Source organism: Aythya fuligula, chromosome 1, assembly GCF_009819795.1.
Source record: "Aythya fuligula isolate bAytFul2 chromosome 1, bAytFul2.pri, whole genome shotgun sequence".
Taxonomy (NCBI): domain Eukaryota; kingdom Metazoa; phylum Chordata; class Aves; order Anseriformes; family Anatidae; genus Aythya; species Aythya fuligula.
Genome location: NC_045559.1, coordinates 22,925,754 through 23,069,932, shown reverse-complemented (window position 1 = coordinate 23,069,932; position 144,179 = coordinate 22,925,754). Strand labels below are relative to the sequence as shown.

The 144,179-nt window shown below is 36.2% G+C and overlaps 1 protein-coding gene across 1 annotated transcript; it reads right to left on the bottom strand.

The window, feature by feature from the left end:
- Window positions 1-39,566: 39,566 nt before the first annotated feature.
- POT1 (protection of telomeres 1) lies at window positions 39,567-113,168 on the bottom strand. Its single transcript, XM_032205435.1, has 20 exons — window positions 113,108-113,168; window positions 104,138-104,271; window positions 100,661-100,733; window positions 99,154-99,239; window positions 93,715-93,825; window positions 92,866-92,913; window positions 91,565-91,679; window positions 80,678-80,808; window positions 70,121-70,411; window positions 66,095-66,250; window positions 58,757-58,917; window positions 57,903-57,991; window positions 56,827-56,865; window positions 56,282-56,438; window positions 51,874-52,079; window positions 48,878-49,013; window positions 47,111-47,205; window positions 45,510-45,601; window positions 42,057-42,162; window positions 39,567-41,051 (listed from the first exon to the last, which is right to left on the bottom strand). The coding sequence occupies exons 2-20, from the start codon at window positions 104,258-104,260 to the stop codon at window positions 40,939-40,941; spliced, it is 2,328 nt and encodes a 775-aa protein (XP_032061326.1). The 5' UTR covers window positions 104,261-104,271; window positions 113,108-113,168; the 3' UTR covers window positions 39,567-40,938.
- Between the last annotated feature and the right edge of the window lie 31,011 nt (window positions 113,169-144,179).

Below are 144,179 nucleotides of genomic sequence, written 5' to 3'. Positions count from 1 at the left end.
TGTTTTTGCAGCCAAAAGCTATAATAAGAAATTTGATAAACATGTTACTACATAAAAAAAAAAAAAAAGGAATTTGACAGGTTTCCAAGCATTCATTCTTCTTTGTTGGTGTTCTACAACATTTCAACTATGATAAAGAAATAAATATGCCTTCAATGCTTGCAGTGTGGGGTTTTTTTGTTTGTTTGTTTGTTTTGACACTTCCAGTATTCCAGTACTCATTAACAAAATGAGTTATACTCCTTGCCTGAATATGTTACTGAGCTGCAGTAAGAAGGGATTAGTGTTGATCTTTCTAGCCCTCCTCAGGGTTCATATTCAATAGTTCATCAATGAAGAAGGCAAAGAGCAAATTACCAAAAATAGTTTGTGTTCTTTCATTTTAAACTACAATATGCTCAGATGCCTTACACTACACTCTTCTTCCTGATTTAGGCAAATGTAGTGTAGATAACTTTTTTCCTTGCTTTTGATAAACTGATCTGATGACACTGTCCTCTTATATCTCACTGAGTTTTGATGTGTATCACTTTGTCAGAAGTATTCAGAGATAAGTTATTTCTCTGATCCAGTATCATTGGGACTTTTTTTTCAGACAGACCAAAATCCCCTAATCAATGGAAGGTTTTTGTTGTTGAACTCAGTTGCTTATATGGCCAAACCAGACTCAGTGACAGTGAATAAATGTTGAAAACTTTGAAGTTGAAATACAAAAAGGAACTCAAATTTAATGATAATATTGGGTATTTCTTGTAATTACTCGTGTGATTCTGTATTTATTGAGGTCCTTTAGGAAAATTTATGATGACTCTTGGGTATAGATTGCTATTCATTTCTAGTTCCACATTTTAAATTATAATACTCTTCCTTTTAACCTCTCTCTTCCTCTGAAGTTTGAATTTTGTTTTAAAAGTTAAGCATCAGATGCTCATATCACATAGTCCAAATAGATTTACTTTTAAGGTTGAAACCCCATTAAGGGTTTTCTTCCTTCCTGTTGCACATAAGGCTACTAAATATGTAGCCCAAGCATACATTAGGATTTATGTCTAACAAAGTGCACTCCAAACCCTCATATGTATGTTGCCTTTCTTTCCTAAAGGTCGTTGTTTTGCCTATACAAGATATTTGGTTTTCTGTTGTGGGCTGTCCTTTCACTAATGCAGCAGCTTAGTAGCTTGATGCTGTCTTTTTTATTTATTTATTTTATTTATTTATTTTTATTTTTATTTAACAAACTGAAGGCCTCAATTTGTTACTTTCTGCCTGTGATTTTTTGATTTTTTTTTTTTTTTTTTGGCCAGTTTAGAGTTGCTCCAACTGTAGTTTCATCTGCACAAATCATTTACACATTATTTTTCTTTTCTTCCAGCTTTTTAATGAAGTTATTAGAACAAGAAACAACTTTATACCTTGCAGGAGACCCACTGCCTACCTCCCCACAATTTAGTGCAATCTACCACCCTTTCTCATCAGCCTGTGTTTGTGATCCTTCAACCTGTTTTCAATTTACATGACAGTGCTTATGTCCAAAGCAATTTGAATTCATTTTGGGAGATTTAGTGAGACACTGTATTAAATCTTTTATTAAAATCATGCTGTGTATCTTTCATCCAGGATTTCTGCAGTTCTATCAAAAAAGCAATCACGTTTCCTTGGCACGACATGTTCCTTATGAACCCATGCTGCTTATTGCTTATTGTTCCATTATCCTTTGAATGTTTAGTGAAGTGTTTTTTTTGTTTTGTTTTGTTTTCTTTATTTTCTTTTTCCCCTCAGCACTTGTTCTGTTCTTTCGCATAACAGAATATACTTGAAATTAGACTCCTTGTTTAATAAACCACTCTTTCCTTTATTGATGTTTGAGGCTATACTTGCTATGCTATGTAACTTTTTAGAAATAATTTTCAAGGGCTTAGTATTTTCAGTGTGTACTCAGGGGCACCTTTAACCTAAGCTATTTGGCAAGATGTTACTGTTTTCCTTACTTCTGTGCTACTTATAGCATTTTTTTTTTTTATTACTGATTTTCTATCAAAACTTATGCTTTCAGTAAGGACAAATAATAAGTACAGGTATCTGAGAATTGTGAGTTTTGTTTGCCTCTCTCCTACCAAATCAGCCCTACTTTCAGACTATGTTTGCATTTATTTTATAAGTCTAAAAAAATGTGTAAGAATGTATTTACTTTCCATCACCAAAAACATTTGACTTTGAATGACGAAAAGTATTCCCAATGAATGATTCTTTGGGAATGACTCTTTGGGGATATTTATAGATCCGCGTTCAACATGAGATTTTATGCTTTGCTCATATGAATTCTCTTCTCCAGTTCTTCTTTTCCTGAATACCATTCTACTCTGTATATTTTGTTTACTTTCTTCTTTATAAGTAAATACTTTGCCTTGGGGAGAAGAGTTATTTAAAACTCTGTGATAGATTTCATACACATTCTCCCTTTTGTGTCACCTTTGTTCAAATTACACACAGATCCAAAGTGTGTTAAAGTCAGAGAGATTATTCTTAAACACTGCAGTGAATTTGGATCAAAATAGTTGTCAAATCTTTTTTTTTTTAGTTTGGTGTCCTCCTTTCTATTCATTTCTCTCTCTCTCTCTCTTTTTCTTTTTTATTTTTTTTTCTTCCTTACTCTCCTGCTTTTATATCCCATTGTAAATTGCTATCTTCTGAAGGTTTACAATTACTACTACAGATCTACTAAGTGCATCTCAGCAGCTGGAATGTTATTTTTAGTGAATTTTCATGTTTTTCCCTTATGAGGGACTATTACCTCTTTCAGATGTAGCTTGATTTTCTGTATTTGCATAATTTTCTGTATTTGTTTTACAGGCTGAAATTCTTGCCTTTTATAGCATTGTTCCAATTTCCCAGCATCTGTTAATGAGGACATAGTACAAAGCTACTTGTAATGTCAGAAGGTCATTGAGGAGAAGAGGCTGTCAGGGACACCAGCTCTTCTGTCACTGGTCTTATGAATCACAGATGTTCTGGACCACACAAGGCTTCTGAGAGCATTGGTAAATGCTGCTTGTGCTCATGTTATATGAAGCTGTGCTTTTTTTCTACCTAAATAACATCAGCACTATTTCTGCTTAGGTGGAAACCTCATCCTGCTGCATGGGCTAATATATTCTTCCCTTAAAATTGTCAGTGAATACCCTACTTTAAGCACACACCATCTCTGTCAAATGAAGTATAATCAGAAGGCACCTGTTACCCATGCCCATTAGTAGATTGCAGGATGCTTTTTTACAAGACAGGATATCTTCACATAGAGAGTGCTGTCATTCTCCATACCAGAAATATCTTCACTTAAGTGAATGACCAGTAAAATGGGCCAAATTTTTAACTGTAACTGTTCTATGCTAATTAAGCCAAAGACACAGGGATGGAGTAAAAGCAATGTGCCTTTTAACTACTTTGATTCTAGAGCTTTTAAATTCAGCTTTTTGATTCAGGGATACTCACACAAGCGTGCTGCGTACTGGTATCTGCAGCCCTCTTTCCTCCTAGGGGGTGTCACACAGCCATCCTAAATAGTGTTTGGCAATCAGCAATTTTCTTAAATCAAGAAAGTCTCACTTGTCTTGTTTTATCTGCTTTTTAATATGTATTTCATGGCATAAAGGGACCAGGAAAACAAGGACAAAGATCTGGTTTGGTGGCTATAAAGAGCATTAGAAATGCATTATTGACCTCCCAAATAACTTAATTCCATTGGAGCATGAAGAACAGAGGAAGCTATAGGTCTTCCAGAAGGAACATATATTACTGGCTGGAAGAAATGTTTAAAATTACCTTAAAAATTATAAGTCAAAATCCATCAAATAATCTAGAATCCCTTTTATATGTGTACATATATATATATAACTATGATTCAAAAGAAAGCTAGTAGCATTTATATTTATTTCTAGTTTTACTTGCAGGGTGTAAGTTAGGAATTACTTTAGTTTAATTTATGAAACTAATGTTATCTGTTGATATGCTCATTTTTTGCTCTTAGCAGCCACTGTCAAACTGTATTTCATTTGGGTGCTGGCAAAAAACAAACAAAACAAACGAACAAACAAACAAACAAACAAAAAGGCAAAGGAGAACTAGCTTGCTGCAGAGTCAAACACATACGCATATGCATACATGCATCATATGTCTTCAGACTGGTTGACTTGTACTTTACTGTGAGTGAAGATTTCTGTCTTGTCCCCTCTGACATTAGAAAAGTAATGGACATCAGGTCAGGGGTGGTTTATGTGAAGAACTTTAAAGATATTTTTAATGAATATTTTAGACTGGCAAGGGCTGTGCATTTGTGTTTGAGGATTCTGATGCTTTTTTTTTTTTTTTTTTGATACAGCTTCATAGGTTAGTTCAAGCATTGCTTAACCCATTTGAGCATTGCTTAACCCACTTGAACATTGCTTAAAACAAGGGGTTGCTCTTTCTTAACCACTGGCAGGGAAGGCTTTAGCTGGAGCCAGGAAGCAGAGCACAACCCAAAATGCCAGCTTGTTAGCAGGAGGATCCTGCCTTCATTGAAGGCTTTGTATTAATGGCTTCAGACAGACAGATGTGAGACTCTTAGGCATTTCTGGGGGAGAGGGGTTCTCTTTGGAGGGCCCTGGAGTGTTCTTGGTGGCAAGAAGAGTTTTATTCCCTGAAAAATGCAAAGCAGCAACAGAGCAGCTGTGAAGGGAGGCTGGCAAAATGGAAGGAAGAATATAAATATTGCAGATGTCTGTGTGGGGACGTAATGCACCGCAGCTACTCTGAGTCCATCCAAAAACGCAGTGCTTTCTTTATGTTCACTGTATAAATTTTGAGCTAAAATGGGTTTCCAACATCTGCATACAGTAACGTTACAATGTATGGTTGTTAATGACAGTGATCTGAGTTTCCCACAAGCCATCGCTCCAGGAGAATGGATATCCTTGGGGTAGGAAATTTTATAAAACACCAGATCTGTCACAGCAAATCTATCAAGATTACTTCCTGCACACTAGCTTTCCTGCTATGCTATCAAAAATAAATAATATAAAGTAAAATCTAAACATCTTCATCAAGTACTTATAAATTAGGGGATACCCTCCGGGGCACAAGTCACAGTATGTGCATTTCATAATAAAATATTTACATATTCTGGGACAGCTGTATAGTAGAAGACAGTATGATATTAAACAGCATTTGGAATGTAATTGTGCACATAGAAGAGCAAATATAAATGTTACAGAGTATTTCATAGTGTGGTTATAAAAATATTATGGGAATATAAAAATGCATAACACTAACATCCTGAAATCTAGTTATAGATTTTCTCTTTTACAGATTGCATAGTCCAATTTAATATTCATTTTATTTGTATAATAATATATGTTGTAAATACATGTATGTACACATACTGTTCTGCACAAACACATGCTAAACCATACATTTGCTAAAGTATATTTATCACACTTTTTATTTTGTGTTGTATATTACTATTAAAACCAATTAAGTAGTCATATTTTCCCTCTAAATTCATAACTCCAGAAATGGATAAATGGGAACAGATGTGATGTAGAAGGAATTTTATTCTGGAAAACTGTCATAACAGTATTAAGTTCTCCAGCTGACTTCATATTCAATGGTAGAAACTTTGAACAGTGGGTGGTGTATGAGCACAGAGGCACACCAGTTTAGAGCTCAGCAAGTAGTTCTTAAATATAGCCAAAGTAAAGCCTGGTGGAAGATTTAGAAATAATAAGCAGCAGCTGATGAAAAAAAAATAAATAAAATGCTGGCTGGACATAATGTGTCACAATAGCCCATCACATTGAGATAATGTACAGCTGCAATGACGTCAACTGCCTTATGAAGAGTCCTGTGATAGGGTCTTAGAATAATGAAACTGAATAAAAATAATAAAATAGCCTCTGTTAGCATATGCAGCATGGTGATAGGCTAGGATTTTTTAGTATCCTTTCAAGGTAGATGTCCTCTGCCAAGAGCATGGGTCTGCTCACGTTTTGGGGATGAATAACTGCTGATTCATTCAGTTAGCAGTATCTTTCAAAATTTCCCATAGAGCAAGCCCTGTATCTACAAGGCCAGAAAAGACACATCCTGCTTCATCAGCGTAATGATGATTTTCCATCCTGTGTATAGTAATGATCTCACTCTCACTAAGAGATTTCGTATTTTAAGCATGAGAAATAGCAAAGAAAGAGAGACTTGAAAGGTGCCACATTTTAAATTCTCTTACCCTGACACATAATTACCCAGAAAAGCCAGTTATCCACCCACTTTTTTTTAGACAGCTAGAAAAAGGTGGTCTTGTGGGTAAGGCCTTGGGAGATACAAGCTCAGTAACTAGTTCCGACAAAACATTTTAGTGTGCCCTTGAGCAAATGCTTCAACTGGCCACTCTTCAGTACCCCTTACTGACAGATCACTGTTTCTGGTCTTCTAATTGGCGTGATATTTCTAGGTTCTTTGGGTTATTAGTTGGCTTCAGCAAAACACCTATAAAGTGTCAAACACTTGATGTTCCAATGTTTTTTGGGCCTTTGTGCATTACTAAACTGCACATAACAAACAGTGAGTTAGGCCACTGGAGAACAGCTTTGGAAACACCAGCAATTTCCTCTGGCTACTAAAATGAAATATTATTAGTTAGAACTATTATTTATATTTAAAGTTCCAGCCAAATCAAAGCAATATTAAATTTTTCTAGGGACAACACAGGTGATGTCATCTGAAATTAACTTTGCCTTTAACTTTCATTAGAGTTTTTCATGTTTCTAGAAATTGGCCAATTGGGATTCAGCTTCAGGATGATTTTTTAGGCTGTTTTCTTAGAAAATTTATAGGTAGAGTAAGCAAACAATCTATTGTTTTGATCATTATGAACTGCTGACACCTATTTCTTTTGGAAGCTTTCAAGCAGAAGCTTGAAACACGTTGAAGAAAGGCAGGGAAAGAGGAGGTCCCTTTCTATTTTTCCCCCAAGATGCTATTCCACTCAAGCTGTGTTTTATCTCTGTAAGATGCCTGGTGCACATCTTGTTTTCACTGCAGATGCTCCAACACTCTGAACAAGCTATGAATGTGCCGGCACCGGTATTTGTGCATTGAACCTGAGTGAACACCATCAGAAAAGTTGGGAATGCAGGACTTTTGAAGATAACTAAACTAGAAGTGGGGGAACTGAGTAGAAGGGGACAGGAATGAGGATAAAGTTGAGAACATGACGACTCATGAGTCTGGAGAATGAGGACATGGGGTGGAAGACTGGGATCTGACAGAGAAAAGAGGGGATATATTAAAATGGAGGAAGACTGGGAAGAGACTGAGCAGAGGCTCATAGGGTCTGGAGCAGAGCTCAGAAATCCTGAATCTCAGCAGCCCTTTGCCGTCCAAAATGTTGCCCTCAAACCCCCTTTTAACTGGAAAGCATTATGGGCGATAATGGCTTTCTGCTACTACTTCAAAGCCAGAGAACTGTGCCACAAGCACTATTATCTCCAGTCAAGGGTCTGTCAGGGGAATTCACCTTCCCCTCTCTGAGCATTTTAGTCTCAGAAATATTGTGGATAGTATTCAGAGAATGTATAAGTCACATGCTTAGAAAATATCTGAATGAAGGCTACTTGCTCACTCTTAACCACCTACAGCCTGTGAATTATTGAGCTGCTTAGTGTATTTACAGAGCAGAGAGTAAAACTAACCTGGTTTATTTTGCCAGCAGCCTTCTGCATTTCTTAAACTCTCGAAGCTATAGACTTGATAAGATTATTTCCAAATTGGGTGCACACCTACATGTAAGACCTAACTACCTAAATGATGACTATCCATCCATGGGTTTACCCAGCCATACATTCCAACAGTCCATTTTCTTATGGTATGTCATTTCTGGAGCTCTGAAGAGGCATCCTGACCTTTCTAAAAGATGTCCCACTTTGGATATGGGGCCAATTTATAGCACTCACATAGTATTGCTATTTGTGAGATTTCTGATCAGGAATTGCTGGGATCATAAGTTTTCAGACTTGCTTAAATCAAACCTGTTCAACTTCAGCTTTCCAGACTCTCTGTGAGACAGAGCATGCACAACAGAAGCCCCAAGGGAGCTTAGAGAGAGTTCTGAGCAATGCAGGTGACAAGCTTGAACAAAAGCCACCTGTCGCAGTTAACAAGAAAAATCATTACAACATACAGGGTATGGTGCAGCTCAAATGCAAAGTGAAGTGGAGAGGTGCACACACCTATGCTGAATGGCAATATGTTCAGGAGGAAGGAATGTTGCTGTAATTCATCACTTGCCACTCACAGACAGGGAAATCATCAGATGATGGCAAAGACGTGGGGCCTAGTTGTCACTTCTCAGTCCCCAGCCACACATTAGAAGGGAGATGGGACACCAGGCATAGAGAAGAAGAAAAAATAGAAAGAAAATTAAATAATAATAATAATAATAATAATAATAATAAAAGATCTGCTGCAGTCCTATGCAAAACTTATACCAAGCTACAAGGGACAAAGAGGAGCTTCTAAGCCTTAACTCATCCTTGTACCTATGTGGCGACTCTGTATCCTCTATCTCTAGTCAGCTCTATGAATTACACAAGAAAGGCACAATAATTTATGTTAGAAAGGTTCACACAAAACATGCTGCATTTAGAAATACTTCAGTCAGAAATATCATTTGTAGCCCTGCACAAACACAGTATTCCAGATGTGAGTGTCCTCTTATTTTGCATTATTTATCATAGCATCATAGGATGGTTTAGGCTGGGAAGGACCTTAAAGATCACTTCATTCCAACCCCCCACGCTGGAACCATCAATGTGTCCATGGTGAAAGCCTGGTCCAGGTTTCTACTGCACGTCAGGGATGAGAGGATCAGGAAGAGTTCTTGTCCTGAGACCTTTTGAGCTGCTACCATCTGCTGAAAGCAGCAACTCCCTTGCCCCCAGGAAGAGCTGGCTGCTGTCTCAGAACACCAACTAACCCTGAAGGGCCACAGCAGTGCTGAGGGTCCACTCTCATTAGAGCCATGCGTGCACTGCAAAGGCAGCCTGGGCTCTTCTCTCTTGCTGGCGTAAGGGCCTTGAGGCACTGCAGGCTCCTCCTGGCAGGGCTGCGTTTGGAGTCCTCCCCTTGTGCACACAGACATGCACCCAGACACAGACACACACTGTCTTGGGCAACCTGTCTCTGATGTACCCTGTTGGGAAATTACATTGTATGTCTGCTGGTAGCAACAGCAAAAAACATCCATCATCAAATTTAGGGCAGGACTGTGAAGGCTTGATTAGTGGCTTCCCCCAAAGGACTGGCAGCTCTCTAACCCCGTGCCTGCTGCATACAGCAAATACACACCAAAGTGGCTTGTGAGCCATTGAAATGTGAGATCTTCCTCCTTCTAAGCAAAATGCCCTTCCATCTTGTCAATATACATTGCTAAAGATCTTTTTCTTCTGTGTCTCTGATTGGTATTCACTGGGAGAAAGAGGGGGGAGTGTCAGCATGAAGGAGAAACAGCAGGACCTTGGCAGCAGTGAGAGCTGGTTAAAAATCTGAGTGCTAACATCTCCTGCAGCCCCTCCATGGGGTGATTTGTCGGATAAAATACTGGGGGGCCTGCTGTTATTTTAGATACTAGCCTGTAAAATGAGTGGCCACCTTATCAATCTAATTCATTATTGTGTCTGAGCACCTCTTTTTGATATATTTCCATCCACATGTTCTAGAACGCCTTTTATATGAGACTGACATAGACTAATAGCTTGGTAGATTATCCGAGCAAGCAGACAACAACTGAGAAAATTATTGGTGCCTATTAATGTGAGAATGTTCACTATTATGCTAATTGTATATTCACAAAGGAGCCAGGGGGCAAATGCACTGTACCTTCACTTCACAAAGAGTTTCAGCTGACGATATTACTGATTCAATTTGAATTCATACTTTTCAAAATACTTGTGCTTGACAGCAAATTTCTAAAAATATATTTGGTGATGCATCTTGGTACCAACTGTTTGTGGTCTGCAGTAATTTGTTATCCTGCAGAGTCACTGTCAAGTTGGATGACCCAGCTCAGTGTGGCAGGACTTTGAGGAATGGTAATGTCATTTCATTAACACGTGCTCTAGTGTTTTATTTTTAAGGACAATGTGTGTGACTACACACAAATACACACACACACACAAATACACACACACACACACACACACACACAGATATGAATGCTGCATTGCCCCTGTAGAAATATGTCAATCATATTTCTGCAACTGGAACATTTTGTGTCACTCATGGGTGCTGGTACATAGCTCTGTATAATTGAGACACCAAGTTCCTAGTTTTTCTTGCTGCTTTTCCCTGCGGTATATAATCACAAGAAGGAGTGCCCTTTTTTATCTTGTTACTGGGGTATTTCTGTTTCTGATATCTTATCATATAGATAGTAAGAGTAGAAAAAAAGTCTCATCCTAAGTTGCCATGTTGGGATACCAGTGTAGCATCTTCTTCTCTAGAGCAGAGGGCTGGAGAAAGACCTTCAGAAAACTGCTAATTCATTCTCCAGCAATGAGGTGAGATAAATATTTGTTGTGTCCACTAGACACTTGTGTAGCTCATTTCTAAAATTCTTCAGCAAAGATCCCCAGCCTGTGTGGGAGCAACCTCAGACAACACAGGATTTTTGTTTTATATTAATAAGTCAAAGGAACCTGTGCTGGATGGCTTGAAGATAAAGACCAAGTAAGGAGAGCAGTCCTGAGGCAAAATAATGTGCCTGCTGAAAATTCTTTCTACTTTAAGTGCATTTTTTTCTGAGGCTACAATAAGTTGGAAGGAGATGTGGTCACTCTCTTAACAAGCAACCAAGGATGTTCAAAGGCTGTTGGAAGATGCTCCCACTTGCTGATCATTCTGCTAAATTTTCTACCTCATATGATTAGGTATGGCTGAAAAAAATAAGTAAAATAAAAGTCTGTCGTAAAATGACTATTAAAAAGGGAAAGGCGGGCAACACATTCTTCTCTTTTCCTGGGATCACTACAATTAATTCACAAGAGTTTTATAAATCCCTCAACAGCTTAGTCAGAATAAGAGTGAAATTTTTTAGCCATTTCTGCTGAGGTGTACTTTAAAAAGAGAAATGATGTTTCATGAGATACTTTGGCAGTTCTAAAAAAAATACACTCACCTCATTGTGAGATTGATGAAGTTGGAGTACCATTAGGAATAACCATCTCTGAATAGCATCTAAGGATGTTACTGTTATTATATTGAACACTCAGCAATCCTGCTGTAGCAGCATAAAAATTAAACTGATGAGCTGCAACTTAAGTATTTAACAATAAGATATCTAGTGAACTATTCAAATATGTTGCAGTTTAGCAGTTCACAGCTGTAACTAACAGAGAATGCAACAATAAATATGAGAGAGATTAGTGAGAAGCATGCAGTGTGAATGCTGGGGAGGGCATAATAGACGGCAGAAGAACTGAAGCAGCAAAGATAGATAATTACAGAAGAGACAAGAGATTGTAGTAGCTCTGAAGTTGACAGGTAGTAAAGCATTAAATGTCTGGTCCAAAACCATTGAACTTGATGATACTGTATCCATAGCAGCCAATTTTCCTGTTATATTCTAACAGCTAAAGTGCTTGCCCAGAAAGATGACTGTCCTCAGTCCAGTGCATCTTTTTTCTTCCTCCTTGTAGGCAGGAATGTAGGAGTTACAGGCACAAAACAAAGGAAGAAAAGAGCAGCTCCAGAATTGAGAGCTTAGATGCTCAGCTTTTCCTTAACTGGTTAGGGCCAAGTACTTTCCACCAGAAAATAACAACCCTCATACTGTTCCCTCCAGAGTCTCTCAGACATCTATGCCTTATCCTAGGGCAAGGACTCACCTGGGAAGCAAACAGGCACAGACACCTCCTTCTGTGCTCCCCAGGGAATTTTTTCACATTGCGTTGCCCAATCACTAAGAAATAATCCTGAGCAGCCTGTGCTGTAGAAACCTGCTGGGAACTGAGCAGCACTTGAGCAGCTTGCTGCCCATCCATCCTTTAGCAGGATGAAGTGCCTTTTGAGCATAATTTGCAATAGGAATCTTTATGTGGGTGGAAAAGGAAAATTATTTGTGACAGAGCATATGAGATGTTTTAGAAGCTGCACCCCAGAATGTGGAGCTGCAATTCTGGCTTGAGGGCTCTGTTCAAAGATTAAGGTATTTGGTTTTGACTTGAGCTCAGTCCAGTACCTTTTCATTCTAAATGAAAGGAGCCAGAAAACAAACAAACAAGCAAACAACAAAAACAACAACAAAACACCAGAAATAAGAAAAGCATCTGACTGATCAGATACTTGATCTGACACTTGTTGTCGATCCTATTTTTCATTGCCTCCAGGCTATTTTCCGTGTTTTCACTCAGGGAAATAACTGTGAACGAAATCAAAATCAAGCTGTTCAAATTTAGCCAACAGGATGTTTTTTTGCCATCATATTTAATTACTTGTCCATCTTCTGGAACTCCCAGACTGATGTATGCATATGCTTATGTATCATATTGCTTTGACTGACAGGAGGAATAAACAGAACTTCATACCAAGATCAAACAAAAAGGGCCCAGACATATGTATTGGATAGCTTTGAAGCTCCTCAAGCTCCTTTTCTCTTGGTCAGTAAAAATCACAACACAAAAGTAAAATGCAAAAAAAGTTTGTTATAGTGTATTTGTCATAAAAATGAATAAGTTATTGCAATATCGAAGAAAGCATACTATGTCATGAATGGCACATAAATATCACTTTTAAAATGCAAATATTGAACATGAATCTCTTTTATAAGACTAAATCACTTTTTTTTTTTTTTTTTTTAACTTGGGAAAGCCCTTAAATGCAATGCTATATCAAAAATGTTTGTATATAAGTAATCAATAGTTTTAGATGATTAATAACATTAGTTTCCTAGACAAGAGCAAAGGACAGCTATTTTTCTAGCCTGAAGATCCTCTCTGTGTAATAATGAACACAATTCTCATGTTTTTTCTCCAACATCAATGTGTTTGCTATAGACACAAATTGAGCCTAAAAGAGGATTTTGCAGATGATTTATACTGTAGCTGGTTTTCGCAGAAGAATTTGAACAGAAACAAAGTTAGGGAAATGGTTTAGTGGGGACTGTTAGCGTTAGGTCAGAGGTTGGACTCGATGATCTTGAGGTCTCTTCCAACCTAGAAAATTCTGTGATTCTGTGATTCTGTGAAAGTCTATTAACATTCACAAATACAATTGCCCAGGAGAGAAATAAACGTTAAGAAGAGGAAGATGCCATTCAAAATGACGACAATCACTGTAAAAATTGTTCCTTCTCTGTTTTCTCTAACAACCATCAGTTGGTATGGAAGTGAATTGTCTTCTTTATTACAATTATTTTGATCTATTTTGTGTCCATGTTGGTTTGTTGAGGTAAATTGGTGGGCTTCTGCCACTTATATTTCCCCTTCAAAAAGGAAAAAAAAAAAAAAAATTAAATTACATGAATGTTACAGAGAAAAAAAAAAAAAAGAGAGAGAGAACAGGGGAAGCTACCTTTCAGCCCTGCCAATTTCAGCAATGTTTTCCTGATTTGAAATTGCAGAGGTTCTATAAACTTCAGTCATGCTGAACTTTTTGCTTGACCTTTTGTATGAAGAGGCAGGTGAGAGGGAATAATCAGTCCCTATGAAAGTCTTAGACTAATGAACACAATCTTGGGAAGGGAAAGCAAGGGTGTGAAGGATGCTCTAAGAATTTGTTTCCATTCCCTTAACTCCCATCCAGAGGGTGTTCTGTGCTTTTTACGATGTTCAGCCAATGCAATCTATCCTATTGTGGTTTTCAATTTACAGTGCAAATGATTGACTCATGTTGCTAGTTAATGTAGTGAATATGTTTCCACATGTTTCATCTGTGTGGTTTAGGCTGTATTGAAATCCCATCAGCTTGCATTGCTGCTATACAGCATAAATAGAAGCTGCAAATAAATTTGAATTGGAAACTAAATGAAAGGGGGGAGAGATGATTTCAGCTGTCTATATCAATATTAACATGTTTATTTATTTATTTATTTATTTATTTTTAAGCATACGTCTCACATTTTAAGTGCTAGTTTGGGGCTACGTATGGATAAAAGAGGAAGCCATTTTTTGACTCAGATGTTGCTTCTTTGTACAAGCAGACAGACTGATGGAGACAGTCAATGCTCAACCAGCATTGCCCACTTTCTGACCTGCAAAGAAGGCATGTGCTCTCTGCCCTGACCAAAGAGTCATGTGCTACAGGTCCTACAGATGAAGACACTACCAATAACACAGACAACTTCTTCACCACTTTGTGACTCTCCAACTCATAGTTTAAGGGTCCCTAGTACATTCTCCTGTGGGGATTCACTGCTAACAGGACAAAAATCTGGGATGGAAACTTTTAACCAGATGCCAACAAATAGTGATGATTTGGTAGAAGAATTACATTTATTTCATTAATTACATTGCATTTCATCTGTATTGGCAGAAGTTTGTGGCATTACCACCATGCAGACAAATTTATCTATAAACAGTCTGGAAGGCTCAGCTGAATATTCATTCGTGTCTCAGTAGATGAAGTAGGGATGTAGAGGCAAAGAGTGGTTGGAATATGCTGTTAGGCTGAAAATTTGCAGGAAAGACCATTTCCTCTGTTCTTATCATCTCAATTTTTCCATTTTAATCTTGAAGGCAAAAAAAGACACATGTTTCATAAGTATCCCTAGCCTGCCCTGCATAACTGCACTTGCTGTGTGGTTCTCTTTAGCACACTAAATGCTTTCACACATCCACATCTGAAAACATGTAGGGAATAGCTCCCTCCTCTGCAAAATAGAAGGCATTACTGCAAGCCAGAGAGAACTAAACTACTACCTATTCCTTAAGTGTTAAATGGAAAAACAAAACAAAACAAAAACAAACAAACAAAAAACAGGATCTGTTTAATTGGTCTACAGTGACAAACTGCACTTGCTGATCCATTTGTACTGTATTTCCTATGTTAATGGCATGTAATTATAGTCAGACTTCTAGGCTGTAACTTCACTTACAAGTATAGTAGAGTATTTAAGATGTACAATAAAAAGAGCTCATTAAGGAAATTCTCTAAGAAAAAAACAAACATTTTGTCTCTTAGACTTCTCTGTTTGGAGGGCTGATATGTTTTTTCAATAAAAAGGAGATAAAATGAATATCTATTTCATAGTCTGCATGTAGAGAGAACAATGGTGTAAGAATACAAAATGTATAAGAACTGCATATGTTGGGTCAGTCCACCTATCATATAATATCTTGTCTCGAGAAGTATTTGATGTTCAGTGCTTCGAGAGCAGTGTAAGACCAGTGTATTCGGAGAGAGATCTTTTCCTAAAAGGCCCACTTCCCTGTAAGATCAGGGCTTGATATTTTAGAATTAATTTTGATGAATTCTAACACTTCAAGTTTTTGGAAGAATACATATGAAGTAATTTAACAGTTTATGCACCCTCTGTAAGAGGTATGTCCTGTGGTGTTTCCTAAGAAGTAAAATAATTAATTCATTCACCAAAGATGAGAAAAAGTATTTTAGAGATTATTTTCTGTTTACATTTGCTCAACCGGTGTTTGGAAATAGCCAAAGATATTGAGACCCCTGCAATACAAATAATAAATACAATGTGAGCATTGACCAAAGTCTCCCTTCCCCCCTAGTGTTAAGATTATAAGTATGAAACTATGAGAAACACTGCAATGTATTTCAAATAAATTAAAATAATAACTACAATAATAAACTCTATTGTTATCTGGCAGACTTATAAAGGTATTTTAATGTTCAGCAAATGGTGCCAAGGCAGGCTAAGACCAACAGCTGAGAGGAGGTTCTTATCAAAGTTATGATCTACATGACCTGGCAGTTCTTTTTTCTGTCCCATAGGTCACAACATATTTCAACATCTGTTCTTTTAAGGTGTATCTGATCTTGGACTGCTGCAGATGTTCACAGGCATAGCATTCAGAGCCCATTTCTCCTCCCACAAGTGCTAAGTAGCCCACAGTTAAGTTCAGGTCCTCAGCACTCTGTCTGGGGTGGCCAAGAACAAGCTTGTGAGGTACTAGCAAACCACTTACCTGAAACCATTCTGTTCCAGTTGTTTTCTGCATCCAAGCTTAGTCCCTCATATCAGAGACCTTCCCAGAATTAGGAATTAAACCAGAAGTCTGTAATTTTGAACATACTCCACTGGTATCTAGGGAAGTTTTGCCATTAACTTCAAATAATACCAGGATTAGATCCCAAACAACCAGAGCTTTGCTGTAAAAGGGCAGGTCCATCTGTGTGGCAGGCAAATCTGTTCACCTGAGAATCAAAATGCTTCCCTTCTGCTGCAGGGTGGGTAGAATGAGTGAGACACTCAGATTTTAAAACTGAACAAAAAAGTTTATATGTTAGCCTTGGTTAAAATTAAATTATATTAGTTTGCTTGATTCTATGCATTTCACCAGCCCACATTTGTAGAATAGACTATACCTTGTTGTATAGTACATACTAAAGGGTCCATTATTTTTATTCCCATTATGTTTCTTTTGAAATTGACAGTGTGATTGCTAAGGAGCATTTTCTTACCCTTAGAAATTTAAACACTGGTTCTCAATACATCCTCTCTGGAGTTATACAAATGGGAATTGAGTCTGCTTTATTGGAAACAGTTAATAAATGCCAATTTCAGACCCTTTTGCTTGATTTTCCAAAGTGAATCTTCATAATGTTTATACACATCATTCTCAACATATGCTTAATATAAATGAGCAATCCACTAGTACCAAAAAAGTAAATCCAGACATATGCTGTTTTAATAAGAAGCTATTAAATGTCTGACAAAAGTGAATGTCAATCATTTTTCAGCATCCGATTTGCAAGATACCAAGGCATGTTTATAGAAAAAGCACACTGCTAAGCTTCTTGGTTTCAACCATGATTTATGGCCCAAGACTAGTAAATCTTCACCCTTGCAATTAGTAAAGTTTATGAATTTCTGAAGAAGTTGGCAGGAAAAAAATGAAAAGAAAAAAAAAACAAACAAACAACCAAAACTATAAAATGTTGATGATGAACGGGTTTCATCTCTATTATCATTTTCCTGAGAACTGGACACTAGGCAGGGCGCAAGATATAAAGCAGTTTAGGTCTCCATCCGTCACTGCTGGTACATAATATTTGCTGATACTTCTCTTTGCTTCCCAAAGAACTTTTCCAGGTGAAAAAAAAAGCACCAGAAGTTAAGATCTGGCTAAGATCTTAACCATTAACCATCATTACCAAATTGTCACTGCCATAAGAGACGTACCCTTTCCTCTCCAATTCTAATGGCAGAATTAGTAACATGGAATTGTTGATGCACTTTTCTTTCTTCCCTTTTCTTTTTTCATCCAGCGAATATTTTAATTACTTTTTGGTGTCCTTGTACAACTGGTGGGTTGCACATCATATTTATGGAGTCTAACTTGTCAGCCGCAATAAGGGGTGTAGCCTTACTGAGACTGATTATGCTGTCTCAGTTTCTTTCAGATGATGAACTGGCTGAGGGCACAATGTATATGTATAGCTTCCAGTGCTGCATATCTGATTTTTCAGATATACCTCTTTAGCAAAACAAAACAATGAGAACAGTTATTGATACAAGAAGCCAAACCCATTTAATACAAAGGCAGGATTTATTAGGAAGATAGAAAAGATGGATGACCATTTGGGTAATTAATAGATGAATAAATATATTATGGTCTTGTAAAACAATTAGATAATGTCTTAAGAGTATTATCTTCTCTTGCATTATAAGACCCCATAGTAAACTAATGGTATATGTGGAGACATTGTAAGCAATGTGAGCTAAAATAACAGTCTGTTCAGTCATCACAAATTTCAAAGGGAATTTTAAATAGTATTTTCTTTATTTTTTTTTTTAAGTCTTCCTCCAGATATAGCCTTGTCTCTTCCATCTGACGAAAGTTGAGGAGTATAAGAAACAGCAGTGATGAAAAATCTCATTTGATGTTCCTTAGTGGTCCTGTGCCAGAGAGTTCATATTTACAATTTGTCAAGAATAGCCTGAAAGTAGAAACTGCTAAGCAAGTTACTGTAGGCATAAATCCCACCAGGAGTGAAGCACAGGCAAACTTTTAGTGAAATCCAACACTGCTTGAAATTAATAGCAAAACATACCTCTTGATTTCAGCAGGTCCAGGATTGTGTTCACTGTATCATTCACCAGTTCATCAACCGTTTTTTCCCTGATCTGTTGCTTTTTTTCATCCTGAATGTATCCACTATGAAGCTTGCTTCCCATTTCATGCTAGAAAGAGATGTGAACAGAGGCTGTTTCAATTCAAAAGAGCAAAATGTTAAGAGTTTCGTCTGATGGCTTACAACCATGGTTTGATCTGTCTAGTGTTTCCTGTAGTGAAGTGGGGTGATTGCAGTGAGATAACACCAGTCTTGGCTGCAAAGCAACCTTCATTCCTTGTGGCCTTTGGAAATGAAAAATGTCAAAACCAAAAGCAACAGGGTGAACAATACACCTCTGGTGCACTGCTTGATAAATCCTTCTCAGTGACACTGAAAACTGAGGACCCTGTGCTGGGAATAGAAGGACTTGTATCATGACAACATTCAACTAAAACTCATATTTTAGTTTTCATTGATGACAACATCCAGAATATCTCTAAATGTTTAAAGGGAAATATGTTATAGATTTGCAGTCTTTACACTAGAAAGAGTTATGTGCAACATTAAGCTTAAATTGATTTTTGGTGTTCGAGCACTAGCCTGGATAGTGGGCCTAAGTAGTATCTGCAATTACTTAAATAACAATATTGAATGTTATTCATGGGTTGTAACAGTTCCCATCTTCTTTTAGAATTATGTTTTGTGATGGAAACTCTTCTTGCACTTCTGAGAGATGAAATTACTGGGGAACTGCAAACATCCAAGAAAATTCACTTTTGTTGTTTAAGCTGTGGTAGTTTTGCCTGCATACCCAGCTTAGAAACAAGAGAGGAAAACAGAGGCTGAACCACAGAGAAATCCATTGCTGATAACCACTTCTAATAGGAACCTAAATCCTTGTTCATAAAGAGCTTAAACTTGTCATCATCTTCTGTTAATAAACCTGATCTTTGGTTGCCTTTTCCACTAGCTGTACACAAAACAGCCTGGAAACTAACCTAAACTGAAGCCCATCAGGAAATGCAAATCCACTACAGTCTAAATCACAACACCATTCTCCATCCTTTGTACAGAAAATATTTTGGGACAAAAAATTTGCTCAGAAGAAGCCTGGGAAGGCTATGGAAGAAATTTTCATGCAAGAAAACAGACCCACGTATTAAAACATCAGTCAAACCAGAGAAGAAAGGTGTCTGTGTCACCCTGGATAGCACTCCCTTGCTATCCTGAGAGTTGTTTGGTTAATACTTATGTTTAGGAAAAAATGTGCTTGGTTATTATATGCTTACTTCCTTTCAGAGTGAGGAAAAATAGACATAACTATGTGTGGCAGACTTCTCACCTAATCCTTCAGCTTCTGAGTACCTCAAATTCCCACTGAAGGCACACAAAACAGGATTAAAATCTCCTCAGACACGCATCTAAGGAAATATTCAGGGGTTGTGTGTTCAACAGAAGCAGTGACAGAATTTGGATAAGGGTGCATCACATTTTCCTTACACTGTTGTGGTAACATTTACTTTCTGAATGAGTCTCATTTAATTTTTTTTTTTCTTTCCAAAAATCATTATGGATTTATAACAGTAGAAAAGGGTATAATTTCAGCCTCTGTGCTCTGACTGATGTTCCTCTAATTTGCAATCACTTGATTAAGGCCTGACATCGCTCAGCTATTCTTTATGCTTATGGTGGTTGGCCATCTGGGCTTCACTAATAAATAAGCACTTTAATGGCTGAACCACTTAATAAACTTTCAGTGAGAGAAGAGGGAAATTAAGTCAATTCTTTCATTATGAAAATATGCTATGCCATCTAATTGTTCAAAAGCAGATGTCACTCATATTCAATTAAGCTGTTTAATGACCTGGATGCTTATTACTAACTTGACTAAAGGTTTGACACAATTAAAGTAAATACAAATTCTTGGTAAGTGTTTAGTTGTTCATGTTTCTGATTTTTACTATTTCTCCAAACTAGCCGCTTCAATCTGTGGGTTTTTACATGACAAATTTGTAGTTTCTCGTCTGAAATCAGGATTTGTGAAAATAGTTAGCAAATATATTTTTCTTATTTTAACTTCCAAATGCATAGTTTTAGTCTCACAAAGAATGTGTCAAATAATTAAAATGTGAGGCAATCAGCAATGCTGCTGGTTAGACAGAGAGAAAATTTCCTCAAGCAAAATATTTGTTTGTTTAGTAATTTAGCTTTTTTCATTAGTGACAGTTTGGAAGAGATATTAAGGCTGCTTTTTTTTTTTTTTTTTTTCTTTTCTAAACAACTTCTTTTAATAGGCCAAGTTTTATAACATGTGAATGAAATCTACTTATATATATAAATTCCTCTTGATTAACTAGGAAAGAAAAAAAAAAAAAAAGGAAGAAAAAAAAGACATGCAAGTCATGGAATATGCACTGATCATTAAAATACTATTCATCATACTATTTTTTTTTTTATAATGTGCTTCCCTCTGTCTTGTTCCCCTCATCCTTCTGACTTCTTTAATTAGCTAATTAGTACTTATTGTTTACACAAAATTCAGCATGGATTATCTCAATTATGAACTTAAATCAGAGTTACAGATTTCATGGACATAAATGCATTGTGAAGTGGCTCTCACAGTGTTTCCTGACAGAAATAATGAAATTGTATTGATTAGCTGTAGGTGATCCTGGCTATGAAGTCGTACAGACTTTATGAATGAAAGAAACTATGAATGCTGTGCCTTCCACAACAACGTGCACATGATAATTACCATTATTCTGCATAACTTAACCTCACAGTATTCAGTGTCTAAATCCTTTTCTTAACCTTGCCATGGGCACTAAGGTCATTTATAGGTAGTCTAAACAAACATTTGTAGGAACGGTCTAGACATAGTGTTGGCTGGTCCTGCCTGGGGTAGGAGAAGGACTAGGAGGCCTTTTAAAATCTGATTTGCCATTGGATTCAAAGTAGCCATTTATTTATTGTAAGCAAATTAAACTTTTCAGAGGTGCTGAAAATTTCAAAATTGTTACTTACAAAAAAGAAACATTGTATCCCTAATGCAGATGTCATGGGTGGAGGACTTCTTGATAAGGAGTGGGAAGCCAAGTCCTGAGACATTCATCGTCGGTGATCTCTTTATTTCCAGACTCCATGATGGGAAGCAGATAACCTGGGAGCCCTGGAGGCCCAGAGCCACCCACATGGTGATGCAGCCCTAGAGCTTTAAACCCTGAAAGCTCAGGCACTTCAGCATCTGGTACTACAGCCAGCTGGCAAGTCTCCAGCTGAATACTGTCTGCGCTCCAGCAGGCAGCCTTCAATGGCATGGGTTTCTGCAAAATATTTGTGTTTAGATATAATTGGCATTTTCATTTCACTAAGGAATTTTTAGCCTGTCCTTGCCACATCAGAGCCCATTTTTTGTACTGGGTCAACAGTCCACAGCAGCATTTCTTCTGCCCATTTCTCTGTCTCTGTGGGAGTGTGGGGCTGCCTGTAATGTGCTGCTCTAGCCTCTAGTTGTTAGATGTGTCTGTGTGTTTCAGAAATAGCCAAAGGTGCCCTTTGAGTAATGGCTTTGCCATATGGGTTTTTGAAACCACTACACTCATTTTTGGAACCATCTGAACAGTTTAGACTGGAACTCGCCTCACCTGTGCTCTTCCATGTTCAGAAGTCATCCAACTCTGTTAGGAAGTAGGCACATTTATTTTCCTATCCATCAATTAAAAATAAACTTGTAATTGTGAGGACTTAACAGTTCAGACAGGGCTAAAATTTGTGATGTAGAAAATGTTTTAAGTTGCTCTGGAGGAAAATACAGATATATTAATTCAGATACATATATGAAAGGACATAGCCAATCTTAACTCATTGGCTATTTTGGAAGCTGAAGCACAAACAAGTTGTATCCACTTGTAATGTTGTTCTCTTTTCTTCCATCTCCTCTCATTTCTCTATTGTGTACAACTTTCAGTGAGCTTCACTGAGGATTAGTCAATACAATCCTATTGGATTATTCTAGTGCACTTCTTAATGCTTCTTAAGAAAGTTGCTTTTCTTTCCTCCCTCATCAGGGACTCATCTGGGTGAAATCCCACTCTGCCTTCTTCAGCGTACAGTAAGTATAACAAGGGTCTTTTCACAGGGCAAAGGGCTACCCACATCTTTAAAAGGATGAAGTTCTCTGCACTAGGTGCTGAAACTACTCAGCAGAGGAATCAGTCTTTCACTGGGGTTGTTTCATAGGAAAAGGTAAGCTTGTCCTGCTAGCGCTCAATGCTGAACATCCATGTTAGTGTGATCAGTACAGTTTAGGGCTTGGTTGGTATGGTGATTCACTGTGCTAACATAGTCCTGAAGCTTTTGTTCCACTCAGAGAATAGGTGGTATACAGCCTGTGAAGCATTGTAAAAAGCTGTTTTTTTAACCTGAAGGGAAGGACTGATATTATCTAAGAATATTATTTTTGAAAACCACTCTGAAATTAACAAAGACGATTTTGAAACTTAAGCAGATCTCCAAACTTCCTCTAATACAACAGATCTGAAGAACTAATCATGAGTTGAAACAGAAAGTACAAATATTTGTGGTACCTTATCCAAGACTTGCTCTGCCCATTTGGTCTTTCTAGCCATGGCTACCTGTCACTATATGTTCATCAGTGAATCCAGTTTAAGAGGTGACCTCCACCATTTCCACCAGTTATTTATTCCTGTTACTCCTTCTTAGTCCTGGTAAAGCAATGTTTTGTGTGACTGTTCCCACAACTACACTTGTGGGAACACAGACTAAAGTGATCACATTTTATTTCTTTTTAAGGAAATTTTGTTTTAAGCCAAGCCTTTTTTATTTTATTTATTTATTTATTTATTTATTTATTTATTTATTTTTGAGAATAATCATGATCAAATCCAGAAGAGACAATTTTTTTGAGAGGGAATGTAGAGGAACACAGCGGGGTACAAACATAACTATGGAAGTGAATTTTCTGCCACAGAAATATCTTTTTGTGTGGAGAGAGGGTCGTTTCCCCCCCACACACATAGCAATCCACTGAAATTTAAAAATTGAAATATCGTACTTAAACTCTCTTTTTATCATTTTTTTCTTTTAATGGGCAAATTCTTAAAAATCAAAAAGAATTTGCAGAACAGGACAGAAAGTTAGAACTGTAGGGCACTTGGCTTCTGGAAGCAAGAAATAATCTACAAAGCTTATTTCTGAGTACATCAGGGAACTGGTCAGCCAGATCATGCAACACTACAGATACCAACATGACGGAGGGCTTGGGAACTTATGACCAAGGACTGATTGTGGTGGCAGCATGGACTTCCTTGGGCTTAAATGATTTATGAAATTGCACCTTTAAAAAGAATTGTATCTGTGCAAAGCCTAATGCCTAGGCCTTCCAGGGAGGGTTTAGAGAGAGCATCAACTGCTTTTAGGGTCTAGTGATGACAATTCAGGATATCAGCAGTGATGTGAGCAGTGAGCACAGAAGCAAACTGGGTTCACAGAACCCAGAGGAAATTTGGAGCAGCTACCATCTAACACTAAGCATCAACTAAGCACTGTATGTGTGGGATCCTTGAACCTACTTCACAGACCAGGAAGTCTGCTACATTTCCACAAAATCAGTTCTCAGGGTAGGGCAGCATTTCAGAATGCAGTGAGATAAACAGAGGCAGCTCCACAGAGCTTAGCATCAAACTAGAGTTGTCATCTCCCCTTGCATTCAGGTGCACCAATTCCATCTACGTTCTTTGTTATAGATGAAGCAATTTCAAACAAATTTCGGGAGGAGCATTAAACCTATTAAAAATATATACACAAACACCTTTTTCCCAAAAAGGTAGAATGTAATGGATAGCTTATTTGCTAAGGGTAAAGTCTGGAAGAGGATTTAGAGGAATTCATTCCTGTGTACCAAACCAATGCACAATAAATTTGAGTTCGATATATAAAAATTGCTTTTCCATACTGGAAAGAACTGAGCTCTAGCCTCTTGCCAATTAAACAAGTTTGAAAGGTATTTTGTCTGTACTCACATAATATCCTTACTTGCTTTCCCATGATGGTTTTGGTGACTGTGACACTCTAAAAATATTAATATCATAATCATTCGAGTTTTTCTCTGTGTTCACAAGAAATTTTGTTGCTAAGGCCAAATGTCTAATCAACAATCATCTAGAACATACCGAAGCCAACACTAAATCTTCACTATTAAGTGCAATAGTTTTAAGTCTTCATTCTATTATATAGAAAGAGCCATACATGGTGAACTTATTCATGAGTTATATGACCTATCTGTTTTGCTTTGACCTAATTGCTTTGTAATCATCATAATTCTACAGGGGATGAATAAGGTCCATTGAGTTTTAAGAAGCAACAAGAAGTCTGATTTCTGTATTTCCAGAGATAAAATGCTCAAGACAGTGATCATTCATCAGGATTCAAAGAAGGGCTATGTCAATCTCAACTTGAATGCTATGAGTGCTGGCATAAAAACATCTTTATCTTGTTTGAAAATGAAGAACAGCACTGGAAACCTTGGGGAAACTTTCAAAAATTGATTCCTGCTTGACTTAGATGTACACAAAGCACAATCAAAAAGTTGTAAAAATTCAGTTCTTAGTTACTTTTCAAACCTAGAGAGCATTATGCACAATATCAAGGCTCTGGTATATAACCCCAGAACATAAGAGCTCAAGGATCACCTTCAGCTTCTAAGAAAGTCAGAAGACTTTGCAGGTAGTGAGTTTATGTTACAGAATCACAGAATCACAGAATTTTCTAGGTTGGAAGAGACCTCAAGGTCATCGAGTCCAACCTCTGACCTAACGCTAACAGTCCCCACTAAACCATTTCCCTAAGCTCTACATCTAAACGTCTTTTGAAGACTTCCAGGGATGGTGACTCCACCACTTCCCTGGGCAGCCTGTTCCAGTGCCTCACAACCCTTTCAGTGAAGAAGTTCTTCCTAACATCTAACCTAAAACTCCCCTGGCTTAACTTAAGCCCATTCCCCCTTGTCCTGTCACCAGGCACGTGGGAGAACAGGCCAACCCCCACCTCGCTACAGCCTCCCTTGAGGTACCCATAGAGAGCGATAAGGTCGCCCCTGAGCCTCCTCTTCTCCAGGCTGAACAAGCCCAGCTCCCTCAGCCGCTCCTCGTAGGACTTGTTCTCCAGGCCCCTCACCAGCTTCGTTGCCCTTCTCTGTACCCGCTCAAGCACCTCCATGTCCTTCTTGTAGCGAGGGGCCCAAAACTGAACACAGTACTTGAGCTGCGGCCTCACCAGAGCTGAGTACAGGGGGTCGATCACCTCCCTAGCCCTGCTGGTCACACTGTTTCTGATACAAGCCAGGATGCCGTTGGCCTTCTTGGCCACCTGAGCACACTGCTGGCTCATATTCAGCCGACTATCCACCATCACTCCCAGGTCCTTCTCTGCCTGGCAGCTCTCCAACCACTCATCTCCCAGCCTGTAGCTCTGCTTGGGGTTATTGCGCCCCAGGTGCAGGACCCGGCACTTGGCCTTGTTGAACTTCATGCAGTTGACCTCAGCCCATCGGTGCAGCCTATCCAGATCCTCCTGCAGAGCTTTCCTACCCTCAAGCAGATCGACACACGCACCTAACTTGGTGTCATCTGCGAACTTACTGAGGGTGCACTCAATGCCCTCATCCAGATCATCGATGAAGATATTAAAGAGGACCGGCCCCAGCACCGAGCCCTTACATTTTCTTATTAGATAATAGGCTAAGGTCTCAGACTAATGTATTCATATGATCATGTCAATGTAAAAGGTGATCACAGATAGCAGCTACACCAATACACTATTCATGATAGTTTGAGTCAGTGTGCTGAATTTGTATGTACCCAAAGCAGGGACTAACTTGTTGGGAAAGGGTTTGATAATGAAATTGGGCATTCAAATAGTAAATTGTTAGGCTGGAATAACAGTATTATTAATGGGGTACCCTCAGACCCTAAGAGCAAAGATATATTTGCCTTTGAGTGGAAAGACCCTGAAATGGGGCAGAAGCAGCAATACAGATGGACAATTTTACCTCAGTGGTTTATAGGGCCACCAATTTATTTGAGCAAGTTCTAGAACAAATTTTGGAGTAATTCCAACCTCCAAAGGGGGTGTTACTATTACAATATGTGGATGATCTTTTATTGTTAGGACAGGATAAAACAACTGTGAAGGAAGCCACTAACAAGCTATTTGAATTTCTGGGAAAACAGGGCTTGAAATTATTGGAAAATAAATTAAAATTCGTAGACAGAGAAGTCAAATATTTAGGGCATCTAATGTCTGAGGGGGGAATTAAGAATAAATCCAGAGAGGATTCAGGGAACTCTTGAGCTACCCCTACCCAAAGCTAAAAAGAACTTAAAAGTTTTAAGAGAAATTGGTTTTTAAGGAATTAGGAGTCATGTAGTCCACAGGAAAATAGATACTCCCTGATGGGAGAGAAATGCTGAATAAAGTACTAATGAGGCAAATATTAACTGTTTTACATCAAGAGGGTCACTGGGGAATTCAAGCAACGTGTGATGCTGTGCTATGGAAATATGTATGTGTAGGAATATATATACTCATATATATACTCTAGCTGAACAAGTACGCAGGAGTTGTGTAGTATGTCAAAAGGTAAATAGTAAAATTATCATCAGTCAGCCCAAAGGGGCAAAAAAACAGAAATTCAACACTTCCAAAATGTACAGGTAGATTTTTCAGAACTCCTTAGAGTAGGTAGATTTAAATACTTATTAGTCTTAGTCAATCTTTTGTCAGGGTGAGTGGAGTCTTTCCCTTCAGTATCTGCTACTGCAAACATAGTAACTAAAGTAATTCTAGAACAAATAACTCTCAGGAATGGAATTGTTGAAAATATTGACTCTGATCAAAGAAATCACTTTATGCCAGAAATATTGCAAGGGCTAATGTGGACTCTAGAAAGTAAGTGGAAATTTCACACTCCTTGGCATCCTTCCTCTTCTAGAAGGGTGGAGAGGATCAGACAATAAGCAACAATTGACTAAAGTTCTGGAAACTCATCTTCCCCAAACAAAGTGCTTACATTTGGCACTTCTCCAAATTCAAACTGCACCAAGAAAAGATGTGGGAGTTTCACCATATGAAATATTATTTGGATTGCTGTACATGGACAAAGGGAATGAATTACCTCAGTTTGAGACAAAAGATGCTTTTCTTAAGAACTATATACTGAGGCTGTCATCCTCTTTGTCATCTCTCAGGACCCATAGACTGTTAGCTCAAACCCCACCCTTGGAAGTGTTGATCCATCCATTCCGAGAAGGAGATTGGGATCTGATGCAAACGTGGAGAGAACTGAAACTACAACCTTAGTGGGACAGACTGTTCCATGTGCTCCTGACTACTGAGACAACAGTAAAAGCATCTGAAAAAAGGTGGACTCATACGTGGGTAAAACCTTCAGTTAACCCTGATACCAGAGAGACTGCATTAACATAGACTTTTAAGGTTAAAACTGTTAAAATTATCTATTGTAAACCTTTAACTTCTCCTTAGAAGAATTCTTAACAAATTAATGAGTAAAAGGGGATTGAATTACACAAAATTGGAGTGTTTCCAGGGAATGCTCTCTGGAAGTGGAAAAAAAAGAAAGGAGGGTATTCAATCCCCACTAGAAGAATCCTTATTTGTTTGTGATTTTTATTGTTTATCTTAATCATTATTTCTTAATTATTAGAGGTGTGTGTATATATACATAGAAATTATGTATTTTAAGTTTATTTTAGTAATACCTATTCTCAATGGATTAGTGATAGGATGGAGGGAAAATCAGCATTTCCAATTAATCCAGAACATCTCTTGAGTTCTATCTCGAAATAATTGTTGGATTTGCACCCAGATGCCTAGAAAGACTGAAGAGGCCTGGTCCCCGATTGCTATTTCCAGCAGCATCTGTGTCTGGATTCTCTAGATTTCTAAAAATGATGGATCATACACAGTCCCAGGAAGGAATAGATTTTGAAGTTGAGTTCCCTACACATAATCCTGGCTACAACTTACTGTGTTATCAAAGGTGTCTTTTAAACAACATTGATAGAAAACTCAGGGGGCAATAGTACTGACCCTGGGTGTGGAAATATCCATGAAATAGGGAATAATCTATACTGTACTGAATATGGTAGCCACGGGAATGCTAATATACATAATGCACACCAGATACAACATGAGAATCCTGTAACCAGATGGCCTGTCCTGAATGGCAAGGAGTGGTACTGGCTATGTGGCAATAAATCCAGGAAGGTGTTGCCCCTAGGATGGAAGGGAGCTTGCACCCTGGAGGCAATAATTCCAAATGTAACTATTACTGAAGACCCACAAATCCAAAGCCCCCTTGAGACCACACGCAGAATTAAGTGGACTCCACATAATCCATTAGTAAAATTCTCTTGCTTTTTAACAGTTTTACAAGGTGATTTTTACCTTGGTTAAGAGTGAGTGAATTAGAAAAAGTTCTTGTAAATATATTGAAGAACTAGAAAATAAGTTTGATAAGTTTGCAAAAATAGAACCCTAGAATCAAATAGTGTTAGATTTATTAACAACCTTATAAGGAGGAGTGTGCACTGTAATTAATACTAGTTGCTGTACATGTGTAGATCAAATGGGATGAATTTGACTGATCTAAAAAAAAATATTCTGGAAAAACAAAAAAAAAAAACACAAGATCCTACATAGAGTAGCTCAAGATGACACTTCCTGGGGATTTAGAAACATTTGTAAGAAACTAATTTTGTGATAACTTGAATAGAATTGGCTCAAACAACTATTTGTTGGTATTGTAATAATAATGATATTGAATATCTGTCATCCCCCATGACATCCAAAGACAAATATTGCCCTTTAATGTTGGAAAAAATCAAAAATGCGGTATGTGAAGAGCTGCAAAAACAACAATAGGAGTAAGAAAAGAAGAGGAGGCAATTGTGAGAAACAAAGTTGTGTTTTTGCAGTAGAGAACTAATTTTCTGTATTCAAAGGTAGTTGTGTAGTCATAACAAGGAGAAATGTTAAGTAGATAAGTGGACAGTAGAAGGTCTCACTGTTCCAAAATAAGGTAGAAGCTTGAGAAAAACAGGATGAGCAGTGTGAGAACAGTAAAACAAAGATCACAAGATCTCAAAACATAAGAAAGGATAAATTAAAGTGCTGAAAAAAATGAAAAAACTTACATATATTGTATAGAGCAGTGTCGAGTAGCTTGTGAACCTGTAGTACTCAGCCAATGAGGAAACAGAGGAGGTGATCAGGCATTGGGTAATAGGGAATAAAAGGTTATGATTTGTTTACTAAAATGCACTCCTGATTGACAGGATGCCCGCCATTGCAATCACGAATAAAATAGGTTCACAGAAGATCCTGTCTAAAGAAAATTATTTGAGATGTTTCTCACAGCCGCTACCTCCAATACACTATTCATGATAGTTTGAGTCAGTGTGCTGAATTTGTTGAACAGTAATATTTTTCCTGAATTTGAACAAATTCTGACAGAAGCACAATGTATCATATTCAGAAATCTGGATCCTTATAGGTATTAAGTGCATATGTATAGTTAATTGAACCCATGAATTGCAGTAACACCGAAGACTCAAGTACATATTCACACACATTTAAACAAACAAGCAGGAAGAAAAAAATAAAAAAAAGCCAGGAGAAAGACCTGCAGTGATTTATCTTCAGAAGCGTAAGTGCTGAGGTTAAACAGATTGTTAACATTTGTATACCACCTGCCATCTTAATAGACTTAGCCCAATAATAGGATGCAAGACTTAGTATAAATTGCTGTTGTATCTGATCCCTTAAAACTCAAATTTGTGTGGCACTCGGACATAAGCAATAAAAGCTTGATTCTTCAAGGTAAACAAAATCAATTTGACTCAGAAAAGAAAGAATATGCTTAACGTCTTTCTTGAACTAGGTCCGATGTCTGACTTTGTTAAATCTGAAGGCAACCACCTTTTGATGGAGTTATATGGAGTTATAAGGAGTTTTAAATCAACACATATTTTTTATTATGTATTTTAACACTGCATTTTTTACATTGCATTTTTGCATAAGTATTACAGGGTAATTCTCATGCAAAAAGCTACCTAGTGCAAACTTAAAGCAGTATCTAGTAGCTTAACACAATTTGGAAATGTTTTGAAATTAAAAAGTATGTACATATAGTGTTTTTAAAATTATATTTAACATATGTCATAGCCATGAGTTTTTTCTATTTCTCTCAGAAGTGTAAAGTAATGAACATAAATTAGACTTGTTTTTCTCCACACACATGAGCTTTCCTGTTATAGTTTTAACACAACGGAAAGATCTATTTCATATGGTGTGTATGATGTCCCATTGCTTTGAGCCTGTTTTCTTAGGAAAAGGAATAACACAGTAATGCTTTGGAGTGCTGAATGAAAGCTTCAAAAAATTAATGACGCAACACCCTAGCCAGCTTTCCAGAAGACAAGCTGAGCAGCTCTCCAAAAAGTGCTTCAAGAATATAGTTCTTAAGTGGCAGATGAGCAATATTTGAAATCTTAACTATCTACCTTTAGCAAAACTAAGAACAGAAAACAGATCTCTTGCAGTCAGTGGACTTGGAATGCTGCCCCTTCAGGGAAAACGAGCACAGTGAGCTGGCCTGTAGCAATGCAAGTTTGTTAATTACACTGTTATCCTGACATCCTTTCTTTCACATCCCTCCCTTTCATCTGTTTCATTTATGTGTTGCATCTGATCATAAACACGCACAATCTATGACAAGGATTGTCTCCATATGGCTGTCTGTGAAGGGCATAACACAAAGGATTCACAACTGTGGCTGTGGTCCCTGGCTTGACTGCCTTAAAAAATAATGTGTATTAGATGTTTTCTGTCCATGGTGATCAAATAGCAAATATTTCAGATGCACTTCTAACAAGATAAAATGATTGTTTAGGCTGACGTCTTACTCTTTTAAGTAAATTACAATGAAATATGTACTTATTGTTTAAAGAGGATTTTTATGACCAAGCCTTGATCCCTTACAGCTCGTTGAGTCAGAATTTATTTTTTTATTATTATTCTGTGTGTGATCTTCTCAGCTAAGTCTGAAGTATGAACCTGGTGAATTAAAGTGTTCTTCTATCACTGTGATGCTAGTAAAAACAAAACAAAAACAAACAAACAGCTGTGAATGCCTATTTCAGATATTAGCAATTTCTGCAGATACTGAAAAACAGTATCTGAAACCTGACCACTCATTTCTTTCATCTGTTCTAAACAAATATCTGAATTTACTGATACATCTTGAAGCTAAGCTCACTGGTTCACAAAGCTCTATCTCAAGTGGCTGCAAAAGATAATAACTAAATAAAAAGGACTGGACTGTCCAGGTGTTAGACACTGCCTCAAGAAATATAGGTTTTGACTTTGGATTTTACCTCGGTGGACAGATGGTTAACCAAATGAATGAGCCTATGGCAACACTTAAAATATATGTTGTAGTCTTGTTGGATGATTACGCAGAAGAATTCCATGAAGTCTTACTGGTATCTATGTCTCTTCTTTTCACTTGAACTAATTTTCAGTCATCACCCTTCACTGGTGTATCTATTTTTAAAGTATGTTTCCCTTTGAAAACATCTTTATACGACCTGAACAACAAAGGTAAACAAGAAAAGCTTAAATATCCTGCAGATATTTGACAGAGAGATCCCCAATGCAGAATAAAGGGAAGAGTCGAAGGCTCATGCTAGAGGGTTTGTCATGAAGATCTTACAAGAAAAGCACTTATTACATAATATCTGCAAATAATGATAAAATCCAGGTTAAGATAAAGCTGTGGAGACATTTCTAATGAATTCTTTAGTACATTTATAAATGAAATATTTTATTTCAGTGAATATGTATACCTTTGGGGCTGTGATAGTTTCAGTACCACTAAAAGAAGAAATGTGATAATCATTTGCTCAATTATTTGAAGCCCTTTCCTTCCACTAGCACGTTGCCTAGTAGTAGATGAGTTAGCAGATAATAGTGCCACTGTGCAAAGTACAGCTGGGTAGAAGTGGCAACAGATTGTCTAATTTCTAAGGGCTTGATTTAGCCTTAAAAATATCACTCTGATTCTGCAGTGTACAAGACAGATGGGTTATTTGCACAATTAGGCCTTAAGTGTTAAGTTCTTCTCTTGATTAAAATGTCCAAGTCCTTCATTGCCAACTACCATTTAAGTTGTATGCATCTATTACAGGGAAGAATAAACTTTTAAGTATATAATAATGTGTTTTTCAGCTGATAAAAAAGAACAGGGTAGAAAATTGCACATTTCTGTCCCACGTTATTTCTGCTCTTAATTTGAGAAATCAAGCCCTTTATGGATCATGACCAAATATATTTCTGTTTACTGAAACCTCACTTCTCGTTAAGAGTCTGGCTCTGCTCCATCAGTGAACAGACTAGAATTTTTGAATTAACAGCTTTCTAACATTATTTATTACACTGTCAGTTTTCATGCAGTCCTCTTTAACTAAAATCAGAACATCTGAGCCAGCAATAGCAAGATGTCAGTATCTTATCAGCTTGGGAGCCTGGGCTCTGCCTGTATCAAACCCTTTCTACACTGCCAGAGGTACAGAAGGGAACATATGGATGAAAAAGAAAATTACATCCATCAGCCTTTAATACCCTTGGTCACCTGCATCCCTAAGGATGAGTAAATAGGCTTCACAGTCTGCCTGTGAGCTTGCTCCTATGGCTACAGAGTTTAGACAGCATGCTGTGCTGTGTGCGTGTGCCCAGGTGCTGGCAGTGGGCTGCCAGGCTCCTTGGTGAGGATATACCTCCTCTCCTGCATATACCCTGTCCCCCAACTCTAGTCTGCAATGAAATAAAATGGGATACTGAGTATGCTTCTTGAAAGCAATTCTACTATCTTTGATCCCGTCCATTACAGCACCTCGTTCTCTACTGTTGTCTAAAAAAATTAGCTTATTTACACTCAAACAGTGCCAGGTGGCAATTGTTTTCCTCTACTCCCTATGCAAAGATCAGATATATAATTTTTAAATCAAGATATTTTTTTTTTGTTTTTATTTAACTCAGAATAAATTTATTTTACAATCGAATTAATTCCTGGAGCTAAGCACAAATCATAAAGGAAGAGCTTAGGGGGCTATATTGCCACATTACCACCAGGCATTGTGCATATTTGCCAATGCATGTTTTGGAACTGTGCAGAGACTGCTATTGTACACCAAGATTCAATATGCTGCCTTTATTTTGAACTTTTCAAGTGCTCTTCTTTAGATCCTGACCAACAGTTGCATTTTTTTTTTTTCTAATATTTCACCTTGATGAATGGATTTAAGGAAAAACAGAGAAGTACTGGTATGTTCTAAGAGCAATGGTGTTTTGCACCAAGGAAGTGCCACTGCTTTCAGGATCTCAGTAAGAAAGGCACCAACACTCAAAGCTGGATAGATGGTTTATTGATATAAGAATGGAAATTACAGAAATGATTACAGCAATCTGAAGTCCCTCCTGAAACTGGCAAGCCCAGAACTACAGAATCAGACAAGCCCCTCCTTGTGGACCATGGCATGCTGCAGAGATCGTGTCCTTGGCGAGGTTCATCAACTGTTCTTCAGTCTTGCTCACAAGATGCAGCTTGCTCTGTTCTTTTCCATAACGAATAGAATGAAATTACCTAAAAACAGTGTTAAAAATAAACCCAGGGCACAGGATGGGAAGTGCAAAGCAGTCCCTGTGGCTGAGGGGCAGCATTTCTCTCTGGCAAGACAAATGACCCAGGGGAGCCAGACCCAGAAAAGGGGCCCTCAGCCCTCCAACCCTCCTCCTTGTCCACATGAGGGCATCTTCCAGGCTGCTCCCAACACAGCCACCTTTGGCCATGTGTGTGCCACCCTATCAGAGGCTTGCTGAGGTCACAGTGGCCACCATGGCCCCAGGATAAAACAGGCCCCCTGCAGCTGGCCCACCATTCGCTGAGCATCTAGGCCCTGTGACTGCCAGCTTGTGTGGCAGGAAGAAGACTGGGAGAGCAAGGGGAGAGGCAGGCCTCCTTGGTGTGTGAGGACAGTGATGCAGTCCAGTGAAGTATCAAGAAGGAATGCACATGACCAGGAGATGTTGTGGGTGGAGGGATAGCACCGGTGGCACAAGAGACACCAATGCCCGAGGGACCTCTGCCGCCCAGCCCACAGACAGATACAGGCAGCACCACTGGCACTGCAAGGACGTGGGGAACAGGCTGGCCCCTCAAACACCTAGTAATAGGGGGTCTGGGCCTTACCATAGGAGCAACGGTGATGTGGGGCAAAGGCGGGAGCATCAGGCAGAAAGCTGCAGGGAGCAGAGGTGTGCCTATAGCCTGGGACACAGTGCAGGACCCAGTTATGGCCATAAACCAGATGTCAGTGTCGGACCCATGCATGAAAATCAAACCGACAGTGGCATGGGACCAAGGCATGGAACTGGATGACCCCCTGGTTCAGTACCCTGGCCTGAAAATATTCCTTATGGAAGCCATCCCATTTGGGCAGTCCTGGGCAAAGACCAGTAAAGGCATAGTTCCCAAACAGGTGCATATAGTATTTGAAGTACACAAGGCAATGCACGATACATACATTTATTGGATACCTACTGAGTACATGCAACCTGGTTACTTATGCATTGATTAAGCATACCCTGATTAATACTGTTGTATAGAGCAAGTTGCATAGCATCCATGGTACAGAGGCATACACCAGAGTAATCATGGATCACACTGCTGATAAGCACTCACAGGCTATTCAGGGTGCACCTACATACATGGGAAGGGAGCAAGCATGCATACATGTATCATTAACTCCTTGTACAACAGTCTTCCAACTGCATCACCACAGAGAGGAAAAACTGCATGGAGTAGTTGTTAATGAACATTGGTGGCTTTTCTTATCATCTGATGTGGTCAGAATCCCAAAGCGATCACAGTATCCAGTTCCTTGCTGATACAGATAGCTAGACTTCAGTTCCTATAAAATAATCAGCTGTCAGCCTTGCTGGATAGACTAAGCTGGAAAATCCGAAGGTTGGTTTGACTGGATTGGGAACCTAAATAAACTGACTGCCAGAAGAAATGCCTAAAGAATGAAACACTCAGGGAAGACAAGTCAATTTTCAATAAGAAAACAGCAATTTCCAGTGCAGTCTCTCTTGTGGGCTCTCTAATCTAAGTAGTTTCATTATGCTTTGTCATGGTGAATTTTTATTTATTATTTGGTTTAAGTTTCAGACCAGAATTCTCTACCAAAGCCGAATTACTGAAAGCAGAATATATCACTGTCACATTTCCCTCTGCTTTAGTTTTCCTTGTGTCAGTTTCAATTGGAATTGATTTCCAATTCTGATTTGCTCTGCTGCATTTGCTCTTGACAGGAGTATTAGGTACAGCTCTATGCTTTCCTGACACATATTAGCCAATGACCTCTATTTAAAATGAGGTTATGAGTAGTTTTGCTGTAGCCACTAAGAAATGAGTTAAGAATTCCCTGCCCTATCACATCAGATCAGTCACCTCTTTACACAGATTGAAAAGTAGGCCAAAGACATTCCCGTTTTTCCAGGTCTTAAAGAACAGATAAATGAGCTTTGAAAACTATTGCTATTTTTACAATGCTTTGGTAAGCTTGCTGTGACAAGGTACACTTTGTGAGGTATTATTGTGTAATTGCCAGAAAAAATAATCTGATTTGAGCGGGCCCCTGCACTTGGAGAAGTACAAGAATGTATCTAGTTAATAAGGGATATGGTATTTTTGCAAGATTTTTTCTCCCATTCATTTTTTAAAAGAAAAACACACTGATCTCTCCTGGGTCAAATAAAAACAATTTCCAGGAACTGGATCCAGAGGCATTGAACAAGTTTGCAAATAAGACAGTGAAATAGTAGTCTAGTTAATCACTTGCATGCAGATTGGAATAATAATCCAAAAATTAATCATTACCAAAATCATAAAGCTCATGGCAGGCAACAGCTCTGCATCAAGGTTTTCAAGTTGCAGTATATATATATATATATTTAAGTGCATTATTAGATAATTAATGGACACTCCTTGATCTTAACTGTCCTTCAAGGTTTCACACACAACAGCTGACTTTTCCCACACCTTCAAACAAAACTTTTCAAGATTCCTTATTTATTTTTTTCCCAAGCAAGGGCCCAAGCAGCAGCACAATGCTAATAAATGAATGATCCTAGTGGAAAATCATGCTGCAGCCTTCTCCTTTACTTGTTTATCACTAGTTGGTGGGCAACCTTCTGTTGCCCACCTTTGTAAAACACAGCACACAGTGGAAGAGTAATTGAAGCCAAACGCCTTACCTTTAAGACAACTGTAGCTTTATGAGCAGTATGACCTTAAGCACATCACTACACGTATGTGCTAGGGCGCCTGAGCACAGTGAGACCACAGGCAGCATGTCAAGATGATCTTTGACATCTCTTTAAGTTGTGCACTTATGTCAAACTCAATCACTGCAACTCCTCCAACTTTTTATGGGGTTTTGCACCTTTAGCACAGTAAATGTTGACAGAAGCTTCCTTCAAGATGGGGTATCATATTAACGTACAGCTATGCCAGGGTAATAGCACTAGATGCTGCTCCCTGGTGCGCACCCTTTATCCCTCCCTATTAAAAGCAATAACCCCCCCAACTAACACACATCCTGCCTGCGACTAATCAAGTTTGTCATTTGAAACTTTGATTCAGAGGGGCTCTGAGTTGCTTAAGGGGCCATTTGCAGAGAGAAGGAAGAAATAAAGACTGTACGTATGTCTGTTTAATCAGCAGATTTTATTGTTCATTTCTGCTGCTCTTCTAGCCACAAAACTCAAGCAACATTTCTAACCTGCTGTCGTTCAGAGAATTCATTTCAGTGAAGTAACACCATAATTCAGATTCATAACTCCATAATTCAAGTCTACCTGATAGTCTTCAAGCCAGTCTTCAGAAATGTGGACTGCATTGTGAAGATGTAGCTGGCGCCTCACAAAACTGTATTTTAATCAGTGGTAGTTCAGGTGCTATACACACACAGAAGGTATGGAACAGATTTCTGCTCAAAACTTTGCATATCTACTATAACAGTTATGAGATAAAGTATTCTCCCCCCCCCCCCCAAGTGTCTATTTCCATATTAACCATATATCCCCCTAGTTTACTACGAAAAATGCAAATTAAAGCAACTACCTACTAAATAGAGATTTATTTCTAGACTTTCACTTTGCTGGGTTTATGCAGACAACTGCAGACAGGGCAGTAGTGTTATGGAATTACTATATATTGAAGTTGTATCAGAAAAAAAGGAAAAATACATTATGTCTTTCTGGGATGCAGGAAGTTCTGTATTCCAATCATGTCTTTGCTGTAGATAGGCTCGTTAATTATAACATAATTCTGCCCTACTTTTATAAAGCACTTAAGACCTGGTAATCCTTCATCAGGTGGATGTTTCCACAAACTGCATTTCTTTCTGGAGATTCCATATGTAAGAAATGATGTGAACAGGGTCTGTAGCAATCAGTCTCATAAAGCCTCCTTACCATTGCTTCTTGCCTTTGCTGCTGTCCTGTGAAACTATTTCCTTTTCTTCCCCATTGCTGCTGAATGTTTCCAATCCTTATATTTCCAATTTACTGTTCAGTACACTAGCAACAATGCTTATTTGAAGAAGATTTCAAGCAAGCATTAATTTCAATGCTCCTCCCATTCTACCTTGACCTAAACTTAAACATATTTTAAAAAATACACTTTTATTTAACTACTCTATGCTCCTTGTTGAAATATCACAGTTCATGCTGGCCTCACATATTTTAACATGATAAATCTACTGTAATGTAGATTTATCTACATTACACACTGTGGTTCACTGAAGAGCTAAGCACTCATCTCTACTAAAACAAACTCTCTTCCTTCTGTTGCAAACCTAAGGCTCTTAGCTTCGGCTCCACTGCCTTTGTTTGTTGTTTTTTTTTTTTTTTTTTTTAAAACCCACTTCCTGCTGCTCTGTAGCCAAAGGATTAGCATTAAGCAAGGCATTTCAAAGTCTTGTCTGTGAATCTCTGTATCCCATAGCAGCAGAAGCTGAGGAGAAAGTTCAATCACCACTGAGCAGCAGGATCAGTTTACCAGAAATGCCTTCTTCTTTCTGTAACGTATGTTGCTATTGTACATCCTTTTTAGTTGGAGTTTCAAAATTAACTAAATTAATTAAATTGAACTGACTGGAAAGACTTCCAACCATAAGCGTTTAAACCACCTTAAAACAAGGACTTCAGAAGTCAAGCATATGGGAATCCCTGAAAAAACTGTTCCACGTGCTTTCTTGCTTTTTTTTTTTTTCTCCTGAAATCTCTCTTTAATTGCAATTTTATCATTTCTACACACTTACCTGTGCAATTGGTGGTGGTGAGGGGTGATGAGTTTATGTTTCCTTAGTGTTTTTTTTTTTTTTTTTTTTTTAAATTTGCTTCATACTTCCTCCAAAGACATTCTTTGCACTTCCCAGTGGTGATGTATCACATAGTTAAGAAATCGACCATGTGACTTTTACTTCTATTATAAAAGGTTGCTAATAACGGCTAACAGTAGCTGCTCTCTGAAATGCACAGTTTCCAGAAACCTCCCTCTGTTGAGGTCCAGGATACAGCAATCTCAAGATTTTCAACCATCATTCAGCCATTCACAGGTGATGAGAACAAGTAAATCAAAGGTCAGTGTCCCATCTCAATGACTTCCATTGCTCCATATAAAGGCTACCAATGAAACAAAGTATTTTCAACTCCGTGCACGAATTCCTTTTTCTATACAGTATTCCTTTTTCTATACAATGATCTCTAGTATTGTAAAACACAATGTTTCACTACTAATTAAAATGATTTCTACAAATTATATTTGGAAAGAGAATTAAATGTGCATGTTTCCATCAACAAACTATATAAACACTCATTTGATGAATTTTGTTGGAGGAAGGCTATTCATGATTTAAGTTTTCACTGTCTTATGAACTAGGAACGAGAATTTGAATACAAAAGACACAGTATTTGGAAAAATCTTTAATAAACGTTTTAATACAATATTCAACAGCAGAAAAGTGCCACTTTTCTGACAGGCATCTCAGACAACAGGATGTGATGAAAAGACTTATTTACAATAAAATGTACAATATCAATATCTGTTATCAGTTGTTAAGAAAAACCTAAAAATCAAAATATCTTCAAAAGTTTTCATGCACTATATACAAGTAAAAAATATTGTCTTCAATTTAAATCGTAACTTCTGAAATCACTGGGACCCTGCCAGTGTCTAAAGTTTTATAATATCCTTTATAATTATTTTTTCTTCTTATGTGTCTGTTCACAGACTCGGGCAATGTTTGATAAGTCAGTACTGCTCTTTAGTAAACTGCTAGCCCCATTCCAAACTTGAGTTTCTCCCTAGCTTTTAAAGTAAATATGTAATAACCACCCTTTAATATTCGTTCTCCCCATACACTGATCAATAAAGAACACGTTCTCCAGTTTTATGGCACATAAACTCACTATAAACTTTTAGAGTATCAGAAGTATCAGAAAATATGTAGATTAAATTTTAAATTGACAAATTGTATAGTCTAGTAAGCATCCCATAAAAATTAAAAAAGTGTCATCTACTATCAAAATAATAATCTACCTACAAGTATTGCATCTTGCTTCTTAACTCCCTTAAAAAACAACTGTTGTAAATATTAAGTGATTTTTCTCTGATTGGAAGCATTTGATTTGACAGGGATTTCTACATTAATTATCACTGGACAAATATGTCCTGAATTTGTCTTATATACTTCTGAATGCAACATAATACCATCAAGTAATTTTCCTACTGGAGCAGTATTTTCAAGCCATGACATCACTATATTGGTTTGGCTTCTCTAAATTTAGTCATACTATCTGATTATGAAAGACAGAAGCAGATACGGGCAGTGTAATCTGACAGAAAGTTTACCCCACTATGTGAGAGCCTTTGAAAACACAGTCAGGTAATAAACATGATAACATATAAACAATATACACGATACAACAATACAATAAACATGATAACAACTTTGGTCTCCAACAGGGCCAAATAGTAATAATCATTACATGGTCATATTTTTACACCATCAAAACGCTTGCAGAAAATAGTTTTGAAGTTTACTGAACAGCTCCTTTTCCATATCTCTGACAATGCTTATTTTAATATATAAATGCAGCATCATTCTGACTGCATTTTCTAAGTAAAATTCACCAGTTTAAAGTAACCTCATCACTGCCTTTTTGAAGGATAGCAGGATACTAGATTGCTTCCATCAGACACTCAATTGCTTACCACCTCCAACTGCACTCAGATCACAAGGCTGTGTGCCAGGAATGTAGTAAATACATCAAATCAAAATTCCCATTATCTTTAACTCAATACAGAAACTAAAACTTAATGCACACAGACTGAATTCCTAAGAAAGGAACATAGGTTTTATTATATAGTCTCCTTTCCCACCCCGCACCCAAAAAAAGAAAAAGATTCTTACTGAATTACTTTCTACTAGTAACGCATTACTATACAACATCTTCAGCAACTGTAGTGTCAAAAATTTGGTAATAAACTTGCTGTTTATTCCCATCTGTGATGTTATAGGACTTGATGAAGCATTCCAGCCATGGCAAGTCATCTACAAATCAAAAGCAAATTATGATTTAATATTCATTTCTAACTTTTATAGAAGTAGAACTTGAGCAGGATCTTAACTAGGATCTAAATATGTAAAATATTTAAAAAGAATAAAAATGAATTACTAATTTGAAATTAAAATTTGTAACTAGTATTCCGGTTTGTATGTTAAAATTTCCTGCACCATCTGACATGGTATTCATTGACAATCAGCCTCCCAGACCAGTCCCACCCCCACACCACTTGGTTGTAGTTGTACAACAGTGTAGCATGAAGACCTCCCAATAATAAAAACTCATCTCAGTGATACTAAGACTAATGAAATTGGTCTCAAATGGAATCTTTTACACCAGGGTTAATTTTTAAAAGTAAAGACTCTGGTATGGTTGTCATCGATATCCATGTACTTTGTGGAATATGCTCCTGTGGTTGGAGCTGTGGCTACCTTGGATGTGTGTGGTTTGGGCATAGATAATTTCTGCCATAGCAGAAATACTGTATGTAACTCTCTTTGAATGAATCTGGACTGAAGCTTTTTTGCTTTATTTCCACGGATGTTTCCTGTAGCATGGGATGCTCTAAATCAGTATGTGCATTCAGAAGAAGAATCTCACCTGCAGCATGAGCTACACACTGAATTCCCTTTCAGTTTACCCTAATGTGCTGTGACATTCAGTACAGTTCTGGCATACTTCTGTATGAATACAATCAATATGTTAGTGCCTACCTAAACATAACTGTATTCACACACCCCTGCATGCCACGTGAAGATTTACTGAACCATTACTTTTCTTTCTCAAAAGGGTCTTCTGGACCCTTTTATATAGAGTTATATAGAAGAAATACATCAAAGCATATTAATTGGAACTCTCCTTACAGACTCCCTGAATTTATTAGTTCTGTGTTTTGCCCATGCATAAGTTCAATTTTAAGACTTTGCATATGTAACAACAGACAAAAAGACCCTTTCCCTTCTCACCCCCCTTTAAAATAACATCAATCTAACCTAGTTTTCTTCCTGGAGGACAAAGTGTATTCATGGTCATCTGCATCTTTTGCTGAAGAAAATTATTACTTAAGATTTCAGAGGCGGGAATTTGGAAGAACTTCTCCTGAAAGAGAACAGAAAGCATAAAGTGTTGGAAGAAGGGTAAGAAACCATTAGCCTGTCCTTTTAAAGAACTTAAATTATCCAGAGAGTTAACAGAAGAAAAATATGATTTTTAACAGGAAGACAACAAACTGTCAGAAAGAACAGTAGCCTGTATTTCAGTATTCCTTAGTATTTAGGGACTACAGCCACCCAACTCTCTCTATATTACTAACTCACCTGCATACATGTGTGTACATGCAATTGGCAAGTATTTCTCAAAAATCTCCATTACGAGACAATGTTAAGGTGAGAGAGGACAGTCAGCCCTTTGAAAACAAGGGGGCACTGCAATTTGGTTTCATACTTTCACACTTTAAAGGGAGTTCAAGTGGAATTCTCTTTGAGTTCCACTTTTTGAAAGCTTAAAAACAATGGAGACGGGCTCATGATGCAGGATGCATTTCTGCATGGAAGAATAAAACACAAATGGAGCAAGGAAATGTTAGATAAACCTCTCTTTTTTTTTTTTTTTTTTTTTTTTTTTAAACTATATACAGTAACATCACTGACAAAACTCCCATTTATTCTTTCCAAGCTTGTTACCTAATCTTGTATCTCTCAGGGCTATTCACCTTATAGCTTCCAAAGTGAGTTCAAATTTTTGATGGCAATTGCTCCTTTTAAAAAAAATAAACACAGAATAATCTACCTTTTGTGTATAAGACATTTAACAGAACTGATTGGTAGTTAGCAGGTAATCCTGTAGCAAAACTGACACACACAACTACTTTTTCCTCTCACTCCAAGTTCTTCTGACTATTCACCTTTTCAATATTTTCCTTCAATGATTACATAAAGAAAGAAAAGAACTGAGAGCATTCCTATAAAAGTGTGACTGGAAGCTGGTGTAAAGTTGTACTTCAAAGTAGCTCAGTTCCATCTCAGGTGATGCTAAAGGACCAGAGTTTGGGCTTGGTTGCCTTTGAAGTTACCACTAGCAGGAATGGCAGCTGGCACTTCAGAAAGAACTGTTGTTTCTTTTTCCTGCAGCTGAGCTGCAGTACTGAGCAATATCTGATAAGAATCCAGGCTACTCTGAATTAAAGATTTCTGGAATTCTGAATCAAGAGGTGGTTTAAAATCTTTTTCCCCATCTCCCTTTTGCAGTTTAATTTCTTTACACAAAAAGACAACAGGCAGTAGAAGGAGAAGACGACTAGTTCAAATAAGGTTTGCAGTCTCTGACATCCTTTGCTGCTAATACACTGTGGTATTTAAGAAAACACATTTTTCCCCATTATTATTTTTACTTAGTCTTGAAATTAGACAAGGAAAATCATTCTTTTCAAAGTCACATTCAACATTGTTTAGTAAAAAAATATATATAAATATAGTACAATTGATATTTAATAGCATTAATAGTACTATGTATTAAAGTGTATTACTGCAGGGAAAAAAATCCCACGAAATTAAGTCCTAAGTGCCACTATGCTGACTCATTTCCACTTGGGTAGATGTATTACTACAGTAGTTTATTCTGAGATCCTAATATTCCCAGCTATGAATTACTGGATTAAGAAAACACACAGACGAACTTATATAAAGACAAAGTTACAATTTAATACCAAGTTCTTCTCACTTTTTTGATTGCTTTCCCCTTTCAAAATGGTCAATCTACCACCTCAAAATCTATGCCAATACCTAAAATGTGTGTGCATGCATATGTCTTAAAAAAAGTATAGAATGACACACATTTTTGTTGCACAGAACAATATATTTGAAGGAGCAAACTCACTAAGGCAGATAGCTAGACTAATATCATCTTCTGCCCTGGACTGGAGATGTAAGAAGCAATGACAATCTCTTTTCAGTCAGAAATCATTCACCTTCAGTTCTACAGAAAATTCTTCCTCAAACCATCTTTGTGCATCAAACTGGTAATCTAATAATAAAGCTTATGAATTAGAGTAAAAAGGAGAGCAACAACAAAAAAAAATCCTGAAGAGTAGTTATTGGCAGTTTACTGTCAAAATGTGAGATCATCCGAGGTGGATTATGCAGTAGGCTGTCCTAAATCTGGTGCTTTTGAGGATTTTTCATGTGACATGCTTTATGGAATAACAAATACGTACACTATGTTTACAAGCAAAACAAAGCTGAGGGAACTGCAAATATACAGGAGGGAAGAATAAAATTATTTTTTCATGAACTGGAAGGGCATTAAGACAGAAACAAACAAAACAACAACAAAAAAACTTTCCACTAGATACTTATATAAAATAATGGATTTCAACAAGTCAAATCAACTTTGCACAAAGTCACTTTGCATCACTTTTTGCACAAAGAATGTAAAATAATTTCTTAAAGCTGAGGTTCTGCTCAGAAATGAAGGGATTATACCAAGCATGAATCAGGAAGCAAGAAATTCCATGATCACCATTATAGTTACGGACAGAAGCATTATCTGGCAATGACTTATGCTAGGGTACTGGGTTAGCACTTCAAGGAAAATGTGGGCCAGTTGAAAAGAACCCAGAACAACACTGAGAATGATCAGAGTTTACAAAGAACTCTGATACGGAAAAAAAAGATAAAAACTTTTATACGGTTGTGTTTTATATGTACATAATACTATCATATACGTTTTTTCAGTCTTCAGAAGGAAAACTCATTCAGTGTGTAGTGACAGGAAAAGTATGTGTTCTTCAGTGCCTTTGGTTGCTTCAGAGAAGACGGAAGGATTAATTAGGTTAGCAAAGGTTACCTAAGGTTAGCAGAGCAGTGGAATAAACTGCTTCAGGAATCAAAGACTAATCTGTCTGGCTATAGCTACAGCCTGGGATCAAGGGAAGCAAGGCCTCTTCTACTTCATATGGAAAAACCAACAAACCAGGAATTACTAAATGGACAACTAATATTAGATTCTGCTAGGAGTTAAAAAAAAAAAAAAAAAAAAAAAAAAGCAGTCATGAGATTTTGAACTAACTGACAAGCTACCTGTGTAAATCTTTAAACTCATTCACACAGCTTTCAGGCTCCAGAATATAACACTGCCAAAAAAAGTGAAATTACTCCATGTATAAAAGTCTATGGAAAGATAAAATTACCTACTAGCTTCAGCTTTGACATTATGCTTTGATATTCCATACTCTGATATTTTATTGAAAAATTACTAAAAGTCACATTCTGTGCATCTTCACTGATGCACAGTACCAATTACATTATAACACTCGTAGTGGTCACCATAAAACAATGCAGGTAACTTAGAACAAATACTTCTACATATACGCATTTGCTATTCTAGTAACAAATAAAACTCCAAATGCACAGAATCCATATAGTCTGCCTTTACCAAAGTTTACTTACATAATCAAAAAGGTATGCATTTAGTGCTCCCGTTCCATCAACCAGTGTAAACTTCATAATAAAAACATACTGAAGTGGTTCAATACCTAAAACTGAAGAAAAAAATGGACTTGTTTTATGTAGTGAATACACAAGACCATAACAACTGAAACTGACACTATCCCTCCTTTACTGGTAACTTACTTTGAATACTGTAATTAAAAGCATAAATCAGGCTCTCTGTTCATACTTTGAGAGCACATTGCAGTTTGCCTGGAAACACTTTAACAAGTGAGGCTCTACAAATACAGAGACATTTTAGAATATTCTTACCCCAGTAAAAGAAAAGATAATATTTGCTTAGATCAGGGATCCTATCTTTTGGTAGGGTCCTCCTACTCTTATTCTCTTATGGAAGTTAAAGAGACTTGCTCTTAATTCAGTGGTAAAACAGTATTCCACCTGCAAACATATCTTCTGAAGAAAACACTTTTTTTTTTTATATGACATAGTAAAAGCTACCAGGTAAACCCTTACTCAGAAGAATTCTACTGGCAGTTCTGAAAATAATCCATTATAAGTGACTATATTCATTATCTCGCTGGTAACAGCAACTATTATCCTGCAAACATCTTAAACTTACAAAGTTACTGCAAGTCAGCATCAATCTCTTCTGGGTACATAACTGGCTAGCCATTTTATCTGATATACTTGTTGGTTATCATTTAGTCTGAAAATACAGATGATGAAAGAATAATATATATAAAATAATGTAAATGCTGAAAAGCATTTAATTAACAATGCTTTCATTTTGAGGATTACATGTCAGTCATAGCTGCTGCAACACAGTTAGATATGTATTTACATTTACTTAACAGAATGGTAATTTCATATAACCACTGTATTGCTCAAATACTTTTTTCTTTTATGAAATCTTTATCAAGCTTAGATATTGCTAGACATTCCAACTTAATATATAAGAACATGAATTAATAAGCATGAAAACATGCTTTTATTTTTCCTTCACGTGTTATGAAGTTTTAAGCTCCGTTTTCCCTCCACCATTTTTGGTGTGTTGACTACATGAAGTAACAGAGGGAAAACACACAGCAAGAACACACAGATTGTGTATTTCCTCTTATCTAGTACTTCTTTCAGACTCTGCAATATGCTTAGCATGATATGGCTTGCAGATGAAAAGTTTAACTTCATTAATCATTAAATAAGACTTGCTTTAGTCAGGTCATAAAAACTGCATGTTCAAAAGGAAAAGCATTACTAATTTCTAATACTGCAAGCATGTACACAGCTCAAAAAAGACATCTGAACTGATGCAAACAAAGATGAATTACATCTGTACTATGACAAACTTTACTAGTGACACCTATGGTAGAATAAACTATTCAACGTATAGGATATTTAATTCATACTATGAAAAAAAAAAAGTAAATATTTAATTTCAGTTTGTAAAAGGTGAATAAATTTTACAGGTTTGTACTCAAAGGTAGCCACGATTTACATGCCATCTGTACAAAACTGCAACCTGCAAACCAAGCTGTTTTGTATACACACTTAAAAATCAGAACACAAAACACTTTTAGGGCAGTATCACATCAGCTGACCTTGTGCTATTTCAGTTGGTTCCCATGATGGTCGTGGTTCTGCTGCCAAGGAACTTAGATTCTTAATAGGCTTTGGAGTTGAACACTGCTTGCACCTAGCATTTAAAACAAGACCAACCAAACACAGAAAGGTTAATACTAGAGGCTTTCTGCACAGAAAATAAATCATTCAAATTTCCTTACTCAATGGGAGCATAAAAGTATTTCTATTGCTGCTTTAAACAACTATTTCACTGGACACGCAGGCTTTAGACTATAGCAAAATCCTTACTGCTGGTTTTGAGTCATCTCTGAGAAGAAATATCACCACTGAGTTATTCAGCAATACAAACAACATCTTATTTTGCAATAGCGAGAATTAATCAGAACTTACAGCATCTTCTAAAAACACAACAGGGTTAGAAGAGAAATTTGGCTTTACCCATGTTTAAATATTAATTGAGCTATTAAAGCTATTAATTCTTTTACTGCTGACATATTTACATATAATTATGAATTTGACTCAGTGTGACATAGTACATAAATGCTGCAAGTGGATGAAAATACTGAAAAATTTCTGAAGTTGTTCTCATTTTCCTCAAGAAGCAAAATAACAGAACAGCTATTTTTTCCAAATTAAGCTTCTGTGCTAGCATATTACAGTTAGTACATGTTTAATTTGGTTTCTATCTATTTGAGCTACGTGTCAAAAGTCAACAGGCCTAATTCCATCCAAGGGATATGAAGCCAAGCTCAATGAAGTTAATTTTATTTATTTCAGAAAGTTGTGAACAGCCACATTTGGAAAGGTCAAAACAATATACAGTAAATGGCATCTGTATTCATTTTATCAGGCTCTTATGGGAGGGCACTAGGGTTCACATAAAATACGCAGTATTTCTGCATAGATTTTATTTATTTATTACTGCCTACAGGCCTGAAGTAGCGCAACACACAAGAGAGCTCTGCTTGAAGTTACTAGGACTGCCAAGAAGGAGGACTTAGTAGCTTGCATGAGGTAAACTGTATGCTGCTGTGCAGTACTGGGAAAACATACTGCTGCTAGCATTCATTGAACAGGAAAAAAGTATTCCAAGTCACAGCACTGACAGCAGACCTAGATGAGCGTACCACATTCCACAGCTCTGGGAACTGTGGAATTCAGACACCTGTTGAAGATGTTCCTACAGCTACTGGCATCCACAAACAGGCAAGGTATTTTGCAGTGTTGTGGATCTCAATACACAGCGAATGGTGAGAAAAGGTCGCCCAAAATCAAGCTTTCCCAACACTAGGAATTAGAGAGAGAACAAGACTTGGATCGACAGCCTGAATTCATTTTCTGGGGTCTGCGTTATCTATGTGGAAAAAAAAAAACAGCTTACAATTTTAAAGCAACATATGTTTTGATCTTAGTCTACTGAGTAAGACCAGAAAATGGTATTTGACTGTCCAGAAAATAGGAGATTTGGACTCAAAAGGAAGATTTAGGCATTCTGCAGCCTGAAGAGGCTCATATGCACATTTGTCTATGTAGTTAATGCTATAAACACAGACCAAAGGCAACACTGAAGCTGGTTTGCCGTGTAATTAAAGGTGTATATTTTATACTGCAAGTAAGCAAGATACCCAACTACAGTTCAGTCAAAAGGATGTTTTTATACATCCTTTGTATCAAAGATTCTTTGGACACGTTATTCCTTGATCGCTGTCGTTTGAGTTAATGAAGGAAATGATCTCCGTTTAATATTGAAACTCTTTAAATATTAATAAATACCTTTAACCTACCCATAATATTTTACTTTTCCTTGTAAAAGAAAAGGAGCTGAAAGATCTAATAATTCAAGATCATTCTTTGTAGATCTCACAGGAATAACACATTTAAATCTTCTTGTAAGTTTCCAGATTTCTTTTGATGTTCCACCTATTAAAAACAGAAAAATGTTTTCTTAAACTGTAATCAAGCATAAATTGAACAAGTTGTGTTGCTTAGCTGACTGGATGTTCATTTCAGGACTTCCACTAAAAACTGAAATCCATTATGGGAAAAAAAGGAAAAAAGGTCCATTACCTTCTCACTACCTCAACATCAAACTCAATTAAAGAAAAATCAAAATGGAAATTTATTAAAGCAGATGTCTTAATATCTTCCTTAGAGTTATCATGCTAACCATGAAGCTCTATTTAGTTAAAATCACTTCCCTATAATTTCTACTATGATTTTACTAGCAATTGTCTTAAAAAAAAAAAAAAAAAAAAAAAAAAAAAAGAATAAAGAAAGCGTGCAACTTCATCTTAGTAACTGTTTTTCCAGCTTCTAAGTCGCAAAAATCTATTAATTTTCAATCATCAGTTTATGAAAAAGTACCAATTTAAACACATCACATTTGACAGGAGGCCTGACCAGCCAGAACAGTGACAAACCCTTCCTCTGGCTAGCAATGCCATGCCTGATGCACCCCAGGGTATGGTTGGCCCTTTTGGCTGCCAGGGCATGCTGCTAGCTTACTTGTTGTCAACCAAAAACCCTAGATCAGTATCCGTGGAATCTAAGAAAGGGATCTCTCCAGCCTCTTGTGCCCCAGTCTGTGTCAAGACATTGTCAAGACTCCTCCACCCCAGGTGCAGAATCTAACACTCACTCTTTTTAAACTTCATTTGGTTGGTGACTGCCCAGCCCTCTAGTCTGTCAAGATCTCTCTACAAGGCCTCTCTACACTTGAGGCAGTCAGCAGTTCCTCCTTATTTATCTGGAAATAGTAGTTCAACAAAAATATATTATTTATTTAACTAGTGAACAACACATAATAAAAAGTAAACAATCAAAATAAATATTTTCTACAACTATTGTTTATCACTAGTTATAAGTAAGACCTTTCAAAGATTTCATGACATGCAATTATGGCACTGGGATGTAAAATATTTAATGTATATATTTGTAACTTGTATTGCAGATGTAACTAGAGAAGAAATCAATAAAGGTGTGTATCAATAAAGGTTCACTGGTGATACAAAAATGCACAATAACATGAAACATACTCAGTGAACATCTGATCAAAAAAGTTTAAGGAAAACACACAGATATATTTGAAATAGCTTCTCCAAAGGTCCTCCAAGTCCAGTGATGTAGTTAAAGACGCTCATATGCTGCCTAACTTTCATCAAAGGAATAAATATACTGAAAAAGGAATAAATATACTGAATTCAGGGTAGTTTTAACTATGGCTAAAAGGCCTCTAGACTTTCAACTTTGCTCTAATATGAAGTTGCATCAAGTGAACGTGTTCTGGCTCCTAAGAGACTAGCATAAAACATACAGAATTACCAGGGGTTATGTGAAATCACTGTGATTCATATCATTAGAAATAATGAGAATATGCAAGCAGCAATAATCTATGTGTTAACTAACATTTTACTCTTCAGTTCAACTGATCTGCACCAATGGTTATAGATTTCCCTCACTCCCTATGAAGGCTCACCTAAAAGTTCTGTCCATTATCCAACTATTTCCTCAATTCCAGTGCAATAGGTGCCAAACACAAGGCAAGAAGTTCTTGCTTCAGTATAATGATTGTATGGAAGAATAGAGTCTCATGTTAGACAAGAGAAATTTGTTTGTGTTTAACAAGCAAACAGAAACTTGACCGTGCCTGTCTATTAATTGTCACAATGCATTTGGCCTTGGAGTTTGGTTTATATTTGGAAAAGTATTAGGAAGATTTCTAGGGAGACTTCAAAACCTTAAGCTCCAAAAACTTGTAAGATGAAAGTGAAACTAGCATGTGGCTCGGAAAGGGTTCATGATCAATGTTCTGGGAAAAAAAGGAGCTAAAACACTATGCTCCAACATGAAGCACATATTTCCATATGCACAGATACTTAGTTGCTGGTATTTTAGTATCTGAAAAAGAAGAAGTTATGTTTTAATTATTTTAAAAGAACACATTAGAAATACTTTCTTTTTTTCCCCCGCAAAGATACGGTTGGATTACACACACACACAAACCCAGTTTGGAACATGTCAGAGGCATAAGCCTGCTATCAGAACTAGTCAAACATAAAATATAACAGGAAACAGAAGTGGTTTACTATTGACCCCGATGCAAAGGACCACCTGACTCATGTTTACTTATTCACACCAATACTTTGACACAATTAAGGACTTTGTTTTGTACTGAGAATTTATTATTCTTATTCTATCAAAAAATATTCCTTATTTAGATTCTTGCTAAATTACTTTATTTTAACTTTAGTGGATATTTCTCTCCCCGAAGCAAATATGATTTAAAAAAAAGAAACATGCTGCGAGAAGCTCTATTTGTCTGAAACAACACTGACATCCAGAGGCTGACAAAGTTAAATGTAAGCTTGACTCATATGACTTCCAAACCTTTACAATATCAAGACTAAAAATTATTTTTAGAAGGCTCAACCAGACTTCAAATGTGAACCAAAAAACAGTAAGCACAGCTGGAAAAAAGCATAGCCAGATGTTAATTTCAGGAGAACCACCAATAAACTTACTAGTATAGCTTAAGATAGGTAGAAGAAGAACCTGACCAATCTTATGAGCCCTCAAAGATTACATTTTCCTCCATGTCTACAACATTAACAAAGTTCCAGCTGAGTTTTCCTTTTTTAAGGAAATGCCTTTACGATTATTACTATTTACACTGAATGTAAATTGAACATATCTTAACTTTGTTTAATTATTTATATATATATACACCCAGAGTGGACACTGTGCCATAAGAAGTGATATATTTGTATTTTATTTATCTTACCTTCTATCATAAGCAAGGTATCTTCAGGGTATAGAAGCATTTCATCGTGCTTTACAAAATGAATAGTTATTTTCCTTTGTTTCTGGTCTTGTGTAGTCCACGTTACAGATTCATACCAGGACGTACTGTGTAATTCTGGGTTTGAAGGAGTAACTGCACACTCTTGCAAAATTAAGTCAAAGGCATCTCCATTAGGAACTTCTTGCCTAAAACCATTTCCAAAATTAATATGTGAATGCTAAATCTAGCAGCAAGGAAGACAGAACTCTGAATAAATATTAAGTCATAAGACAAAGTTTATAAAGGAAAAAAATATATTTTTACATCAATTTAGACATTAGGAGCTATATAGCAAATTATATTAAGAAAAAACAATTCTATTTTAACAAATGTATGGAGTAATGTAAGTTTACCTATGAGCAAAGCCTAGGCAGCCTAGTGGCTTTGTTCACACATGTAAATCCATGGAAAAACAAATAAGAGATTTTAAGAGATTTCAGTTAGGCCTTAAAAAAGCCACACAATTGCATACTGCTTTAAAGGAATTAAAAGACTTTACAAGCTCATACAAATTCCAGTTTTATGCTCCAGCCTATTTTACTTTATGTATTTTGGAGAAAGAAGAAAAAAAAGTGCAAAAGAAGAATTGCTTCACATATGCATTGTAAAAGCAAAATCTGCAACTCTGCATCACAGATTTTTTTTTTTTTTTTTTTTTGTATTAGAGCACTGTTCATACATTTCCAGTTGTCACCCACATGGAAATAATGCAAGGAATTCAAATTTTAACAGCATTGCCAACAGGAAAAGAGCCAACAGGTGGTACAGAAAGAAAAAAAAAAACATTAGGATGTTTTTTCCTAAGCAAGACAGACCTGCCTGGGCAGGGCTTGGGCTATTTCATAAAATATTGGAAGAAAGTTGATAGCAATCTTCAGAGTAGAGTTAAAGAGAATATACCAACAACTCCTGCAGTTTACTTTGATGATTTATCTTTCAAACCCAAGAGCAGCTAGCTTTAACCAGTGAATAGAACTATTCCTGCCTATAAAGCCCAAACTTTGATATTCTTCTGCTATAAAATTGATACACAAAAGTCTTGTTGAACCTGAACTTTCATTTCATGAGCACACTGCTGCTGTTCATGTGAACTCTTTCCATTTGTGTTCCTGGATAACTATTTTAACTATTTTAAATGGAAAAGTTAAACTTCTGGCCTCTACAGCCTGTAGATTTCCTGCACAGGCAGGAATGGAACAAATTGGTTTTCAGCAAAATAAAACCTGAGGGTTGTAATCTCTTTAGTGTGGATATACAAATAAAACTATTTCCATTTATATCAATAACAGAGAAAAGCAAATATTACTCCCATCTACAAAAAAGGGCAAGGGGGACATGGGGAACTAAAGGCTGTGCAGCCTCATCTCTGTCCCTGGGAAGAAGATGGAGCAGATAATCCCAGAAACCATTTCCAGGTACATGAAGGGCAAGAAAATCATCATTGGTAGTCAGCAGGGATTCACCAATGGGAAACCATGCTTGACCAACTTTGTAAGTTTCTATGATGAAATGAGCAGTCTGGTAGATGAGGGGAGAGACGCAGACATTGTCCACCTGAACTTTAGTAAGGCTTTTGACAATAGGTCCCGTAATATCTTCATAGACAAGCTGTTGATGAGTAGGCTGAATGGGCAGACAGTGAAGTGACTTGGAAACAGCTGGGCCCAGAGGATGGTGATTGTGGTGCAAACAGTGCAAAGTGTAACTGGAGGCCAGTAACTAGCCGAGTACCCCAGGGGTCAATACGGGATCCAGTCCTGTTTAACACCTCCATTAATTATCTGAATGATAAGTGCAGCCCCAGCAAGTTTGCTGATGACTGGAGGGGGTGGAAGATACACCAAAGGGTCATACTGCCGTCCAAGAGAACCTCAACAGGCTAGAGAAATGGTCTGACAGGGAAGTTCACAGGGACCTTGGGGAAGTATAAAGTCTTGCACAGGGGGAAGAATAAACCCATGCACCAGTACATGCTGGGGACTACCCAGCTCAAAAGCAACTCTGCAGAAAAGCATCTGGGGGTCCCGGTGGTCACTAAGCTGAAAATGAGTCAGCAGTGCACCCTCATCACAAAGAGGGCTAACAGCAGCCTAGGCTGCATTAGGCAAAGTATCGCCAGCAGGTCAAGGGAAGTGATCCTTACCGTCTACTCTGTAGTGGTGAGGCCAGAGCTGGAATACCGTGTCCAGTTCTGGGCTCCCCAGTAAATGAGAAAGACTTGTACATAACATAGTCCAACAAAGGACCACAAAAATGATTAAGGGACTGGAGTATCTCTCTTATAAGGAAAGGCTGAGAGAGGTTTTTTTTGTTTGTTGTTTATCCTGGAGAAGAGAAGGCTCAGGGGAGATCTAATCAATGCATATAAGGGGCAGAGGGGACAAAGCCAGACTCTCTTCAGTGGTGTCCAGCAGCAGGACAAGAAGTAAAGCACTCAAACTGAAACACAATAGGTTCTGTCTGAACATCACAAAACACTTTGGTGGCTGAGTGATGGAACAGGTTGCCCAGAAAGGCTGCAGAGTCTCCCTCCCTTCCCTACAGAGTCTCCTTGGAAATATTGACGAGCCACATGGACATAGTCTAGGTGGTCATGCCTGAGCAGGGAGGTTGGACCAGATGACCTCCAGAAGATCCTTCCAATCTCAATCATTCTGAGAATATTTTGCTATTTAGAGGCAATCTTTCGAAGTCTGAAAAAACAAAAACACACCTCTCACAAGGGCTTTATGTGTGAAGAATTATAAGCATCTTACTGCAGAAAGTTAAAGGTTCAAACTCACATTGAACTTTGTTCAGTCAAGCTCTCTAGTATATGCCAAAAACAGGAAACAGGAAACAACTTCTTTGCCACAACAGAATATATAAGAATCACATTTCCTTCTCTGGCCTTTTAACTTATTAACTCAAGCTGCAGTATTACATTTCACTGATTCCTTTCACCTGACACACAATGTTGAGAACAGAGAAGCTAAATTTCTGGAAAATCACTGCAAGTAGTCTCATCACTGCTGCAGGATGGTAGCAGTAGCAGCAGTAAGAAATACTCTAACTGAAGCCTTGCAAATCTTTCTGGTTGAAAGTCTGCCCTAATTATAAGGCAAAAAGATGGCAGCAATACGTGAAACAGCAGGAGACTCGAACAGGAATGGAGAATCTAACAAGTCAAGAATTTATATAAAAGTCGAGAAAAATTGTGGGATAAGGATAAAGCTCAAAAGGAACAAACAAAATCCTACCAATTCTACAGGCTTAAACAGAGTTGGCAAGTATATATAAAAAAGTGGCAGAGAGTTGGTAATTATTTCCTTTTTATACTTGGTAATAAAGATCAAGTACTTCTATGTTTTGAAGATGATGAAGCACTACTTCTTACATTAGCAACCAAGATAATGTTATAACAACATCTGACAATAAATATTGTTAAAGGAGCAAGCATATTACTTTGTACCCAAAAGCACCAGGAAAAGCTAGTATGGGCATTTTCTTGTCTCAGTGACTTTCATTTGTAATAAATTTTGATTATACAAAAAAATCCAAAAGTATAGGAGAATGCTAACAGGCCACCACTTAAAGAAGGCAATAGTTTACACCAGTTTAATACAAAGCTGTTTGCTCAGGACTGATGTGAGGCTAACCTACACACACAAAAAAAAAGCGATACAGGATTCGGATGATCATGAATAGCACTAAAATGCGTGTCACTTTATATTTTAATTGAAAATAGACTGTGTCAAACAAACTTTCCCCCATTTTGGAGAGATTACAGTAGAAATGTCTGTTTTTAGGTGAGATCATTTAATCAAACATTATTGATACAATGAGAAACCACATTACAAGGGAAATAACAACCATAAAATTGGTGAGCAAAGTGACTCGAGTCAGAAAAAAGACAAAAATAGTGAGATGAATGTTATTTCCCTGGTATTTTTGGATCAAGAAAAGATGCCTCCTCTGGAAGATTCACTTCTTATCCAAAGACATAATAATGCTGACCATAATTTAGAGACTATGATTCTATGACTATCACACCCTTTTGCACATCCTATTTTAAATCTGCAAGACAGAACCAAGTACTTAAATACAATGTCAGTGTAAGAAATGCTCACTGTCAAACGAACATAAAGAAAAATTGTTTTGAAAGTGCAAAAAGGATCCTGTAACTGCAATCCATCTGATGATTTCAAATTTTCTTATTACCAGTAAGCTTCAAATCTTTGCTCAAAATGAAATACATTTAAATTCAGCTCATTTTACACAAAAAGAAGATAAAAATACACTGAAAATTTAGACATCCTAAAACACATGGAACAATTTCTAAATTACTTTTACTGCGTAAAGCACTTACAAAGAATTGCATTTGGAACAATGAAGTTTAACAGATTGATAGAGCTTCTGGGGTTTAAAAGTTCTCAGCTTTGCTCTAATGCGATATTGTTGAGGAGCTCTGCTGTTCCGAATAGTTTTCAGTTCTGTGTTACTCAAATCCTGATGATCTGTCAATACTGCAAAACAACAAAAAAAGGCCACACGTACCTATTAAACAACATATTTGGAATATGCAGAACAGCCACTGCAAGTATGCATTTTCTCTTAATTCTCTCCTTCTCTTGCCCCTCAAAGTTGCAGCCTCAGTTTTATTAATACAACATGCTACTGCAGCCTTTAAGGTAAGGCTGTGGGACCACGGTGTAGAAACGTAACATTTGGAAATAAGATACCTACATGTTGTATTCCTTTATAAATAAAAACAATTCATAAACTTAGAATCTTATAATAATTCTTACTGTAATATGTAATGGACATTACTTCAACATTTGAGCTGATGTCTCAAAAACAGTTCTTGTTCTTTAGTAGAAATGGATTTTATTTTATCATCAAAATGTTCCTTACCTGTAACAGATAATTGCTGACATCTCTGTGATTCAAGATCTGAAATCAGGAAAAATTTCCTAATTATTTTCCTTCCTTTTCTTTTTTACCATGTGGACATACAAAACCAGATAGACAGACAAACACACAACAAAAAGTTGAACACAGGAAAATGGAAATCCTAATAACCTATGAAAACAATATAACAAGAACAAAGAAAAGCAAATGGGAGACAAATATTAGATGTCAAAACCTAGCATATTTGAGCAGAAATTAGTGTATATATTAAATAGCAATGCTCATTAAAATGAACTTTCTGATTTTTCACAGTGTATAACATGAATGATAACTGCTCATATAAACTGTATTTATCCCTCTGCAATCTTTCTGGACAAGAATCCAGACATTATTCTAAAAAAAATGTATGGACTGCCTGGTCCCTCCTCTGAACAGCCTCTACTACACATACACAGTGCAGTAAATCTGTTCAAAATTCTTTCTAAGTATTGTACTGATGGCTAAGTAATGGAGGATTTTAAAAGCCAGAAGCAAAGATGCAGACTGTGTCCAACCAGCTTTAGAGATTAATTTAATTATTTTTATTCTAAGATAAAAAAAACATTAAAAGAATTAACATAGGATCTGGAGAACATAAGATACTACTTTTCCATGGCACCGTACTTTACAACTCTCCCACTAACACAACTTTTCCACACAATGGATTTGGAAAGTCTCCTCAGCAAGCAGCTGTGTAGTGGCATTTCCAGTGTCTGTCTTTAACAAACCTTCCATTAGAGAGAGGGATTTATTATGACACTCAACTTTATGACCTAACATAGTATGAGTATGACCTAACACAATCTGCATTTAATAATTTATTCACTACCTTCTATGAAAATATTTTTCAATGTATGTGAAAAGCTTCTACTATGAGATAGGACAGCGTAAGGTCAATTTTCAGTCTAATAAATCAAAAGAATTCTCTAACACTTTGTATGTAAAAGTAATATCACACATTTAGAGAAGCAATAACTGTAACCTTATCTTGATCACATATATATATTAGAAGAAGGAAATCAGTTTTCAATTATTCTTACCTGCAATACTGTTATAAGTGCTATCTAATTCCAGCGAAGACATGCTATCCATACTCTGACTGTCTGCCAGTTCCACAGATTCTAAGAATCTAAAAATAGATGGCTACATATATTATAATCTAATAGTCTTTCATGTGTATATATATATTGATATAGATAGAGATATATGAATGAGAGACTATATATATGAAATTTACTGTTTATCAATACACAGGTATAATGTTCAGACATAAGTTCTCCAGCAGAGATATAAAACGCAATTGAATCATAAATTGCAGGACTGCATATTAATGACGCAAGTGATACTCTTTTCCAAAGCACTTCTGGAACTTTAAACACAACATAGTGCCAAAAGAAATTCTATATTCCTGATAAAGCAACAGAGACTTAGCTTTTCCTTGTGTATAAACTTGGTTCAGAAAAGTTTTATATTACATGCTTCATTTTAAACATATTTTAAGACTCACTATTTGCAACTAACATATATGTATATGCTTAGCGTACTAAAGCCAGTTGCTTAACCGTGGCTTTTATCTCTAAAAAAAATGTCACTATAAAACAGAGTAAGTATGTTAGAGTTACTGATTCATTACAGGACTATAAAATAGAAATCTTAATATTCCAGTTGAAAAAAAAATTACCTTTCATTTACTTATCCTCCCAAATACCTATTCTTCAGGTATATGTGGATTATATTCACATATACCTGAATATAATATTATATATTCAGGAATAATGCTAAAGGCATATTCTGTTCCCGAGTTTCTGGTTCTTACATCCATTTACAATTCTAAACTGGTACAGTTGGAATGCCGTTTTCCAGAATCATCTAGGAAAAAAAAAGTAGAACTTACGTTTTTAGTTCTTTAACATCTGGGTGACTTTCTGGTAACACTCCTATTCCTCGACCGTAACAGGTGCCACCATGAAGATGGAATTCTACATGTGAAACATCTTCATTTTTATCACTTGCTTGTTTTGTATGAATACTGTAAATTCTCAGAAAACTTCCAATCTTTAAGAAAAGAAAAAAAAAAAAAGATTTTGTAACACAAAGTTAGCTATTTACTTGGAAAAATTTAGGCCTCATAAAGCTCGCTTCCTGTTTTTAGAGAATCACAGAATAGCTATAAGCTCGGCAGGGACCTCTGGACATCGTCTCACCAGCCACCCTGCTCAAAGCAAAGCAGATTGCTCAGGGTCTTGTCCAGCTGAGTTTTGAATATTTTCAAAGATGGATACTTCAAAACCTCTTGAAGTGACCGGTGTGTTTTCCTTTAACAGCAAAGGCTACATTCAGAACAAGCATAAGTCTTCTTACAAAATCTGATTCTCAAGCAGTCTTAAGAATACAGATCAAGGGAGCCAATGTATTCCTTTCCCGAGGGCACAGTTTGTCTTCTATATTCTCTATGCAACCCTCAAGAGACTAACGTGCTGCAACTTTGCCATGTATGATCATCCTCAGCAATTCACATCATGTCCAGCATGACATGTTATCTCTTTATGTATACAAATACATCTGCTTACAGAGACTTCTCTGTATCTGTAACTGTATCTCACTTATACATTAGGTAACATTTTTTCTATACCAGAACAAAAGGAAATGCATTAGAAATTCAAAGATTTTGAGACATGGATTCCAAAGTCTCACAGATTTCCAGGGAGTACATGGAGTGTGTACTTCCTGTTTTGCTTATTTTGTGTTCTCTGAAGGTTTGGTCAAGTTACACAAACGGACTTACACAAGTCCCTATTCAGAAAGAAGTTAAAGAGTGGTGACCACTGAACATATATTTACAACCTTGTTTTTATTTCTGAATTTCACTCCCTTTATCCCTCTCTATCACCAACTCTGTCCAAAAAACCCCAAACCAGTGTTCTAGAGGTAGATAATCTGGAGACTTCATTATATTGTTAATTTCCCTATGATGTGTCTTAAAAGCCTTTGAATCAAATTTACTAGCACCTAAATAATTTTTTTAAAGTCTAACCTAAAATTCAGTTGATAGATGGTATGCTACATATATTCAATAACCTGGATTTATATTCACCGTAAGTATCTTTTAAATAGCACTATATAAATGATAAATTATTTTAAATGGAATTCCATTAACATTAATATTACAGCAGCCAGTCTGTTAAGACTTATTTCAGCTTTAGCTCTAATTTTAGATATACTAATAGCCAGTGACAGAATAACTTTAAACTGTAGAAACCCAAAAAATCTCTTTCTGTTCCACTTCTGTTGGAAGGGACCTTTTATGGCAGGGGGATTAGATCTAGATCTAATCCCCCTGCCATAAAAGCAAGGACACCTCCCAGTGTACCAGGTTGCTCAAAGCCCCATCTAACCTGGCCTTGAACACCTCCAGGGATGGGGCATCCACAGCTTCTCTGGGCAACCTGTGCCAGTGCCTCACCACCCTCTGAGTGAAGAATTTTCTCCTAATATCTAATCTACATCTCCTATCTTTTAGTTTAAAACCTTTCTCCTTTGTCCTTATTTCTATCTGCCCGTGTAAAGAAAGTGTACATATTAGACTGGATTGGCCAGGTCTTAAGACTATATGTAGATAAACACCTGGATGCACAAAAGGACACAGAGCAGCATGGAATCCTTCTGGAATCTGTATCAAGGAACAGCCTATGACTATATAATGCTGGTATCAAACTGCTTCTTTAAAAAATAATAATGTATGAAAAAGGCAGCATATTTTCAAATTCAGGCACTTGGGACATAAAGTTGCACTTCAGCCAGCACCTATTTTGCTTCTGCCATAGAGCTCCTACCAGAGTTTTAATTATCTGTATGTTAGGGGGCTGCTCATTTTGTCCATTGAAAGCATCTCACTCATTTTACACAACTTACCATACGTGGTTACTGGCAGTATCTTGTATCATCACTCTATATTTGCACAACCACTGAAATTACTTCTGATGGACTGTCAGTCACTAGCAGGCTAGAAATGAGGTGCTTCTGAAGGCCTCATGTTATCTCCCACTCGACAGACAAAAACAGCTAACATTCAGATTATAAAGCACGCAGCACAACATCAGTTTGCTGCACTTTTTTCATATGTTTCCTCTAAATGCTTCAAAAACATTACACCTAGGTTACATCGGTCTTCCCATCTTTACCTTCTATAAGAGATCATTCACTTTTTAGATCTGGAAGGAGATAACCCCCCTTAAGGAGATCCACTCATCTGCTCTAAATCCATTTAAGAACCTTAAGTCCATAAGCATTCTGCAGCAAATAAAGTACTGGACATAACGTATATATGATACTGGATAATATGTATATATCATAGTATCACCACTTGCATTAACTGAATCCATATCTAACCATAAATTCACAGCAACAAAGTGCTTTCTGGAATATGATTCAGTTATGATAATGAACATCCTTTGCAGCTTTTTTTCCCCCCACCCCCAGAAGAGAAGCATTCCTTACAGCTTTATCAATACAATAACGTACAGTATCTCTGTCTATATTCCAAAATGGAACTTTAGGAAAAATTCCTTGAATTTTTTGGGTCCTCCTTTCCTTTCTATTGCCCATCTCCAACAAAGCATGCAAGAAGGCCCACTGATATCAACAGGCCAACTTGCACATTTAGATGGTGGTTAAGAGGCTAAACTGTAGCATTTTTATTTATGTATTTATTTATTCTCTTTTCAGATGCTAAATTTCAATTAAGTATGTTGAATAAACAAAAATGCAAGGGACAGACATTATAAAACTAAATATAACTATGACAAATGCTTTTGGACAAACAGCCTTTTAAGTTCTTAACTATGTTCTGCCTATCAAATAACCTTATGTCAACCTACTTTTTTTTTTTTCTCAAGAGCAATGAGCAGGAAAAATTCTATTAGAATTTAAGTGTTTTTTTTTTCTTTCAAAAACAGTGTGAAAAAAATAAGTATTTAATGTTGCTAACACGTGGTAGAGAAGAGCCAAGAAGGCAAGAATGTAAAATGTTGATTTTGCCTTCTAAAATTGTGTGCTGAAATTCATGCAAAAAGTCCAATGCATTACATGTTTTAGTGCAACACTCAACTTCCCCAAATTTATGATCACTACGAAAACATTGCTTTCTCCATATGCGTTTTCTTAGATCACTTCTGAAAATGTCATTATTTTTATGTATTTTAATATCACTCATAACTGTAATACAGAGATGCATTATAATCAGCATTGCCATATACTGAAAACGTCAGGAAGGTATACATGTCAACATAACAGATCTGACTGTGCAAGACAGACTTGCAATTTCCATAAATTCCTTTGGGAGGCAGCATTGCTTACTCTTTACAATGCTGAACAACTGCTGTGGGTGTTAAGGCTAAATATGCTACTGTATTTCTGTTGTTTACTGAATGCCTGCAGATCAAGTATATACATTATATACTTGACTGAGACAAAATTATAATCTACATTAAAGCAAAAATAACCAACATGATTTACAGAGCCATTATTCAAATTTAGTACAAAAGCAACTCTTGACAGAATTTTATTTATGAACTACCTACCTGCCTCATTCAAAGCAAATTTATTTAAAATTAAATTAAAACAATAACAACACATTTCTGGCAACACCTTAAAATACACTAACATCCTAATTGCAGTACAATTCAAATACGCCTATTTTAAAAACAGATAACAAAAACAAAGAAAATTTTAAGATGTCACAGTTTCCTGTAATTAGACAACTTCAAAATAAAACAACAACACTTTTTAGTATAGCAAATTCTTATAATTACTTCAAAACATAGAGGGTTGCATTCATATTTAATACACTGTCAAGGTAGTTAAATATTTTTGTTTGGACACAAAGACAAGAGCTTGCCTTTATCCACAGGAATCACTTAACCAAACCAATCTATGCTGACTTTTATGCCTATTTTATGTCTGATGTTCAAAGTGATTTATTTGTGGTTATTTTCATACCAGCACTCAAATTTTACTAAGTAAATTCTGCACAACTTTTTGCAAATGACAAAAAGCATTTACACAGTATTTAGGTATGGTCCCAAGGACCTCGGGCTGCACAAGGAATAAAAAAAAGTGCAACGTAAATCCATTTAACAGGTTGGGGGATTTTTGGAGAGTTTGTTTTTTGTTCTTTTTAATTAATACAAGTGAAGAAAATATACACAGGTCAAAGGAATCCTGCATCTCAGCCTGAAAAGTATGAAACTAGATAATACAGCCAAGCAACTTGAAGTTACAGGTTAGAAACATGACTCAGACAGACACTAGTGCTATCAAAAAAAGACTTGAGATTGTGTACAGCTGAAGAACAGGAAATATTCAAATTTTGCACCTGAAGAAATATAACTATAGTAAACGTTGAGACACTAAAGACTAGGACCTTGAGCATGCTCAGGGTTAACTATTTTGATTATACTAACTAGAAAATACACAGTAAAAAAAACACATTATATTAACCCATGAGGGGAACGCACAGTACCACATACCCACTGAATAACTGTACATGAAGGAAATCTCTGACCAGATGTGGACAGCTGGACTCCTACTGTACACTGATGGACCTGTGATGCTCATTGTGGCATTCAGCATCTAGCAAAATACCCCAGATGAATAAATCCATGTCACAAACCTTTTTATTTATTATGTATTTATTTTTTTGAGTTGTATGGCAAGGTTTGAATGAATCCTGAGAACCTCTGGGAAATCTAGAAGAAAGTCTGAATAACAACAAACTGCAACCTACAGGGAGCAACTGTACTCTGGAGAGCTAGCTGCAGGCTGGGGTTCCTACAAAAACAGGAAAGCCTCATGCACCAAGGGTAGTGACAGAAAGAGGGAAATTCTTCAAAAATGAAGTGAACACCATTGTCTGCTTAGTTGTACTTCTGTTTATGTTTTTATGCCTCAGGAAATAATCTATTTCAGAGATGAGATTTCTGAAAATTCTGTTTTCTGCTAAGGCAGCAAATGCTGAAAAGCCACAGTTTTTACCAGGGGAAGAAGGCCAGCAAATATAGGTTGCAAAAAGTCTACTTACAGTTATCAGCTGCAGCATACCTTTGAAATTACTAAGTTCTCTTCATAGAGATTTGTAAATATTATTTGACTGGTGAAAAGGGATAAAATGCTCGCATCTTCAATATTCTCTGGACAGACAACACAAACAAGGAGCTTTTAACAAATGCCTGCAGCACAGGCTAGGATTTGCTATCAATTGACTGTAATAAGTCACCCAGTTTCTCTACACTGTGTAGTGGTTACTCAGAGCTTCCCTGTGTGACCATTTACCTATGGATAAATAAATAAAAAAAAACACAAAAAACACATTTTCAAAATAAGATTTAAGTCTGCCTTTCTTGGTATCAAGGCTGCATAAAGCAGATTGTTCCTACATAAAATATCATTTCAGAGTTGCAACTGTCACTGCAGATAATACATGACAACGTGGGAGTGTAACCTAACAGCTCCTCAACAATTTACAATAAAAAGGCAATTCCAAGCTCCTTTCAAATGTAGAAGAGATGGCTCAAAACCAGCGTGCTTTTATTGTTTCTGAAACCATAAACTGGCAGATCATTTAGTACACAGTTTGTCCACATTCTCCTGGTGTTTACGCTCAGGAAGGTGCACATGCATACACACTCAATTCCCTCCAGTTTAATACTTCCACATAAATGATTTTTTTTTTTTTTTTTAATATTTGCATAACAAGACCCTGTATGAAATAATAAAAATATGCAGATTAATAAGCAGTATTTTAATTAATTCTTAGTGTGACGTGACCTCCACTAGTATTTAAAAATAAACCTTTTATTAAAGCTTCAATTTTATAAGGAGTCCTAAAAATCTAATTATCTTTAGATTTTTCTGTGAAACAAAATTAATTGCACAAAATGCAATGTAAACTCAATAAATCTTTCTGAAGTCTAATTGGTAGGGTATCAGTATTTTTTCTTCAATAACTCTAAGACAATTCACTAAAAAAAGAGAGAGAAAAAAATAAAACTTCTACTGTTTACATGGCTGAAAGTATCACAACTTTGAACATAGCCAGAAGGAGAAAAACACAGCCTGTGATGCTTGGTAGGTCAAGACAGGTTTCTAGACAGTTTCCTTTGACATTAGAACCTCTGCTATGCAACACAGTATCCAACAAATGCACAGATGCTTTACAGTAAGTAAGAAAGGGCATACAGGAAGGAAAGAAATGGAAAGAACTGATGAAGACATCCCATGTAGCACATATTCAACAGGAATTCCTGAATATATATGGGATTCATGATTTTTTTAATTAATTTCATCAATTTTAATGAATATTCATCATTTCCCTCCCTTAATTTTCAAAACATTAATGCTTCATTGGAACATCAGCATTTATGCTTATTGATAGATGAGACCAATTAGCAAAAGAAAAATTCTGGAAGATAACCTGTAAGTAATGAAATAATCCTGTAAGTTTTGTTATGAATTCTTACTTGAAGGAAAGTTACTTTGCTTTCTGTCATTTACTTATGACTGGGCACTATGCATTAAATTGATGTCATATCTGCTGATAGCTCCAGACAACAAATGTCTACCATTTGCATTTATTTTCTGGTAAGCACTACCTTAAAAACAATGCTTGGATACAGAAGTAAAGACATAAGATGAAAGATGTAATTTTTGCTAATTTACTGTATTTAGAAGCAAGATGGCAGTATTGCTGAAGATCAAATGTTTAATTACGTTGTTTTCTCTACGCATAATCAACATTACTGACCCACTAAATGAAGATAGCATTGCAAATTGCAGAAGTTTATAGAACAGATAAAATCCTTTATTGACTTCAGAATTACAGGCCTTTAATGGGACTACAAGTTTAACCCCACTTTATATCATTTAAAAAATACTTCTGAAGCACAGAATACATTTTCTGAATGCATTATGTCCACAGGATAATATATGATACTACAATGTCCGTAAAGAACTGCTTAATTGGGAGATTTTTTTTCATGGAAATTTTAGGGTAATGAGGCTATTTTACACACGAAGGAATTTTGCATTCAAATCAAAGGTATGGGAAATACACTGAAAGATAAAGAATAATATTTGAAACTAATTTAGAGCAGAACAGAATTGATACATCCTCTGAAGTGAGTTTAAGCAGAAAATAGGCCACAAAATGACAGCTAGAAACACCAAACTACATTACCTTGAGTGATTTTGCCAGTTGTACGTGGTTGTCATAAGCTAGAATATCCACTGTTAGATTTCGCAGCCGATGAAGAAGAATTTTTTCTCCTTCCAGGTCTCTTGCTTCTACAGGTATCCTCCATGTTGGGTATGGACATTTTGTGCCATCCCACACCTGCAATGAAAGTCAACCATTTCAATATGCTCAAAAGACTTTAGATTGAGCATTTAAAATAATGTTTTACTTTTTTTTTTTCCTCTGTTGTCTGAATAAAAAGAGTCTAACAATATGAAATCTTAACTCGCGTGTATGTTCTAAAGTTCTTAAATGACTGAAATTAAATTTATAGGGACTTATTTTTTCCTTTACGAAGTATAAAATAACCTCCACACAGAACACAAATGTTAAAAACCTGGTTTTCGTAAAATTAAAAAAAAAAAAGTGTTAGCAAAACCTCAACTGTTTATCCAGCAGATACAACCATTAGAATTTCCTGCATGCATAACTGCCTATATTTAATATTTTAATCATTGCTGGTTTTTTTGAACACTCCAGCTCCAGAATGTGAAACCTCAGTACACAGCACATGCTCCATTAATTACTAATGATTTCCTACATCAGTCTACACTGCTAGTTATGCAGAACAGATCAAAAAAGCATCAGTATTTAACATATACTTAATAACTAGGATTCTAAAAATTGGTGCCCTAAAGCTATGTTTATGACAAACACTTAAGTAGTGAAGTATCAATACAATTATATTTGATCTACCAAAATTATGAAAAAGAAAGATTACCAACAAACAGGTAATAACAGACTTAGCATCTCGCAACCATTATCTTACTACCTAACATTAAACTTTGGGTGCTGGCTCCTTACAATATATTCTGTAAGCTATAGTTTACCAAGTTGGGAATTCCTAAAGATACACTCTTTAAGAATACAAAGATACAAAGGCAACAACAGAAATAATGTTCTGAAATATTAGTACAGAAAAAAAAATCTAGAAGCATTTGAGATTGAGAGACCAAAATGCATTTTGTAGGAACTCATGCATATTGGTCCAACAGAAGCTAATTTTAAGATAGTTCATGATACCACCTCTTTGGTATCATGAAAAAAGCACTGTGGGGGAGGAGGGGTAAAGTGAATACACCAAAGGTTAATTTTTAAAGGGTTTCTACCCCTTTCTGAATGCTTAACTTCTGTGGATCAAAGGACCCAAAGGAAAAGATCTAAGCAGCAGCAAAGCCATATGTAAACGCACCGAGAATAACTCATGGCTGAAACACTCATCCCAAATCAATAGATAAAAGGAAAAACTGTTTACAGCAAAAATGACCCAGAACATCAAATTAACATTCTGAAATAAGAGTGTATTCTGAAGGACCCTGATAATGAGGTGGTACATGCTGCCGCAGATTTAAAAGGGAGAAAAAAAAAAAAAAGCCTATTATTTTCTGATCCTGTACCATGAAATATTTAAAACCACCTTTGAATGAGATGCTACCCGTTGCTTGAATTAGGCAAGCTTTCCTAGAGCTGAGCTATAGAAATACAGATTTAGTGTTTATGAAATTTGGTATTTATATTTTGTATTTACGAAAATAATCACTTTGACAGAATGAAGAACTTTAAGTTTGTCAAATTTCCTATTATTTTTCAACTGGCTTTGACTTATTTGTCCTTCTACACTTAACAGATGGGATCTTACAAAATGATTGAAATAACTTCAATGCGCCTTGTCAAGTCCAAGGTCGACTTATTTAGTTTTAGTCCTTTGCAAGAGGAACTAATGCGGCTGGTGTCAGGGCATTTTTTGGAAGAATTTCTAAGCCTGTAGACTCTCTTGACAAAAAAAGTCCTTAGATAGGTATGTGGTTTTGTCTTTTTAATTACACAAATAAGAACACAGATATGTCAGGAGCTTACCAGCTTCACTCTACTTAAATTGTGGATGAAAATACAGTAGCTATGACTTCCTGTTAATTTCTCTGTATCTGCTAATGCCACAGTTATGAACAGCTATCCCTGTGCCTTCATTCTTTCCAACAATAATCAAATGAACTCTGGATAAGAAACAGCACATAGTTCCATTACTAGCCATTAACAGACTAGTATTACAGAATAGTTAGTGATGACCTCTGATCACCATACAAGATGCTGAAATAGGAGACACATAATGAAGCCTGCTGTCCTGATTCATTAAGTTTCTTCAGCAGAATATGCTAATTGTGTGACTTAGCTTAACACAGACAACTGGTAGACAGAAGGAAAGAATAATAGTAAAGCTCTTAAAAAAATGTATAAATGACAGCAGCATTTCCAGAACGAGGTCTCCATTGGTTTGAAAACAAAATTCTCAGAAAGAGGTAAGCAACTCCTTCCTACCTTTGTAAATTAAGTTATTCAGTCTTCATGCTACGTAAGACTGAGGTGATGTACTATGTCACTTACCAAGTGGAATATTAAAGGTTATGCTATGGGTGATGCACAAAATCACAGGAAGTCATTTTAGTTACGTTTGAAACAATACAACACTACTTACTACTTCGATGATTAAAATCCTCATTACGCTTCACTGTATTACCAACCACTAAAATAAGTGAGAGACTTGGAATGATGTTGCAAATTTAAATCAGTTATAAAATCTAAGAACAGAAATTTAATAGTAAATAATATTTAATGATCAACCCACTTGAGCCAGTGGTGTTTTGTTTCTTTGTTTAGTGAATCAACAAAATAACCAGACTTCTGTCTACAAGTTTTATAAAAGGCTTCTCTTACATCGTGACCAACATTTGATATATAAGGAAAGGACTCTGGCCGGCTTGAAGGGAAGGGAGCAATAGCATATCAATGTTCATCTACTTCCGTTTTTGTAATGCATTTTAATGCAGATTTAAGTATTTAACATTTTCATGTGCTAAATAAAAACACACTGACAAGGAATCAGTATGAGAGAAATTGAACTAGTGCTATTGGATTTCATTAAGCTTTTACTGTCCTGTCTAGACAATCCCCAGCTCCCAAGTTATTCTCATTACTATACAAAATTGACAAAATAGACTTTAGAGCTTACAACACACAAAAGAGGGTAAATAAATATTAATAAGTTAAGAAAGCACTTGCCTCTATCCTTGCAAAGGGTCTTTCACTGCTGAATATATACTTATTAATGAATGACAATGAGTTCACAAAGTTCTGAAATTTTACTGAGTGTCATGACAACCATTTCACAAGAGACAGTTAAATGGAAATACTTTTAACAGCTGCAAAACATGTTATAGGATGACACTTAAGATTTCTTTCTGTGTAGTGATTTCATTGCTCTGCATGAGAAAAAACTTTCCTGCTTTAGTAAAAGAAAAATGCAATGCGCTGTTTCTAAAAATATTGTAGCAACATTTAATGCAGCAGTACCAAGAAATAATGTTATTTTCCATTTTATGACTTTATAACAGGCTGTTCATAACTCACATTTTAACAATCAACTTAAAATACTGAGAAGAGGTGTTTCAGAATAACATCAGGCTGATGCATAGGAAGCTAAACCAGGAAAAATATGGAGATCTAGTTTATATTTAGCTGATGTTAAGGATCACTCCATGGAAGGTACTTTCTGGTTGTGTGGCATTTCAACATTTTGTACTTTCATTAGGCTCTGATCCCCAAAGCGCTTATACATAACTAAAAGAAGTTACCTAGAGCTCAAGAGAATGCTACATACTACATTAATTATATCCTGTAGACCTAGAAAAACAAACAATAATTGCTACTGAATAGAAACAGATTAAAAACTAACAATATTATTAAACTTTAAGAAATCCTGCAATATTTACCTACATGTTTGTGGAAACTACCATACATATTAATGCATCTTAAAACACTCTCTAAAGAAATAAATTTTATGAGCAACTTTAAAAAGAACTAGGATTTCTGTTTTGTTTTTATAGAAATAGAAAAGTAAAGGATCATACATTTTGTTAGCCTCTACATATTTATCCACATAACATTATAACAAATTCAGGAAAATAAATTTACCTTTAGAAGAAAAGAAGATCCATCCACTTTTGCCTTCCCCACCAGCTGGCAAGTGAGATCAAAGAACAGCATTGGTCGAACACCAGACAGTTTTGCTGCTGGTCCAGAGATGGAAAGATTACTGGCTGCCCAAATACGTAATTCTTCTACTGTTTTTTCTTCTTCATCCATGAAAGTGTATGCTTTACTAGAGGTTCGAGGAACTACTGGTGTTCCTACAGTTCCATCAAATGTCAAGGATGCAAATCCTGAACTGGTAATTCCCTGCATCTGTCCATTGTATTCTCTGATCTAGAACAAAACAAAGAAAAAAATGGTCATAATTCACTGCAATATTCTTATGTAATATTCTTATTCACATTTTATCATGTGTATAAAGATTAGTGATCATTTTTGTTCCTGATGCCAGTAAGAAGTTAAAATAAAAACAAAAAAGCAAATGAACACTAACAAGAAAACAGCGTATAAACCAAAAATAAAATCTAACAGTAATAATTCTTTAAGAGACAGACTAATACCTCTACCTGTAAATATAAAGCATTGGTGCAAAGTGTTTTATTCATAAATCTCAAAATCTGTGTGTAAGGAAAACATTAGTATTGCTTTTACCATCAGGGAAACTGAGGCATGAGAAAAAATAATTTTTAAAGGCCTCATAGCAGAGCAATGGCAGAGCAAAGGTGTTACAGATTCCTGTTTTCTGCCTCTCACAATAGATCCAGTTTCCTGATACTAAATAATAGGTATATTTTTCCCAGTTCCAGAAGCTTTTTTTTTTTTTTTTTTTTTTTTTTAAACGAAGTAAGCAGAGACCAGTTTTCATCCCTTTAATTACGGGTATAGCTTTCATAATTGCTCTGATGTATACTGCTTTGCACATGGCAGGTCTCTTGTATCCTGTTGATTTAGCTGTGTATCTGCTGCCATATAAAACACAGAATTCAAAGTCTGAAGCATTTCTTTAAGGATCTAGTCCAGTATTATTGTTCCCTGCACTTAAAAAAATATAAATATCTATTAAAAAATCTACGTATCACAGCACTGCATGATTTAGTATCAAGAAATCTCAAACCTTGATTTTCAACCAGCTGTTTTAACCCACCCTTTTTTAATTAAAATTAGCTGACAAAAAAAAAAGAATAAAAAACAGCAAGTTTTTTTTTTAAATGTAGCTTTTATGAGACAAACTACTTTGTCTCTACCACGCAATTTTCAAATGTTTGAAAAATCCTACAGATTTAAAAATGCAGAATGTGAAAGGTAACGAAAGTTCTAAATGCTGCCAATGATTTAAGACTAAATTTTATAACACACTGAGATTTAAAAAACATGCAAAGAAAACAAACATTGGGAATCCATAAGGAAAGAAGTTCAAGGTTGATAACAGGAACTCTAATCTCTGCTGCTTTGACCTAAACTCTGTCTAGAGGCATAAATGCATTAAGAATCTCAGGCCTGACCAATGGAGCACATCAATTCATAGCTTCTCCTTAACTGTAACTTTGTAAAGATTAGTCTTTTAACCTTTAGGCTTAAATACTGAAAATACAAGAAAGATCAGGAATTAGGACAGAAGTCAGGACAAATTAGGAAAGCACACGGTTTCATAACCAGTTCCTTTCAAGGAATTACCCAAGATCTGGAAAAAAAAAAAAAGTTCCACTATAACACAAAGACATTATCTGTGGCAAATTCATAGATCTACTTTAGTTGCAGCCACTGGCATTATATTCCATAGCTTCTCAAAATAGGTAATATCCAGAGGGGAAGAAAACTCTCTTTCATCAATTTTACTCATTCATCCGTTATCAAACAATACTTCAAGCATATCATTAAGTATCTTGTCTGACATGTCAAATGTTTCTCAAAGTGTTTTTATTTCCTATTTACCTACTTCATTAATTTATTTAATTTCATCATTAATTCATTTCAGTCATCATAAAAATATCTTGACTTTTTTTCTTTGAAAAATTTCTGCCCTGGACCACTAGCCTATACATTTATGAAGGTTCTCAACCTTCCAGGAAAACAGCTCAAGAAACTACTTTGTCTCCCTTGGCTTCCATACTACTTTACATACACTGTTTTCCCCATTTTCCAAATCTTTTAGCTCATATTTTAAGCATTGCTGGGGCTGTGTTTGCACATATCGTACTTCTGGTATCTCCCAGTGCCTTCATTTAATGGCTTTGATATCAGCTGTAATGTTAAGGAAGTTATAAAACAAGAAAGGAAATAAAATATTTAAGAAGGCAAACGTGAAGTGCCACAATGAGAAAATTACCAATGATTTAAAGCAAAACCAAATGTACTTAGGTATGTGTACATGGAGAAGCCACTGAGTGGCCTCAAAGATAAAGAGCATTCAACAACATTACTTAGTGAACAACAGAAAAAACAAAAAAGTAAATGTCAAATGTGTTAGAAAGTACTTCAAAGCTAGCACATTGTCAGACCCATAGAACAGTTGATTGTCAACAGAAATTCTCTGAACTTGTCCTTTAAAAATTAATCATTGTGAAAGTGAGGAGAAATCACTGGAGTGCAGATGAACAAAATTCATAGACAAAGATTGATTCATTATGGCACCCCAAGTAAATTTCAGATTAAGTTAAGCAGTGATACTGTTAATAAGTTATATTTTCCACACACAATTTTCAAACAAATTTAACTTAGGGAACAGAAATAATCTGAGACTTTTGTATAAAATGACAACCTCCCCCTCACCCCCAGTAGGTACTGTGTCATTTCTAGAGGCCTTTAGAATTTGTTTTATTTTTTCAAAGATGGGATGGAGCAGAAAGATATCACTCAAAAAATTCCATGAGATTGATGGCAGCAATAAATAAAGTTTGCTAAACAAAAGTGTCTTCTGAGACAGTAACAGAGCTGATACAGGTTATAAACATCCCTGTCAAATACATATCTCCTCTCAGCTGCACAATCAGTTTATATGAGATCCTAGTGAAAGTGAGCAACGTCACCTATACATAATATACCTGCAAGAATTACATTGCTGTGGTGAGCAACTTATTGCCCTCAGTTAAACACATGTTTATACGCACATGCCATTCTGTGATGCAAGCAGGAGCCTGCTGACATATAAGGAAGATAACTTACACAAGTAAGTGCTGACAAAAGAAAATATGACACCTTCTCAGAGTCAAATCACAAATCTTCAGCAGCAAAAGCTTTATGAAGGTCTAGACAGGACTACAGGTGGCTGTACTAAAAAGACCACAGATACTGTGCAAGTACACTCCAGTCACAGAAACAGAAATTTTGGTTGGAAAGGACCTCAGGAGGTCAAGTCCCACCTTTTTCCCAGGTCAACACCATTGTCAGCACTGTGTTGAGTCAGGATTTGGCTAATTGAGTCTTGAAAAATTTCAGGTATGGAGATTCCACAGCCTCCCTAGGACACCTAGACCTCCCTAGATCACTCTTTTAGTCAGCAATCATCTGTCAAAACACTCCCTTTGCCATCCTAGGACTTGACAACTCAAGATCTGTAAAGTTTCCTAGCATGGATTATGATATATTTTGACTGTATTGAATGTTAAAAAAAGATCTGTAGGAATTTGGGAAAAAACACCTGCACATGAATTACATTTCAAGTGAAACTCCATACAAAAAAAAAGAAAGACAGGACCTTGGCATATGTACACAAGGAGAACCACAAAGTTACGATTTGTTCTTAATAAATGATGGCTATGAAAAAGGATTTGTTGCTAGACATGGATACAAATTTTACCTTATGCCAGGTACTGAAGGTGCCAAGCCCCAAATGGATGACACACTTCAATTCCCCCCATCCACTCAACACTTTATGTAAAGTTTGAGATCACTGCACTTAAACTCGAAAAATGGTTTAGAACAGCTGGAGCAGAGACTTGATGGAAAAGCAAACAAGAAAAATATATAGCTTCCATTGTGTCACAACAAAAAAGTTATTCCACTTATGTATTTAGCCTATTTATAGAATTATAGAATAACTCAGGTTGGAAAAGACCTCTAAGATCATCTAACACAGCTTTTAACCCAGTACTGAAGTGTACCACTAAACCATGCTACTAACTTTCAAATTTACACCTTTCTTGAAGGCCTCCAGGGATGGTGACTCAACCACTTCCCTGGGAAGCCTACTCCAATGCTGCATAACCCTTTCAGTGAAGAAATTTCTCCCAATTCCCAACCTAAACCTCTCCTGACGTAACTTGAGGCCATTTGCCCTCATCTTATCACTTGGTGCTTGGGAGAAAAGCCCAAGACCTGTTTGAATTCAACTACAGAGTTCACCCAATGAGTACTGCTTCCTGGGTTATAAACAAAGGTTGCTTTCTCCTGTTAAATGTTATTATCTTACCTGTAGTACTAAATCCCAAAAGAATTTTCTTAAAATCTTTTAGGGTATGAAAAGCCTCAACAATTTAATTCCAAAATTGGCTTTCTATTAAATCTATTAAAACTGGGAGTTACTCCCTTGTACTATAGACTTCTTAGACAAAAATCAAAGTCTTATATCTATGATGATCTGTCAGTCTCAGGACTGTTACCACAGAGTACAGGACATCATATGTCCAGCATCACCTACAAGGATATTGATAACTAATCCCATCACTTTGTTCCTGTTCTAAAACTTATGAAATTTTTGAGCTTTATTAGGAATTGCAAAGGGCAGGAAGAGTCTAAAAATTTAGCATATGACCTTTGGACATGTTTCTCACTAGCCTACTTCAGACTTGGGAACATCAGAATGACTTCAGTCCTACAATTTTTAAAACTAATCTGTAAACTTAAGCTTAAAGCATGGAAGCATGAAATATTTGCTTTCCATTCTGAGACTCATACAGTGCATAACAATGGGATGGGATGGAGTAGGAAGAACAAGAGCACACCCATGGAAGACACACTTCCAAGCTCCAATAAAGTTGCTGATCGAGCATTTGAATGATATATAAATCCCACACTGGAACATGCAAATAGGCATGTACTACAAAACCAAAAAAATAACAATTCCTTAAACTTGTTACTAATTTAATAAACTTATTACTCAAGACTATACTAGACAACTGAACCTGCATCTTAACACCAAATAAGATCCAGACATTAATTTCTTCATAAAAATTTTCAAGTTGTTACTGATTCCATTTATACGAAAAACCGTGTCCTGTCAGAGAGGCACCCAAGTGAATTTTGAGTATTTCCTTAAAGTTTGTAATGGTTTTCTCACATTAAGCGTAGTCATCACAGTCTAACCAAGTTTGGATAATATGGTGTGTTGATTACATTTTCTCATATTTTAATAACGTAACTCTAGTACACATGTACCTCCAGTTGTATTGAGAGAGAGGTAGCAATAGAACAGAAACAATTTGAAATAACTCAATAAATAATCTGTATCCTCATTTAAATTAAACCAGCTTGAACATGTTTAAATATAACAACAAGAAAATGAGTTACAAAAACTGCAGGCACCATTCTATGAGAAGTAAGGGAAGTCCTAAGGAAGCAAAATAAATTTTAATGAAGATACATAATTATAATCCTAATATCCTAATTATATAAATATAATTATCTTCTCCTGTTCCAGAGAACTCATGTGCTCAAAATATGATTATCAGAAATTTCTGCAGTAACGAAACACAAATTAAAGAAAACAATTAACAATACTTTGTGTGTTTCATTTACCGTTTCACACGTACACATAATAATTTTTGTGAACAAAAACTGTATACACAAATAATAAATTAAATATTTAAACTAGCTGAAATATTTTCTGTTTTGATAATCACTTTAAAAAACAGCAGGCATTGTGATACTGCTTTAGAAATATTCCTCAGAGAAGGTGGCACAGCATATTTGAGAAAACTCTGGTAAAGCAATAAATTAATGTATTTTGGAAATTTTCCAACATACTTAATATATGATTAGGTAACTTGAAAAAATTTTAGAAAACATGCAAAATTCTAAGACATGTAATTGTTGAAGAACTCTATCACTGTCTACAGTTAATACTTCTTGATGTTACTTACTATAGGACAAATACTTGTTTTTTAATTTAACCTTCAACAAAACTTCAAAGTGAATTGAATGCATTACATAATTTTTGAAAGGAAGCCAAAAGCAAGAATAATACTGATATTTCCGAGAAAATGTTCATTTTCCAGCATTAAAAATAAATTCACAATCGCTTACTAAAAATTTAAATTATTTCCACTCCTCAGAGCAAGAATTTGATACCTGGATGTCAATGTCTCAAGCAATATGTTCTTTAACACATCCATTTTAGCAAAAAGTCTCATTTGTCAAAATTGCTGTATTTGAACAGTATTTCCTCAGAAGGCATTAAGAGTCTGGCAGCAAAATTCTCCCTAAGTTTCAAATAGCTTCAGATTTTCCCCTCTATCACTACACTTATCAACCTGGCAGCTATGGCCAGAGCCATCTAGGAACAAGGAGCAAACCGTGCCCCTCTGTCAGTGCTTTCCATATTGTACCAGACAGCAAGATAAAGAACCAACTTTAATGGGGCAAACGCAATTAAACTAAAGGAAGGAGTGCTTTGAGACATGGAAACCTCTAGCTCAGCGCAGAAGTAAGACTGCTCCTGGAAATAATGGCAGACTGGTTTAAAAAACAGGGCAAATAACAGAGACAGGACAGAACCAGTAGGGGTGATGATACCACATTCTGTTAGCCTATATTTTATAGAACATTTTCCTATGCAGTACATGACTTGATAGGTGCAGTGGTGATGAATTAGTGCTGTGTAATGAAGAAGCTGCCATCCTTAAGAATCCTGCTTCATTTGTTGCAGCAACTGGAGCCTAAGTACAAAACAAGCCAAGGAATTAAAGTAAAGGAAGATAATAGTAGTAATATTATGACAAAAAGTGGAGAATTGAGACTTTGATCCTTGTCATTGCATTATGCTAAGGAAGTGACATAAGCAAAGTTTATAATGAAAGGTCACTTGTTTGGTGTTCATCTTCCAAGCTTTCAACTTGAATCACACAGACTCTGAGTAGTAGAAGCACTGTGCACTGATTGCTGAATTAGATGTCAATGAATACAATATTTCGAAAACGTGAAGTGCTCGACAATGGTCTGTATTCTGGAAAGAGTCAGCAGAACACATCCCAGACAGCAACTCCGTAGGACAACTGAAGCACAGCAAACTGAACAAGATGAACACCTAAACGAGAGTGTGCTTCATTTCAATCTCACTTTTGTCCAATCCACAAACATTAAATTAGAAGTAAAGTATCAATTCACTTCACTCGGAGTGTGGAAATAAATTCTTATTTGAGAATCACTCAGAGGTAATAAGCAATACTAGAGAAAAGTCAAAGAGGAAATGAACACTTCTATCATCATGACAGGGTTTGTCTAACACAGAGAAGGCAGAACACAAGCCAAAACTGCAAGTCAAGTGAAGATAAATAAAATATTGCAGATTTCGTCAGTTAACAGCTGGATGCCTCTTCCCTCTAACAACTTAAGTATTAGGTATTAAGTCTAAAATATTAAAAGCATCCATAGTGAACCAGGAAAAAAAAAAAAAAAAAAAAAGAAAGAAATCCACTTGAGACAATTCCTTCCTTGCCAAAAATTAAAGAGGAACTAGACAATTAGTTCACAGGCTTCAGTTTTATGGTAAATGGCAAAAGAAATCCCCAGACTGTCATCTCTGCAGAGCATTGACTGTGGTTGAAGGCCGGCCCAAATACAGTACTGTAATTCAGTAAGTATTACAATTCACGAGACATCATCGTAAGAGGTCTTAAAAATGCATTTCAAGAAATATTAACAGAAATGTAATTAAAACTGGAGAATTAATCCTGTTACCAAGACACTTTAAAATTTTCATTGTATGGAACAAATACCGAGCAAATAAAATGACTCTAACCACTCTTACCACAATAATCCTAACAGAATATTCTCCTTTAAGTTATTATTAGCTCTGAACCATAGGACCTTGCCAACACCTGCGTTACTATGAAAAGAAGTTATTCATTAGCAGCTGAGAGTGTAGCAGGGAGCAGTCATTTATAAAACGTGTTTGCTATCCATGTCAACTGCTTGGGAGTCTCTCAAAGCATATCTGGGACACGGAAATGAGAATACACACTGTAAGGACTATATATAAATAAATATATATATATATATATATATGTATATATTTCTTATATATATGTGTGTGTGTATATATTATATGTATATCTGTCCTCACTGGTAAGCACAGTTCTGACAGGCTATGGCCTCTGGTACCCTCGATTGCTTTTCTTTCAGCAAACTAAGAGAGGGTGATAAGGCTTGAAGACAAATGGAGAAGAGAGTGAATGAGGAATTGCAGACATTGTACTTAGAGGTCTAATTAGAGTTAATTTTTTTTTTTTTTTTAATTGAAAACTGTGTTGCACAGTAATCACACATCCAGTTACATTAACCTCTTCCACTTCACTCCCAACACCAGGCACCAAGCTTCTGCACCAGCTTTTTATCTGTTCAGATCAGGTAACAGAACTTGCAAAGTAACTCTTTGTTAGGCTGGTGTAGTCAACCCCCTCCAGAAAAAGACACCTATTTAAACTAAGTGACTGTTGATTAAGATCATTTTAAGTTAGAAAGTAGTCAGACAATCTGTTAGCTTACACATCTGAGGGGATATGGATTGTAGGCAGCTGGAAGTGTTAGGGCTGGAAATCACTTAAACATCTCAGCTACAATGGAAAAGAAATGCAGGGGGAACATTAACTGACCTTGGAACATATCTTTAAATACTAAAACAGTCTTGAACAATGATGAAGTACAAGTTTAGAAGCATTTTAGAATGATCCTCAAAAATTTGCTCCTGAATCGGGTAAACAGTGAAGCTCTCTCTTACATCTGCTTTATCAATAGCTTGTACTAGCAAGTTTACATGAAAGATAAATAGCGGAAGTGAGACACTATTAGCCTTCCATGACAGAGATGCATGCATAACTTCCCTGAAGGTGGAAGTTTTTAAACCTATAGTCCCCACATCTCAAAAATAATCCATTATTAACCTACCACACAGGTGCAACTTTTCAATTATTTTAAGCAGCCTCCTTTCTACTTTCTCCTTTTTTCCATATGTATAAATATATATACATATATAAATATATATATATAAGTGTGTCTTGACTTCAGAAGCAAGAAACGTACTGGTGGAGGTAGAAACATGTCTTTGTAATGCTCATCCTATGAGATTCAGAAAGAATTTGAAATTAACTGTAACACTTTTCTGTCTGAAGTCAAAATCAATGAACTTTCAAGACTGGCAACATACCTCAAGTACTGGATAAGCAACACAAGATTCAAAATCTAAATATAGCTTAATTCCACTCTAATTATATACATACATGACTTTAAGGAAGATTAATACTAAGCCAGAAGGGGTTAGCTAGTTTCTCTCTCAATTGTAAGTATTTATGATATACATTAAATAACGAAGTCTCAAAATTGAAGACTGTTTCTGAAACTTAGCAAGGTCTTTCTAATAATCTCAATGGCACAAATCTCCATCACTGGATAAACCTTGCCACTTTTTAAGTTTATTGCTTTTTTTTTTTTCTTTGGTCTGCTACAGCACATCAAAACTCACATACAGGTACTAGTGATCTTTATCCCTTTCATCACTATTTTGTACAGTCCTAAATTGCCTCTAGAGTGTTTGAATATGTTTTGTTTGTTTGTTGTAAAAAAGATCTTTTTAAGGACATTTACTCCTTTCTGATAGATTTATTTTAAGTACAACAAAAAAGATAATTACGTATGATTATCTTGTATTTTAGTATGTAACATGATAAAATTTGCTATCTTTGCAAAAAAAACTCTTAATTTTTTTACTACATATGGTCCAGCATTACAAGATTAGCAGTCAGTGTCTCTGTACTGCAGTTCCTCTTTATAGACATAAGAAAAATATCCATCAGAAGCAGTATAAGGGCTATTGACACAGTTTTCTTCAGGGACATTGATACAGTTAAATACTAGGTAAAGCACACAAACAAAGGAGCAGCTGGAAACGGGACACTACATCCCACTCACTTATATTACACTTAACTCCGCAGCTGATCTAAAAACTGTTCCATGACAGAAGCTCTGAAGTAATCTCTCAAATAATTCCATAATTTGAAGAGAAGTGAATTGTACATATGTTTATGTCAGTTAAATTCTGTCCATCTCTAAGTACTGGAGCTAAACTAGCTAAACAAATATTCAAACAAAAAGATTATTATTTTGGAGTTGACATAACCACATAGTCACCTCTAGCGCATTTATTTTTATTTTTTTAAAGAGGGATACCAGATTAGTGCTTCTTTGTCGCTGCTGTTGTTCTAAAATTTGACAGTTGATTTCCAGTTTTGGTCCCTACCACAACCACAGCTCAGTTTTTACCATTTGACTGTTTCATCCAGTATCTCCATATGTGAATATCAGTATATGAAGAACTAAAATATCCCTGGAGCCCCATAACTACCAAAAAACAAGCACATTAGAAACAAAACAAAACAAAATAGTACCTACCTTTATTCTATGAAATCGAACAATATCTCCGATTTTGTAGATTTTTGGTAGAGAATCCAGATTTCCACTAAAAAGAGTGCACGTTAACTTCACTTGTGATTGGTCCACAAGTGTTACCACTGAGCAATAATCTGTAAAATATAGACGTGTTTGAATGAGTAACAGACATGATGGAAGTTATTAGTACACTCATGTTAAAGTTGGGATGAGCAAACATATGGACAATATTTTTTCTGCTATAATCTGTGTAACTGTTCTGAAGTCAATACAGTTAAAGCCGTGTAACAACTGAAGTGTGGCCCATCTTGCAAATAATTAGCTCAAATATCTGAAAATAAAATGGGTGATTAAGGACAGGAGCCAGGAAGACATAAAGCTTTTTCTCTGTCTTCAAAAAACATGCTATTTTTTCAGATTTCAATTTCTTTATAAAAAGGAGGACGTGTTATGCCTACTTGTCCAATCCTTTCTAAAGATTTTTATACACGTTGTCTTCTGAAGAGGCAATGAGTTCTACAAGTTCTAAGAGCAAATTAAAGTGTAAGTTACTCATCTTTCACTTCATCCAAAATACACAAGCAAGGTATATTCTCCAAGCATACAGTCACACAGTGATTGTTAGGAAGTATAGTAAGAAACTGAAATGTGTCCTTTTAAATGTAAACTTTTGTAACAGAATTTAACTTTTATTAAAGATCTAAAAAATCAAATTCAAAACAAGGTATGACAAAATATATCAGAGCAAAACTGCCCAGAATAGGTCAGAATTTGCAGGTGTCATAAAACAAAGCTCCATTTCAGGTTACAGAAGCATGTGTGTTTTGACATTTCACAAATGTAAAATGAAGTGAGAGTGCAATTGATTTTTTCATGGTACAGTAGCTGGTTAATCTTTCTGAGAACTTTTTGAACAACCAATATCAACTCAGGTGTATGTTCAGAACCCCAAGCATCTATAAATCTGGTCATAGTTAATCAAGACAACAAAGTGGTTTTTTTTTGTATACTTATTATACTTATTATATATTTCACAGAATTTACAGAATTTTCTAGGTTGGAAGAGACCTCAAGGTCATCGAGTCCAACCTCCAACCTAACGCTAACAGCCCTCCACTAAACCATATCCCTAAGCTCTACATCTAAACGTCTTTTGAAGACTTCCAAGGATGGTGACTCCACCACTTCCCTGGGCAGCCTGTTCCAATGCCTCACAACCCTTTCAGTGAAGAAGTTCTTCCTAACATCTAGCCTAAAACTCCCCTGGCTCAACTTAAACCCATTCCCCCTCGTCCTGTCACCAGGCACGTGGGAGAACAGGCCAACCCCCACCTCGCTACAGCCTCCCTTGAGGTACCTAAAAAGAGCGATAAGGTCGCCCCTGAGCCTCCTCTTCTCCAGGCTGAACAAGCCCAGCTCCCTCAGCCGCTCCTCGTAGGACTTGTTCTCCAGGCCCCTCACCAGCTTCGTCGCCCTTCTCTGCACCCGCTCAAGCATATATAATATATATTATATACTTATTATATACTTATTATACTAGCATTTACTGAAAGTTAACAGTTCAGGGCTAAAACACAACTTTTTAAGCAGATAAATAGAGTAATGACATCATAGATTTTTTAACTTGATATCAACTATTTACAACTACACATTTAGGTACACATAATTTTGGCTTGAAGAAAGTTAGCACAGATACTCAAGTAAAAATCACAATTTTTAGGCATTAAATTAACACTACTCAGTCATTTACAAGAACTTCTACATTTTGAACTCTAAATTTTGAGATGAAAGGGGAGTGGAGAAAAGGAAGGGAAAAGGAGATGTGTCTGGAGTGGAATTGAGCCTGGGAAAGGTGTTTATGGAAAGATGTTTTCCATAAACGTTTAAACGCTTGTCTTCTTTCTTCTTCAACACCTGAATTAGTAATTAAATGTTTATGTTCATTGCTAATGAATTAAATTCCCCAAGTGAAGTTTGTTTTGCCCACAACTCTAAAACGGGGAAAAAAAGGCAAACAAACAAACTCCCCTTAGCTATAATACTACAAGGCAGTTAGCAATTATGACACCAGAAGTTGCTTGTTCAGGAACTGAACAAAGATGTTGTAACACTAAAAGAAAGTTGATAAAATCTCAATTTTTCATTTTATACAAACACAGAAACATAAATAATTGCTACTAGACAGCTTTGAGAAAGAGAATACTATCACTCTACCAAAACTGACAGATTTGTATCATCTAAAAAGTATAGCAAGGCAAAGTTGTCATACGTAAACTCACAGTGAAAGATTCCCCAAAGCTGAAGATGATGGATGTGTTAGACTAGATTAGAATACATGCTTGTATGTACACTGACTACACCTTTAAAAGAAATACTGCTGTTTCCAGCAAATATATCACTAAATCTTACTACCATTTAAAATTAAAAGCTTAAATTCTCTAATGATTTGAATGGCAGAAGTGTTCAAAAAAAAAAATAAATAAAAAAGAAACACAGCGAAGGGTTACTAAGAAAATACAAAATATTTTTCCTACAGAAATAAAAACTGCAATATTTCCAAAAAAATGTTTCTTCCTCTGAAATATTTTTACACACTTGATAAATTCTAATCTCTTGCATTTCAAAGATGCTAAACATCATTCTTTTTCACACTACCACAGAAGACACAAGGTCAGTTTCATGTATCACCTAATCTGACATTCTGTGCTAGGATAAGCAGATATGAATAAAGTATAGTCAACAGCTGACATGAAACTGCAAGCATATACTACTGCAATCCAAAGAGGGATTGTTTTATTTCTCTGGGTACTAACTGTTCAGATACACAGTGATAGGGGCAAAATAAAGAAGAAAAACACATCATTCACAGATTTACAACTCCGCCAAGACATGGGATAACACATTACAGTGCATTGATATAATCCAACATAGAAATTTGGAGTAACCTAAAACCACATTAAAATCGTTGTTGCTCTTTGCTGCTGTGATTATATAACCTAGTCAGCTTCATACATGTGCAGCTGCCAATTTAAGGGGGAAAAAAATCAACACACTTGTATTTTCTGTGCTTTTCGCATACTCAAACACCAATATTCCTCCTACCCAAAGTATTATAAAATATTATACTTCACACCTTCAACAAAGTACAGGCTCTCTACTTCTGCGATTACACAATTCCATTCCTAACTATGACCTCAAAACATCACTTCTACAATAAACCTTATTAAAATAAAGGTCTTCAAAAACAAAGCATAGGACAGATTTTCTTTTAAGGAAATCCTCATCCAGCAAGTCCTTTTTGAAGGTGAAAAAATAAAAAGTCACCTGTCTTTCCTTTTCCAGCAGGAAGGTGAAAATTACTTTCTGCTTTCCAAAGCAGAATTATAGTTCAGTGATTGAATTCACTTTTCTGCACAAATGGTAAGTCAAACTCGAAACAGAACTGCTGAATTTAAATCACGTCCCAGTGTCAGAGGAAACAATATAAGAAATGTCATTCTTTAAACTTTTTTTTTTTTTCTCGTTACAATATACCTTCTAACGAAGAAAAATCCCTCAGTTACCAAACTACAAAAAAATGTTAATGGAAGTTTACATAGTGGGGACAATTTTCTTTTATTAGACAAATGTACTCTACTGATAATTTCTCTTAAGAGGGAAATTATCCATCAGAATCTTTTATTCATAATAATTTGGTTTAAAAGCATGACACTTAAGGAAGGTGAAAAGCAAAGAGCATGGCAACATCCTCCAGCCACTCAGGCTGGATCATCCTGTCCAAATGCTGGGGCCCAGCCCAGCCACAGAGACTACTTTCCCCTTTGAGGGTCTGGCCTGTAGCAAAACTGAGCATCTATCCCAGAGGCACACAGACACAGGACACTAACATGACCATCCACGCTTCAACACCACCTCCACACAGGACTCACGTAAAACAGACGTAGACAGCAGAGACCCCTTCCTTCCCTCCAGCTGGTAAAGACAGAAGCTCACTAGTGAAGGTTCACACACAGCACTCTGCAGGTTCACAACCACACGCACATTTGCAGATCCCTGAGTACTGGTACAGACCCTTTTATACCAGCCCTTTTCTACCTACCCACACACCTTCCTTCTGCCCTCCTTTTCCTTTTTTTCCCCCATGGCTTTGCAGAGCTCTGAAGTTTCTGCACCCTCCCAGTCCAGGGCTCCTTGGTTCACAATCTTACCAGCTACAAGGTTCATCCTTCCTGGAAGGATGTAGTTTGTAAGCCCGCCATTTCTGTGACTGGGATGTTTGTTTCCTGTGGTTTTGTCCAAGCTTAGAAATCCTCAATCAGAATATAGTATAAATATAAATAAATATTCCTGTATTCTCACATACTTTCATAAATTAATGTGACTGACCAAACTTCACTACCTCCTTTCCTTATTATCCCTTCCTGCTTTGCAAAAAGGCCCTAGACATGATATCCTTAAAGAAGCAGACACTCCTTATATATACCCTTACAGACACAATAGATGTAAAGTTCAGCACATTTATCTACTATAAAGGGAAGTTTTTACACTTTAAAATGCTTTATCTTGCTTGATTAAACACTTCCCTATCTGGAGATATTTAAAAGCCATCTGGAGATGGTCCTGGGCCATCAGCTTTAGGTAGTCCTGCTTGAGCACAAGTGTTGGACAAGATAAACTCCAGACGTCCATTTCCACCCCTGCCGTTCTGGGGTTCTCTTAAGCATGAAAAGGAATATTGAACAATTCAGTTAATTTATTTAGTATGATTAAGTGCTAACTGGCTTGGAGTTTCATGATAAAAGCAAAACATTACGGTATTTCTGACTGAAGTCGTTAATGAAAAAAAGCCACAGATACCTAAGATCAGATACATTAACTTTAGATAGGATTAAACATAAATGCTTTCTCTCTGCAATTATAGGAATCATTGAAAAGCCAAAATCTCCTCAACTGTAATGACAACTCAGGGTCGCTCTTCAGATTCTAGTTTTCTTTTTAGAAAATGCCTTAGCATTTGCACTCTCCTCTGGACTGCTACATTAGTCGTGAGAATGCTCAGAAAGTCAGCACCTCTGGACAGAGTATACATATCAGAAAAAAATGAAGTTTCACTTGCAGTTTTTTCAGTCATCATAAGAAAACCAGAATTGCTGCAAAAGCTTTGCAGATTAATAGCTACTTACATGATAGGAAGGCATTCAGTACTTACTGATTAAATACTCTTATTTTGGTTTTATTTAGGACATCAGCAGTTCACAACAAATATGCTTGTAGAAACAATTTTTAACATAGAAAGCACTGACTAAATTATAAATCCCATCTTGGGCAACTGCATGTACATTCACTATCTTTTAAGTTAAAAAAAGCCACTATCCTGGATCAATAACTTCCTCCCACAAAGAGATAAAAAAAAAAAAAACTGTTGGCAAGGAAGGACTTCAGAGATTGCCTTCTGCTTCTGACATTGCAATACTTAAAGATTTTAGTAGCAAACTACTCTCTTCAAAAGTACACCAATCATTAATACTGTTTTCAAGTATTACTGAGGCCAATCAATACACAAAAGTCTTTTTACTAAAACTAAGTAGCTGAACCAGCTAATTTACCAAATATGTTCAACAAAACACAAGGAGGAAAGTAACACACACCTGGGTTCGTGTAGGTGTGTACAATGGGTACATACACATACAGATATTACAGAAGTCCAAACAAACTCTAAATAATCAAATTGAAGATATTCTAATGCAGCTTGTTATTTCTAACATGGCAATTCACAAACATTTAGCAACTATGAGATACATCTGGCTAAGCAGATGCTTTAATGACAGCATTTGCAAATTGTAGATCAAAGTAACTACCTTGAGATTTCTTTCTATTAACTATTTTTCAACTGTTTAGTTTTTCACTTCATTTTTACCACTATTTTTTTTTTTTAACTTTTAATTTCAGATGATAAGAAATAGTGATTATTAAAAAAGAAATGCTTACAAAATGATGTGAACAGAAAGGAAAAGGCTATTACTCTTAACTTGGACTCCAAAAGTGAAATTAATTTATCTTTACAACAGTTTTCATTCTGTTCTGAAAAAAATGTACACATCCTGAAAATATTGATTTGGAAAACAAACAAAACAAACAAACAAAAACAAACACCACAATACTTTAAATAACAAAATTATTGCAGATTTAACTCTGAATCTCCTTCCCCACAAATTGACCATCAGATACCACAACAGTCTCTAATTTGTTTGCAATAACAGCAATCAATATGACGAACATTTAATTACAGTCATATAAAATGACAAGAACAAAAAGCAAAGCTTCAGCCTTAGGCTTTAATACATGTAAAAAGAAATATCTCATATCTAGGGGAATATCTATGTAGTGAATAAAGATCCATATGAATAAAGCACAGTGGCTCCACTACCCATACTTGCAGCCAGGACCAGCTTAAAGCTATATAATTCCATTAACACTGTGTCAAAAATAGAAGGTATTAGTGCAGGACTGTGCCAGATCTAATGCAACTAGAGAATTTTCTGATGAGAGCCATTTCATGCCCTGGCAACTCAGAGTAATCATCAAGCATTCTGCACCCTCTCAAGTAGGCACAACCCTGGACTTTGTAAAAAATAAAAAAAAATAAAAAGAAAAAAAAATAAAAAGAAAAAAAAAGAAAAAGAAAAAAAAAGAAAAAGAAAAAAAAAGAAAAAGAAAAAGAAAAAGAAAAAAAAAGAAAAAGAAAAAAAAAGAAAAAGAAAAAAGGAAAAAAAAAGAAATACTTAGCTGAGTAGCGAATATTTTTACACTTAAACTGTTTTAGAGATTTTCATGATAAAGTAGCATATGAATCACAACTACAAAGACAGTAAGAAAAGCTGTTTACAAAAAAAAAAAAAAAAAAAAAAAAGCTGTTCCCTAGTGTAAAAGCTGTTTACACTAGGGAAGAACGTTGAAGACAGAAGTTCATTAAAAATTTGTGTTGATGAATGAAAAAAATTCACCAGCACTCTAAGCTACCTGGCAATGCATATAAAATATCTGCTATTATAACTCACTGAGAACCAAAGTCAATGCCAAGCAGAAGCCCTGAGTTGTTCCTCCTGTTCATGGCACACTGGTAGCTACTGCTATTATTAGACCTACTCCACTCAGTGGTAGTTGTAACTATTGGTGAGATGTGTGCAATGCCATTCCCCTCTCCTCCTAGCTTTTACTGCCCAGTAACACCCATTCCCAGATGGTATGGAATTTAAGTTTCTACACTTTATGAGAATGTGAAAGTATTCCAGAAAGATTATGAAAAATTCATAATTTTATATAGCAGCCTCTCTATATATCAGCCATTTTTTTTTCATGGTAGTTCTCTATCTTGGTTTCTGGAAGTTTAGCAACAGCAAAGTATGTTTTATCCCTTGAATCTAACCTATCACTAAATCATATTTAAAAACCCTGTATCAGCGCTTCAAAAACACCCACACCTTCCAGGTGGTCTGATGGAACAATTCCTCAGAGGAATCTTTCTATTGTCAAACAAATCACTAAGCATAGTTAAAGGTTCACTGGAAAAAGACAGTCATGTACTTTCCGGTGATAACTGAACTAAGTTTTCCTCTTGACAAAACAGGCAATGTAATTGCTCTCTGTTCCATAAAGGAAGACTGACAGTCTTGTTTTAATTCTCCCAACTACCAGTAGCTGATGGGATCTCTCTGACAGCAGGGTGGAACGCTTCAACTGCTTTTTACCTTGAATATGGAGTAACTTCAAAGGTGAAGATTTCTCATGGACTACAAGAGGAACCAGCACCTCACAGGCAAGCTGGAACACACTGCTCCCAGACAAAGGACTTCCCCCAACAGCACACATGCTTTTTCCCTTTTGGTTCACGTATACTTGGAAAATCAGTTTGGGTTTTAATGCTTCAAGTATGTTCCTCCTGTCCTGATAATTTGTCTCAAATTGAAGTATACATATAAAACAAATTCAGTAATGTGAGATCCTTTGTGTGGGAAGATAGCAGCCTGAATTTATTATTTGAAGTTATTTTATTTCATTCGCCTTAGAGAGCTTGCTTTCAAAGAACAGCATAATGTCCTACAAAGTCCCTGTAAAACAGTATTTCACCTCTGTTTTTAAGTAAATCTACTGTGCTCATTTTACAGAGGCGCTGCTTTACAATAATTTTGTTCAGCAACCATTAAGAGATACTACAAAAAAAAAAAAAAGCTGGCCTTTCAGTTGGTTTGCTGAGCTGAACAATTACTTTGATGTAGACATTAGAAAAGAAAAATTAGAAGGTTTAAGAGAAGAGGGGAGGGAACCTGCCACAGATGATACCATAAATAAAACATAATTATGAAAAAAATCCAAAATGTACATAACACTTTCTCAAACAGTGCAAGCACATAGCTCACAGCTCAAACAGCTGAATTTAATCAGACTGGGGGGCAAGGAGGAAAGTCTATTTTGTAAGGTTAGGCTGCACCCATCTACCACTCAGCAAATGAGAACTACCCACATATGGGTCATAAATGTGAAAAAGTAACCATTGAATTAAAATTAACATTAAGATGTTTAAACGTAGTTTAGATTGAACATAGATTCCTGTTTTCTAGATATAGAATATAAAAAAATTATACAGATCTGCATTAATACTCCTTAATGTTGTGCAAACCACAATTGAGAGATTAGTCTCCAAATGCTCTCCTCCTTCCCTGCTACATACCACTCTCTCCCTCCTCCCCCCCCCCACTATATTCTTGAAATAGAAAGAGTCATCAGAAGACATGGTAGAATTTTTTTTTCTCATAGGCACTACAAGGGATGATTTTAAAATTGATAAAATAGCAAAACATGAAAGCATTTGCTTCTTCCTGTACAAATCAAAATTCAACTTTCATCTGAAAGATTTGCAATGCATTGCTTAATATACTAACTTTAGTGTATCAATGACTATGTATAATATGATAATCTTCATTTTTATTCAGTCTCAAGAGGAAAAAATTACATGCAGTATATTTGCTATAAAACAGATGGACCATTTCTTGTTCAGTTCCCAACTTAATGACTACATCTATTTTTAAATGTTAATGTTTAAATTAGATTGTCCTATGTTCTTTGGATTTATTTTTTGTTTGTTTCACAGTTATTTTGGGAAATACTAGTACCTTCTTAACATTTAGTAAGAATGCCGAGTAGAGATGTTTTCTAGGAGTAAATCTTGTCATCTGCTGTAACAAGCAAAGGGAATACATTTCAAAAAATAAATGTATCCAAAGCAAAGCATTGCCCTTATGCAGATACCAGAGCATTGAGACAAATGCTACAAATGTTATTGCTTCTCCTGACATGGTCAATGGAATGTAAAAATGCAGCTCCATTCCCAAATGCTATTCATTAGCTTGTAAACCATGACAATCCAGCATAGTCTCAAACAAAAAAAAAAAAAAAAGAAAAACTGTGTTATTCTGCATAACTTAATTATGACTGCTGACTGGTTCAGTGGCTGCCTTTAATACAGCCGACACTCTGTAAGATAGCCCGAAGAGCAGCACACACATCTCCTATCCATTCTATGGGCAAGCATTAGGCTTCAGCTACAAGCACACTGAGCGTGCAAATTTCCTGTCAATAGGGTCATTCATACCACTATATGTTTACTTAGAAGAATACTAAATGCACCACATGGAAATAATTAAGCAAGTCCACAATACAGACTATCAGCGTAGATAAGTTGAACGTACTGAGAACAGCAGATACACTGGCACAGATCTCCCAGTTATTACTCCCACTGATAAACTGAAAAACAAACCAAACAAAGGCTGCAAATTATTTAGCTCCAAAAAGTGTGGTTGTTAGTTGAACCTCAGCTGGACTTGGACCTGTTTTTTTTTTGTTTTTTTTTTTTTAGGTGTGTGACCATGCTTGCATAGCCTTCAGTAATTATACCTACGTTTCAAGCGACCTAACTGTAAGCAAACCTCATTCTGGAAGCCATGGTACTGCTGGTATAGCATTGTAATCCCAAAAAGGGATTTAGTGCCTTAGCTTGAGTGCTGCTGGCAGTTATTGAGCAACGAAGATCACACTCTTTGCAAAAGGTTTTGCAGACAGGCCACCAACTCTTGTTTACAATTTTCTGCTTACTTCTTAGATTTCTGTATTTAGGAGCCAAATTCAAGGCTATTGACATGATTCAAGAAATTTTGCATGCAAAATTAAGACAATGAAAAATCAACAGTCATGATCATAAACAGCTCTTTTTTGTTCAATTAGAAATATTTAGAAGAAAAAGAATCTTTAAAGTGCATAGTAAAATTTTAATAAGCAGAAAACAATTGGATCCATTCTGAATCAATTAACAAATTCCATTGCTTAATCAAATTCAACAACAATATCACCTAGCTCTGTATTTACTGAGCACCTAGCAAAATGGTACAATCTACTAGCACAATCAGTTAAGTGTTCACCTCACAAAGAGGAATAATGATTCATTTGTTGCACAGCCTCTACAAGTAACAAATATGGTGTCAACATATTTATAGCATATCATAACTATCAAAATCTAGAGGAAAAATTGTACAGTTACACAACAATCCTTTGGCACAAAAAGAGGTACAAGGCTTTTGTATTTTCATGTCCTTTTCACTGTTTTGTACTGTTACAATGAGCTTGATTAGTATTTTCTTCATTTGCTATCCGCACCAGTCTGCCTAAACTGACCCTTACCTAATCGTTATTCCATTCCCTCAATGTCAGCTGAGAACCCTGATTAAAGGATCACCAGAATTTGTTGTTCCAGTTCAATTTTAACAGAAAAAACTATTGTATGAGAAAACAGTTCTCTTTGAAGGAAGAGATTTTATATCTTTTGAATGTAGTACATACCTGTTCCTTTGCTTACATATGGAGGCTTGAAGAATTTCACAATACCATACAAATTCACTATAGTTCCATCTTTAAGATGATTCAGAGGAGTATACACATATTTTGGTGCAACAGACTAGAAAGGCATGATAAAATTAAGGGACAGAAGAAAAAACATTATTCAAACATTCACCCAGAATTCTGTCTTCTAACGCCATCCAGCCTTAGGTATGTTTTTAACTTGTCTTAATAAATAAAGGCTTTTTTCTACCTTACTCACTTTAGACCTTCTAAATTTTATTTATTCATTCCCAGGCAATGAAGCATACAAGACCTATATTTCCATTTCTTTTGCGATTGCATCTTTCTCACAGTAAACTAGCCAGTCAGTCAGTTCAAGTAAGCTCCAACATATGAAATAAGTGAATAGGTAAATGAAAGTCATTACAATAAAGAACTTTGGAAAACAATTTTTATTGATTGATCTTAACGTATCCATCCAAAGGACATTTTAAAGCATGCACATAAATCTCTTTTTAATTTTTAGTAGCAGTGTCTCTGCACAGAATTACTGATTTGGGGATCTCATCTCTCACAGCAATTGCGTAAGTTTCTATTGTAACAGCCCATTTCTTGGAGGATTACAGAAATTAAGGACTGCTTTTTAGTATTTAACTCTCCTCTCATTTTAAGATTACAGAATACAATGATTAGCCTCATTTAAAAAACAAATTCTCCCAAACTGACTGAAAACTGTGTTTTTCATTCATTGTATTGTGGAAAAAAATTCTCAGACAATTAAGACAAAGCCAAGCTGTGTTATCTTCAGCACTAAATCTTTAACCTTATGGTAAAGGACAATTGGATTTCACATACCAAAATTCATGCCTTTAATTTACTACTTTTTGAAGAATTTTAATTTAGATAGGCAAAGACTTGTTCCGAATAGTAATAAAAATAAGTGCTAAAAACACAAAGTGTGATTTTAAAGCAAAGGAAGATACTTAAAAAAAAAAAAAAAAAAAGGAAAAAAAAAAGGAGCATACAAACTGCTTTGGAAAGGAAGGTACCTTTCTAACTCGTATTTACTAAGCCAACATGCAGCCTATTTTTAGATCTAGATGGAAACTATACCGCAGACTACTTTATCATATTTGATCTCTTTTTCCAGGCATAATATTTGCAAAATTAATGCTAAACAAATGACTGATGGGACAGTAGTATGGATGCCAAATAAACAGGAAAGAAAAATAATTCTACACATTCTTATCCACATGCAGTTTGTCTTACGTGGGTTAAAAAAATCCCAAATATAAACTCACCACAGATGCAGTTTCTGAAGCAGTAGTTGTGCTTGGCTGAGCATAAATCTGAGGAGAAAAAACGGCAAACTCGCTGATTACAGAAGTGAAGAGAGCACAAATATTTTAACAAGATTTGATATTGCTATAGTAAAGACTTAGAAAACAATACTAAAACTGCTTTTCCTATTGGAATCACTTCTGAAACTAGCAAATTTTGATCCTACAAAAAAAAATAAATCTGTTCTGATTACACTTAGACAACACCTACTTTAAATAATGCACAGTTTCTCAAGTAGAAACCATTCTTGCACTCTTTAACCTGTGTGCATCATTGAATTGTATGAATGGCAAGAATGGTTTAAACAGCTCTAAGAAGGACAAATTTCTGCACTCAGAAAGTAGTATTTTACCTCAGAGGCCAGAGATAATTTGGGTCTGGCACCACACTGGATCACTTCAGCATCATATTTTGACAGAGTGCACTTCGCAGACATACTCTGTAATCTCAGTGTTATCTACTGCAAAACATTCTTCTCTACTGCAGGCTGTTCTGCAGAGTATTATCAGGAGGGACACTACTCTCATCAAGGCCTTTCAGAATCTTGGGCAGAAAGGAGAACACTCATCCCCACACATCAGTGAGATAAATACAGATGTTTTTTTCAGCTGCACCACTTTCACAAAATGGGTGGAGTCAGGTATTATAAAATTGTGCACACATGAATGTGTCCTGACTGGTGCCTGATGGACATACTACAATAACCTGCAGTACTTCAAATTCTAATAGTACCTCAAATTCTCTATTGTAAACCAAAATTTTAATGAAGCTATTTATTAAAAAATAAAAAAAAATGGGCATCCACGTACATAAATGGCTGAACCAGCTTCTTCTGACACCTCCAGGTGGCAACCATGTCTACCATCTTCTCTTGCTGTAGGTGATTTTGCCAACTTAAATCCAGCAACTATACAGGTGTCCTATGGAGACAGGGTGATTAACAGATGTTAAGTGCTGTGCATCCTCTTTTAAACGAGGATGTGATATCTAATTTTACTCTAAAGTCTCAAGACTTACAATAATAAGCTTTAAACAAATTCCAAACACTGCCTTTACGTTTCTCTATTAAGTTCTTCTGTTCTTCTACCCATGAAATTCGTATTTCTAACCAACCTCAGCCAGCTTTTTTTTTTTTTTTTTTTTTTTTTTTTAATTCTGCTAAAATGTTTGAATTGTTCATGCTACTATTACTGGCAAAAGCTAGAGGGGAAGTCACATTGAGTAAAGCAAGAAAATGGGTACCCTTTAAATATACTGAAGTCTGACTCCTTGTACAAAATTAACTAAACTAAAAAAGTAGTCACATTTCTGACTAATACTGGTAAGGCATTCCTTTCTTGGTTGTTGTTACTGCATTACAGCTACACTTTGAAGAGATTATCCTTAAAAATAATTTCAATTTGGTTGAATTGACAGCTTCCAATTTACTTCTTAAGGGTCAACTAAGCAAGTAAATCACTAGATTTCTGGTAGGAAAAGAGACGCAAACCGCTCTGGTGTCACTCTTGAGTTTCTAGCACAAGCAGTAGTTCCATTTGTTGCTGCTTGGGTATAAAATAACTTAGATACCACTAAGCGAAGAAGAACAAGGAGGATTTAAGCACCTGTAGCAGACCATCTTTAGTAGTAATTATACTCCAAAAAATAAAAGGGAGAAGGAGGATGAAGGAAAACACATTTAGGAAGTAGACGTGCTAAGAAAGGTATTTAAGCAAGCAAAAATACAGTGCTGGGAACTCTTACACAATGTAAAGCTCTTTTAAAGTCAGCTGCTTATGTACCAAAACAGGATGGAAGGGTTGCTGTTATGTGATCCATTCCCATAAATCCTTCCATGCTTGTGCAAACACACCTGAGAACAATCATATTAGACCTGAAGCCCTTTTCCTATTTGACCTTCTACCAAAAGCACTTTCAGCAGTTTTTTAATGATTGACTTTTGTGTGTTTATTTGATTATAACAAATAAAAGAGTTTTCTGATTAAAGCTGACAGTTTTTGCCAAATACTGCACTACGATGTCTCTTTTTGCTATTTCAGCAATCTGATAATGCTACTCTGAACAATTTAAGATCCAAAGCATTAATATTTTGTGCAAGAAAAATAAAAGCTGCTGGTTTAAGTGATACTAATATATTTAGTTATTAAAGGATTTGGAAAAAAATGTAAGAAAAATAAGCTTGAACAGAGCTAATTTGCTAATATATAGCAAAACTACATAGGGCATGGTGATTTTTTGGTAGTGTCATAAATGGGAACAGAATGTATATTTTGACTACAAGATAATACACAAGTCACCTAACTGTAAGGTGTACTCATAGCTTAGAATCATAGAATCATTAAGTTTGGAAGAGATTTTCAAGATCACCTGGTCCAACCATCACCCTACTACCAATGTCACCCACTAAACCATGTCCCTAAGCACCAGGTCCAACTAAATGGGTCAAAACAATTAGATGACTTAATATTCCCTGCACTTGAAACATACCACCCTGCAAACATACATTAAAGTTGTTTCATTCTTTTCAGATACAGATAAAAACATAGAATCACAACCTTCAACTCAGCTACTTTGCAGAAAACAGGTGCAGTACATGTCTTTCCCCTCTCTACTGCTGATGCTATTCATGGTGTTCCTTTAACAGTAGAATCAACCTTCAAATAAAAAGCTATGCATTATTCCTGCTTCAGCATTTTATTAGATTACAGGCTGCATCAGATTTGGGAACTTAGGTGCTGAGTCAGGACTGAAGAGCTGACTTTACTTGTCTTGTACTTCTCAGAAGGAACTTTAGAATTACACAGACTCAAGTGTTTACACAGGTTGATAATAGATTATTTTTTTTGTGAATAACAAATTACTGGTGATGGCAACTCTTACATAACATGCAATGCAAAACATGACATTCAGTAAATACCTATGAAAGGTCTGTAAAACTGAAAGAAGTAGTAAGACAGCACTATCCTCAAAATCTGGTTTTAAAGATAAAAAGAACAGATGTATTCTCAGATTTATCATTAATTCTTGGTCAGCTTTGACAGGTTGTGAGCTGCAGTTTCTAAACATGAACAAAATTTACATAAGCTTTGAAAATGTTTTGAAATTTAGGACTGTATGCAGTGCGAAGGTTCAGGTTATTGGGGAAGAACACCGATTTTAGTGCTGGCTTTCTAAGGGTTGCTGCCTGTAGGTTGTGGTTTCCTATTCAGCTCTCTGGGACTGATCTAATCGTTGCTCAAGGCTTTGCTCATGATTTGTATGTTAATCAGGACAATAAAAATCATTAGTTCTTTATATTTAAAATCATTCTGCAGATTGTATATTTAACAAATTAATTCAAGAACTTCTCATCTATGAATCACAGCCAAAATTCTGTGGAATCCAGAAACTAGTATAAAGACTGATGCTTCTTATTTCATACATATCCGAGATTTGTAAAAGGACTTTCTGTCTCAAACCAATTGAACTGATTGTGCTGATATTCAAGGCACATTTCTCTCTTCTGCATGGCATATGACAAACAGTAAAACAAGGCTTTGATTCACAGCAGAATCTGATTTAGAATTGAACGCTCTCTGACCTGCACACATTACCCAAGACCCTCGGTGTTGTTTCCTCAAACTCACAAAAGTCTGAAATTGGCCATGCATCAATCTCAAGGTCAAATTAATAGCACAATATCTGTACAGGTTCCACTAAAAGAATCTAGGTAATTTTTATTCCTTACTGTTAAGTTCATTTGAAAGAATTCTATTTGTGAAATCTCTCATTCATGACCATGACCACTGTGTTCCTGACTTTTCCTTCATATAACCTAACTGGAGAGATACTAGCTGCAAACAGAGGAAGATGTCCTGCAGATGTATTTATTTTTTGCTTTTCTCCAGACTTTCTATTTAATAGATTACAAAGCACAGATGACATGTACTTCCCAAGACCTACCACTATGCTATCTGTCAGAACAAGCACCTTTTGGTGGAAAACTTTTCTTAGACTCAGCAATTTCTTAAAAACAAAGTTTTATCCCATTCAGTTCATGACAAGATCAATTACCTGCTGATGGAAACCACATGGTAAATTATGCCAGAAAAAAATCCTTGAAGTGCAAGGAATTGCATTGTTGATTAAAACTTCTGAAGAATTTTACAGATTCATTAAAAATATAATAAGCATTTTTGAATATTTTAACTCACACATTATGTGACTGAAAACATGACAAGGTCAGAATGACAGAGAAAAAGAAGGATCGACAAATATGTATGCCAGCATCTTTAATTTCCATGGGAACATTTCACCTATATTTCACAACTACTTACTAAACATTCATAATACCAGTATTTTTTGGGGCCAGCCAGAGAGACTGTCAGTCTCTCTTATACTTAGTGACTTCAGCTCATTTATCACAAGTTTAAAAAGTCTCAAAAAGACTCTTTTGAAAAAAAGAGCGATATTAAATCTTTTCTTGGGTAAGGTACTTTTGTGTTTGTTTGTTTGTCGTTTTTTTTTAATATTTGAAAAAGTAGTCAATGTATAACCGCCTATATTTGAGGGTCATCTAAGCGAAAACTAAATGCTTAGTTCCTTTTCTCTGAACTATATGTATTTATAGGAAAACAACTAAAAAAATCCTTATTATTGTTAAGCTATATTAATTTAGTAAGATTAACACAGCTGAAAAAACAAGGATTCAGAAGTTTTCACTGTCTGAAAGTATGTAAGCATCTAATCATAGAAATAAAAACATACTATAGATCACTACATAGTATATAAACGCATCAGCTCTAATTATAGGTGTAGTTCGTGAAATTTGCACCATCAGTCCCATATGTCTCCAGAGCTGACACATGCATCTTTGAAGCCAATACAATTCAGAATGCAAGCTACTATCCAGAAACAGCAATATCACTCCCAAGGAATACAAATCGATCTTCCCTTCTCAAAAAAAGAAAAGAAGAAAGAAAAGAGCTGAGAAACAAGCAAAAATCATTATTTATCTTTGGGTAGAATTACATGAAAAGAGCCGCTTTCCTCTGAACTGAAATTAAAATATCCAATAAATTCAAAGCAATTTGGACTTTCAATAATATTTTGATGTATGTACCTAACATCTGAATGTTTTATGTTTCGGCATACAGATCGACAGAGTTCAGGTATACTTGACTGGGTATTAGGAAAAAAGCTCTGCACAGAGAGGGTGGTCAGGCACTAGAACAGGCTGCCCAGGGAAGTGGTCTTGACACCAGGTATGCCATTTGAGCAGCATCTGGACAACACTCTCAGACATACAGTCTGATTTTTGAGTGATTCTGCATGAAGTCAGGAGTTGGACTCAATGGTCCTTGTGGGTCCCTTCCAACTCAGGATATCATCATTCTATGATCCGAAAAGCCTAAACAGATATTTTAACTAAGCCATTTCTATTTCCACGTTTGAGAAGGTCTTTAAATTTTGCTCATAAAAAATATTTCTAAAAATCTGAAAAGAAAGCTCAATTTTCTTCACTAAATAATTCTCAATTTTCAGTGTGAATTTGTATCACAAACAATAAAGCACTAACATGAGTTTATAATGTACTGTATACTTTAAGTCGATATCTGGCTAATATTGAAATGTCAGCAAACTGACAGGCAATCTAATCAAAATTATTAACTTGAGGTAATTGTTTTCAGCTTGTTTTCCCTCTTTAGTTGCAGCACTCTCTCACTGAAACTCAGAGGCTGACTTGCCAATGTCCTTTACCCTGGAGCTATCAAACCAAGATGCATCTCTAATGAAGCAAGATGCCAGCACACAGACAATAAAGACTATGCTGTAAACACCACGGCTGCGTGGTGTTTAGCTGCCAGCTGGGTTAAACCACGACAGTTACTGAAAAAAAAACAAACATAATTACACTAAAAGTTATGTGTTAAATCAATATAATTTTAAGGTCTACCTTATCAAATTGCCATAGACTTTTAACTTATGAACATAAAAATATAGCTTTTCTATCATCAACATTCATGATCCTTTACTTGTTAAGTAAAGGAAACAACACTGAAAAAACAAAAAGAACTGCTTTATTTCAATGTTATTGTCCAAAGGAATTTACAGAAGCAAATACTTTTTTCTAGTTTGTATTTATAGATTTGAACTGACTAAACAAACTATTTCTAATTTTGGTGATAGCTATACAAAGAGAAAATAAAAAAGCAACATAGATCTGTGGAAAACAACCCTTAAAATAAGAAAAAATAAATACATTTTACCCCATTACGTATAACTTTTGCACAATCATCTGCCATTTTTCCATATATTAGAATATTGATACTGTCGATCCTTGCACATGAGTTATCTATAGGGAAAAAAAAAGAAAAAAATCCAATTACCATAAATTCTTCAAAGCAAAACTGTAACAGGAAGATGTTTCCAAAATAAATTCATCTTCAGAGCCTAACACTCCATTCCAATTTATCTACAAGCAGAAAATCATTTAAAATAGCTGTTAAACTGTTTTTGTGTGCTAACTATAGGTAAATCAGTAAAATATTCTTTATTAGATGACTATTTTATATGGGTACATATTCTGCATCAGTGTACATTAAGCAGAAATGACACAAATTTCCACTTGAACAATTCAGTGCATAATATTAGAAAGGAAATATTAACTAGTCACATTTGATTTTTTTGCATTAACACAGAACTATAGAACTAGATTAAATAGAGATGATTCTGCAGGACATATGCATATCAAGTAAGTAGTCTTCCAGGAGGACCAAAGCAGAAATCAAGTTGTTATTTTAGAAGATTTTCCTAGCTGTTATTGTTACAGAATTGACACTAATGATTTAGATGTGCAAATTTATCTTTTTGATGCTCTGGAGAACATGCAGAAGCTCTCAGCCTTCTTGAACAGTCATTTGAAATTAACAAGACTCATAAAATTTTCCTTCTATCCTTGGGAACTCTGAAGCAGGGAAAATGCTTCCAGTCCCATCAACTTCATTCACCTCTGGTGACACTAATCACAAGCAGCACCACCAGGTAGGATCTGCGCCCCGTAACCTACACTTTGGTCATAATCACAGAATTTGTAGAATCAGGAAGGTTCAAAAGCAACAAGTGATAATTCCCTAACAAGTGTAAGGAAGGAGCTGAAAAGGAAGTTAAAAGAAATGGGAAGTCCAGCATTAATTTGGACTCCTGACTAATGACATCCTTCTGTTTCCTGATAGGAAGGAAAGATAAGCTTTGGACTTAAGGAGAGTTTTTTTTTAAACTACTATTTATTATATGATGAACAACTTAAGTCCTCCAACACTTGGAGGACTGAATGTGTCTACTGATATTTGAGTAATGAGCAGAAAATCTTTCTTTGAACCGCTTAGTTTAAAACAATACAATACATATATCTTACTGCTAACCGACATACAGATCTATATTAAGTGTACGCTGACATTGTATATGTTTCCTAGTCCTTCTTTATGATAAGCAGCTTAAAAATACTCTATTAAAGCTGTACACATAGTTAATGAATTTCCAAAACAGTATTTTAAAAGATTCTGCAACAAGAAGTCTACTGAAAAATACAGAGACCATATTGCTCACAGATAAGGTATAATTTTAAAATAATCCACTTGTGAGGGGAATTAACATTTCTAGACATTATTTCAAGTCTAAACATTTTCTGAACACAAAGCAGGTACTAGTGGTGTGATAGCATGATGTCAAAAAAAGTGTCGAGAAGGTCAGGAAAAAAAAAAGGCAAACAAGTACCTTGAAGAACAATCTTGAGAAAGTCTGTCCCATCTCCAAGTTTTGTTTGTGGGTAGGAAAGAATAACAACTCCCTAAAAAATAAAAATAAATGTATATACACAGATATATATGAACTAGGACTATATACCTATATGTTACTGAAACACTGATAACAGCTGAAATCTCTATGAGCTAAAAGAAGAAAAGGTAGAAATAAAATAAGAGCAAAATGGTAGCTAAAAGAAGAAAAGGTAGAAATAAAATAAGAGCATCTGAATTCTTACAAAAATAAATAAAACTTGGGGTATAAAGGAAATTGCATGCATTACATAGTATACGTCAAAACTACTTGCTACAAACTAGGTGGTAAGCTTAGACTGCACAATGAAATAATAGATATGGAGGTACCTTTTACTACTTACACTAACACAACAAAGGCTAAAATGGGTAGGGCAATCAAAATCTTAAAAGATAAAGCAATTCCTCAAAAATTACTGGCCAAAACTTACAACATAAATATAAAAACATAGTCGAGAGATAAAAGACACATATGAAGATAAATAATCTGTGGAAATAAAAAATGTACAGCTGGGATTATAAAACAGCATTACAAAGCCTGGAAACTGCAGCAATATAAAAATTCATCAATAGCATGCTCTAAAAGAGTCTAAGTTTCTATTAAACACATAAAATATCTTTTATTATACGTATGATACATATTAGTGTATTATTATAATAAAGTTCCAAGTTACACTGAAAGAAAATCACTGCAATTTTACGTAGGTTGACATCTCCTTGGAACAATTTTTGTTTATTTGCTTGTTTTCAGAAATGTGGCATCTCATCAGTAAAGCTTCTTCAATGTTAACAAAAATGTTAGTCTAATGTATTCCTACCTAGTAAGGCAGGTAAAAAACTGTCATTTTCATGGATAAAAACATAGAAGTTGGTTCAATAAACACAGGAATTTGAAAACTGAGTCTATGAGCCACTTAAGAGGAGAACTATAAAACAGTGCAGTAAAAATAAATAAATAAATAAATGGGCTCTTCTAAAGACACAGCAGGGGCAATCATCTATAAATGCACAAAAGCAACATTAAGAGGACAGTCGGGTAAATCACCGTGATGTTATAACACACACGTTCTTTAGGAAACTTGATTTAAATGTTAGTAAACACCTTTTAAACCAAATTAGGATAAAATATACAGCACTGAACTGCTATAGTAGATGTTTTTCAGAGCAAAATTAGTCCTACAACAACATATTAACAGAGAAGGAATACAAATAAAATTGAACAATTTATTTTTGTATAAAGAATTACTTAACATCCATAAATTCTCATTTTCCAACCTGAAGCATAATTTAATTTTATTACACCAAAAAACTTTTTTTTGTTGTTTGTTTTTTTTACTTCCAAGAAAACAGCAAAACTTCATTTAGACTAAAACAAAGGTCAAAAATCTATGACTACATGAATACAGTCCAAAGCATAACGCAATAACAGGAGGTGGCATCAGGTTCTGTCATGGCACAGCCTGACTGAGGATGTATGGACTTTTGTTGTGCTGTGTTCGCACAATTAATGGGGAACATAAATTTAAATTAAACTTTATATTCTTCAGAGGGATGCTAGAAACAAAAGAGCTTTCAGAAGAACGAAAGGAAAACACTTCATAAAATCATCCTCTGCCCTGTCTTCTTTCTCAACGCATGGCCTGACCTTTGGCAGCTCTGGAGTAACAGCATGCCACTACTAAGATAACCTAACATCAGTGCAGTCTAACATTTCCTTCAAGCTCGGTTTGTGGAACTGGATTCTCCAACATATTTAATGGTGCATTAGCCTAAGCTTTATCAGCTCTCCAGTTGTACTGGTTTTATGCCAAGCTGGTTTAGTCACCTACTAATCTATGTTGGCGGGAGCATGAAGTTTTCTTAATATAAGGCAAAATTCTGAGAAAGATTCTGTACACTTTATTTTTCAGCAATTAGCTATAAAATCACATGTATGCCACGTATGCTTTAAATCATAGTATGTTAATAATCATCCTGCTTTCCTACTGGAAACATTTGCTCTGGCAGAAACCTTTTCTAATTCAGAATCTGCTTCCGTTTGCTTCAGCATTTCCTTTGTGAACAAGAATCCCTGTTCTTCAGTGTCAGAGGGTACTTGCAGAAATAGCTCTTTAAAAGCAGAAAAGCCTATATGCCCTGCAGGTGCATGGGGACAGAAAGCTACACCCTGAGGAATAAAAACCCTGCTTATAAGCACCACTGGATTTTGATAATTCCATTTGTTCATTTACAAGACCTAAGGGGTCATTCTCCCTCATTTATGTCATCAAATCACCTCCTATCACACTCTAGCAGTCTACTTCCAAAAAGGGCAGATTTGCTCCTTTCTGCTTTACTTCTGGCATCTCCTTGACACCAGAACGAACCAGTCCAGAGAAGAAGAGCAGCTGAAAACTACCCTGGTAATACGGATAGTTTCCTGCCAGTTTATTTCTCTCAACTGAGTCATCACAGAGTTAGATAAGCACTAACACTGGAACTGGGAATATACAGGTGGGGAAGCAAAATGTTCTTTTTGGATGCAGAAATCACTTCTGTTCATACTTTTAAAACATTTGCATCATTTTTTAAGGATGCAAACCACCTAAGGTTTTCTCCAGAATTTCTTTTATTTTTAATAGTCAGAAAACAAGCCTGGGATGATGCCGATTTCTAGCCTCTTAAATGTGAGGGATGGTAAACAGGATTTTCAGCACCACGCATACAAAAAATTAAACAGGTTAAAAAAGAAAACCCTCAAGAATTGGCACTGTATTTTACAGAGCATATGTGGTTTAGGAATGAAAAAATATATTGCTGCATTACACTACTACACTAGGACTGTACTTTGAATATATACCGAAATATATTTGGAAGTCCTGGAGAATATATAATGTGCAGTTGATAATGATTTAAAAAAATGAACATATCTTGATGCATGTAGTTGCCAGAGATCTCTTTTCATAAAACTGGCTACTGAATTGCTTCATGCAAGAAAAAAAAAAAAACTGTTTCAAAATACATCACTGAGAAATCTGATCTTTAACAGGATGGTGATGCTTGTTACTATTTAAAAAATAAACAACCTTCCTCAAACCTTTAATTTTCAGCACAGTCTTCTGCATAAAGTATTTTTATATGGGTACATAAAAAATGAAAAATATATTTTTATATATATATTTCTTTGATATATGAAAACCTCTTATAAAATTTAAACCTGACCGTGCAAGAGGAAGGGGCAGAACTGCAGACCAATGGACTCAATAGCAACAATGCAACTAACTCCAATAGTGTCATAATTCCACGTTACTTAAAGCTATGCAACAAATGTACATAAACATATCGCACCAGTAAGTCACAAACTGAGTCAAAATACTTTGGCCCCTTGTCAATAAAGCAGGAATTATTTCAAAGCAAAATTTGTTTGTCAGTAAGTTACCTGGAAGTATTTGTTGGTATAATCCAAGCCTGCGTGCAAATGTTTTAAATCTTCCCTCTGCAAGTGGCTTGGTAATGGAGGCTCAGATTTTCCTTTAATGATCTTCAGCAGCTGAACAGGCATGGTTGCTTTATCTAAACAAAAATGAGAAACAGACTCCTGAAGCTACTCAGCTTGTTCAAACTACGAATTACTAGAAGATGCAATTTATTCTGAATTGGAAAATCTATTTCATAACACAAGAGTTTTATTGTACAAGACTAAAAATCTTCAGAGGGATTGGCCCCATCTCTCAGTACAATGAACATCAGGAAGAAAGAACATAACATTTGCTTGGTGATAGACCTCCACTGTAACTTTTTTATTTGGAAAACATTTCATTGTGCTGGAAATGGCAACAAAATAATACTTTATACATGATTAAAAACTGGTGAATGTAAAAGATAAACAGAATGAATGCTTTATGCACAGAAATACACATTAGAAAACAAAGATGGAGTTTGAATGGCAATGCCAAAGCAGAATCTTGTTGCCAAGTGAAAAGCAGAAGTGCAACTACAGCTGGATCAGCAACAGTACATCAGCAATTTGGAGAAGAAGATGCACAGGAGACGCATTATGTTTGCATGACTGATTTTCAAAGCAGTTTGTGCAACTGGCAAGATTTCCTTGTCCCTCAACCCCCTCCCAAAATTAAAACAAACAAATGAACAAACACCCCAGAAGATTTAAGATCAGAAAATAGCTAAGTCATCACACGTTAACTGACTATGCTTACCAAGCTCTTTATTGTAAGCACAGAAGACCACCAAAAGAAATAAAAGGTCCTTATAAAAATGGGGAGCTGTTCATGACAGCCACACACACAGCAGATCCCTCAGCTGATGGCTCCTATCTATGTTGCTGCCTAAATCACAGATAGGCTGCCTCGACAGCTATTACCTATGCTGACTCCAACACGTGGAGCAATGATCAGTGGCATTAATTGTATCAGCCTCCTCAGGTCTCCAAAATCACACCTGGTGCTCTTGGAAGGCACCAGCAACACGTGGGATAACACTTCCTAAGGGAAGAATATAGTCAAAGCAGTCATGTAAGCCAACTTCCATACCTTCTGAAATAAGACTTACATTAAAAACTTCTACCTTGTATGTGGCTTATCATATATTAATCTTCATTATAAAGAGACCCTTTCCACAGCACAGGTTGTAGCTAAACAGTCACTGCATTCTGTATAATACACGTTGACTGCTTCAAAATGAGGTATCTGTTCAACCTAAGGTAAATGTAATATGCTTATGTAGACTTTACTTGATACATTGAACAACATTTTCTAAAGAAAAAAATAGTAAGAAAATAAGATCGGCCTCTACAAATGCTAAACACTGCACCGTTAAAAATAAAGCTGGGAAATGTATGACTTCAGCTTCTATTGTTTGTCCTCACTGTGCCTTAAGTCGATGAAACAAATTATTGGTGATGTTATTGTTATGATAATAAGAACGGGAGAGAGGGAGAAGAGCAAAGTTACACATAAAAAAAAATACAAACATGATATAGCAGTAAGTAGTTTTTGCTACTTTTTATTGCTCATTATTTGGTCATCTCATTCTTTTTGACTTAGTGTATTTGTTGGTTTTGTTGTTGTTGTTTTTTTCCTGTTGTAAATTTTCTGTTTAAAGTGTTATCTGTAGAAAAGTCACAGCACTTTCAATCTTCAATTTTCAGTAAGTTTTAATAAGCTACGTAACAATACTTTCTATTTCTAAAAAACCCATTTGGCAAGATTATAGTCATAGTCCTTATTTCAGACAGTTTTAGCAATCTCTATATGACAGTGAAAAACATACAAAAAAATATTAAGTATTTCCTACTCTGGAAGGAACACAAAACCTGGTGTGCTACTAAATAAAAGCTTAAAATACGTTCTCATTTCAGTTCAGAAGTGCTTATTCAATGCTAAGCAGACTGAATTCTTACAGAGTGCTCCCTTACAATGAAATGGAAATGGGAAGCCATTGCCCAAACCATTCCTAACATTTCCTGAGGGGAAAGACCAGTAGGTGGTAAATTATAAACATAAGCCCATGAAAATAGGAGCAGACACTCAGAAATACTACAGATATTTTTTAAAACAAACAAACAAACAAAAAACAGGTTCTTCACCTTACTGCCACGCCAGTACCCAAAGCCATCCTATTCCATGTACTATTTCTCTATTACTGAACAGCTCCTTCTTCTTCCTGCTGAAACTCTCTAGCAGCCTTATTCTTGTCTAACAGACAATTTGTAAAACAGCAGTTAACCCTCCACTAGCAACATTAGCTTTTCTGCTAACATTTAAGAAAGCAATAATAACAAAACAGCCTCTGGTTTCTTCTGCTTTCCTATTGCATCTAGGAAACTAAGTATGCATTTAAACACAAAACACATCGTAGAGAGTCTGGTAACTATGGTATCTCATGGGAAAAACACTAGTGCCTGACTTCAGTGTCTAGTCTAAATTTGTAGCTTAGACTTTGAAAACCAGTCCCACATCTACTTCAGATAACTAAGCATCCACTTGAAATCCCGAGACTCAGTAACAGGAGAGTAACAAGGCCACAGTGCCATGCATCTCCCTGGCACACAATATATAATCCCCTACTTTGCAACAAATGTCAGCCAGCAACTTCTTCCTCTGTAGCTTCCTCCCCAGTGCCCACAAAACAAGAAGGCTTTGTATCACTCAGAAGATGACAACAGGAGCTCATTCCAAGGCTGCCAGGTACAGCACCAGATTCAGGTTTCAGTTCCTACTTGAGCTAAAGGAGGGGCAAAACCCAGGTGCAAAGATGCATATGCTCTGCCCTCTCTGTAGACTGCTTTAACTACAGAGCTACGAGGGTTTACGTGTCCTGTGCAACATCTCTGATGCCTTTGTCTTGGTTCATGTTTGAAAACACAGATAATGTCATCATTACCTGGCTAGGATTTCAAGCCTCTAATGAAAACAGCAACTAAAACTCTTAAAAAGCTTTCCAGTCAAAAGTATCTACTTCACACTACGTTCTGGCAGCCTGAGAGGCCAATCCATTTCACCTGAAAACAGTCAACTTCAAAGTTAATCAGCGATGTTGCTCTTCATCAAGCAACATCAGAATGAGCTAGGGAGACGTACAACATAACAAATTAGCACTTCTTAAATTTCTCTCTGTTACGGTACTTGAACAATTACATAGATGTTTCTGTGTTGTTGCTGTTGTTGTTTTCCCAGAGACATATAAAAGCAAGATGTATTTTGTTATAATTCAAAGACCACTGTTAAATCAAAATAAATAAAGGTATTCAGGTTTAAAAACTCGACTCTTTCTGATGGCTACCCTTAAATTCTACGGCCCCCTTACTTTCCTTTAAAAAAAAAAATCCTTTACCATTTATTTCAATTGAATGAATATTCTGCACGTGTCTTCAAAATTACAAAGGAAAATTTCTGAAAAGGAGACGTATGCAAGTTGATGCAGTGGTACATGCCCGTATTATTTACACTACTTAACAAATTACCTAATTGTGGGAGTATATATGTAAATAACATCCAAGTAGAAAACAAGTTGTGTAGATTTTTTTTTTTTCTTTTTCCAGATCTTGAATTTCTATACATATATAAATAAGGTCATGTATTTTAACAGCTAAACACCGAAGTTCCCAGATTTTTGTTCTCTGCAATTAAAACACAAAGGCGTGGGTGTGTATGTACACACACACTGCAGCTCCAAGAGCTACAAAAGCAAGTTTTCAAAACAGAAGTGATGCAAGCCCTGGCTTCCAAAATCTAGGTGCAAATATCTTTAGTGCTGTCCTTGGCACTCAGAGCTGTTGTGAATAGCAGCTAAGTGAAGATAAGTCTGTCGAGTATCTCTGTTGCTCTGAAAAGGCTGTCTGCGTAACACTGACAGGAATCACTCCAATTTGAATCTGCTGCTCAAGAATCCTGTAAGTGGCATAAACAGAGCTTCTCATAAGGAAGGGGGCGAGGAGGCTGTAAGAAAGGTAGACAGCATCACAGGACACTCTCAACAGCAGAAAAACGGGATGGCAGCAAAACATACTCACACAGGAAAGTAGGCAGTGAACTTGTGAGAAACACTCCGTAGCCAATAACTTAGGCTCAGGCAAGGCTCTCAGTGAAGTAGTAATTTGTGATTGCAGTGGTGGGCGCCCCGCAAGCAAGAGAGCGCGCCCACTAATTCCAAAACATAGTTTATATACTTTTTGATGACAGGACCCTCCCATGTTTCCCCATTGAGTGGGTAATCCAGGTTCACAATCTACCTGATGCTTCACAGACAATGCACGGCCTGCCTGTAAAATTTCAAATTTCGTTTGACATTTTTACTGTTTAAAGTGGTAATGTTTATTCACTTATCTGACTTGACACCGTGATTTTCACCTAATTGCTTTAAGTAGTCTGGTTGTCTGCATTTTACAAGGTCACCTGCTAAACTTTCTTATCACTGTAAGCATATCTCAATACCACATTCCTTTCCTCTAAACAAGGTAACTCTGCAAAAACAACATTTCTGTTCCCACAAACTGAAAACACCTATTGCCTTCCGATAGCTAAAAATGACAAAAATACAGAGATAGAGCGACCAAAAAGCTTAATAATTTTAATAATCAGAGAGCTATACAAAAGCTTACACCTTGTAAACAAACCCAGAAAAAGTGCTATCTATCATTTTTTAAGCAAGTGGAAAGTAACTGAAGATAGCTATGGGTTCAACATTCACGTGCTGCTCTGCTCTATAATTGATTTTCTACCTACTAATTTTCTAGACTTTATATTTCTGACAGGGGAGCAGTCTACTCTGCTACTACAGCCCACTAGTTCCATCTTAATCATCTAGGGAACATTAACATGCATTCCAAAAGCATAGAAAAAATAACATGGTACACCAGAAAACGATTGCCTGATAGAAGCAGCTTTGAACAAAGGTTAGCCTTCAACAAAAATAAACAGTTACTCTAGAAATTTGTTCTTCTGGAATGAGGGCATATTCCACCAAAATACTGCAAGCACAGCACGCCTTTATGTTGAGGTCCAGAAAGAAGGCAAAGAGATTCTTATATTTTAATGTGATTAATAATAATGTCAAGAAGGACTTTAACTCATTCTTCTCACTTGCAACCTAAGACTGTAAAGATCTAAAACCTGAATTATGGAGCTAAGAAATTGGTGTACAACAAAAGCTGTCAGGTTCAGTAAGAAATCAGTAAGAAATTAATTAGTTTTTCCTTTTAGTTGCAGCACACCCCAAAAACAAGCTTAAAATTAAAAATATATATATATAAAAATTACTGGATCTTCATTGAATCCTAGGGACTCTCCTTGCTCAAAAAGAATTGTACAAAAGAATTCAGCAACAGAACTGAAAACTCTCAAATTATCTGTATCACTGCTTAATGCGCGTTGAAAATCATTAAAACACCACAAGCTGCAGCTACAATTGTAGTTAATACCATACAAACACCAACAATACGAAACTGCTGACCTGAACGCCAGCACAACATGAGTGAGACACAGAAACAACAGAAAATTAAGAATTTTTTTTTTCTAAGAAAGGCACATAAGAACTGCAAATTGTTCTTACAATCAAGTTAATTCATCACTGTTTCTCCCCTTCTTTCACACCTCTTTAAGCAACATGAAATAGCAAATTTTAGACCGTAATTAGGATAATATAGGGGTAGAAAGTTGCTACAAGTTTTCAGCACAAAAAGCTGTAGGTCACAAGCTTAGTACACAAAAATGTTCTCATCCCCTGTCAATGTTAAATTAAAGGTACCAACATGCCTTAATAGTTGAAAGCCCCAGGGAACATTCTACCGCTGCAAAACATCTTATTAGCAGTGACGGACAGGTCAAGTCAACCTGTTACAAGCAGGAATCACTCCACGTACATTCTGGATATACAAGCTGCTTAATTCTTTTGTACAATTCTTTTTGAGCAAGGAGAATCCTTAGGATTCAATGAAGATCAACTAAATTTTCACAGATGATAGCAAGTCAGAAATAACAGTTCACTAGTAATGGAATGATGACCCACTGACCTCATATCTCTAAGTAAATACAAGGAACACATAATGTAACAAGTAACATAAAGAAAATAGCACAAAGACAGTCACAGTTAATGTCCTGTTTTCTTCACCCCAGATCAAGAGAAACAAGCATTTCCTGGAAGAGAAGACAAAGTGATCACAAAACAAGACTTCTTCCCATTGCATTTATTTGCTCAATTGGTCCAACATACTTGTCTTTCATGTCTAGTTCTCTGAAATACCACAATTCTGTTATTCCCTCCAAAAAGGGAATCAGAACACATACTTAAACAAACAGAGAAACCAAGCCCCTAATAGGATCCTAAATTGTAAATAATATGATTTTTAGCCAATCTTTATCACTTTTTCTTCATACTGACAAGTCATAAACCATAGAATATGTTGAGCTGGAAGGGACCTCAAAGGATCATTGAGTCCAACTCCTGACTCCACACAGGACCACCCAGAAGTCAGGTCTGAGAGCACTGTCTGAACGCTCCTTGAACTCCAGCAACTCGGTGCTGTGCCCACTGCACTGGGCAGCCTGTCCCAGTGCCCGACCACCCTCTGGGTGCAGAACCTTTCCCTAACCCCCAGCCTGACCCTCCCCTGTCCCAGCTCCATGCCGTTCCCTCAGGTCCTGTCGCTGTCCCCAGAGAGCAGAGCTCAGCGCCTGCCCCTCCGCTCCCCTCGTGAGGGAGCTGCAGGCCGCCATGAGGCCTCCCCTCAGCCTGCTCTGCTCTGGGCTGAACAAACCAAGGGACCTCAGCTGCTCCTCATACATCTTACCCTCTAGGCCTTTCACCATCTTCATAGCCCTCCTTTGGAGGCTATCCAATAGTTTTATGTCCTTCTTATACTGTGGCACCCAACCATATACATAGTGCTGGAGGTGAGGCCACACAGTGCAGAGCAGAGCAGGACAATCCCTTCCCTCGCCCGGCTGGCAGTGCTGGGCCTGATGTGCCCCAGGGTATGTCTGTTCCTCCTGGCTGCCAGGGCACACTCATGGATCAATTTCAACTTTGGAGTCAACAGCTCCTCCCAATTTAGTATCACCTGCAAACTTACTTAGTGTACTTTCAAGTACCTCCAGTACAAAATTCAGAATATAAATGCCATACTAGAGACAATACAACTACACCCTGAACACTACAAGTCTGAAGAATTAAATTGCCATTAATCCTGAAAAGAACAAGATTGAAAATTAAATACATTAATATTCTCCATCTTGACTCCAGAATTAACTTCCTGAAGGAGGAAATTGAAGTTGGATCTGTTTTACTATACCTAATAGTATATCAATCCAGTGCAGCGGATAGAAGACAATTACTATTTTTCCTGGATTACACAGATACACCCAATATTTAACCTTTGTTCAAGCCAAACATATGCACTACTGGCTCCTAACTTCGGCTATCGCTACAACTTAGGGATTGTTCCTGTGTACCCTCCTCAAGTACACAATTTTTCTTTCAGAACTAGTAAGAGATCAGTTCTGGAGCAGAAAAAAAGAAATCCCAAGAAGCAAGAGGTGACTTAGAAAGATTATTTCTTTCTCTATAACCAAGAAATATTTCACTGACATATGAAAATGCCATAAAGAGAATTAATGTTTTGGGATAAGGAAGCTGCAGCAAATGCATGATGAGATTTGTTATTTATTAAAGCAGATGCTACTTGCAGTGAGCTACTGGAAGTCATTCCCCAAATCAGAGAATAAACACATGGTTGTGCAGATCTGTGGAGGAAATCTCACCAAAAAGTCATAAAGAATGAAGGAACAACCATGAACACCAGGATCTAATTGATGTGGTCAGTTAAAATGCCGCTGTAAGCACTCAAAAAGACAAAAATATGTAGCTTGGACATTTTTTTAACACAGTCTAGTAACTTGTAATGTCATTGAGCATTCCTTGAGGGAAAAAATACAACAGCTAACTAAAACAAAAGGAAAAACAAGTCAGAAGTGTGACACACTTTATCCCCTTGACCATCAGACTTCAGCTTGATGCTGGTACAGGTTTTCAGGTGCAAGTCTCTGGAAATAAGTCCTAGGCCATTTTTACTCAAACAGAGCTGGTATTTGCCATCACTAGCACAAAACTAGAGTTCTTAAAAATAAACAAACACCAACTCCTTTACTTTATTCACTTCAGATTACAAAGTACCAACCAGATTGTTTAAAAATAGTAATGAACAAATTCAACCTGAGGAAAATGGATTGTTATGCTGCCTTTTACCTAAAAACACTGCAGCTCTAGAAAGCAGCCACCAGCTGCAATATGAACAGAGCTTAAGACAACAGGGCAGCAGGTCTATTCCTTATGTGACCTGTAACTATTTCAGAGGCCATCCAGCAAGTGCAAGAAGCCAGGATGTTTAAAAGCAAGAACTTAGTGTTAGATTAGATGTGTTATGAAGTGAAACTTTGTTTTCTATGTACTTTGTGTGTAAGAAGTTTAAGTAGAACTAGGAGAAGATAAAACAGAATATATTTACTGTATATAGGGCATATATATAACAGTGTATATATATATATATATGTATACACAGTACATGTGTGTGTATATGTATATATATATATATTTGTATATGTATATATATATATATATATATGTGTGTATATGTATATACACACACACTGTGAAGCCCTAAAGCATTAGGTTTGCCAAAGCGGGGGCTGAATTCCCGCAGGAGAGACAGGGAGCGGGTATGTAGGGAGGGAAGCTGCGCACGGTGCCGGCCGGTGCCGCACCGGGCAGCGGAGCGGCAGCGGAGCCGCAGCGGAGCCGCAGCGGAGCCGCAGCGGAGCCCCCGCGGAGCCCTCCTGGCGCCGCCCGCCGCCCTCCCCTTGCTCCCGCGGAGCCCCGCTCCGCGCCCCTCCCGTACCTCCTCGCCGGCGCGGCGCGCCACCGTCCGCCGCTAACACTTCCGCCCGGCTTTCTCGACTGCTGGCACTGAGCGCATGCCTAGAGCATCGCGCATGCGCACTGGTAGCGCTGAGTGGAAGTGCGAGCATGCGCTATGTGCAGGAGTGAAGGCGTTGCCCTCAGCTGGTGCCCGCGAGGGGGCGGGTAGGGCGGGAAGGTTGGCGGGGGGTTTGATCTTTCTCCATGGTAAGGGAGCTGAGTTGGCTCCTCCCTTCTGCCTCCTCACCGGGCGGGCCTGCGCGTCCACCCATTGTCCTTCTGTTGTTTCTCCTCACGCAGTGACTCAGGAAGCCTCACAATAAACCATTTTATCCTCTCCATACGTTTGAATCTTTTCCTCCACAACATCCTCACCTTTTGGATCTGCTTTAGTCAACTCACCTGAAGCATTACAGTTACACTTTAAAAGATGATTCAAAAATTGGAGCTTAAGTCCATCCATATTCAATAATTCTGCAGGGGGATTCACTAATGTTTATGTTTCATACTAATTTGTATTGCTGACAACCTTTCCTGAAACATTTTTCCTTTAGGTCATCACTGTTCTCCATAAATTTTAATCCTATACCTTCCACTGGACATTAATATATGTGCTTGGTTATATGCAAAAATACTATTTGGACCTTGCCATTACAGGATTGATTATTTTCATTGATTATTTTTGCTATGTGGAAAAAAAAATAGTGAATAGTGTGCTTAATGGTGCTAAGTCTTTCCTGGCTACTTATAGTCCTCTGATTTTATCCAGTTACTTCTAAAATGAAAACACTTCCAATATGGCGTATTGGAGCTGACCGAATGAAGAATTTCCTTAATAACTTTTGATGTGCCAATTCACTTATGGACAGCCAAAAACTCCCAACTTTCTTATATGTGTTTTGGTGCAAAGCAAACAAAATACGTTTTCCATCTCTTTGTCTGGTGAACTAAACTGGTACCTTGCAAACAGTGGGGAAAGCAATCAGAGCTAAGGTGGATCCAGAAATTTAAGCATGACTGATTGCCTGGAGGATAAATGATCTGGCTATCTGAAAAGCCAGTCGCAGCAGAGTTGATAGGCTGAAATGAGTGTTACTTGCTCAAGTCTTGTTTCTATCAAAAGTTTTGGAGAAATCAACTCTGTTCTTTAGCCTATTAAGTTCTGTCAAGCAAGCATTTCTGGTGAAATACTTTATGTTTTATAATGTTTATTTTGAAATCTACATATTCAAAACAACACTTTTGATCATAATTAAGAATGCATTAACAACAACAAAAAAAAAACACACAACAACTTGCTAAAGCACTGAAGGATACAATCAAGAATAGAACATTTTTAAAGCTCCTTATTGGTAAGACAGAAAACATCTAGAAACAGAAAATGCAAAGTGAGGGAATTCTGTTTTAACCTGCTGTTGTGCTTCTCATTGCTGTTGTGTTTCTGTTTTCATGTCTGTTAAAGATCTGCTTAGCAATTACAATCATTGTGAAGTGAAAGAGTGGAAAGTGTATATATTATAGATAAACTAAAATAATTTGAAAGCATTGAGTTGTATTCCTGAGTCATTTAAATCATTATTTATCTTCCTATTTTAATTCTTTCATCTTTTACTGCTTCTGTTCCTAGCTACCTTTTATTCATTTGCTATTACTTTTTTAATTATGTCACCTCAAACCTGAAGAATCTGAGTTTTGTGTGTGCTGTCCTGCACACAATCAAAGGAGAAAAATGAAGGAGAAGCTGTACATAACCAGAATTTTGATGAAATAAGTTAGATCCCAACGGTATGTGTCAACAAAATAGTTTCTGGGTCTGTCATAGGGTTATCCTGAAATGTGATTTCTGATACTGTTTTGTCAGTGATAAGCATCTTACTCTTCAGTTACTCATTTGTCTTCAAGAAATTATCCAGTTTCTGCAGTAGAATATTACAGTCAATTGAGAAGCTAGATGAACACTATATTTAATTACATTAAATCGGAATGTGATTTTAATGTTCTAGTAAGTATATACAGTATGTTCTTGTGTTACTTGAGGTAATCATGAAATGTGCTGCAATTTATGTGTATCATAGTAGCAAATAATACCTCTGCAGAGGAAAAAGTAAAGAAAGAATTCTGCTCATGGTATGACTTTCAGTAAATCATGTTCAGAGCTTTCACTATTAAATGAAAATTCATAAATAACAGCATGGCAGCCTTATCATTCTTGATCTCATGTATTGAAAGGTAGGATTGCTAAGAGTCTACAGATAACTGGTGCCCATGCTCATAACAAGTTCAGGAATTCTTGAAAGCCCCCAAAACAACTGAAATGCTAATCCAACCACAAATAATGAAAACTTTCCATTCAATTCAGAAAGATCAGAACTTCACCTTTCCTTTAGGAAACTGGCCTCAAGCTTTTTTATTATTTTTTTTATTTTTTATTTTTTTCTTCCAAATTTTTGGAGCCAGTTGAAAATGATGGGCAATGTTTTCAAATGTGTTTTTAAACATGTGTGTTGCAATGACAGTTAAGTCTACAGGCAATATTGAAAATGCTACCTGTCCAACTTTACTTTGTTGCGATGTCTTGTAATACAATAGAGGGAAGATTGTGCTACAATCAGGCTCTCGCAATTATAGAAGTGGTTTCTATATGTTTGTGAAGTTAAGCATGAGACATTTCATAGGCTGCTGATACAATGTTAAATGTGAAGTATATACTCAGATTATAAATAATACAGCTCTCAAAAAGGGTTAGCTTTCATTTTGTTTGAGATCTACTGTAAAAGAGCAGAATAATCAAAACTGTTTCTATATGCTTCCATAGCTAAATAGAGCCCATTTTTGCTCCTTTTACTCTTGCTTTTGACAGCAGCACTTGATTTTGCAGTAGATTTTTATGAACATAAGCCAAATTCTGACAGTTATGGGCCACAGATCATTTGTAGTACATCTGAAATTATATGTTAAAAGTTAGAGTTAATAGGCTAATAGAGGTTAAAAATTCGGATTTATTAAAATGACTAAGCTGATGACTGTATAAGTATTTAATAATTTCTAGTGATTTCCAAGAAAGCATTTTGACTAATCGCGTCTTTATATACATTGTTCATGTGCAATGAATCAATAAGGAATCATGATTCTCATTACAAAGTGCTGTGTTTTAATGATTTTCCTTGTCTAAAGGCCAGTCAGATCCATGAGTTTTTATTATCACTGCTGGCAAGCCTGAAATGCAAAGGCCAGAATTAGAGAGTGTGTTGAAATAAGTATATGAGAAGTATTAAAATAAGTAATTCTTCATTCTTTGTATTATATTACTGTTCTGTATAATTTAAGCTCACATTGTAGTTTATGTGGAAATAATAATAATAATAATAAACATATGTTTAACGGGTATTTAATGGTTATGTTATGGTAATCTAAGAAATAAGATTTGAAGAGAAAGGATAGTTGCTTTTATTAAACCAAATGCTATAGGGTAGGGATTGATATGTCATTAGATAGCAATGAAACACTTTCAGATATTACAGCTGGTATTTCAGCAGCTGTCTCACAGTGCAGAATCATGACTGACTCGAAGAAGCCAGCTTCAAATATCTCATTGATGAAGTAGTGGGTGAAGAAACTCATTCTGGGCAGGAGATAGTTTTCTCCTATATTGAAAGGGTAGGAGAAAGAAATGGGAGATGATCCAGAAAACAGCAAGAGACTGAATGTGAGCAGGGGTGTGAGGAAGACTTCTGTTATTGTGATTCTGGAGACATCTCTGCTTGTGGCAATTCCATGGTTCAGCAATTCTAAAAAACTCTGAAAATCTCCAAATTTTCCTGTAAAGAAGGTTGATATGATATATAATATATGGACTCTCTCAGAAAGGAATGGTTCTTGTGCCTCCTGGCTACTTCAAAACTTAAGGAGGTTTTGAGCATTAAGAAGACAGACGGTAATAGCATATGAAGAGTTATTGTAGTTGGTGTAAATTTTGGAACCTGACCCAAAGCTGTTTGAAGTTAATGTTAGTCTTTCTATTGATTTCAAAGTTTTTCTATCCATTGAATCATTAGAGATACTGCAAATTAGACTTTTGTTTGCCAGTATTAAATCTGCTTCTTGACTTGAAATTACGCATTTTTCTTTTCTAAATTTAATACACTCATTAAGTATGTTTGCACTGTGGCTGTGTTCTTAGCTAATTTGCTTAGCAATAGGATTTTATTTTCTAATGAGGCAACTTTCTGTAGAAATGAACAGTAATGGATATTTGTTATCTCTTTGCATAGTAGTTCTATATTTTAAATTAAATGTTCCCTAGCCCAAAGAATGTTGGAATTTTGTTGGTTTTTTATTTTTTTTATTTATTTTAACATCTCACCTGTCTGACTAGCTCTAGAGGTTTGTGCGTTCTTCATTGATGCTTAAAGGTTTATGCTGGCTTAGAAGGCTACTGCAAAAGTAATTTAACTTATATATTTTCCTACTGAGTTGATGTATTAGTGTAACACATATCCTTGGACTGAGATAACGAAAGGAAACCCCAACATTTTAGAAGCATGGGATCTTTTTTATTACAAATGCAGGAATAAAGATAGGAATATCTGTATAACAGAATAAAACCAAAAAATGCAATGTTCGTACATACAAGGTAATGAGAATGAAGATGGCATAACTGAAGTGTTAAAAATTTTTACATGCTTGTGCTTGTAAATTGCACAGCATTTTTTCTATGTACGTTTATTGTGTGTGAATTTTGTTAAGTGTGCTTCAGATATAGACAACAGCAGATGGGAACCTAGGCATATATTTTCAAGAAAGTCATTAAAAGAGCTTATTAAAAGGTGCAGTTGTGTGAGCACAGATAAATAGAATTATTTCTACAAGAGCTATTTAAGTATTGCCTGTAAAATAGTAAAGTGTTTCTTGCTCTGTTATTTTCATTAACTGATGCAATTGCTTTCCTATGATATACACTAAACCCTGAGAATTATTTTTTGAAGTAGAAGTCTTTATGAACTATTTTTTTTTTTTTTAAATCCAAGTTCTTCAGTTTCAGGAGTGAATGTCTAACTATGGTTATTATGCAGGCATCATTGTCTTCACTGTGAAAATCTGTGAAGTAGAATACTTTCGTGTTCAGCAATGCAACAGAGAACAAAAAAGCCAGTCTCCACCTCAATACGTTTACCGTCAAAATAAAATGAGACCATTAGAACTGGAGTTAATTTATAATGTATTGAGATACTTATTTTAAAATGAAATTATACAACAGGAAGGAAGAGGAGACAGCAAGAGATGTTGCTGGCAAGCCTATTCCTATTAAGTAGATTAGCTTTCACAGGTGTGATGCTGGTGCTGATTTTCTAGACATAACTGCATTCTCCAGCCTAGAAAAAAAATATAAATATATATATATATATATATATAAAATCTTGAATATAAATGAATTGTCATTTAAGATAAACCCATATATATCAAATAACCCAAAATTCCAAAAAGATACCTTTTCTTCAAAAATCTTTAGCTCTGGGGGCTCAATTCTGATTCTTCTAACTTCATGGATTATACTGGGATTATTCAAAATATATATCCCATTTTTTTCCTACTTTTTTCATGTTTAATTCTTACTTTGACTTTGCATACATGTTTTTAAAAAAATTGTGTTTTTTTGGCTTTAAGTAGGAAAAATAATAAAAGTAAAAGTAAAATCAAAATGAAGTAAATAAAGGAGAACAAAGATTTGTGGTTTAAACAGAATGAATATCTGTTTAATCTGTTTAATAATTTAGAATATCACTAGTCACGTTTACTTCCTTTGCTTAGGTATACTTTCTAAGATATCCTTAATTAAGTGGACAACGTAACTCAAACAGCCTTAAGTGGTTATGGGTAGCCTTAAACTAGAGCATCCAGTGTTCGTAACCTTTTTATTTTCAGTGTTCTGTGAAAAACTGAAGTTGTTCTATGATGAATGACGGCCCTTATTTTAATTTTTTTGTAACTTTAAAGATGTTGTCTTATCTCTCAAATTATATTATTTTCTTAGGCTAATTTTTGAAGCTTCTGTGTTACTGAAAAACAGAAACAGCATTTTCCAAAACATGGTAAAGACATTTTTTATTTATTTATTTTTTTAATATATTATGAAATAGCCAAAGTATTCAAACTGAGGCCTTTTGGTCTTTGTGGTCTTTGACTTTCATTGAAATGAAAAAAATGCTCCTCAACAATGGAATAAAGAAGTACAGGAAGGACTTCTGACCTCTGTGATAACATAGACATAATATAGCAGTTTAGGGATAATCTTGCACTCATCTGTACTTTCAGAGTTTGCTTAATTTAGGAGTGTTTGTGATTTCATCCATTACAGGCCACATTTTTTTTAAGTAAGCCTGTGTGGTCCTCAGTGTTTACTATGCACTTAGTAAGATTTAAATCTACCTGGAATTTTGTGGAAATAAGTATTCTTCAGTTGTTAAGATCTTATTTACCAGACTACTGAAGGTTGAGAGGTACTGCGTCAGCTCAATTTCCATAACAGTGTCAGACAGATATTCAGGATGTCTAGAATTATGAGAACACACTGGTATGTTCTGACAGGATTGGCAATAGAGTTGTTGCTGTGGTCTCCAAAATACAACACACCTGAGAAGCATGGTAAGCTGAAGAAAGACTCACAAATAATATCATATCTTGAGGGTGTTGATTCCTTGTTGTAGTACAAAAGCATTTTGTCAAATTGAAGAAAATGATTTGAAAAAATAAGATGCAGTCAACAGAGGCAAATGAAAGATAGTGCACTTAAGCAAAAATAGTCAACTGCATAAATACATGTGGGTAAACAGCCAGCTAAGTGGCAGCTCTTTAGAGGAAAAAAAAAAAGAATGAATCAGAAGCTGAGAGTGAGTCAGCCATGTCATTCTGTTCTGAAAAATAACAAATGACATAAACAACTTGTAAGAGACATAAAGTAACCTTTCTGTTCCAGACCTCTGATAAGCTGAAGTAATGTGTTCAATTTCTGTCATAAAACTTCAAGAAAAACATAGGTCAGTTGGAGAAAGTTTAGAGGACCCCAGCGAGAATGATGAAAGGCTTAGAAAACATGACCTCCAAAGATGGATGGAAAGACCTGGGGTTATTTAGCTTAGTCAAGGGAACGTTTTTTTCTCATGTGCAGTTATGTGGTATATAAAAAATAGAAACAGAAGAAATAGTTGTTTCTGTGTGTCCATGGTACATAGGAGAGGAAGTAATTAGCTTAGATTCCAAAAAGAATGATCTATATTAAATAGTCAGGTAGACTTTCTGACCAAAAAAAAAAAAAAAAGTGTTGAGGCATGGAATAATTTTCCCAAAATCTGCATTAATGATGGATTTTTTTGGACCAGGTTAATAAAATATTTAGTTTAAATAGCTGATCTGTCTCAGAGTAGATGTATGGATAAGATATTTTCTTAAGGTCACTTCAACTCTACTTTTTTATGGTTCTCTAAGATGTGACATGAAACTTTTGAAATTTATTCACTTTTTAAATCCGTATTTTTCTCAGATAGCTTTGTTCTAAGATGTTTGCGTGAACCCAAAGAAGAAAAGGTCAGAACTCTTTCCAATGCAGACTGTGAAATAAATATTTAGAATTAGTTGCCTGTTGAGGCTTAGTATGTGTTCATTGCATTTGTTTGGATGTGGTTAATAAATGTTTAAAAGCTGTCATTTAGCTTTATTTAACACAATCTTGCATGATTGTTCATTGCCACATTTTCATGCCACATTGGTTCTTCGTTCTTTTTTGTATATTGACAGTGTCATTCAGTTTCACGGCTTGTGTGTTTTAATGTTATTGGTTTAATTGTTGTCTTTTTGTATTCCATAAAAATCTAGGAAGAAATGCTAAGTGGTTTCAAAAATAAATTTTCAAATTTATTTGATAATTGAATTTGTAGCAAAAAGAAATAGCTATTGTAAACATTGTTTTCTGATATATCATAATTACAGCTGTGTTCATCTGAATTGACTAAAACTAGTTTCTCAACCAAGCATCTAATTATTTTGAAAAATTACAGTTGGATGTTGCATTTGCACTGAATATGGACAAGTGTTCGTGATACTGATTTCTACATCTTTAAGGAAGCAGTCAAGCCTGAAGGAGCATAATAGTACACTAAATTTGGGGCTTGCAACCCTTGCCAACATAAATACTTTTTTCCTAGAGGAAAAGGTTGATTTATTTGCATATTATTATTAATGTTGATATAATTTATAGCTCTAGAGATTATGTTCAGGGTGATCTAGACATATTTTAAGAGATATTTCTTCAGGAACATCCATTAGGAAGAGTCATGTAGGTCACATTTGTCTCAACTGTGGTGAATATGAGGTTTTATTTGCTTTTTCCATGTGAATATTTTCTGTGATTCTGTTCACAGGACAACATTACAATTGATCAAACACTACATGTCTAAATATGTCTTATCAAATGCTAAGCTATTTCTAAAATACCTAGAACAGTGAGTATTGTGGGAGTTTCGGCTACTCAGAGACTTTGGTGGATTCTTCAAAACAAAGTTATTTTCTTCTTAAGAGCAGGTACTGCTGAAGATGTCAGCAACATTACCAAAAAAGATAATTACCAAAAAAGACTGTGGTGAGTTCGTACAGCTGGCAGCCAAGCAACCGCCCATCCATTCACTCACTCTCCCCACCCTCAGCCTGAAAGGTGGAGAAAATGGAAAGAACAGGAGCAAGACAGCTCGTGGGTCAAGATAAAGATAGGGAGATAGATCATGTACCGATTACTGTGCTGGGCAACACAGGTTTGACTTGCAGAAATTAATTTATTGCCAGTTAATATAAATATTTAGTTACTGTTTCAGGTATTGTGAAACAAAGTCAAACCAAGAAGCATGCATTTAAACACTTAGGGAGAACACACCTTAGGGGTGTGTTCTTAGGGGTTTGACTTCACAGCGGAGACCTCTCTTTCCCCCTGGTTGTTGCTGCAGGTTATGCACAGTATATCCACTGAGGCAATGAAAGGTACAGGAAGGATTGCAGTCAATGTATAGTGGTTTGTGTTGTTCCTTCCTTCTTGCTCTTCTCCTGTGCTCTAGTATGGGTCACCATCCCTTCAGAAATATATTTTCTCTAGGGAACCTGATTTGGCAGGGGGGTTGGACTCGATGATCTCTCGAGGTCTCTTCCAACCCCTCCAATTCTGTTTCTAATATCTGCATCACCAGGATCACCTCCTGCTCCTCTGACCTTGGCGTTCTAGTCCTGCTCCCCTTTGATTCCTCCTCCTCTCTCTCCTCCCTCATTCTCTCCTCATCTCTCTCTCATGTTCTGCACTTTCTTAAATATCTTTTCACAGAGGTACCACCAACTTCACTGATGGGCTCAGCTTTGACCTCTGTGGCTTTTAATTTAAATAAATATTATATTAAATGTTTATTATATTAGTCTGATTTACCTGATATTCAACAGACCTTGCTATGCATTAACAAAAAGATAATTTATCATTTGTATTGACAACCAGCTCTAAATCTCTCTCTGTGTGGGCAAATTTTATTATTATTTATTATGTTTATTACTGTAGCAAATAAGAACTAAACTCACATTGTGCTGAAGAGAACAACAGCTAGTGACAGTGAGTGCTTTCAAACTGTAGAAGACAAGAAAAGAACATGGGCAGAAGAAGGTTAGTGATGTAAAATGATCAACCTGATGAGATGTGATTTTAAAACAGCAGCAAATAAAGCATTGCCAAGGTAGCTGGTCCAATTTCTTTGTGAGTTATCTGTCCATTTTCCTGTTGGTCTGACAAAAGCCAGTCTCCACACCTGAGAAAAATTCAGGAGGTGAAAAAAAAAAAAAACAAACAAAAAACAAAAAACGGAAGGTATGAACTGTGGTAGACAAGACTGAAAAAGAGAAAAAAAAAAAGGTGTAGGTCATTAACTTCATTGGAGAAACGTCCAGTAACCATTCTAGAGGATTTAAATTCCCTGCAGATAGTGTATTTGGCTAAATGATATTGGAAATCACAAAATGAGATTGTTTCAGGGAAAAAAAAAAAAAAGAATGCAGTAGTGATTAAAGATAATTACTCTGTAAATGTCTTCAGGCTCTGAAAATGCCAACCCTGCCTATTAACTCTTCCTTTTAACTCACCTAGCTCTCTTTATAGTAGTTTCAAGAAATTCTTGGGATCAGAAGAAAAATACTCTGAGACAAGGGATTCTGTATGCTGTGGGTCAGTGCCATGGCCACAATGGAGAGGGCTTTCTGCATTTTGTCACATCTCAGGAGGGGAAGACACAGAGATGAGAATCATGAAGATCATGGGCATGATGATAGTCAGACATTGATGAATTGGTAGTCTGTTTTCTACCACAATTGTACTCTAAACATAATAATCACTGGAATATAGAGTGATTTTACACATGATGTGCTTGCAAAACAAAGTATCACTCACTGTTCAGAATATTAAAATTCTTCCTTTCATATAGATGTCAGAAATCATATTGTTTTGGAAATGTTTATTTTATCAGTACCACCTAAGATGATGACCTATGGCAGAGCACAGCTTCCACTGATGCTGCAGTGTTGAGCATAAGCATCTGAGAACAGGTTTAGGCCCTCTATACAAAGTGACATTTCAGAAATGAATGGATATTTATGGAAAGTCATGAACAGTCCTTATATGAATTACTTAACTGTCATATGCAAGTCTACATAGAAATCCAGGCAAAGGTAATATGAAGAAATTAAACGGAAAATGATATGAACAATGAATGGGGGAAAAAAAAGGCTATGAGAAACAGTAAAAGAGACATTTAACATTTTACTCTCCCTAAGGGCATAAACTAAGATGATTAAGAACATGAAGAAAGGGGAGACTAACAATTAGGTCTTAAGTTTATTGATTACTTAAGCAGAAGTGTCCCCCAGTAGATGTTAATATTTTATAAGGCTCACATAAAAGCCAAAGTATGTCATCTATTGGTGGGTCTTGTGAGACATCAGAGTTCGTGTAGTGAGGCTATGAATCTAACATAATGTTTTTCCTTTAAATCAATGGAAAAATAATGATATTCTTTTTAATGCTGCTGAAAACTGTTCATGATTTTCCTTCAGGATTTTAAAGTGCATAGATGTAACATGTGGGAAAGCTTACCAAGTCTGCATATGCTGGTCTGAACCTAACATTTTTTTTTTTTTTTCCCCAAGCAGACATGGAAAGGAAAGAAAGGTGAAATTTGTCTCAGCGGTTTTAAACTGTGTGTGCTTAAGGAGATTTATAATTATGCTGAGCAATACTTAACTGTTCTTATTTGTTTCCAGGAAGACTTGGAGGCTGTAAGTACTTTTAGGTTTGAACTTGAATTATATAGACTTGAGTTATGAATTTAGATGTTGACCTCAGTTCTTTTACTCCTGCCATGCTGAAATATCAGCTGAGTTGGTTTATTGGCTGAGCTAGTAAGTTGGCTGAAGTATTTCCTGGGAAATTTCCTGGAAAATGAAGCCCTGGTGACATATATCTGGTGTAGATTGAGTGTAGATTGAGTGATCAATCCCTCTGAATAAAAATGGCCACTGAAAGAGAGGCCCAACTGGGAAAGCTAAAGCCCACTTGCAGTTGAACCTGGCAAGATTCTTGTGGGGCAACAAGAAAGATTTCTATAGATATGTGAGCAGCAAAAGTAAGACTAAGGAAAATGCAGGCCTGTTGCTGAATGGGACAGGGGTGACAAAAGACACAGAAATTGCTAAGGTACGCAGTGTCTCCTTTACCTGTCTTTATTGTTGAGAACTACCTTTAGGAATTCCAGGTCCTTAGACCAGTGAGATCAGAAAGTCTGGAGCAAGGAAGACTTGCCCTTAGGGGAAGAGGACTGCTGGCCATGTGCTCCATGAGTCTGGTGGGATGCACCTATGAGTGCTGAGGTAGGATGGAGATCCTACCAAATCCTGCTGGAAAACATTTCCATACAGGTAAAGGACAAAAGGGTCATTGAGAATAGTCAGCATGGATTTCCAAAGGGGGAAATTGCACTTAACCAGCCTGATAACTTGCTGTGGATGACCTGCTTGCTTGCTGAATGAGTGGAGAGAAGTTTATCTTGACTTTAGTAGAGCTATCACCTCTATTTCTCATAACATTTTCCGAGACAATAGATTGAGTACAGGCTAGGTAAGTGGACTAAAGAACAGGTGAGTACCTGAGTACAATAAAAAGATTGGTATCTTACAAAGTCCTGCTGGAGTACAGTTGTTAGCAGTGTACCCCAGGAATTGATAGTGGGTGCAGTACAGTGTAACACCTTCATTAATAGCTTGGACAACAACACAGAGTGCACCCTCAGTAAGTTTGAATATCCTACAAAAACTGGGAGGAGTGGCTGTGTGTTGCCTATCCTTCTCAGAGACCTTCACAGGTTAGAGAAATGGGCCAACAAGAACCCAAGAGACAAGCAAGTGAACTCATGAAAAGAGCTTCACCTGTGATCTCTGAACTAGTCCATGAGAGAGCCTGTCCCTTACCACTGGATGTGAAAGAAGCCTACATAGTTCAGGCTCTTATGCCTGAAGTACAACTTCAGGCATAAGAATGTGCATCTTTTAAGTGGTCAGCTTGTAGAGTCCTAGCACATAAAATCAATCTGACAGGAAGGATGATTTCTTGAGTTGATCCTATGACAACTGGTTCTCAAGAAATGGAAAACAACTGAAATGACATGTTTCCTCACTATTGTCGCTGTTTCTTTTCTGTGTAGCACTACCCAGTGCTTGTCCAACCAATGTCCTGACAGCTTGTCAAATGTCTCCTTGGAAATAGCTTTCACATGATTTACTTCATCAAACAATCTGTCTTTATGTTCCAGTTCAAGCTTGACAAATCTGTCAGTTTCTCCCATCTTTTCACAGTTCATAAAGTCAACGTTTCTGTGAAGCAACCAATTCTGAGAGACCTTCAAGGAAACCCCTGGTGATTGCTTCAAGTGTGACTAATTTAGAAATAGTGCAAGTTATTTTTAAGCCTTAACAAAAGAAAGGAGCTTGGAAGGTAGCAGGAGGGCTTCATTAATAATTATCTAACAACAGTTACCATGCAGCAAAGATTTATTTCAGAAAATCTCACTGGTCTAGGAAAAGTGAGTCAGGAAGCTTTCCTTGAGGACGTGTTTGGTCCATGTTTGTAAGCTCTTAGCATGTGTGTTAGAAAAATTAAGAGAATACAATCTTTAACTTTAAACACTTGGACATGCAAGAACAAAACAAAACAAACAACAACAAAATACACACCAACACTTGTTTTGCTGACTAGATAAACAATTTGAGTCCTGCATTACACAAGTATTGTTATCCTTTTGCAGATGTGTGTGAAAAGAAATTTTCAACTTCATAGCTTTCATTATATTTTTTCCCTACAGCAGAAAACAGGATATTAAACTGTTGCAATACACACAGCAGTGAGACAAGAAAAGGTAGGTTAGATCTTAAAAGTTCTCTCTCCAGCTTTATATTCATATGTGATTTCCGTTATTTTAGTCAAATTGATTTTTGCAATGTTTTAACTGTTGCCAAATTATAAGAAGAAAACTACCTAAATTACTAGGCAAAAAGAAGAGGAAAAATAAAAACGGAAACACATAAAACAATTCTGATTGTATTTTGGAGTACCAAAGTGGAATTAAATTTCATTGACATCATTAAGTTTTATCAAATGATATAGCCTATTAACAGTAGCACTGCATGATGAGATGTAGAAATTTAGAGGGATTCCTTTTTCTTTTTTTTTTTTTTTCTTTCTGTTTTCTGTATGAATTTAATCTCTTGCATGAAGTGGAGAGATTAGTTTAGCTTTTTGAAAATTGCATTGGCTTTTTTTTTTTTTTTGAATAACAATAACAGACTGAACAAAGACAAAGCAGATTTGTTGCTTAGCAGAGCAACATATATGGTATCCCTTCAGAGAACAAGAAGTGGTCTTTCAGTGCTGGCCAAAGCAGCAGGACTCTTTCAGTTGTTGGCAGAAGTATGAGCTTTAGATTACTTGGACATGTGGGCAGGAATGTGTAATTGATATTCACAAAGTCACAAAAGTCCTTGAAGGATTTATGGAACAAACAGGACTAGAAATGTGACTTTCAATCTTTTATAGAATTGCTTCTGCATCACAGCCTAGGCTCTAACCAGCATGCTTGGCTCTGTTGTGGCAGTTATATGTCAGAGAGCCCAGGGTAATAACAAAATCCTTTTGTTCTTGCTACATGCATGCAAACATTACTGCAGGTAGTTTGATTTGTGCTACCACACCTGACATTTTCTCTGTCAGCAGAGAGAGCTACCAAATTTGACAAATCGAACCACTCTTGATCAAAACACTTTTCTGGAAATCATTTTGACTGTTTCACCTGGCAGGCTTGTAAATTCCCAAAGCCTGATGTTCTTTGAGATGAAAAATGCTGCAAAATATGAGGATGATTTTTGACTTTCTTTGGGTCCTAGATACTTGTTCCAGCTTGCAATTTGTGAAGCAGTTTGTTCACAAAGCCGTCAATGATTTCTTGTACCTTGAGACAAAGTTCACTCTGTTAATCACCTGAAAAATACTACAGGAAATAATCATTGCCAGTTTTAGCCAACAAGAGTCATGCCATTCTCCTTCTCTATTTTCTGTTACCAAGAAAGATCCAATTTACTTTTTCTTTTTCTGTTTTAGTACCACCGGGTTGTAAGAGATCAGAGGGAGTTTTACTGAGATCAAGTAAAAACTAAGGGAAAAGGAAGATGAGATACCTGACAATTATGCTAGTAAATTGCATTTGCTGAGAATATTCCTGGTTCCTGAGTCCAGCTGGCACAGAAAAGCCTGCTCCTAACCAGTGGTATCCTGGGAAATAGGCTAGCTGCATGCAAACTACCTATTGGCAGCCCTCACTGGAACTTCCTAATTCCAGAAACATACCCAGAAAGTCTTCAGTAAGTTACAGATGGCACATGACAAAATCATGTGAAAAACACCCTAAAAGCTTACTAGCATAGGTAGTTGTGTTCCACCACTGAGAAAAAGCACTACATGTTGCATGAAGAGTTAGCAGGGTCTGTAATATCAGGATTGCATGAAATATACATTTATAAATATAGAAATATATTTTAAAATGTATATAATACTATATATAAATAAAACATATAAAATAAATAAACATATGAAAAAGAAATACTGTAATGGCCATATAAGACGGCAACAGCTCTTGTGGCTTCCTGTGTACAAAACGCAATTTATGGACTTCCATGCTGTAAAATTGTGATTTTCCTCAAGGAAAAACATCACAATTTTATTAAGGAGCTGCAGTAAATTATTATAAGCCCTTCTGGCTAGCTTTTTTTTTTTTTTTTTTTTTTTTTTTTTTTTTTTTTTTTTTTTTCCTAAACCAGATCTCCTGCCCAAAAAAGTAATTGGCAGGTGTTCATCATAAAGATGGATCCAGCTCAAAACATCCAGAGTGACAACTAGCTATTGAAATGGAAGAAGCTATTATTTTTCATCGGGATTTTACTGTTTTTTGTTTTTGTTTTTGTTTTTGTTTTTTTTTTTTAAAAAAAAAAAACTCCATATAGCTATATTAAAAAATAGACACTACACTAAGATCAATGAGTAGCTATATGAACCCAAACAGCTTCCCTTTAGTTCTGGCAAAAGATGCTCAAAGACAAATTTATGTTTCTATGACCCTCAAAAGCCAGGAGCCAGTTCAGCTTCTCTTATGAGTAAGAGTAGCTTGAGGTTATCCAAATTTACACAGCAAATCCATTACTCCAGCACTCAACCTGTTTTGCCAATAATATGATTGCTCTTGGGACCTTGCTTCACTGTTGGTGGTACCATTGTAGCTGTGGTATTGTAAAGGTAAATGACATATAATACAAATTCAGAGTAGCAATGGTTGTCTGATTGAAATAACTGGTAGAGTTGGAGGAAAGAGGATTATTTTACATGTTAATCTGTTATTGGGCAGCTCAGGAAACTAGAATTTCTTTAGGCTATGGCCTTTGAGCTTTTCCAAATTCTCCGATCAAATTCCTTTCACAAAGCCTAATAAAATAGGGCTAATAGGGCTGCTACTAAGATGGTGAAGGGCCTGGAGGGGAAGATGTATGAGGAGCGGCTGAGGTCACTTGGTCTGTTCCTCCTGGAAAAGAGGAGGCTGAGGGGAGACCTCATCACAGTCTACAGCTTCCTCATGAGGGGGAGTGGAGGGGCAGGCGCTGATCTATTCTCTTTAGTCACCATTGATAGGACCCAAGGGAATGGTGTCAAGCTATGACACGGGAGGTTCAGGCTGGTATCAGGAAGAGGCTTTTCACTGAGAGGGTTGTCGCACACTGGAACGGCCTCCCCAGGGATGTAGTCATGGCACCAAGCCTGTCGGAGTTTAAGAAGTGTTTGGACTGTGCTTGGTCATATGGTGTGAATTTTTGGGCAGACCTGTGTGGTGCCAGAATTTGGACTCGATGATCCTTAAGGCTCCCTTCCAACTCAGGATATTCTATGATTCTATGATTAGCATATTTCTGCCACAGACTGGAGAAAAGTTGGGGGAAGGCAGAGAGAAGGAAGCAGAACAGATAAACAGAAAAATCTCACTACGTAGCTTGCACTGTCATGAATTTTTGTCAGCTGAGCTCTACTACAGCTATTTGCAACACTTCAGTGCTATATGGATATCAAGTGAAGCTGTTAATCCTGATCAGGCCATTTATTTAGCTTGTTTAACACCATTCAGAGTGGCTCAATGATGTTTCTGAGAACACTGCAATGATCCATCTCAGCCCCATGGGATGTGACACTGTTTACTTACAGTGACAGAACATTACAGTTGTGTAATGTTCTTTCATTCTCCATTCATGGATTCAGTGAAGAATAAGTATCTATCATTTATTTATTTATTTATATTGCATAACTTGTTACTGCCAGCAATAAAATTAATCATTTTCTTTTAAAATCCAGCAGGTACATTTGATTCTAAGACCTGACAATTGCACATCCCGAACACAGGGTATGCAAAAAATAGCCTGGAGTTGTCTTCAAAACAGACAAGGAAACATACAGACAAAAAAAGGACACGGTGATAACAAAACCACCAATTACTTCAAATGCCAAGCTTCATCATTTATGGATTGGATTATAGAACAGAAAGCAAGGGGCTAGAATCAGTAAGCAAAAAGATCTCTTTTAGCTACACTTCTAGGTTTTTATGCTTTCTAAATTTAACTAACACTAATCATGAGTGAAACAGGCAGGTTCGACAGTGGTGGTGTATCAGAAGGGAAACACTAAATGTATGGTTTGTGTACTTCATATCTTCCAGGAACTGGTTGGCATTGTAATCCAAGTACTATATTTTACAATACCAGGATCAATACTGAAAATGGGAGAAGTAATAAGCAGCTTCCCATAAAGTCAGAACACCATCTACCAAATAATAAATAGGCTCAACCAGTGCTGTGTTTTCTGGAATGCTACTAATCCACAAGGACCTATTTAATTATTTCTTTGGTTTTATGGGTCTATCTACAGTCATTTACTTTTCCTTCACAGTCAGTTACCCAAAGTAATTCTAACTCTAATGAGACTGAGATGTTTTGCTAAAGAAGTAGGAGGACAACTTAGAGGCCCTGCTGAGAGTGTTTTCCTCTTGCTAGCAGTGAAAATCTTTTCTGCTGAGGCTCCTGAACTCCTTTGTGAAATGGCTGCCAGGGCCCAGAGGGCACTTTTGAGGCCTTATTGCCCTGACAGTCCTCACCTGGGTCTCCCACCCACCCATCCTGTCCATGGCCCCACTTCACCTCAGGCCCAGGCCCTAGTTCTCACCCCTGCTGGACTATTCATTCCTGTTCACTGCTGTTCCTGAGCTGCTGATTAGATTTCCTGGACTGATGTTATGCCTTTGTCTGGTCCAATGGACTGTGGGTGGGACTTCTTTCAATGTGCCTGTCTGCTCTGCTCACCATGCTAAGACACTGTGGGTCTGTGCCCTGATGGTGGGGACACTGTGATGCCTCACTGTGGTTAACCTCAGCTGTGGATTGCCCTCCCTATGCACCAGCCTGCCACTTGCTGCTCCCCGGCAGCAGTTTTGGCAACGAATTAGTTAGTCTTAGTCTTGGAGACCTTTGATAATCCAGTGGCTGTTCCAGTCACGTAAATCTAAACTTAATAGGTTGCATGGCCTGGAAGCATCCTGGAAGGTCTGCTCATATCCCCAGAGCACCTGGGCTCCCAGTGCACAGTTCAGCCGTGTCATCAGGGTTTAGGGATCTGGACTGGAACAGTTCTCAAATCCCACTTCTGTTATTTCATTCTAAGATGAAAACCCTGCTGAATTCTAAGATGAAAACCCTGGTGAATTCTATTCCATTGGCCTATTAATCCCATGATTTACCATTCCAAAATGATTTATCCTAATTATCAAATACCTCAAAAAAGCATCTAGAGGAAGTTAGCACCCACTAATATCAGTGACAAATCCCTGTGGTTTCAACAGGAACATAGGCTGATTTTTAATGCTTTTGGAGCAGTCATGTAATCTGTTAGTTTAAATGATTAACCAAATGGCAGCGGAAGCAGAGAGCTTTCTGAATAATCTGCCCTGGTTCTGCAGGAGAACCTTAATTTGGTAGGAATTAGTGTGAGGGTGAATGTGCACACGTATTCTTTAACCATACTCTCTATGTGCAACAATATATATAGCATGAAGGAAAAAAAAAAAAAAAAAAAAAGAGTTCAGCATGAAAGCTAAGCATGGAGTCGTCCTTCAACAAAGCTATTTTTTAAAGATAAAATCAAACAGGCAAAGCTAATGAAAGGAGTAAACAGACTTTAAGACAGGTGTTTTATTGCATTTCTTTGTTGAAAGGCAAGAACAAATATGTAAATTTTGCATGTTGTCCTTTTGCTTTGGTTCTATTTTTGTATTTCTGCCCTTTCTGTTTAAGTACTTAAGCATCACTTCCCTCACAGCATCAGTCTCATTTGCTATTAGTTTAAACATTGTCCTTTGAGACAATAAGCTGAAAAGTTCTATAGAAAATCAGTGATCCTATCCAGATTGTATAGGATAATGATTAATCATAAATAATAATTTAATTTTGAGAGTAGTTCTCCTCAGACTAGGGGCTGGAATTGTTACTTGATGCTAATGTTCTTCAATTGTTTTTTTTTCTTAATTACCTCTGAAAAAATAGGCAAATCTTTCTTGCTGTCAGGAAACTCTGTTGTCATAAGTATATTGCACATAGGGGCCCACTTCACACAAAGCATGAGAATGCAAAATTAGCATTTTAAAATCCCTGCTTTAACCATTTTATTATAGACTCTATCTATTATACCTTAAAATATTGCAGCTTTTCTTTGGAAATATAGCACATAGAAAGAAAATATGTAAAAGCTTCCATCACCTGGCTTATGAGGGCTAGCTAAAGTTTTAAATGTTATTTAAACATAGATTTTTATTACTTCATTTGATTTTTATTGTTATATTTTAGAACATTACCAATAATGCTATCATTCATTTTAATAGAATTAAATGCATAGGCGTTCTTGTTTGTTTGTTTGTTTGTTTGCCTTTGGCTTTTTTTGCTTTATTTTGTTCCTGATTCATTTATATTAGTTTGAACAATCAGCCTAAAATTTTCAGTCCAATTTTTCATGTGGATCATGTTAAAAGAAGGTTCTGTTATATTTTTATTAATTAATTAATTAATTTATTTATTTTGGGAAGCAATAAAAGCTCTGACTCAGAACCTTATAGCATTGACTGAAAGCATCCTGAAAAATCAAATCACTGAAGTCCATTTCTTTATTTTTGGTTGTTGCAAACAAAAGAATAAACAAAACAGATGCACAAGAATTTCACAGTCTGAGGAGACAAAGCAAATATTTAAACAAGGAGAGCAGAGGGAACATCTCACCTTTGCCTTAACCCTATTAACAAACCTCGGTTTCCTTGTTTCTGTTGTTCTTTAAATGTACTTCCCTTTCCGCCCCATCTTGGCTCTATAGAATTGAGGAAAGCCAGCGAGAAGTAATAAATTGTTTAAATTCTTATCGTTGTATGTCAGCATAGGCTTTATTTTATTTCCCACCCCTTAGCCTACTCCTGCAGTCCAGTGATCACCAGAGAACTCCATAGTTACAAGACATGCTTGAGGTCAAGACAGAAGCCCAAGTCAACAAGGCCAGGATCAACAAGGTACAAGGCCATCCAAAGCATACCTGTGTTATAGTTCAGTCAAGGATGAAAAGCAATGGCCTGTGGGTAAGTAAATGTAGCTTGTGAGCCAATGTGCATAGGGTGTTAGAAAAGCCAGGTCAAGCTTCTTACTGCTCTTTCTCATTACAATCTTTCTCACAAGATTCTGTGTTGTCTTCACAGAACTCTGAACCAGGGTCTCAAAGCTATGCCATATGATAGCCAACTTTGAAAAAGGCAGCAGATCCTTTGCAAAGAAGTTACAGAGAATAACGGAGTGGTCAGGGAAATTAAAGCCAACTAGTGCATTTAATTGCCACTAGGAGGAGGTGGTTGGACTAGAAGACTTCCAAAAATCCTTTCAAACATGAATTATGATTTCATGATTTGTGAGTCAAGTCATCTTTCTTCTTCAAATAGATATAATGTTTGTTCGAGTAAGTACATTCACAGCCTGTCTTTGCTGAGGACAGTTTAATTGCTGGGAAATTAGAAGATGCTGTGGCTTAACCTGGCAGACAGCTAAGCACCACGCAGATGTTCATTAACCCCACATATACCCAGTGGGATGGGGGAGAAAATCGGGTAAAAAAAAAAAGTGAAAGCTCATGGGTTGAGATAGAAACAGTTTAATAGGACAGAAAAGGAGGGGAAATAATGATGATGATGATAGAATGTACAAAGCAAGTGATGCACAATGCAGTTGCTCACCACCCACAGACCAATACCTAATTCGTCCTTGAGCAGCAGTCCTCTCCACCCTGGACAGCACCTGATATTAACTGTTGAGCATGACACCTTCTGATATGGAATATCTCTTTGGCTGGTCTGGGCCAGCTGTCCTGGCTGTGTCCCCTTCCAGCTCCTTGTGCACTCCCAGCCTCCTTGCTGGCAGGACAGCATGAGAAGCTTGGTTCTGTGTAAGAAATGCTCTGCAAGAACTGAAATACTGAGTTATCAGTATTCTCATCCTAAATCCCAAACACAGCAACATACCAGCTACTAGGAAGAAAATTAATTCTGTCACAGCCAAAGCCAAGGCACACTTTAATATTTTTCATATATCCAAAAAGACATAGATCAAATTTTCTTTACATTCATATATTTCACAACATTATTCAGTCCTAATACTTCTCTACAGAATGTAAATAGGCTGTCCTTGGAAGATGAAACAGCGTTTCACTTTAAATCCCTTTGCCCTGCTGTTAGAAACATCTAGATAATTAGTGAAACCCGTCTCTTTATTGAACAAAGAGGCATGTTTTGAAATGATAGACAGGTTTTCTGTTCACACTTCTACTGCCGTCATTGCAGTTCCAAAATGAAGTAGTTTTTAATCAATAGCTTGCAGAATAGTTGCTGGTGGTTTGCCAGCTTGCTGCCCTTCTCACTGGTTTTGTCAATACCTTTCCTACCAAGTCTGTTAACAACCAACGGTCTCTAAACAGCACAAAGTCAGAGGGGTTGATGTTCTCTCTTGCATTTAGTAACAACATGCACCTTATCATCTAATACAAGTGAAAGGCATACAAACGTAACTATAACACATGGGCTATCAATAAAATACTATCATCTTATACTAGCTACTGTTTGTAAGATCCCAAGTTCTTGAAAACTCACTCTGCATAGAGATTTTTTTTTCAAATATAATATCATTTCTATTTTTTTAATTTAGTCCTCTTCAGTAACTACTGTATTTCATCACTTAACTCAGAAATTGGATGCCTTAGGGCTTGACTTTATCATGCACTAATAAAATGAAGAGAAACAGACCTTTAAAAATAATTGCCAAAATAGAGTCTGTCAGCAAGCATTAGATTCAGCTGTGGCACTGGCTTGAAAAGGTTATTTTGCTTTAGAATACATTAAGCATTTATTAGATTCACCTCAGGTAAACATTCAGTTGTTTACATATCTGCAAATTTGTATAGACACACTTGTAAATGAATTTAGAAATGAACATCACATTCAAAAATGCATACCTTCCTTATCTCTGGTTTGGAAAATAAATAATCAAAGAATTGCATTAGCAATTGGCCAGGGGTAAAAAGCTAAGGTATTTGGAGAACAGGACCCATTTTCTTAATCTGTCTTTGACTTTTATAATAAAATGTGCTACTACTCATTTGATTTGTTTTGTCTTCTTTCTGCCTGAAACACTTTTCCTCCACAAGCAGTGCAGTTTGGCTTAGGGGAACATTTTATGAAAGTAAAATAAATCCTTCCTTCGTACTTACCAGTAAGAGAAGATGACCTAAACCCATAAGAAATGTTGGTGTTATCACCAAAAGAGATTTGTGAAAGTGAAGGTCCTGAAAAATTATATTTTTTAAAAATCTTGCTGAGGCTTAGTAAGATTCAGATTATTTTTTTTGGCAACCAAAAACCTTGTTTTCTGATGGAATGTAGATATGTCTCTGGAACATGTGACATAAAACTTATCCCCTAGGACTAGTCACTTAACTTGGTGTCGTTGTTTTGAGCTCAGTCTCCCGTTTATGCATAACAGCACTCCAGCCTGGGAAAAAAAGTGTCTAGCTCATAGCTGGAGCCCCTGGATTAACCAGTGAACAGAAAGGCTCAGAGCACAGCAAATCCACAGAAAGAGTAAGACAGAAATGAACACTCAAATGCTGTATAAGAAGCCCAGATTCCAGCCTGAGTTCTCAGGACTATTTCAATCTTCTGCATAATGAAAATAAATAGTCATAGGATTTGAGACAGTCTCCATATTTAAAGCAGATTCTAGACCTTGATACAAATTCCTCAATGCTGTTTTCCAGTGCTTGACTCAGACAGTTTTATCTGCTCTATCACTTCTCCCTGTAGCATTATTTACTTAGTGTTTCCTCAGCACTTTTATTTCTAGCTATCTTTAATAATAGATATCTTTCAGAAACTGTTTTATTATTCTTTTCTGTCCACCACATATAAAATATATAGCTTTTATGTCCTATGGCAGTAATTCAGATTCTCCTGTTTTGTTCCTTGGAACAGTGCACAAGCTTTCTGAGCTTTTTACTGCCCACACCAAATTTTCTGAATAGATTAGGTTTCCTTCTATCAATGATTGTGTTCCTACATGGTGCCTTTTTTCCTATAAATCTTACAATTTTCCTCCTCTTGTGGTCCTTCTCTTCATCATGTCTTCGATTGCCTGTTTTTCCTTTTCCTTTGTACTGAAATGAGAAAGGGACCCTACATGATTTTTTACTAATTTCTTCAGTAATTCAGTAATTGAAAGCTTGCCTTACCCTTGTATTTTCCCAGCTACTTGCATAGAATTCATCAGCTGAGAGGATTAATCTTAAAAAAAAAATCTCCCAATGCTAATACATCCCCAGCCTTTCACATGATTGAACCATCTTTTCATTTGTGTTATCCTGTCCTTACTTCTCTAGTAAAAAAAAAACACAAAAAACCAAAAAACTCCTTGGCCTGCACATCCATAACCATCTTCTGCAGATTTCTGTAATCCTCCATGCACTCTTCCAGTGGGATACTAGCAATCATTCACGGTAGTGTAAAGGGAAGTCAGGATAGCTTCTGTGGTTACCTTCCCAGCCACTCATCTACATCTCATTTCCTCAGTCATGGCAGGCAAGAAAGAATTTTAGAAACATTGCAATGACAAGCTGATCAGTTATTTCTGAGTATGAAATTTCACTCACAGAGATATGCTTCTGTGATGTGTCAGTGTTCCTCCTGATCTTCTGTCCAGATTTCTTTCTGGCTACCTTTCTTTCTGACCACCCAGCTGTAAATCCTTTCAGTTTGTGTATCTTATTGGGTGATTTCTTTTAACCTGTTTTTTTATTTTAACTTTTCAATAGATTACTAACATCATCATTTAGGATTGTGCTCATAGAAATTTCTTGAAACGAAATAAAAATCTATTTTAATATATTTTTTAACACATAACAGTTTTAACATTAAAGGACAGAATGAAAATGTCTCAGTCTTCCCCAGAGGCAGTAGCTTTATCCTTTGTTTAGGTTCCATTATAATGGTCAGCTTCTTTTTTAGACACAGAAGACTGGAGTGTACATCACGTTATAAATATATGTGATCTAATACAGTGATAAAAATCTTTTATATTCAGATGCTCATGTCTAGAAGACTAAAGCTTATTCATGCAAACACTGTGAAAAAGTAAGCTTCTGTCCTTTAAATTATAATCTGTATGATATGAAACTCCCTGGTGCCTGCATCAAATTGTTGCAAATAAACAATGCAATAATGTAAAAAATAGTAGTGCCAGAACATTTTAATAAGTAGAGTCCTCTCTGATAAAGCAGTTAGAAATGGTGTCTTTCTTCTAAATGGAAGACCTTTTAGCCATTACAAAGAATCATTAACTCTGTTCATCCTCTTCTGACTGTTATAGAGGACTGCATTGGGGTGTCTTTCTATTTGTTTGTAGATGGGTATGTGATATCAGTAGGAACAATATTAAGACCTCTCATTACTCAGCAGGTATAACCTGAAGTTGTCATCTCTTTGCTTGTGTTAACAGTATTCCTTTTAAAACTGTTGTGAATCTGACCTATGATCAGATTTTAAGTCAAACTCTTTGGGATTTCAGTTCATTAAAATGATTTACTCTTTGCACAGATAATTTTGGTAAATTAATATTTTTGGATATATTTTTAAACCAAAATCTATTAGTATAAGCATTTGTACATTCTTTGTTGTGGTATGTGTGCTCCTTGCATAAAGAGCAGGAAATAAAAGAAAAAGGAAATGACTGATCAAAGAAGCTGCTTTCAGCTTAGTGTGTAGGCTGTTTGTCTTTAAGCTGTCTAGTTTGCTCACACTATCCCAAGTCAACACAGAAGCATTTACTTTTTTTTTTTTTTTTTTTTTTTTTCCATGAAATGGAAGAATAAATGAAAAATGGTACAAGCCAGTTTCACTGTATATAGTATTATACTGCTTTGACTCACCTCAGGTGAACTGAACAGAAATTGCACTACTGTAGCTTAGGGCAGATTTCAGAAGATAGGAAGCACCTCTTGACAGCACTGGGCTTGAAATATGCATGACCACTTTTTTGAGAGTCTTCAGGCTTCTCAAATGAACATCATGAGTATTTTTGCAGGTACATCAGGTTCAAAGAGTAAGAAAAGGTTTTCAGCCCTTGTTGTAGCCTATTACAGTAGCAGGTCTCTTACATGTAGTGTGCATGTAGGCACAGAAGGGGCAATAACACTTTAACCAGTGCTTTTTGCAGTTTCAAAACATTTCCTTTTTAAAACAAAACAAAAAATAAAACAAACAAACAAACAAAAACCACCACCCTATTTTTGTAAAATATCATCCTAGGCTTTTCAAAGCCCCAGTTGTTGGTCTTCTCCCTCAGTGTTGTCAGAGCCAGGCTGTGATGCAGTAAAAGCTAAACTGGATTTCCAGACTCATGATCATGAATCAGTACAATTTCATCCTAACTTCTGCTGTAACAAGTCTAAATACTATGTAGATCAGGCACAGAAAGCAATATCCAGCATACATTGCCCATGGGGTAACAAGAAAACATAACAGAAAAAGAAATTATTCATAGCCCATGTCATCATCATTGCTGAGTTGTGTTGACTGGTGCATTCATGTCAATAACATAACAAGCATTTCACATTTCATAGGTAAAGGGCTAGGTTTGTGATGTGGTTGGCACATTAAAAAAAAAAAAAAAAGAAAAAAAAAGAAAAAAAAAAGTACTGTATTCTGCTGCCTTCCCTTTTGGCAGCAAATCTTAGTGACAACACAAATGATTTGACAGAGGAACTGTCATAAAAATAGCATCATGATGTCTCTGGGATGGTTTTGGAAAACACTGAGATAATTTCAAAAAATCTTTTGGCTTATAAACTCCATCTTTAAGCTCACAGGATAAATGTAGTTAGTCCCATTTAAGAGGATATTCTGTATAAAACCAGGTTAGAGAAAATGTAAGAAGCTTGTTCTGTATTTGGCAGTGAGAACAAAGTACCTTTAACTACCGCTCCACACTGCTTGCATACAGAAATACGTGACACTTGAAAAAGATGTCTCTCAATTTTCTTACCAGCTAGAAATTACTGCATGTTACTTTGAGGATTTAGTGGCAGAATAAAGTAGATTAATGTGCAGCCAACAGATTGGTGTTCCACTTTGAACTTCTGCAAATATTAAGGTGAACTAAAGGCAGAATTAAAAGTTTAATTTGCCTGGATTACATTTCTAAAAGCAAGTATTTTAGTCTTTGTTGATAATACCTGCACAAAAGGACAGACAATAAGGTAATTAAGGTCTACTTTTAACAACAAAATATGTCACCTACTCTCCTTCAAGGATCCAGATGTTGTTCAGTAGCATTCCTTACTACATGTTACATTTGATATAAACACGAAACAATGGATGGTGTTCATGGAGGGCCCTGCAATTTCAAAAATGGATGGGTTGATATTTCCTTGACAAGTATTGAAAAAATAAATTGAAAACATGTTATTTTTTCTATCACAGATTTGTGCATTTGAATTTTGTGGATAAGTATTTGCTGTTAGAATGGAAAATGGTATGAAGCAAACTTCATTGATACTTTAATAGGATATGTCTCATCTATCTTTACTTATCTGAAAATTATATGTCTAGCCTAAGGTGTTTGTCTAGATGGCTTTCCAGTCAGTGGACATATTTTCAGAGTGTGGGACACTGCAGCCAGAAATAGACTTTTAATACAGAATGAGATTAATTTATCTCTAGCTGTGCTCATTTCTCTCGACAGGTTAGAGAACAATGACAAGCCCAGACTAGGCACATAGTTAAGTGAAATAAATCCTGCTATCAAATGAGTGAAACTCACATTTGGTCAAACTAAAGGTAAAGATGAAATTTTTGCTTAATTAACTGACCTACCAAAATGACTTTGAATATATATATATATTGTCCTGAGATACTTGTTCACCACAACCACTTATCGAAATTATTTCATGAATATGTGCTTAATGACCACTGAAAATGAAATTCAGTTTTTCTGTTGAATAGAAAGCAGGATCCATAAGACTGAAAATGCTTAACAATGAAGGGCTGCAAAACTTCTGCACTAGCACATGTTGAGTAGCATGCTTCCACTTACAACAACCACATGATGAGATCCAGTCCCATTAACTTCAAAGCAGATAACATTTTAACCATGGAGACCATGCCATTATCCCCACTTTCCACCACTGAAGAAAAAAGCCTGTCAAAATGTCCCTGAATGATGTCAAATTATACTCAGTCCTTTCTCAGTGAGAAGCAACATATGAAAGAGCATCAGTCCTTTGAAATAGATGAGAACTGAGAAGAAATCATGAATCCTTGGTTTCAGGTCTCTTGAACCTTTTATCCAGAAGGAGATAAAGATGGATGACTGAAGGATCTTTTTTCCTCTCCTCTAAACAGCATTGTTTAATCATGGGACTGAAGTAACCTGTTCTAGTTGGTAATAGACAGTTAACTAGACAGGAATTGTGTTATTGTTGTAGCTTTCCAACATCTTTACACATAAAGCAGATAGCCTGCAAAGTAAGTAGGAAATGGCTTTATATTTGTGTATCTGCATGATACTGAGAAAAAAGAATGAAGAATATGGCCTTTTGTATCCACATTTTTTACATCTTCCTATAAACTGAAATACTTTAAATGCATTTACAATACACATTTGCTCTGTAAGTTTTTGTTTTTGTTTTTTATTTTTTCAAAATAACAACATGGAGTAGGATTGGCTAATCCCACTTGATATACCACAGAATATTAAGAGTTACTGAGGTAATAAGGGATGGTCTTTTTTAGTCTTTTTATCCTGTTACAAATGTTTTTTATCCTATTACAAATGTCATATTCAGTCGGGCAGTTTCCTTTTCCTGTAACTAAAAACAGATAGACCTCACCAGGTGGAGGAAAGGATAAAACAAAAGAGGCTGCAAGAAGTTGTTTAATCCCTATTAGCACCTCAAATCCAAAGGAAAAGTGCTCGGTGGATGTGCCCTTGGTTGCCCAAGGAAACGGTGCAGATATTTTTTCTGTTGTACTCTAAATCTTTGTTTTAGCATTATGACAAAAATGAAGTAACTTTGCATGTAGAAAAACTCTTTCTGAAATTAATAAATCTAGGATATGATGCTCAGAGTTTACTGATTGCAATAGAGTTCATGAAGATGAGCCACTTGGAGGCACAGAACTATTTGCATATATAGAATCAGTTCTGCTGCATTGCTCCAATTCTCTTTGTTTGTTTGTTTGTTTTTATTTTATTTTGTTTTGTTTTACTTGCTTATTTGTTTGTTTTCTCTCACTGGACCAGTATTTTGCAGCCTCCTCTGGCTCTGCCTGATGTGTCAAAATGCAGACACTATGTACTAATTGCTCTGATTATGACATAAAAAATCAAACTGCTGACTCCTCAGCTGCAGAGGGGTCAACTCAGCAATCTCTAGTGGGTGAAGGATACAAAAAAGGGATGAATATGGTGTCATATTTATTCCATAAGTGTCACAGTCTTTCCTCATAATTAAATCCATTGGGCATTCCTTTGTAAAAAATTACTTACAGTTAATTTTTATTACACACTTTTGGAACAAAAAGCAACATTGGTTGATTTCCTTTGAGTGACAGAGGAGGAACTTTAAAAATAAAATATGGTGTTAATGCCCCCCCTTCCCTTCCTTCCTAATCTTTTAAGTGTAATAACTTGATATTTGTTGCAACACTGTCCCACAGAGATGTTGCTGTTTGCATGTAATAATGAGTGCAAGTTATCTATTTACTGTAGATAAATGTCAGAATGGAAAGAAAATAGGACATAAATGTAAAAGAGCAAACACTAAAAAAATGCAAGATAACATAGCAGGCTGTTTTTGCTGCTGTTTTAAAACAATGCATTGGACTGATCTGAACACTGGACTGTGTCTTTCTTCACCTGACCCACTTTCTTTTATTTGTAACATAACAGAGAAAAGGAAGGGCCCAAGCTGGCTTCTAGTAGGGCTGTTATCATGGACTTCAGTAGGCACTGGGGACAATGTAATGGGATGGAAAACGAGAGTGTTTTCTCAAACATTTCCAGACAAACATTAAGCATGTATCTGCCAAAGAGAGATCCTCTGCTCAGTGGTTTCATTTTGTCCAGCAGTATGCTGGAATTTTGTGGCAGCACCTTTATTTTTTGAAGTCAAAGTCAGTGATCATGAGGGTTCCTTTGGGTAGCAGAGCAGCATTTGACTTCTTATTGTGATGCCTCTGGCTATCAGCTCTGGGGTCTGGCTAATAACTGTCCTAGCAAACTAATCTGTGGATGGCTATGTGGAAATCTGTTCTCCTCTACCCTGCTTCATATTCCAGTGTGGGGTTGGAGGGTGGGGTGGAAGGCATGTACTGTTTGTATTGCTGAAATGACAGGCATGGAATGGAATTATGTAAGTAGCTATAATGCAGTTATTTTCTTCTAGTTTTCTTACTATAATTGAAATATATGTCTACATATATACATGCATTTTGTACTGAGGAGAGTCAGAAAGGACATAGAGAAAGGACAGTATAATTCAACTCCAGTAGGCTAATTTTAAGAAGAAAATAGATGTGAGCAAATGTGCACATACACTGCTGAATTTCATCCTCTTCTGAATATGGCTATGTGGTTGCACAGTATAAGCTGACCTCTATATTCCTCCTTCCCACAGCAAATCCACCATTGACAGGGCACCCACACTCAGAAATATACAGAAAGATCATCTTAATCTTCTGTTTCATTTACACAAATCCACAAGTTCTCTGTCAGCTATGTTAACCCCTTACCAACTGGTTATACGAGGATAAGAAAAAAGGAAAGGTGGTGAGGAGGTGGGAAGGTTCTGGGAATGTGCCACTGGCACTATGTGGCTATATGGGTCTGTGTACACTGCATCACTGCCTTAAAGCCCTGCACCTGACTGCTTATCTAAAGCACTTTTGGAAAATGGCCCTTGGTAGCTAATGAGATTGGTAGGTTTACTAAGGAGATTTTGCCAATGAAAGAAATCCCTTGTCCTCAATCTCTTTATCTAATTGTTTTATCTGATTTATCCAATAAAGTGAGTTCAGTAAATAAATTCTATCAATTGTAGACTAGCATACTGTATGATGTATCGATGACTATATAAATACCGTAATATACGAATACTATATAAATACTGTAGCATGATATATTTCCATGGATATATGTAGCATGGTATATTTCTGTATCAGAGAAAAAAACTGAAGAATGTCTCAGGATTAGAAATGGGAATAGGATTATTAAAGTGAAAGGAATCTCACTTTGGTAAAATAAATGTGATTTAAATCATGATTGTGCTTGCAGCTAGCATCTATTGTGATGCAGAAAGATAGCACAGTGTTTAGAATCATGCTCACTTCTTACTTAACTTTGATATTAATTTTCCAGTGCTTGCTTGCTTCTTCATATGGATACTTTTTTCTCAAATTAGTTTAGATTACTGTAGTGTGCTGTAACTCTAACAACAATGAAGTCAGAAAGACCTAGCCAATTATAATTGTTAAGGGCTTATTTCATAGTTACCCAATACTCCTTGCATCTTTTTTCTACTAGCTCACCATTTTTAAGTGGAACAAATTATTTTTTTTCAGTGAAGCTGTTTTTCCATGGAAGAAGATAATTTGATAAAAGAGGAGCTTTTGAAAAAGGCATGCAATTTTTAAAAATGATATGATTTTTAAAAATTATATTAAAATATGATGCGTTTTAATCTGATATTTCATTCCTGCTTGCAACATTCATGTTAATATTTTTGG

Bases quoted from the DNA above. Each gene is read 5' to 3' on its own strand.
- POT1 (XM_032205435.1), bottom strand. From the start codon at position 104,260: ATGCCTGTTCAGCTGCTGAAGATCATTAAAGGAAAATCTGAGCCTCCA. The intron at 56,866-57,902 runs GTAAGAATAATT...TCCTGATTTCAG, and splicing joins CACTTATAACAGTATTGCAG to ATCTTGAATCACAGAGATGT. The intron at 42,163-45,509 runs GTAAGTAAACTT...GTTCTCTTTCAG, and splicing joins ATGCATACCTTTTTGATTAT to GAGAAGTTCTTCCAAATTCC.